At 44.8% G+C, this 135,148-nt stretch overlaps 1 protein-coding gene across 2 annotated transcripts; it reads right to left on the bottom strand.

Annotated features, from left to right (window-relative positions):
* Positions 1-13,696: 13,696 nt before the first annotated feature.
* LOC106572283 (methyl-CpG-binding domain protein 2) lies at positions 13,697-120,288 on the bottom strand. 2 transcript variants are annotated; one of them, XM_045694079.2, is made up of 7 exons: positions 119,793-120,288; positions 89,144-89,303; positions 71,248-71,385; positions 51,152-51,242; positions 50,747-50,924; positions 36,914-37,041; positions 13,697-15,317 (listed from the first exon to the last, which is right to left on the bottom strand). In XM_045694079.2, the coding sequence occupies exons 1-6, from the start codon at positions 119,900-119,902 to the stop codon at positions 36,927-36,929; spliced, it is 792 nt and encodes a 263-aa protein (XP_045550035.1). In that variant the 5' UTR covers positions 119,903-120,288; the 3' UTR covers positions 13,697-15,317; positions 36,914-36,926. The 2 variants fall into 2 exon arrangements, with proteins under 2 accessions (XP_045550035.1, XP_045550036.1); XM_045694080.2 differs by having other exon boundaries at positions 51,161-51,242.
* Positions 120,289-135,148: the final 14,860 nt, after the last annotated feature.

The raw sequence follows: 135,148 nt of genomic DNA, 5'->3' as shown, positions 1-135,148 counted from the left end.
GCTGTCATGTTATAATACCTTCTATACCTGCTGTTGTCATGTTATAATGCCTTCTATACCTGCTGCTGACATGTTATAATGCCTTCTATACCTGCTGCTGACATGTTATAATACCTTCTATACCTGCTGCTGACATGTTATAATGCCTTCTATACCTGCTGCTGACATGTTATAATGCCTTCTATACCTGCTGCTGACATGTTATAATGCCTTCTATACCTGCTGCTGACATGTTATAATACCTTCTATACCTGCTGCTGACATGTTATAATGCCTTCTATACCTGCTGCTGACATGTTATAATACCTTCTATACCTGCTGCTGACATGTTATAATGCCTTCTATACCTGCTGCTGTCATGTTGTTATAATGCCTTCTATACCTGCTGCTGTCATGTTATAATACCTTCTATACCTGCTGCTGACATGTTATAATACCTTCTATACCTGCTGCTGACATGTTATAATGCCTTATATACCTGCTGCTGTCATGTTATAATACCTTCTATACCTGCTGCTGTTATGTTGTTATAATGCCTTCTATACCTGCTGCTGACATGTTATAATACCTTCTATACCTGCTGCTGACATGTTATAATACCTTCTATACCTGCTGCTGACATGTTATAATGCCTTATATACCTGCTGCTGTCATGTTATAATACCTTCTATACCTGCTGCTGTCATGTTGTTATAATGCCTTCTATACCTGCTGCTGTCATGTTATAATACCTTCTATACCTGCTGCTGTCATGTTATAATGCATTCTATACCTGCTGCTGACATGTTATAATGCCTTCTATACCTGCTGCTGACATGTTATAATACCTTCTATACCTGCTGCTGTCATGTTATAATACCTTCTATAACTGCTGCTGTCATGTTGTTATAATACCTTCTATACCTGCTGCTGTCATGTTATAATACCTTCTATACCTGCTGTTGTCATGTTATAATGCCTTCTATACCTGCTGCTGACATGTTATAATGCCTTCTATACCTGCTGCTGACATGTTATAATGCCTTCTATACCTGCTGCTGTCATGTTATAATACCTTCTATACCTGCTGCTGTCATGTTATAATACCTTCTATACCTGCTGCTGTCATGTTATAATGCCTTCTATACCTGCTGCTGACATGTTATAATACCTTCTATACCTGCTGCTGTCATGTTGTTATAATGTCTTCTATACCTGCTGCTGACATGTTATAATACCTTCTATACCTGCTGCTGACATGTTATAATGCCTTATATACCTGCTGCTGTCATGTTATAATACCTTCTATACCTGCTGCTGTTATGTTGTTATAATGCCTTCTATACCTGCTGCTGACATGTTGTTATAATACCTTCTATACCTGCTGCTGTCATGTTATAATGCCTTCTATAACTGCTGCTGTCATGTTGTTATAATGTCTTCTATACCTGCTGCTGACATGTTATAATGCCTTCTATACCTGCTGCTGACATGTTATAATGCCTTCTATACCTGCTGCTGTCATGTTGTTATAATGCCTTCTATACCTGCTGCTGACATGTTATAATGCCTTCTATACCTGCTGCTGACATGTTATAATACCTTCTATACCTGCTGCTGACATGTTATAATGCCTTCTATACCTGCTGCTGTCATGTTATAATGCCTTCTATACCTGCTGCTGTCATGTTGTTATAATGCCTTCTATACCTGCTGCTGACATGTTATAATGCCTTCTATACCTGCTGTTGTCATGTTGTTATAATGCCTTCTATACCTGCTGCTGTCATGTTGTTATAATGCCTTCTATACCTGCTGCTGACATGTTATAATGCCTTCTATACCTGCTGCTGTCATGTTATAATACCTTCTATACCTGCTGCTGTCATGTTGTTATAATGCCTTCTATACCTGCTGCTGACATGTTATAATGCCTTCTATACCTGCTGCTGTCATGTTATAATGCCTTCTATACCTGCTGCTGTCATGTTGTTATAATGCCTTCTATACCTGCTGCTGACATGTTATAATGCCTTCTATACCTGCTGCTGTCATGTTGTTATAATACCTTCTATACCTGCTGCTGACATGTTATAATACCTTCTATACCTGCTGCTGTCATGTTATAATACCTTCTATACCTGCTGCTGTCATGTTATAATACCTTCTATACCTGCTGCTGACATGTTATAATGCCTTCTATACCTGCTGCTGACATGTTATAATGCCTTCTATACCTGCTGCTGTCATGTTATAATGCCTTCTATACCTGCTGCTGTCATGTTATAATACCTTCTATACCTGCTGTTGTCATGTTGTTATAATGCCTTCTATACCTGCTGCTGACATGTTGTTATAATGCCTTCTATACCTGCTGCTGACATGTTATAATGCCTTCTATACCTGCTGTTGTCATGTTGTTATAATGCCTTATATACCTGCTGCTGACATGTTATAATGCCTTCTATACCTGCTGCTGTCATGTTATAATACCTTCTATACCTGCTGCTGTCATGTTATAATGCCTTCTATACCTGCTGCTGTCATGTTATAATACCTTCTATACCTGCTGCTGTCATGTTATAATGCCTTCTATACCTGCTGCTGACATGTTATAATACCTTCTATACCTGCTGCTGACATGTTATAATACCTTCTATACCTGCTGCTGTCATGTTATAATGCCTTCTATACCTGCTGCTGACATGTTGTTATAATGCCTTCTATACCTGCTGCTGACATGTTATAATACCTTCTATACCTGCTGCTGTCATGTTGTTATAATGCCTTCTATACCTGCTGCTGACATGTTATAATGCCTTCTATACCTGCTGCTGACATGTTATAATACCTTCTATACCTGCTGCTGTCATGTTGTTATAATGCCTTCTATACCTGCTGCTGTCATGATGTTATAATGCCTTCTATACCTGCTGCTGACATGTTATAATACCTTCTATACCTGCTGCTGTCATGTTATAATACCTTCTATACCTGCTGCTGACATGTTGTTATAATGCCTTCTATACCTGCTGCTGACATGTTATAATACCTTCTATACCTGCTGCTGACATGTTATAATGCCTTCTATACCTGCTGCTGTCATGTTGTTATAATGCCTTCTATACCTGCTGCTGTCATGTTATAATGCCTTCTATACCTGCTGCTGACATGTTATAATGCCTTCTATACCTGCTGCTGACATGTTATAATGCCTTCTATACCTGCTGCTGACATGTTATAATACCTTCTATACCTGCTGCTGTCATGTTGTTATAATGCCTTCTATACCTGCTGCTGTCATGTTATAATGCCTTCTATACCTGCTGCTGACATGTTATAATGCCTTCTATACCTGCTGCTGACATGTTATAATGCCTTCTATACCTGCTGCTGACATGTTATAATACCTTCTATACCTGCTGCTGTCATGTTGTTATAATGCCTTCTATACCTGCTGCTGTCATGTTATAATACCTTCTATACCTGCTGCTGTCATGTTATAATACCTTCTATACCTGCTGTTGTCATGTTGTTATAATGCCTTCTATACCTGCTGCTGTCATGTTATAATACCTTCTATACCTGCTGCTGTCATGTTATAATGCCTTCTATACCTGCTGCTGTCATGTTGTTATAATGCCTTCTATACCTGCTGCTGTCATGTTATAATACCTTCTATACCTGCTGCTGACATGTTATAATGCCTTCTATACCTGCTGCTGTCATGTTATAATGCCTTCTATACCTGCTGCTGTCATGTTATAATGCCTTCTATACCTGCTGCTGTCATGTTATAATGCCTTCTATACCTGCTGCTGTCATGATGTTATAATGCCTTCTATACCTGCTGCTGACATGTTATAATACCTTCTATACCTGCTGCTGTCATGTTATAATGCCTTCTATACCTGCTGCTGTCATGATGTTATAATACCTTCTATACCTGCTGCTGTCATGTTATAATACCTTATATACCTGCTGCTGACATGTTATAATACCTTCTATACCTGCTGCTGACATGTTGTTATAATACCTTCTATACCTGCTGCTGTCATGTTATAACGCCTTCTATACCTGCTGCTGACATGTTGTTATAATACCTTCTATACCTGCTGCTGTCATGTTGTTATAATACCTTCTATACCTGCTGCTGACATGTTATAATGCCTTCTATACCTGCTGCTGTCATGTTGTTATAATACCTTCTATACCTGCTGCTGTCATGTTATAACGCCTTCTATACCTGCTGCTGACATGTTATAATACCTTCTATACCTGCTGCTGTCATGTTATAATGCCTTCTATACCTGCTGCTGTCATGTTATAATGCCTTCTATAACTGCTGCTGTCATGTTATAATGCCTTCTATACCTGCTGCTGACATGTTGTTATAATGCCTTCTATACCTGCTGCTGTCATGTTATAATACCTTCTATACCTGCTGCTGTCATGATGTTATAATGCCTTCTATACCTGCTGCTGTCATGTTATAATGCCTTCTATACCTGCTGCTGTCATGTTGTTATAATGCCTTCTATACCTGCTGCTGTCATGTTATAATGCCTTCTATACCTGCTGCTGACATGTTATAATACCTTCTATACCTGCTGCTGACATGTTATAATGCCTTCTATACCTGCTGCTGTCATGTTATAATGCCTTCTATACCTGCTGCTGACATGTTGTTATAATACCTTCTATACCTGCTGCTGACATGTTATAATACCTTCTATACCTGCTGCTGACATGTTATAATGCCTTCTATACCTGCTGCTGACATGTTATAATACCTTCTATACCTGCTGCTGTCATGTTGTTATAATACCTTATATACCTGCTGCTGACATGTTGTTATAATGCCTTCTATACCTGCTGCTGTCATGTTATAATGCCTTCTATACCTGCTGCTGACATGTTATAATACCTTCTATACCTGCTGCTGTCATGTTGTTATAATGCCTTCTATACCTGCTGCTGTCATGTTATAATGCCTTCTATACCTGCTGCTGACATGTTATAATGCCTTCTATACCTGCTGCTGACATGTTATAATACCTTCTATAACTGCTGCTGTCATGTTGTTATAATGCCTTCTATACCTGCTGCTGACATGTTATAATGCCTTCTATACCTGCTGCTGTCATGTTATAATGCCTTCTATACCTGCTGCTGTCATGTTAAAATGCCTTCTATACCTGCTGCTGACATGTTATAATGCCTTCTATACCTGCTGCTGTCATGTTATAATGCCTTCTATACCTGCTGCTGTCATGTTATAATGCCTTCTATACCTGCTGCTGACATGTTGTTATAATGCCTTCACGGACAGGTTTGGTTTGCAGACCTTGTGAACAGCAGCCATAATACTTGTGGACATTCTCCTTTTACTAAAGGATAGTTTAACAAATGGATATCTGCTGCTGACATGTTATAATACCTTCTATACCTGCTGCTGTCATGATGTTATAATGCCTTCTATACCTGCTGCTGTCATGTTGTTATAATGCCTTCTATACCTGCTGCTGTCATGTTATAATGCCTTCTATACCTGCTGCTGACATGTTATAATACCTTCTATACCTGCTGCTGACATGTTATAATGCCTTCTATACCTGCTGCTGTCATGTTATAATACCTTCTATACCTGCTGCTGACATGTTATAATGCCTTCTATACCTGCTGCTGACATGTTATAATACCTTCTATACCTGCTGCTGTCATGTTATAATACCTTCTATACCTGCTGCTGTCATGTTGTTATAATACCTTCCATACCTGCTGCTGTCATGTTATAATGCCTTCTATACCTGCTGCTGTCATGTTATAATGCCTTCTATACCTGCTGCTGTCATGTTATAATGCCTTCTATACCTGCTGCTGACATGTTATAATACCTTCTATACCTGCTGCTGACATGTTATAATGCCTTCTATACCTGCTGCTGACATGTTATAATACCTTCTATACCTGCTGCTGACATGTTATAATGCCTTCTATACCTGCTGCTGACATGTTATAATACCTTCTATACCTGCTGCTGTCATGTTGTTTTAATCCCTTCTATACCTGCTGCTGTCATGTTATAATACCTTCTATACCTGCTGCTGACATGTTATAATGCCTTCTATACCTGCTGCTGTCATGTTATAATACCTTCTATACCTGCTGCTGTCATGTTGTTATAATGCCTTCTATACCTGCTGCTGACATGTTATAATGCCTTCTATACCTGCTGCTGTCATGTTATAATGCCTTCTATACCTGCTGCTGACATGTTGTTATAATGCCTTCTATACCTGCTGCTGTCATGTTATAATACCTTCTATACCTGCTGCTGTCATGTTATAATGCCTTCTATACCTGCTGCTGTCATGTTATAATACCTTCTATACCTGCTGCTGTCATGTTATAATGCCTTCTATACCTGCTGCTGTCATGTTATAATGCCTTCTATACCTGCTGCTGACATGTTATAATGCCTTCTATACCTGCTGCTGACATGTTGTTATAATGCCTTCTATACCTGCTGCTGTCATGTTATAATGCCTTCTATACCTGCTGCTGACATGTTATAATGCCTTCTATACCTGCTGCTGTCATGTTATAATGCCTTCTATACCTGCTGCTGTCATGTTATAATGCCTTTTATACCTGCTGCTGACATGTTATAATACCTTCTATACCTGCTGCTGACATGTTATAATGCCTTCTATACCTGCTGCTGTCATGTTATAATGCCTTCTATACCTGCTGCTGACATGTTGTTATAATGCCTTCTATACCTGCTGCTGACATGTTATAATACCTTCTATACCTGCTGCTGACATGTTATAATACCTTCTATACCTGCTGCTGACATGTTATAATGCCTTCTATACCTGCTGCTGACATGTTATAATGCCTTCTATACCTGCTGCTGTCATGTTATAATACCTTCTATACCTGCTGCTGACATGTTATAATACCTTCTATACCTGCTGCTATCATGTTGTTATAATGCCTTCTATACCTGCTGCTGACATGTTATAATGCCTTCTATACCTGCTGCTGTCATGTTATAATACCTTCTATACCTGCTGCTGACATGTTATAATACCTTCTATACCTGCTGCTATCATGTTGTTATAATGCCTTCTATACCTGCTGCTGACATGTTATAATGCCTTCTATACCTGCTGCTGTCATGTTATAATGCCTTCTATACCTGCTGCTGACATGTTATAATGCCTTCTATACCTGCTGCTGACATGTTGTTATAATACCTTCTATACCTGCTGCTGTCATGTTATAATACCTTATATACCTGCTGCTGACATGTTATAATACCTTCTATACCTGCTGCTGACATGTTATAATGCCTTCTATACCTGCTGCTGTCATGTTGTAATAATGCCTTCTATACCTGCTGCTGACATGTTATAATACCTTCTATACCTGCTGCTGACATGTTATAATGCCTTCTATACCTGCTGCTGACATGTTGTTATAATGCCTTCTATACCTGCTGCTGTCATGTTATAATACCTTCTATACCTGCTGCTGACATGTTATAATACCTTCTATACCTGCTGCTGACATGTTATAATGCCTTCTATAACTGCTGCTGTCATGTTGTTATAATGCCTTCTATACCTGCTGCTGACATGTTATAATGCCTTCTATACCTGCTGCTGACATGTTATAATACCTTCTATACCTGCTGCTGTCATGTTGTTTTAATGCCTTCTATACCTGCTGCTGACATGTTATAATGCCTTCTATACCTGCTGCTGACATGTTATAATGCCTTCTATACCTGCTGCTATCATGTTATAATACCTTCTATACCTGCTGCTGACATGTTATAATGCCTTCTATACCTGCTGCTGTCATTTTGTTATAATGCCTTCTATACCTGCTGCTGACATGTTATAATGCCTTCTATACCTGCTGTTGTCATGTTGTTATAATGCCTTCTATACCTGCTGCTGTCATGTTATAATACCTTCTATACCTGCTGCTGTCATGTTGTTTTAATGCCTTCTATACCTGCTGCTGACATGTTATAATACCTTCTATACCTGCTGCTGACATGTTATAATGCCTTCTATACCTGCTGCTGTCATGTTATAATACCTTCTATACCTGCTGCTGTCATGTTGTTATAATGCCTTCTATACCTGCTGCTATCATGTTATAATACCTTCTATACCTGCTGCTATCATGTTATAATACCTTCTATACCTGCTGCTGACATGTTATAATGCCTTCTATACCTGCTGCTGTCATTTTGTTATAATGCCTTCTATACCTGCTGCTGACATGTTATAATGCCTTCTATACCTGCTGTTGTCATTTTGTTATAATGCCTTCTATACCTGCTGCTGACATGTTATAATACCTTCTATACCTGCTGCTGACATGTTATAATACCTTCTATACCTCCTGCTGACATGTTATAATGCCTTCTATACCTGCTGCTGTCATGTTGTAATAATGCCTTCTATACCTGCTGCTGACATGTTATAATACCTTCTATACCTGCTGCTGACATGTTATAATGCCTTCTATACCTGCTGCTGACATGTTGTTATAATGCCTTCTATACCTGCTGCTGTCATGTTATAATACCTTCTATACCTGCTGCTGACATGTTATAATACCTTCTATACCTGCTGCTGACATGTTATAATGCCTTCTATAACTGCTGCTGTCATGTTGTTATAATGCCTTCTATACCTGCTGCTGACATGTTATAATGCCTTCTATACCTGCTGCTGACATGTTATAATACCTTCTATACCTGCTGCTGTCATGTTGTTTTAATGCCTTCTATACCTGCTGCTGACATGTTATAATGCCTTCTATACCTGCTGCTGACATGTTATAATGCCTTCTATACCTGCTGCTGACATGTTATAATCCCTTCTATACCTGCTGCTGACATGTTATAATACCTTCTATACCTGCTGCTGACATGTTATAATGCCTTCTATACCTGCTGCTGTCATGATGTTATAATGCCTTCTATACCTGCTGCTGACATGTTATAATGCCTTCTATACCTGCTGCTGACATGTTATAATACCTTCTATACCTGCTGCTGTCATGTTGTTTTAATGCCTTCTATACCTGCTGCTGACATGTTGTTATAATGCCTTCTATACCTGCTGCTGTCATGTTGTTATAATGCCTTCTATACCTGCTGCTGTCATGTTATAATACCTTCTATACCTGCTGCTGACATGTTATAATGCCTTCTATACCTGCTGCTGTCATGTTATAATGCCTTCTATACCTGCTGCTGACATGTTATAATGCCTTCTATACCTGCTGTTGTCATGTTATAATACCTTCTATACCTGCTGCTGACATGTTATAATACCTTCTATACCTGCTGCTGTCATGTTATAATACCTTCTATACCTGCTGCTGTCATGTTATAATGCCTTCTATACCTGCTGCTGTCATGTTGTTATAATGCCTTCTATACCTGCTGCTGTCATGTTATAATACCTTCTATACCTGCTGCTGTCATGTTATAATACCTTCTATACCTGCTGCTGTCATGTTATAATGCCTTCTATACCTGCTGCTGTCATGTTATAATACCTTCTATACCTGCTGCTGACATGTTATAATACCTTCTATACCTGCTGCTGTCATGTTATAATGCCTTCTATACCTGCTGCTGACATGTTGTTATAATGCCTTCTATACCTGCTGCTGACATGTTATAATACCTTCTATACCTGCTGCTGTCATGTTATAATGCCTTCTATACCTGCTGCTGTCATGTTGTTATAATGCCTTCTATACCTGCTGCTGTCATGTTATAATGCCTTCTATACCTGCTGCTGTCATGTTATAATACCTTCTATACCTGCTGCTGACATGTTGTTATAATGCCTTCTATACCTGCTGCTGACATGTTATAATACCTTCTATACCTGCTGCTGTCATGTTATAATGCCTTCTATACCTGCTGCTGTCATGTTGTTATAATACCTTCTATACCTGCTGCTGTCATGTTGTTATAATACCTTCTATACCTGCTGCTGACATGTTATAATGCCTTCTATACCTGCTGCTGACATGTTATAATGCCTTCTATACCTGCTGCTGTCATGTTATAATGCCTTCTATACCTGCTGCTGTCATGTTATAATACCTTCTATACCTGCTGCTGTCATGTTGTTATAATACCTTCTATACCTGCTGCTGTCATGTTATAATGCCTTCTATACCTGCTGCTGTCATGTTATAATACCTTCTATACCTGCTGCTGACATGTTATAATGCCTTCTATACCTGCTGCTGTCATGTTATAATGCCTTCTATACCTGCTGCTGTCATGTTATAATGCCTTCTATACCTGCTGCTGTCATGTTGTTATAATGCCTTCTATACCTGCTGCTGTCATGTTATAATGCCTTCTATACCTGCTGCTGTCATGTTATAATACCTTCTATACCTGCTGCTGTCATGTTATAATACCTTCTATACCTGCTGCTGTCATGTTGTTATAATACCTTCTATACCTGCTGCTGTCATGTTGTTATAATACCTTCTATACCTGCTGCTGACATGTTATAATGCCTTCTATACCTGCTGCTGTCATGTTATAATGCCTTCTATACCTGCTGCTGTCATGTTATAATACCTTCTATACCTGCTGCTGTCATGTTGTTATAATACCTTCTATACCTGCTGCTGTCATGTTATAATGCCTTCTATACCTGCTGCTGTCATGTTATAATACCTTCTATACCTGCTGCTGACATGTTATAATGCCTTCTATACCTGCTGCTGTCATGTTATAATGCCTTCTATACCTGCTGCTGTCATGTTATAATGCCTTCTATACCTGCTGCTGTCATGTTGTTATAATGCCTTCTATACCTGCTGCTGTCATGTTATAATGCCTTCTATACCTGCTGCTGTCATGTTATAATACCTTCTATACCTGCTGCTGTCATGTTATAATACCTTCTATACCTGCTGCTGACATGTTATAATGCCTTCTATACCTGCTGCTGTCATGTTATAATGCCTTCTATACCTGCTGCTGACATGTTATAATGCCTTCTATACCTGCTGCTGTCATGTTATAATACCTTCTATACCTGCTGCTGTCATGTTATAATACCTTCTATACCTGCTGCTGACATGTTATAATGCCTTATATACCTGCTGCTGACATGTTATAATGCCTTCTATACCTGCTGCTGTCATGTTGTTATAATACCTTCTATACCTGCTGCTGTCATGTTATAATGCCTTCTATACCTGCTGCTGACATGTTATAATGCATTCTATACCTGCTGCTGTCATGTTATAATGCCTTCTATACCTGCTGCTGTCATGTTATAATACCTTCTATACCTGCTGCTGACATGTTATAATGCCTTCTATACCTGCTGTTGTCATGTTATAATGCCTTCTATACCTGCTGCTGTCATGTTATAATGCCTTCTATACCTGCTGCTGACATGTTATAATACCTTCTATACCTGCTGCTGACATGTTATAATGCCTTCTATACCTGCTGCTGTCATGTTGTTATAATGCCTTCTATACCTGCTGCTGACATGTTGTTATAATGCCTTCTATACCTGCTGCTGACATGTTGTTATAATGCCTTCTATACCTGCTGCTGACATGTTATAATACCTTCTATACCTGCTGCTGTCATGTTGTTATAATGCCTTCTATACCTGCTGCTGTCATGTTATAATGCCTTATATACCTGCTGCTGACATGTTGTTATAATGCCTTCTATACCTGCTGCTGACATGTTGTTATAATACCTTCTATACCTGCTGCTGACATGTTATAATACCTTCTATACCTGCTGCTGTCATGTTGTTATAATGCCTTCTATACCTGCTGCTGACATGTTGTTATAATACCTTCTATACCTGCTGCTGACATGTTATAATACCTTCTATACCTGCTGCTGACATGTTATAATACCTTCTATACCTGCTGCTGTCATGTTGTTATAATGCCTTCTATACCTGCTGCTGTCATGTTATAATACCTTCTATACCTGCTGCTGTCATGTTATAATGCCTTCTATACCTGCTGCTGACATGTTATAATGCCTTCTATACCTGCTGCTGTCATGTTATAATACCTTCTATACCTGCTGCTGACATGTTATAATGCCTTCTATACCTGCTGCTGACATGTTATAATGCCTTCTATACCTGCTGCTGTCATGTTGTTATAATGCCTTCTATACCTGCTGCTGTCATGTTATAATACCTTCTATACCTGCTGCTGACATGTTATAATACCTTCTATACCTGCTGCTGTCATGTTATAATGCCTTCTATACCTGCTGCTGTCATGTTGTTATAATGCCTTCTATACCTGCTGCTGACATGTTATAATGCCTTCTATACCTGCTGCTGTCATGTTATAATACCTTCGATACCTGCTGCTGACATGTTATAATGCCTTCTATACCTGCTGCTGTCATGTTGTTATAATACCTTCTATACCTGCTGCTGTCATGTTATAATACCTTCTATACCTGCTGCTGACATGTTATAATGCCTTCTATACCTGCTGCTGTCATGTTATAATACCTTCTATACCTGCTGCTGTCATGTTGTTATAATGCCTTATATACCTGCTGCTGTCATGTTATAATACCTTCTATACCTGCTGCTGTCATGTTATAATACCTTCTATACCTGCTGCTGTCATGTTATAATGCCTTCTATACCTGCTGCTGACATGTAGTTATAATGCCTTCTATACCTGCTGCTGACATGTTATAATACCTTCTATACCTGCTGCTGACATGTTATAATACCTTCTATACCTGCTGCTGTCATGTTATAATACCTTCTATACCTGCTGCTGACATGTTATAATGCCTTCTATACCTGCTGCTGACATGTTATAATACCTTCTATACCTGCTGCTGTCATGATGTTATAATACCTTCTATACCTGCTGCTGACATGTTATAATACCTTCGATACCTGCTGCTGACATGTTATAATGCCTTCTATACCTGCTGCTGACATGTTATAATACCTTCTATACCTGCTGCTGACATGTTATAATACCTTCTCTACGTGTAATTGCAGCCCCTAGAAAAAGAAGATGCTTGGGGCGACACCACTCGCTAAATAGCTATCTAGGTAGCTAGTTAGCGGGAGACAGTGTCCTTCTCCCCCGTTTGCCAGGCACCGCTTTCCCGTAGTTAAAGACGACGAGGGCAAGAGCTTGGCAGGCAGGGACGAAGTACACTGTGCGCTAGCTAGGAATCCAGTGCACAGGGTAGGAACCACCTGGAAGCTCAAGGTGGGGGGGCGTTTCTGCAGATGCAGGAACGCCCACATGCAGGAATGCCCACGAATTGCGCGCCGCAAGCACACACTATTGGAGCCGAGTGCACTGTCATCAGACTAAACTCAATCCTGTTGCAATCCTTCACAAGAAGCCAGACAGGTCAAATACATCAATCAGTCACGACTGGCTAGTGGCTATTTCTGCACGCTTCAAGTATATGTCTGGTTTTTCGAATGAAACCGAAACCTTTCTGTTTCGTATCGTCCTCTCATCATAGGTCACTTTAGCTGATCATATGGACTGCATTTCAAAGGGCACTCCTATTCTCTATATAGTGCACTACTTTTGACCAAGTGCTCATAGAGGCTCTTTACCCCAACCTCTTTAAGGGATCATAACCACGCCACAGTCAGAAAGACAACAATTGTGAATATATTCATTTATTTAATTTAAAAGTCTAAAGTGAGGCAACAATTGTCCACATATTTTTTTTCTCTCTCTGGGTATAAACATGTCTTAAATAAGCACTTAATAATTTGTTATAAAACACTAAAAACAATAATATTCAATACCTTTATAACCAACAACACCAAAAATTACAAATGAATAATAAAGAAAAAGGAAAATAGTTAGCAATATACAAATCCAGCAGATTGCAAATGAAGATACCAGAAGTTCAAATAATATTGGTCAATATTCGTCTTTATATAAAAAATAGTATTTAAGTGCAAAATTCAGACACAAAAAAATAAGCATTGTACAGATATGTACATCAAAAAAATAGTTTCGTCAAAAAAGGCTTTGGTTTGAAGCTAGGTGTCAAGGGATGAATGAGGCTGTGAATGAGGATGTGAATGAGGTTGTGAATGAGGATGTGAATGAGGTTGTGAATGAGGATGTGAATGAGGTTGTGAATGAGGATGTGAATGAGGCTGTGAATGAGGTTGTGAATGAGGTTGTGAATGAGGATGTGAATGAGGTTGTGAATGAGGATGTGAATGAGGTTGTGAATGAGGATGTGAATGAGGTTGTGAATGAGGATGTGAATGAGGTTGTGAATGAGGTTGTGAATGAGGATGTGAATGAGGTTGTGAATGAGGTTGTGAATGAGGTTGTGAATGAGGATGTGAATGAGGATGTGAATGAGGATGTGAATGAGGATGTGAATGAGGATGTGAATGAGGATGTGAATGAGGTTGTGAATGAGGATGTGAATGAGGATGTGAATGAGGATGTGAATGAGGATGTGACAGTCCGTTTACAGAGCATAAGAAGCAGACTGACTGATATCCGTCTCTGGATGTCCCTACTGGGTGTTGCAAAGTTACTGGTAATTAAACAAAGTGACCGTAATCTTCACTAATATATGGTAATTCAACAAAATTATCTGGCAATCTTAACTTTATAGTCATTTAAAATTGGTTTATTAATATATAGTATTTATATCTGTGTCGATATTGTCCATGAGTTTCTAGTAGATATGAAATATGGTTAAAGTGAAAATAGCCTAATTCATGAAAAACGCATCTAAAATCGACAATATCATTGATTTTTAATAAAAAATCTGCAACTCTTCCAACTATTGACCTTTCTTCACAACTGCCACCAGTTTGACAACAAATACATTTTGACATAATAAAAATAAATAAGTTGTAAAAATAAAAAAAGATATTTCATTCTAAAAACCCTCATAAGTTGGTTTATATTTAAGATAATATTTTACATATTTGTAATTCTATTTTTTTATTTTATTTAATTATATCATATTTCACAATTACAGACACATGTGATAATCTGAAGTATCCAAACGGGCCACTAGATGTCTTGTAATAGATGACATAAAATCCTTGAAAGTTACCCCCCCAAATTTTTTTGGTAGTTTACTGGTAAACTTTCCAGTAATATACCCTCCCTTTGTAACCCTAGTGCTTTAGTGACACCCTATTTCATATAGTGTGCACTACATAGGGATCAGGGTTCCATTGTGGAGGTACCCTCCTCTGTGTGTAGGATGAGTGCCTTCATCATCTGCCTGTGGAAGAACACTGTGGAGAAGGACACACCAGAAGAAGAAGATATCGTTTAGTACAAACATCATTTAATGAACAAGGCTAGCAGGCAGGAACATAAACACCTTCCTCACCTCTAGGCAGCACACACAGGGGGGGGGGGGGGGGAGACAGGGGGGAGAGAGAGAGAGGGGGAGAGAGAGACAGGGGGGAGAGAGAGACAGGGGGGGAGAGAGACGGGGGGGAGAGAGACGGGAGGGAGAGAGACGGGGGGGAGAGAGAGACGGGGGGGAGAGAGAGACGGGGGGGAGAGAGAGACGGGGGGGAGAGAGAGACGGGGGGGAGAGAGACAGGGGGGAGAGAGAGACAGGGGGGAGAGAGAGACAGGGGGGGAGAGAGAGACGGGGGGGAGAGAGACGGGGGGGAGAGAGACGGGGGGGAGAGAGACGGGGGGGAGAGAGACGGAGGGGAGAGAGAGACGGGGGGGAGAGAGAGACGGGGGGGAGAGAGAGACGGGGGGGAGAGAGAGACGGGGGGGAGAGAGAGACGGGGAGAGAGAGACGGGGGGGAGAGAGACGGGGGGGAGAGAGACGGGGGGGAGAGAGACGGGGGGGAGAGAGACAGGGGGGAGAGAGGCAGGGGGGAGAGAGAGACAGGGGGGAGAGAGAGACAGGGGGGAGAGAGAGACAGGGGGGAGAGAGAGACAGGGGGGCGAGAGAGACAGGGGGGCGAGAGAGACAGGGGGGAGAGAGAGACGGGGGGAAAGAGACGGGGGGAAAGAGACGGGGGGAAAGAGACGGGGGGGAGAGAGACGGGGGAGAGAGAGACGGGGGAGAGAGAGACAGGGGGGAGAGAGACAGGGGGGAGAGAGACAGGGGGGAGAGAGACAGGGGGAGAGAGACAGGGGGGAGAGAGACAGGGGGGAGAGAGACAGGGGGGGAGAGAGAGACAGGGGGGAGTGAGACGGGGGGAGAGAGACGGGGGGGAGAGAGAGACAGGGGGGAGAGAGAGACAGGGGGGAGAGAGAGACAGGGGGGAGAGAGACAGGGGGGGAGAGAGAGACAGGGGGAGAGAGAGACAGGGGGAGAGAGAGACAGGGGGGGAGAGAGACAGGGGGGGAGAGAGACGGGGGGGAGAGAGACGGGGGGGAAAGAGAGACAGGGGGAGAGAGAGACAGGGGGAGAGAGAGACAGGGGGGGAGAGAGACGGGGGGGAGAGAGACGGGGGGGAGAGAGACAGGGGGGGAGAGAGACACAAACACACATTTTTGGAGCAATACATTTCCTTAAGGTATAATTTCTCAGCTTAATCCACTCAGTGACCTATATAAACAGAGCTGCAACAACAGGTAAACAAGGTGAAGGAAAAGCCTAGACGTCTTCCTCTCCCTGTTAAAATAAACCATCTAGGATACATCCCAAATAGCACCCTATTCCCTATATACTTCTTGGTAGTAGTGCACTATATAGGGAATAAGGTGCCATTTGGGACTTGACCGTGAAGGAAAGTCAGCCACTAGAAGGATCTGTAGGTGTGTATTGTTGGGAGAGGGGACACTGAAGTGCACTGGGATAAAACTAGATCAGTGAGAATCAATACCTCCCTTCAACATGAAGAGAGACCAGCATCAGAGGAGAGAGGGGAGAGAGGGGGGGAGAGGGGGAGAGAGAGGAGGGGGGAGGGGGGGGAGAGAGGGGGGGCAGAGAGGGGGAGGGGGGAGGGGGGGGAGAGAGGGGGGGCAGAGAGGGGGAGAGGGGAGAGAGGGGGGAGAGGGGGAGAGAGAGGGGGAGAGAGAGGAGGGGGGAGGGGGGGAGAGAGGGGGGCAGAGAGGGGGAGGGGGGAGAGAGGGGGGGAGAGGGGGAGAGAGAGGGGGAGAGAGAGGAGGGGGGAAGGGGGGGAGAGAGGGGGGGCAGAGAGGGGGAGAGGGGGGGGGGGAGAGGGGGGGGAGAGAGGGGGGGGGAGAGAGGGGGGGCAGAGAGGGGGAGAGAGAGGAGGGGAGAGAGGGGGGGGGAGAGAGGGGGGGCAGAGAGGGGGAGAGAGAGGAGGGGAGAGAGGGGGGGGGAGAGAGGGGGAGAGAGAGGAGGGGAGAGAGGGGGAGAGAGAGGAGGGGAGAGAGGGGGGGGGGAGAGAGGGGGGGCAGAGAGGGGGAGAGAGAGGAGGGGAGAGAGGGGGGGGGAGAGGGGGGGAGAGAAAAAAAGAGAGAACAACTATTTGTACATAATATTAAATTATTAAATTATCATTTGACTTTATTCTTCTGGAACTTTTGCTCATTTTTATTGTTTATTTCACTTTTGTGAAATAAATCTACTTCACTTGCTTTGGCAAATTTAACATACCAATAACATACCATGCCAATAAAGCCCTTAAATTTAAAAATTGAATTGAGAGAGAGAGAGACAGAGAGAGGACAGAGAGACAGGAGAGAGAGAGACAGGAGAGAGAAAGAGAGCAACAGGAGAGAGAGAGAGACAGAGAGAGGACAGAGAGACAGGAGAGAGAGAGACAGGAGAGAGAAAGAGACAGGAGAGCGAGAAAGATGAGAGAGACTGCATGCAGAGTTAAAATTTACGACCGCCTAAAAGGAAGCGATTCCCAAACCTTCCATAACAAAGCCATCACCTACAGAGAGATGAACCTGGAGAAGAGTCCCCTAAGCAAGCTGGTCCTGGGGCTCTGTTCACAAACACAAACAGACCCCACAGAGCCCCAGGACAGCAACACAATTAGACCCAACTAAATCATGAGAAAACAAAAAGATAATTACTTGACACATTGGAAATAATTTTTTAAAAACAGAGAAAACTAGAATGCTATTTGGCCCTAAACAGAGAGTACACAGCGGCAGAATACCTGACCACTGTGACTGACCCAAACTTAAGGAAAGCTTTGACTATGTACAGACTCAGTGAGCATAGCTATTGAGAAAGGCCGCCGTAGGCAGACCTGGCTCTCAAGAGAAGACAGGCTATGTGCAACACTGCCCACAAAATGAGGTGGAAACTGAGCTGTACTTCCTAACCTCCTGCCAAATGTATGACCATATTAGAGACACATATTTCCCTCAGATTACACAGATCCACAAAGAATTTGAAAATAAACCCAATTTTGATAATCTCCCATATCTACTGGGTGAAATACCACAGTGTGACATCACAGCAGCAAGATTTGTGACCTGTTGCCACAAGAAAAGGGCAACCAGTGAAGAACAAACACCATTATAAATACAACCTATATTTATGTTTATTTATTTTTCCTTTTGTACTTTAACTATTTGCACATCATTACATCACTGTATATAGACATAATATGACATTTTAAATGTCTATATTATTTTGGAACTTCTGTGAGTGTAATGTTTACTGTTAATGTTTTGTTTATTTCAGTTTTGTATATTATCTACCTCACTTGCTTTGGCAATGTTAACATATGTTTCCAATGCCAATACCCATGAATTGAGTGAGAGAGAGAGAGAGAGAAAAGAGAAGAGAGAGGGGAGTTGAGCTCAGATCGTGCTCTGTGTGTCAGACCAAGGGAAGACCGTAGAGAGAGAGGAGAGTTGAGCTCAGATCGTGCTCTGTGTGTCAGACCAAGGGAAGACCGTAGAGAGAGGGGAGTTGAGCTCAGATCGTGCTCTGTGTGTCAGACCAAGGGAAGACCGTAGAGAGAGAGGAGAGTTGAGCTCAGATCGTGCTCTGTGTGTCAGACCAAGGGAAGACCGTAGAGAGAGAGAGGGGAGTTGAGCTCAGATCGTGCTCTGTGTGTCAGACCAAGGGAAGACCGTAGAGAGAGAGGAGAGTTGAGCTCAGATCGTGCTCTGTGTGTCAGACCAAGGGAAGACCGTAGAGAGAGAGAGGGGAGTTGAGCTCAGATCGTGCTCTGTGTGTCAGACCAAGGGAAGACCGTAGAGAGAGGAGAGTTGAGCTCAGATCGTGCTCTGTGTGTCAGACCAAGGGAAGACCGTAGAGAGAGAGAGGGGAGTTGAGCTCAGATCGTGCTCTGTGTGTCAGACCAAGGGAAGACCGTAGAGAGAGAGGAGAGTTGAGCTCAGATCGTGCTCTGTGTGTCAGACCAAGGGAAGACCGTAGAGAGAGGAGAGTTGAGCTCAGATCGTGCTCTGTGTGTCAGACCAAGGGAAGACCGTAGAGAGAGGAGAGTTGGGGCTCTCTCTCGCCATCTCTTTTTTTAATTCACCAAAAAATCAGAACTTATCATGAGGGATCGCAGTGGCTCACAGGTCTACATACACACATCCATACACACACATGCAGTTAACTGATTTGTGTAGTTACACTTGGTAACACTCATACACACACATGCAGTTAACTGATTTGTGTAGTTACACTTGGTAACAGTCATTATTAAAGGCATTATACCAGTAGTCAGGGCTGGCACGAGCCCTTTGGGGGCCCTCGCGGGGCTAAACATTTTACTGCCACTGTCAATTTTTGTTTTAAAGTTAATTTCCTGCAATTCTGCAAATGTTGCCATGATTTAAGCCATGTTAATATAATATCTGAGTGAGGGTGACTAACTAAATCAATGGAGACCCCCTTGGAGGTCAGGGCCCCTGGAGGTCAGGGCCCCTGGAGGTCAGGAGGTCAGGGCCCCTGGAGGTCAGGGCCCCTGGAGGTCAGGAGGTCAGGGCTCCTGGAGGTGTATCGTACTGTCATCATTCTAAATGACACCTGGTGTATTGTACTGCCATCATTCTAAATGACACCTGGTGTATTGTACTGTCATCATTCTAAATGACACCTGGTGTATTGTACTGTCATCATTCTAAATGACACCTGGTGTATTGTACTGTTCTAACTGTCATCATTCTAAATGACACCTGGTGTATTGTACTGTCATCATTCTAAATGACACCTGGTGTATTGTACTGTTCTAACTGTCATCACTCTAAATGACACCTGGTGTATTGTACTGTCATCATTCTAAATGACACCTGGTGTATTGTACTGTCATCATTCTAAATGACACCTGGTGTATTGTACTGTCATCATTCTAAATGACACCTGGTGTATTGTACTGTCATCATTCTAAATGACACCTGGTGTATTGTACTGTTCTAACTGTCATCATTCTAAATGACACCTGGTGTATTGTACTGTCATCATTCTAAATGACACCTGGTGTATTGTACTGTTCTAACTGTCATCACTCTAAATGACACCTGGTGTATTGTACTGTCATCATTCTAAATGACACCTGGTGTATTGTACTGTCATCATTCTAAATGACACCTGGTGTATTGTACTGTCATCATTCTAAATGACACCTGGTGTATTGTACTGTCATCATTCTAAATGACACCTGGTGTATTGTACTGTTCTAACTGTCATCACTCTAAATGACACCTGGTGTATTGTACTGTCATCATTCTAAATGACACCTGGTGTATTGTACTGTCATCATTCTAAATTACACCTGGTGTATTGTACTGTCATCACTCTAAATGACACCTGGTGTATTGTACTGTCATCATTCTAAATGACACCTGGTGTATTGTACTGTTCTAACTGTCATCACTCTAAATGACACCTGGTGTATTGTACTGTCATCATTCTAAATGACACCTGGTGTATTGTACTGTCATCATTCTAAATGACACCTGGTGTATTGTACTGTCATCATTCTAAATGACACCTGGTGTATTGTACTGTTCTAACTGTCATCACTCTAAATGACACCTGGTGTATTGTACTGTCATCATTCTAAATGACACCTGGTGTATTGTACTGTCATCATTCTAAATGACACCTGGTGTATTGTACTGTCATCACTCTAAATGACACCTGGTGTATTGTACTGTCATCATTCTAAATGACACCTGGTGTATTGTACTGTTCTAACTGTCATCACTCTAAATGACACCTGGTGTATTGTACTGTCATCATTCTAAATGACACCTGGTGTATAGTACTGTCATCATTCTAAATGACACCTGGTGTATTGTACTGTCATCATTCTAAATCACACCTGGTGTATTGTACTGTTCTAACTGTCATCACTCTAAATGACACCTGGTGTATTGTACTGTCATCATTCTAAATGACACCTGGTGTATTGTACTGTCATCATTCTAAATGACACCTGGTGTATTGTACTGTCATCATTCTAAATGACACCTGGTGTATTGTACTGTTCTAACTGTCATCACTCTAAATGACACCTGGTGTATTGTACTGTCATCATTCTAAATGACACCTGGTGTATTGTACTGTCATCATTCTAAATGACACCTGGTGTATTGTACTGTCATCATTCTAAATGACACCTGGTGTATTGTACTGTCATCATTCTAAATGACACCTGGTGTATTGTACTGTTCTAACTGTCATCATTCTAAATGACACCTGGTGTATTGTACTGTCATCATTCTAAATCACACCTGGTGTATTGTACTGTTCTAACTGTCATCACTCTAAATGACACCTGGTGTATTGTACTGTCATCATTCTAAATGACACCTGGTGTATTGTACTGTTCTAACTGTCATCATTCTAAATGACACCTGGTGTATTGTACTGTCATCATTCTAAATCACACCTGGTGTATTGTACTGTTCTAACTGTCATCACTCTAAATGACACCTGGTGTATTGTACTGTCATCATTCTAAATGACACCTGGTGTATTGTACTGTCATCATTCTAAATCACACCTGGTGTATTGTACTGTCATCATTCTAAATGACACCTGGTGTATCGTACTGTTCTAACTGTCCCCGACTGAGTTCCCTGTTTTAGGGAAATCAATCCGCCGGCCTACAAAAGTGGGGCTGCATGTGGCCCGTAGGCGGCAAGTTGCCCATCCCTGCCCTAGAGTATTTGTCTGAGAGTGGCGGTGGGTGTGGTGGTTGAGGGGTTGAGGGTAAGGGAGGAGAAAAGTGATACCTAGTCAGAAACACAACTGAAGCCATTCAACTGAAATGTCTTCTGCATTTAACCCAACCCCTCTGAATCAGAGAGGTGCGGGGGGACAGCCTCGGCGCATGCTTCCCGGCTCAAGGGTTCAAACAACCAACCTTTTGAGGTTCTGTCCCAACGCTCTTAATCGTTAGGCTACCTGTCACCCCCTGCAGGGAACAGCAGGGTGTGTGTGTATGATGGTTGGGGAAAGGTGAAGAGGGGATTGAGGTAAAGGGAGGGAGAGCAGCGGGGTGGGGGGGGGGGGTGGGGGGGGGGGTAGGCTACAGGAGTGACAACATCTGACAGAATAGAGATAAACGTAGAGTTCAGTGACAGGAAGACTAGCCATGTCTCTACATTAAGGCTACAGACCCTGAGAGGAGAGGAGGAAGACTAGCCATGTCTCTCCATTAAGGCTACAGACCCTGAGAGGAGAGGAGGAAGACTAGCCATGTCTCTACATTAAGGCTACAGACCCTGAGAGGAGAGGAGGAAGACTAGCCATGTCTCTACATTAAGGCTACAGACCCTGAGAGGAGAGGAGGAAGACTAGCCATGTCTCTCCATTAAGGCTACAGACCCTGAGAAGAGAGGAGGAGAGGAGGAAGAATAGCCATGTCTCTCCATTAAGGCTACAGACCCTGAGAGGAGAGGAGGAAGACTAGCCATGTCTCTACATTAAGGCTACAGACCCTGAGAGGAGAGGAGGAAGACTAGCCATGTCTCTCCATTAAGGCTACAGACCCTGAGAAGAGATGAGGAAGACTAGCCATGTCTCTCCATTAAGGCTACAGACCCTGAGAGGAGAGGAGGAAGACTAGCCATGTCTCTCCATTAAGGCTACAGACCCTGAGAGGAGAGGAGGAAGACTAGCCATGTCTCTCCATTAAGGCTACAGACCCTGAGAGGAGAGGAGGAAGACTAGCCATGTCTCTCCATTAAGGCTACAGACCCTGAGAGGAGAGGAAGACCAGCCATGTCTCTCCATTAAGGCTACAGACCCTGAGAGGAGAGGAGGAGGAGGAGGAAGACCAGCCATGTCTCTCCATTAAGGCTACAGGTCCACAGAGAGGAAGTGTTTCCATTCCCCTTTAAGGCTACAGGTCCACAGAGAGGAAGTGTTTCCATTCCCCTTTAAGGCTACAGGCCCACAGAGAGGAAGTGTTTCCATTCCCCTTTAAGGCTACAGGCCCACAGAGAGGAAGTGTTTCCATTCCCCTTTAAGGCTACAGGCCCACAAAGAGGAAGTGTTTTCATTCCCCTTTAAGGCTACAGGTCCACAGAGAGGAAGTGTTTCCATTCCCCTTTAAGGCTACAGGCCCACAGAGAGGAAGTGTTTCCATTCCCCTTTAATAAGGCTACAGGTCCACAGAGAGGAAGTGTTTTCATTCCCCTTTAATAAGGCTACAGGCCCACAGAGAGGAAGTGTTTCCATTCCCCTTTAAGGCTACAGGCCCACAGAGAGGAAGTGTTTCCATTCCCCTTTAAGGCTACAGGCCCACAGAGAGGAAGTGTTTCCATTCCCCTTTAAGGCTACAGGCCCACAGAGAGGAAGTGTTTCCATTCCCCTTTAAGGCTACAGGCCCACAGAGAGGAAGTGTTTTCATTCCCCTTTAAGGCTACAGGCCCACAGAGAGGAAGTGTTTCCATTCCCCTTTAAGGCTACAGGCCCACAGAGAGGAAGTGTTTCCATTCCCCTTTAAGGCTACAGGCCCACAGAGAGGAAGTGTTTTCATTCCCCTTTAAGGCTACAGGTCCACAGAGAGGAAGTGTTTCCATTCCCCTTTAAGGCTACAGGTCCACAGAGAGGAAGTGTTTTCATTCCCCTTTAATAAGGCTACAGGCCCACAGAGAGGAAGTGTTTCCATTCCCCTTTAATAAGGCTACAGGTCCACAGAGAGGAAGTGTTTCCATTCCCCTTTAAGGCTACAGGCCCACAGAGAGGAAGTGTTTCCATTCCCCTTTAAGGCTACAGGCCCACAGAGAGGAAGTGTTTCCATTCCCCTTTAAGGCTACAGGCCCACAGAGAGGAAGTGTTTCCATTCCCCTTTAAGGCTACAGGCCCACAGAGAGGAAGTGTTTCCATTCCCCTTTAATAAGGCTACAGGTCCACAGAGAGGAAGTGTTTCCATTCCCCTTTAATAAGGCTACAGGTCCACAGAGAGGAAGTGTTTCCATTCCCCTTTAATAAGGCTACAGGCCCACAGAGAGGAAGTGTTTCCATTCCCCTTTAAGGCTACAGGCCCACAGAGAGGAAGTGTTTCCATTCCCCCTTAAGGCTACAGGCCCACAGAGAGGAAGTGTTTCCATTCCCCTTTAAGGCTACAGGCCCACAGAGAGGAAGTGTTTCCATTCCCCTTTAATAAGGCTACAGGCCCACAGAGAGGAAGTGTTTACATTCCCCTTTAATAAGGCTACAGGCCCACAGAGAGGAAGTGTTTCCATTCCCCTTTAAGGCTACAGGCCGACAGAGAGGAAGTGTTTCCATTCCCCTTTAATAAGGCTACAGGCCCACAGAGAGAGACAGACAGAGAGCAGAGAGAACAGCATGGGGTTCATAACAACATTCCTTTGAACTGGAATGGGTTCAGTGTTCTGGTATGAAGCTGCATCTAGGTCTATATCTGTATATTAAAAAAGGTACAATATCCTTTTCATGGAATAAATATAAATATGTACGTATTCGGTGAACTATAAACAATACTTACAGCCAGGTTACTGTATTAGTGAATGAAGCATGCGAGAAGATACAACAATAATTTCAAATACATAGGCTTATACACAATAAAAACATAAATATTCATCAACCTTTAAAAATGTGTTATTTTTACGATGCTATACCAGAGCACTTACACGAGTACTCTCACAATACCTGCACTTAATGCTATTAAACTGCTATGTAATAAAAAAAAAACTCAGGAAACTGCATACCAATAGCATATTAGCCGACGGGCCAGTAAATAGCCCAGAATCAATCTAAAAGCATTATAGCACGTAATTAGCATCTCCGCTAGTAAAAAGGCTTTCACTTAAAAACCAGTTAAGAGAAGTCTCTAATTAGGACAAACTGGTCTAATTTTTTTTCTTTTTTTAAGTCTTTGCCTGCAGCGCCCCCATTAATTATACATCCTCTACTTAAGAGGAAACATAGGGAGGCAGAAAAGAGGCTGATGACTTAAAGAATCAGATATGAACGTGTCTCCTCTCCCACTAACACTGACAGCTGGAGGGAAACATCGCATGTAAATTGTGTTGAAAAGGAGGGCTAGCTACAGTGCCATGCCTCAGAGTGTTCAATCCTATATAGACAGATTAACATGTAATACACACAGAGAGAGAGAGAGAGAGAGAGAGAGAGAGAGAGAGAGAGAGAGAGAGAGAGAGAGAGAGAGAGAGAGAGAGAGAGAGAGAGAGAGAGAGAGAGGAGAGAGAGAGAGAGAGAGAGAGAGGCTCTGATTTAATTTCATATTCTGCTCATAGTAAGGCTAGAGGCTATACTGTATTGTGGTAATGAATGGATAAGTTCTGGCTAGAGGCTATACTGTATTGTGGTAATGAATGGATAAGTCCTGGCTAGAGGCTATACTCTATTGTGGTACTGAATGGATAAGTCCTGGCTAGAGGCTATACTGTATTGTGGTAATGAATGGATAAGTCCTGGCTAGACGCTATACTCTATTGTGGTACTGAATGGATAAGTCCTGGCTAGACGCTATACTCTATTGTGGTACTGAATGGATAAGTCCTGGCTAGACGCTATACTGTATTGTGGTAATGAATGGATAAGTCCTGGCTAGAGGCTATACTGGATAAGTCCTGGCTAGACGCTATACTCTATTGTGGTAATGAATGGATAAGTCCTGGCTAGACGCTATACTCTATTGTGGTACTGAATGGATAAGTTCTGGATATCCATATATTTTTATGTACATATTCTTATTCATTCCTTTACACTTACTTGTGTGTATAAGGTAGTTGTTGTGAAATTGTTAGGTTAGATTACTTGTTAGATATTACTGCATGGTCGGAACTAGAAGCACAAGCATTTCGCTACACTCGCATTAACATCTGCTAACCATGTGTATGTGACAAATAAAATTTGATTCGATTTGATTTGATTGTAATAAAGGCATCAAATTGTTGTTTCTGAAACATCCAAAAGTCATCCAATTGTTATGATAGGATTTGAAGCAACATCCCGCGTGTGGTCAACTATTTCAGCCACCATTTCGCGCCGAAAGAGAGACCATCTGTAAAACATTTTGTCTTGTTTGGCAAAACCAGGTTCATTTAAAAACCTTGGAATAAGTTCCCAAGGAATGGGGCAGAGCAATCAAAACGTCTGGCCCGCGTGTACCTCTGGAGGATTATTTAGGAAAAGTAAGCAAGCGTCAACACGCTTCATAAAGACGCCCTCAAAGACGCCCTCTGGTGGTTGAACTAATGGCTGTGCTCCAACATGCCCATGACATAGCGCAGCATCCGGCAAGTTGTGCTGCGGCATGATGCCACTTTTAAAATGAGGACCCACTGTATGTGTACGCTACATTATTGCTGTGCAGGTAGGAGTAGGAGCAAGGCATCATAGCCTACTTCATCTCAGAGCCTATACCAAGGCATGGGGATAGAAACTCAATCATCTACCGAGTAACTAAATACTGAACAAAAACTCGTCTTTTGTATAAAAGTGTTTAACTTGTTCGAAATGACAATCAATCAATCACTCAATCAATCACTCAATCAATCAATCAATCAGGCAGACTGTGAGGCCAGTGTTTGGCACTCGCTAGGCGGCATGCTTTTTTAGTTTTTGAAAATTCAACATCCTGTCCACATCTTTACAGAAACGTGATCAAATTTGCCATCACACTTTCTTTCATGGCCCAGTTCCAACACCTCCAAATCATACAGCAAATGAGGGACGTTATTGTTTACCATTAAAAGGTGAAAGGAGGGACGTTATTGTTACCATTAAAAGGTGAAAGGAGGGACGTTATTGTTACCACAAAAGGAGAAAGGAGGGACGTTATTGTTACCATTAAAAGGTGAAAGGAGGGACGTTATTGTTACCACAAAAGGAGAAAGGAGGGACGTTATTGTTACCATTAAAAGGTGAAAGGAGGGACGTTATTGTTACCACAAAAGGTGAAAGGAGGGACGTTATTGTTACCACAAAAGGTGAAAGGAGGGACGTTATTGTTACCACAAAAGGAGAAAGGAGGGACGTTATTGTTACCATTAAAAGGTGAAAGGAGGGACGTTATTGTTACCACAAAAGGAGAAAGGAGGGACGTTATTGTTACCACAAAAGGTGAAAGGAGGGACGTTATTGTTACCACAAAAGGTGAAAGGAGGGACGTTATTGTTACCAAAAAAGGTGAAATGAGGGACGTTATTGTTTACCATTAAAAGGAGAAAGGAGGGACGTTATTGTTACTATTAAAAGGTGAATGTAATTAACATGCCCTGCTGCAATTAACATAACATGTTGTAATTAACATGCCCTGCTATAATTAACATAACATGTTGTAATTAACATGCCCTGCTGCAATTAACATAACATGTTGTAATTAACATGCCCTGCTGTAATTAACATAACATGTTGTAATTAACATGCCCTGCTGTAATTAACATAACATGTTGTAATTAACATGCCCTGCTGCAATTAACATGCCCTGCTGTAATTAACATGCCCTGCTGCAATTAACATGCCCTGCTGCAATTAACATGCCCTGCTGCAATTAACATGCCCTGCTGTAATTAACATGCCCTGCTGTAATTAACATGCCCTGCTGTAATTAACATAACATGTTGTAATTAACACAACATGCTTTAATTAACATGCCCTGCTGTAATTAACATGCCCTGCTGTAATTAACATGCCCTGCTGTAATTAACATGCCCTGCTGTAATTAATATGCCCTGCTGTAATTAACATGCCCTGCTGTAATTAACATGTCCTGCTGTAATTAACATGCCCTGCTGTAATTAACACGTCCTGCTGTAATTAACACAACATGCTGTAATTAACACAACATGCTGTAATTAACATGCCCTGCTGTAATTAATATGCCCTGCTGTAATTAACATGCCCTGCTGTAATTAACATAACATGTTGTAATTAACACAACATGCTTTAATTAACATGCCCTGCTGTAATTAACATAACATGTTGTAATTAACATGCCCTGCTGTAATTAACATGCCCTGCTGTAATTAACATGTCCTGCTGTAATTAACATGCCCTGCTGTAATTAACATAACATGTTGTAATTAACACGCCCTGCTGCAATTAACACGCCCTGCTGCAATTAACACGCCCTGCTGTAATTAACACGCCCTGCTGTAATTAACACGCCCTGCTGTAATTAACACGCCCTGCTGTAATTAACACGCCCTGCTGTAATTAACATGCCCTGCTGTAATTAACATGCCCTGCTGTAATTAACATGCCCTGCTGTAATTAACATGCTGTAATTAACATGCTGTAATTAACATGCTGTAATTAACATGCTGTAATTAACATGCTGTAATTAACATGCTGTAATTAACATGCCCTGCTGTAATTAACATGCCCTGCTGTAATTAACATGCCCTGCTGTAATTAACATGCCCTGCTGTAATTAACATGCCCTGCTGCAATTAATATGCCCTGCTGTAATTAACATGCCCTGCTGTAATTAACATGCCCTGCTGTAATTAACATGCCCTGCTGTAATTAACATGCCCTGCTGTAATTAACATGCCCTGCTGTAATTAACATGCCCTGCTGTAATTAACATGCCCTGCTGTAATTAACATGCCCTGCTGTAATTAACATGCCCTGCTGTAATTAACATGAGAAGCGCAGCCACTGCCAACAGTTAGGAGACATTAATAAAAAACATGATTAGAAAGAAAAAATCACTTTCTTTCCCCCTCGTTCCTCGTTCCTCGTTCCGTATACTGCTGACTGATGCTAAGGCTGGGGATTTTGGGGCTCTGCAGTGAGTGGAGATTAGAGGCCGTGTGTGTGTGTGTGTGTGTGTGTGTGTGTGTGTGTGTGTGTGAGTGTGTGTGTGAGTGTGTGTGAGTGTGTGAGAGAGAGACAAAGTCATAATAGCATAACAGTGTCTATTCTCCCACTCTGTACTGTACTGCAGGCTAATTGGTGGGAAGGATTAGTCTACTGTACGCTGAATAATCAGTTGTACCCCACCTATTTAACAGAGAGGGTACCCAGCGCACTGCTGGCAGGACGTTTTCGGGTGGGCTTTGGGACGACCCCAGGATGTGAGGTGGAAGCTGCGGTGAGGAGGAGGAAGTACAGGCGTTAGCGGGGTTGAAATATGGCGAGGGGAGATATGGCGAACGGCTGCGAACCCCAGGCTGCAGGTTAAAGCTCTCACTCATCACTCAGCCAACCCCACGGCTGCCTCGTCTCTGAGCTTGTGTCCTTAATGGCACCCTACTCCCTACATAGTGCACTACTTTAGACCAGAGACCTATGGCATCTTATTCCCTACATAGTACACGACTTTTGACCAGAGTCCTATAGGACTGTTACAGACTGAGTAATAACCAGGGGTCGTGTTACAGACTGGGTAATAACCAGGGGTCGTGTTACAGACTGGGTAATAACCAGGGGTCGTGTTACAGACTGGGTAATAACCAGGGGTCGTGTTACAGACTGAGTAATAACCAGGGGTCGTGTTACAGACAGTAATAACCAGGGGTGGTGTTACAGACTGAGTAATAACCAGGGGTCGTGTTACAGACAGTAATAACCAGAGGTCGTGTTATAGACAGTAATAACCAGAGGTCGTGTTATAGACTGAGTAATATCCAGGGGTCGTGTTCCAGACTGTGTAATAACCAGGGGTCGTGTTACAGACTGGGTAATAACCAGGGGTCGTGTTACAGACTGGGTAATAACCAGGGGTCGTGTTACAGACTGGGTAATAACCAGGGGTCGTGTTACAGACTGGGTAATAACCAGGGGTCGTGTTGACTGAGTAATAACCAGGGGTCGTGTTACAGACTGGGTAATAACCAGGGGTCGTGTTACAGACCGAGTAATAACCAGGGGTCGTGTTACAGACTGAGTAATAACCAGGGGTCGTGTTACAGACTGAGTAATAACCAGGGGTGGTGTTACAGACTGTGTAATAACCAGTGGTGGTGTTACAGACTGTGTAATAACCAGGGGTGGTGTTACAGACAGTAATAACCAGGGGTGGTGTTACAGACAGTAACAACCAGGGGTCGTGTTACAGACAGTAATAACCAGGGGTGGTGTTACAGACTGAGTAATAGCCAGGGGTCGTGTTACAGACTGAGTAATAACCAGGGGTCGTGTTACAGACTGAGTAATAACCAGGGGTCGTGTTACAGACTGAGTAATAACCAGGGGTGGTGTTACAGACTGTGTAATAACCAGTGGTGGTGTTACAGACTGTGTAATATCCAGTGGTGGTGTTACAGACAGAAATAACCAGGGGTGGTGTTACAGACAGTAATAACCAGGGGTCGTGTTACAGACAGTAATAACCAGGGGTGGTGTTACAGACTGAGTAATAGCCAGGGGTCGTGTTACAGACTGAGTAATAACCAGGGGTCGTATTACAGACTGTGTAATAACCAGGGGTCGTGTTACAGACTAGGTAATAACCAGGGGTCGTGTTACAGACTGAGTAATAACCAGGGGTTGTGTTACAGACTGAAATTAACCAGGGGTGGTGTTACAGACAGTAATAACCAGGGGTCGTGTTACAGACAGTAATAACCAGGGGTCGTGTTACAGACTGAGTAATAACCAGGGGTCGTGTTACAGACAGTAATAACCAGGGGTCGTGTTACAGACTGGGTAATAACCAGGGGTCGTGTTACAGACTGGGTAATAACCAGGGGTCGTGTTAGGTTTTCTGTGTTAGCTGGTTTGGTTTGCTGTGTTAGCTGGTTTGCTGTGTAAGCTGGTTTTCTGTGTTAGTTGGTTTGGTGTGTTAGCTGGTTTTCTGTGTTAGCTGGTTTGGTGTGTTAGCTGGTTTTCTGTGTTAGCTGTTTGGTTTGGTGTGTTAGCTGGTTTGCTGGTTTGCTGTGTTAGCTGGTTTGCTGTGTTAGCTGGTTTGCTGTGTTAGTTGGTTTGGTGTGTTAGTTGGTTTGGTGTGTTAGTTGGTTTGGTGTGTTAGCTGGTTTTCTGTGTTAGCTGGTTTGGTTTGCTGTGTTAACTGGTTTGCTGTGTTAGCTGGTTTGCTGTGTTAGCTGGTTTGCTGTGTTAGCTGGTTTGGTGTGTTAGCTGGTTTTCTGTGTTAGCTGGTTTTCTGTGTTAGCTGGTTTGGTTTGCTGTGTTAACTGGTTTTCTGTGTTAGCTGGTTTGCTGTGTTAGCTGGTTTGGTTTGCTGTGTTAGCTGGTTTGCTGTGTTAGCTGGTTTGCTGTGTTAGCTGGTTTTCTGTGTTAGCTGGTTTGGTTTTCTGTGTTAGCTGGTTTGCTGTGTTAGCTGGTTTGGTTTGCTGTGTTAACTGGTTTGCTGTGTTAGCTGGTTTGCTGTGTTAGCTGGTTTGCTGTGTTAGCTGGTTTTCTGTGTTAGCTGGTTTTCTGTGTTAGCTGGTTTTCTGTGTTAGTTGGTTTGGTGTGTTAGCTGGTTTGCTGTGTTAGCTGGTTTTCTGTGTTAGCTGGTTTTCTGTGTTAGTTGGTTTGGTTTTCTGTGTTAGCTGGTTTGCTGTGTTAGCTGGTTTGCTGTGTTAGCTGGTTTGCTGTGTTAGCTGGTTTGCTGTGTTAGCTGGTTTGCTGTGTTAGCTGGTTTGCTGTGTTAGCTGGTTTGCTGTGTTAGCTGGTTTCCTGTGTTAGCTGGTTTCCTGTGTTAGCTGGTTTCCTGTGTTAGCTGGTTTCCTGTGTTAGCTGGTTTCCTGTGTTAGCTGGAGAGGGATGAGGTACAGAGCAGGGAAGAGCAGAGTGGAACACACACTACTGGAACGCACACTACTACACACACACACACACACACACACACACACACACACACACTACAACACACACACACAGTACAACACACACACTACAACACACACACTACAACACACACACACACACACACACACACACACACACACACACACACCACTGGCCTGGTCACTACAACACACATCTATATTATTCTACACAGAAGTAGCATTGACCAATCACGTTCGCATCGCATGTAAAGGCATTCGTCTCCATGCCTCTAACTAAGTCTCCTTGAATTGATCACTTTTCTCTATGCAGGGAGATCCATTAGCTAAATCTACATACATCTACATAAATTAACAGTATTTTCCTGAGAGAAAAGACTTGTGGAAATGCTTCTTTATCATTTGGTTTAAAAGACACGTCAGCGTGATGTATTGGACACAAACATTTATTATCTTGCAGTCTGGTTGGCGCACAATACTGTAGCTTAAATGAATCCTGCCACTTGGCCGTTTTGGATTTCAGTTGTGCTTTGTGTTTTTGTTGCATTGTTCTCTGTATATGAATCTCCAGCCTATTCAACACACCCACACAGAAAATCAATCAATGTATTGATAAGCTACCAAGAGAGTTTAACAAACAAAAACATTTTCACTTCTTTACAAACATCCCTAGCTCTACAGTAAACAGATGGTCGTACACCAACACTAAAAACACACGCTAAACCCGGGGACTAATAGAAAAACATAGACATGCTCAGCCAGAGACATGCTAGAGTTAAACCGGAAATGGTCCCCTTCGGACTGGAGCTAACTTCCTGAAATGAGAAGGTAGTGGGAAGGAGGGGGACGACGACGACTACCACGGTGCAGCGGGGAATGACAATATGAACTATTCATTTCCTTCAAACATTCATTACAGGAAGATTAAAAAGATGAAGGGGCTGGCAACCTATTCCATTTATAGTGCACTACTTTCGACTGGGTCCCTAGGCCCGCCACTGGGAACGCACACAAGATCTTTCAGCAGAGAGCAGCAGCAGCTTCGGAGGGAGGGAGGGAGGATGTGGCCCTAGCTGTCTGGAGGCAGGTGACCTTTGACCCTGTCATAGAAGCAAGACTAGAAACGATTGAAGAAAGAGGACCTGAATATTTCGTGGCGGCTACTCCCCTGCCTGCCCGCCTCCTGGGATACAGCCTGAGCTACAGACCTTCACATGACCAACAAAACCAGTTTGAGAGAGAGAGAGAGAGAGATGGAGAGAGAGATGGAGAGAGAGAGAGAGAGAGAGAGATGGAGAGAGAGAGATGGAGAGAGAGAGAGATGGAGAGAGATGGAGGGGGACCAAGGGACAACATCTTAAACTCACTCAACCTACAAGCACATTCCATAAAACTAAAAAAGTTAGTATATCAAGGAGCGTACAACCTGTAACGTGCCTTGAATCATGCTACTAGCTAGCTGGATGCTACAGGTATGGATGGATGGATGTTGAATCATGCTACTAGCTAGCTGGATGCTACAGGTATGGATGGATGTTGAATCATGCTACTAGCTAGCTGGATGCTACAGGTATGGATGGATGGATGTTGAATCATGCTACTAGCTAGCTGGATGCTACAGGTATGGATTGATGTTGAATCATGCTACTAGCTAGCTGGATGCTACAGGTATGGATGGATGTTGAATCATGCTACTAGCTAGCTGGATGCTACAGGTATGGATGGATGGATGTTGAATCATGCCACTAGCTAGCTGGATGCTACAGGTATGGATGGATGTTGAATCATGCTACTAGCTAGCTGGATGCTACAGGTATGGATGGATGGATGTTGAATCATGCTACTAGCTAGCTGGATGCTACAGGTATGGATGGATGTTGAATCATGCTACTAGCTAGCTGGATGCTACAGGTATGGATGGATGGATGTTGAATCATGCCACTAGCTAGCTGGATGCTACAGGTATGGATGGATGTTGAATCATGCTACTAGCTAGCTGGATGCTACAGGTATGGATGGATGGATGTTGAATCATGCCACTAGCTAGCTGGATGCTACAGGTATGGATGGATGTTGAATCATGCTACTAGCTAGCTGGATGCTACAGGTATGGATGGATGGATGTTGAATCATGCCACTAGCTAGCTGGATGCTACAGGTATGGATGGATGTTGAATCATGCCACTAGCTAGCTGGATGCTACAGGTATGGATTGATGTTGAATCATGCTACTAGCTAGCTGGATGCTACAGGTATGGATGGATGTTGAATCATGCTACTAGCTAGCTGGATGCTACAGGTATGGATGGATGTTGAATCATGCTACTAGCTAGCTGGATGCTACAGGTATGGATGGATGTTGAATCATGCTACTAGCTAGCTGGATGCTACAGGTATGGATGGATGGATGGATGGATGTTGAATTATGCTACTAGCTAGCTGGATGCTACAGGTATGGATGGATGGATGTTGAATCATGCTACTAGCTAGCTGGATGCTACAGGTATGGATGGATGTTGAATCATGCTACTAGCTAGCTGGATGCTACAGGTATGGATGGATGGATGGATGGATGTTGAATCATGCTACTAGCTGGATGCTACAGGTATGGATGGATGTTGAATCATGCTATTAGCTGGATGCTACAGGTCTATGTATGGATGGATGTTGAATCATGCTACAGGTCTATGAATGGATGGATGTTGAATCATGCTACTAGCTGGATGCTACAGGTCTATGTATGGATGGATGTTGAATCATGCCACTAGCTGGATGCTACAGGTCTATGTATGGATGGATGTTGAATCATGCTACTAGCTAGCTGGATGCTACAGGTCTATGTATGGATGGATGTTGAATCATGCTACAGGTCTATGAATGGATGGATGTTGAATCATGCTACTAGCTGGATGCTACAGGTCTATGTATGGATGGATGTTGAATCATGCCACTAGCTGGATGCTACAGGTCTATGTATGGATGGATGTTGAATCATGCTACTAGCTAGCTGGATGCTACAGGTCTATGTATGGATGGATGTTGAATCATGCCACTAGTTGGATGCTACAGGTCTATGTATGGATGGATGTTGAATCATGCCACTAGCTGGATGCTACAGGTCTATGTATGGATGGATGTTGAATCATGCCACTAGCTGGATGCTACAGGTCTATGTATGGATGGATGTTGAATCATGCTACAGGTCTATGTATGGATGGATGTTGAATCATGCCACTAGCTAGCTGGATGCTACAGGTCTATGTATGGATGGATGTTGAATCATGCCACTAGCTAGCTGGATGCTACTGGTCTATGTATGGATGGATGTTGAATCATGCCACTAGCTAGCTGGATGCTACAGGACTATGTATGGATGGATGTTGAATCATGCCACTAGCTAGCTGGATGCTACAGGTCTATGTATGGATGGATGTTGAATCATGCTACAGGTCTATGAATGGATGGATGTTGAATCATGCTACTAGCTGGATGCTACAGGTCTATGTATGGATGGATGTTGAATCATGCTACGGATGTTGTAGATATGGACTGAACCAATCATCTAAAGGCTACTTATCGATAATAACAATAATTAGCCTTTACTCGAGGAACGAAACAAACAATGGTAGCCACAACATTAAAAGTAACAACATTCATAGCAGTAGCAGTAGTAGTAGCAGTACTAGTAGTAGCAGTAGTAGTAACAGTAGTAGTAGCATCAGTAGTAGTAGTAGTACTACTACTAGTAGTAGTAGTAGTAGTAGTAGTAGTAGTAGTAGTAGCAGCAACAGTAGTAGTAATAGTAGTAGTAGCAGTAGTAGTAGTAGCAGTAGTAGTAGCAGTAGTAGTAACAGTAGTTGTAGTAACAGTAGTAGTAGCAGCAGTAGTAGTAGTAGTAGTAGCACTAGTAGCAGTAGTAGTAGCAGCAGTAGTAGTAGTAGTAGTAACAGTAGTAGTAGTAGTAGTAACAGTAGTAGTAGTAGCAGTAGTAGTAGTAACAGCAGTAGTAGTAGCAGTAGTAGTAGCAGCAGTAGTAGCTACTAGTAGCACTAGTAGCAGTAGTAGTAGCAGCAGTAGTAGTAGTAGTAGTAACAGTAGTAGTAGTAGTAGTAACAGTAGTAGTAGTAGCAGTAGTAGTAGTAACAGCAGTAGTAGTAGCAGTAGTAGTAGCAGCAGTAGTAGTAGTAGTAGCACTAGTAGCAGTAGTAGTAGCAGCAGTAGTAGTAGTAGTAGTAACAGTAGTAGTAGTAGCAGTAGTAGTAGTAACAGCAGTAGTAGTAGTAGTAGTAGCAGCAACAGTAGTAGTAATAGTAGTAGTAGCAGTAGTAGTAGTAGTAGTAGTAGTAGCAGTAGTAGTAACAGTAGTTGTAGTAACAGTAGTAGTAGTAGCAGTAGTAGTAGCAGCAGTAGTAGTAGTAGTAGCACTAGTAGCAGTAGTAGTAGCAGCAGTAGTAGTAGTAGTAGTAGTAACAGCAGTAGTAGTAGCAGTAGCAGTAGCAGCAGTAGTAGTAGTAGTAACAGTAGTAGTAGCAGTAGTAGCAATAGTAGCAGTAGTAATAGTAGTAGCAGTAGTAGTAGCAATAGTAGCAATAGTACAATACCCCCCACCCGCCACACAGCTCTGTCCACATCCCCCGCAGCTCTAGTTTTTTTTGCAGCCCCTCGCACTTTGCCAGTACTTCTATGCAGCCTGGTCCTCTGAGTCTAATGGATTCAGCCATGTACCCCCCCCCCCCCCCCCCAGTCCTCTACACTCAACCACAGATCCTCCAGCCCCATAACCCCTCACCATGTCTGGTCTCCTATGCAGCCTTGTCCTCTGAGTCTCTGCTGGATTCGGAAGCCCTCGCCAACCTGTCTACCATCAGTGCATCCTCCAAACACCTGCGGGCCTGGATCACCTTCAACTCCTGTTCCCTGTGGACACGCAGAGAGAGGACTGGGTTAGGGATGAACAGAGAGAGGACTGGGTTAGGGATGAACAGAGAGAGAGGACTGGGTTAGGGATGAACAGAGAGAGGACTGGGTTAGGGATGATCAGAGAGAGGACTGGGTTAGGGATGAACAGAGAGAGGACTGGGTTAGGGATGAACAGAGAGAGGACTGGGTTAGGGATGATCAGAGAGAGGACTGGGTTAGGGATGAACACAGAGAGGACTGGGTTAGGGATGTATGACTGCTGTGTGCCTGCATGTCCTCACTCCACCCTCTTAACAGTACCCCAACAAATGGCAATTCTTCTGCTGGTATTGTTTTTTTATTATCAGATAACGAAACGAGATCAAGCCGATCTAATAATGGGATTATGTTAATTTTTTACTGGATTAGAACGCAGCGGGGGGTGAAACAAATCCTATCTCTCCTCACAGCGAAAGATGTATGTGGTGACGTCAGTCTTGTTCTGTCTTTTTGTCATTCTGTGTGGTGACAAGAGGGACGAGGGAGGAGAAAAGAGGAAGAAGTGATCCATTCCACTCCTCTTATAACCCAGAGAGAGCTTGTCATCTGAGCTTTAATGCGTTTCCCAGTTGATAATGCCTGAATGCACTGGGACAGGCAGCGAGAGAGAGAGAGAGAGAGAGAGAGGATGATACACACGTGAACACACACACACACACACACACACACACACACACACACACACACACACACACACACACACACACACACACACACACACACGCACACACACACGCACGCACACGCACACACACACTTCAGACGGTTTGGCCTTCTGTTGTGCCATACATGTGTATACACTGCCATCTAGAGGCTGAACTGAAGAAACGCAATAGTTCTTATTGGCATATTTGTATTTTTTTGTTTGTTTTTATTTAACCAGGTAACCTAGTTGAGAACAAGTCCTTTATTTAACCAGGTAACCTAGTTGAGAACAAGTCCTTTATTTAACCAGGTAACCTAGTTGAGAACAAGTCCTTTATTTAACCAGGTAACCTAGTTGAGAACAAGTCCTTTATTAAACCAGGTAACCTAGTTGAGAACAAGTCCTTTATTTAACCAGGTAACCTAGTTGAGAACAAGTTCTCTTTAACAACTGCGACCTGGCCAAGATAAAGCAAAGCAGTGCGACACAAACAACAACACAGAGTTACACATGGGATAAACAAACGGAAAAAACAATAACACAGTAGAAAAAAAAAAAAGTTTATATACAGTGTGTGCAAATGGCGTGAGGAGGTAAGGCAATAAATAGGCCATAGTAGTGAAGTAATTACAATTTAGCAAATTAACACTGAGGGAGTAGTGCACTATGTAGCATGGAGGGAGTAGTGCACTATGTAAGGAATAGGCTGCCACTTGGGACGCATTGGAATAGGCGTTATACTGCAGGGTGTTCCATGCCTCATAGTTCTAGCAGATATGACTTCCTGTCAGGCCCCTATAGATGATGCCAGAGGAAATGGAGTCTCTCGGTCTCTCTCTCTCTCTCTCTCTCTCTCACTCTCTCTCTCTCTCGGTCTCGCTCTCTCTCTCTCTCGGTCTCGCTCTCTCTCTCTCTCGGTCTCTCTCTCGGTCTCTCTCTCTCTCTCTCGGTCTCTCTCTCTCTCTCGGTCTCTCTCTCTCTCGGTGTCTCTCTCGGTGTCTCTCTCTCTCGGTGTCTCTCTCTCTCGGTGTCTCTCTCTCTCGGTGTCTCTCTCTCTCTCTCTCTCTCTCTAGAATGTTCCAACAGGAACAGGAAGCCATCAGTCAGACCATCAATATTTCTACTAGGGATGCACGATATAAAAATCGGCAAACATATCGGAATCGGCCGATATTAGATAAAAAAATGTCAGCATCGGCCCGATGTCTAGTTTAACGCTGACGTGCATACCTATATAACGTAAGTCAGAAGTTTACATACACCTTAGCCTAATATATTTAAACTCAGTTTTTCACAATTCCTGACATTTAATCCAAGTAAAAATGCCCTGTCTTAGGTCAGTTAGGATCACCACTTCAGAATAATAGTAGAGAGAATGATTTATTTCAGCTTTTATTTCTTTCATCACATTCTCAGTGGGTCAGAAGTTTACATACACTCAATTAGTATTCGGTAGCATTGCCTTTAAATTGTTTAACTTGGGTCAAACGTTTCGGGTAGCCTTCCACAGACTTCCCATATTAAGTTGGTTAAATATTGGCCCATTCCTCCTGATAGAGCTGGTGGAACTGAGTCTATTTTTTATTTCATCAGACCAGAGGACATTTCTCCAAAAAGTACGATCTTTGTCCCCATGTGCAGTTGCAAACCGTAGTCTGGCTTTTTTATGGTGGTTTCGGAGCAGTGGCTTCTTCCTTGCTGAGTGGCATTTCAGGTTATGTCGATATAGGACTTGTTTTACTGTGGATATAGATACTTTTATACCTGTTTCCTCCAGCATCTTCACAAGGTCCTTTGCTGTTGTTCTGGGATTAATTTGCACTTTTCACACCAAGGTACGTTCATCTCTAGGAGACAGAACGTGTCTCCTTCCTGAGCGGTATGACGGCTGCGTGGTCCCATGGTGTTCATACTTGTTTGTACAGATGAACGTGGTACCTTCAGGGATTTGGAAATTGCTCCCAATGATGAACCAGACTTGTGGAGGTTTTTTTCTGAGGTCTTGGCTGATTTCTTTTGATTTTCCCATGATGTCAAGCAAAGAGGCACTACGTTTGAAGGCAGGCCTTGAAATACATCCACAGGTACACCTCCAATTGACTCAAATGATATCAATGAGCCTATCAGAAGCTTCTAAAGCCATGACATCATTTCATGGAATTTTCCAAGCTGTTTAAAGGCACAGTCAACTTAGTGTATGTAAACTTCTGACCCACTGGAATTGTGATACAGTGAATTATAAGTGAAATAATCTGTCTGTAAGCAATTGTTGGAAAAATTACTTGTGTCATGCACAAAGTAGATGTCCTAACCGACTTGCCAGAACTATAGTTTGTTAACAAGAAATCTGTGGAGTGGTTGAAAAACTAGTTTTAATGACTCCAACATAAGTGTATGTAAACTTCAGACTTCAACTGTAGGTAGATGACGTAATGACGGCATGTAAAATACAGCGCTACACTGAACAAAAGCAGAAAAACACTAAGCGCACACTTCCAACAACTAAACAAGTTCAAGTCAAGCAGTCATTTGAAAGAGTAAGAACATTTCAGCGAGACAATTAACACGAAATCCATTAACGCCAAGATAATGTAAAAGGAAACACTTTAGTAAATGAGGGATAAAGAGTTTATTGAAATTAGTTGCTTCCACACAGGTGTGGTTCCTGAGTTAATTAAGCAATTAACATCCCATCATGATTAGAGTCGTGTAAAATATGTCCAGATGCCCCTTATTTAGGCGACCATGGCTAGAAGAAGAGATCTCAGTGACTTGGAAAGAGGGGTCTCAAAGGAGCACGGGGGGGGGGTTTATAGGGAGCACAGGGGGTCTATAGGGAGCACAGGGGGTCTATAGGGAGCACAGGGGGTCTATAGGGAGCACGGGGGGTCTCCAAAGGAGCACGGGGGGTCTTCAAAGGAGCACAGGGGGTCTCAAAGGAGCACAGGGGGGTCTATAGGGAGCACAGGGGGGTCTATAGGGAGCACAGGGGGGTCTATAGGGAGCACGGGGGTCTATAGGGAGTACGGGGGTCTATAGGGAGCACGGGGGGTCTATAGGGAGCACGGGGGGTCTATAGGGAGCACAGGGGGGTCTATAGGGAGCACAGGGGGGTCTATAGGGAGCACAGGGGGGTCTATAGGGAGCCCAGGGGGTCTATAGGGAGCACAGGGGGGTCTATAGGGAGCCCAGGGGGTCTATAGGGAGCACAGGGGGTCTCAAAGGAGCACAGGGAGTCTATAGGGAGCACAGGAGGTCTTCAAAGGAGCACAGGGGGTCTATAGGGAGCACCGGGGGGTCTATAGAGAGCACAGGGGGTCTATAGGGAGCACAGGGGGGTCTATAGGGAGCACAGGGGGTCTCAAAGGAGCACGGGGGGTCTTCAAAGGAGCACAGGGGGTCTCAAAGGAGCACAGGGGGTCTATAGGGAGCACAGGGGGGTCTATAGGGAGCACAGGGGGGTCTATAGGGAGCACAGGGGGTCTATAGGGAGTACAGGGGTCTATAGGGAGCACGGGGGGTCTATAGGGAGCCCCTGTGCTCCCTATAGACCCCCTGTGCTCCCTATAGACCCCCTGTGCTCCCTATAAACCCCCCCCCCGTGCTCCTTTGAGACCCCTCTTTCCAAGTCACTGAGATCTCTTCTTCTAGCCATGGTCGCCTAAATAAGGGGCATCTGGACATATTTTACACGACTCTAATCATGATGGGATGTTAATTGATCATATTACTCCAGTGTTAGCCTCCCTACACTGGCTTCCTGTTAAGGCAAGGGCTGATTTCAAGGTTTTACTGCTAACCTACAAAGCATTACATGGGCTTGCTCCTACCTATCTTTCCGATTTGGTCCTGCCGTACATACCTACACGTACGCTACGGTCACAAGACGCAGGCCTCCTAATTGTCCCTAGAATTTCTAAGCAAACGGCTGGAGGTAGGGCTTTCTCCTATAGAGCTCCATTTTTATGGAATGGTCTGCCTACCAATGTGAGAGACGCAGACTCAGTCTCAACCTTTAAGTCTTTACTGAAGACTTATCTCTTCAGTAGGTCCTATGATTAAGTATAGTCTGGCCCAGGAGTGTGAAGGTGAACGGAAAGGCTGGAGCAACGAACCGCCCTTGCTGTCTCTGCCTTGCCGGTTCCCCTCTTTCCACTGGGATTCTCTGCCTCTAACCCTTTTACAGAGGCTGAGTCACTGGCCTACTGGTGTTCTTCCATGCCGTCCATGGGAGGGGTGCGTCACTTGAGTGGGTTGAGTCACTGACGTGGTCTTCCTGTCTGGGTTGGCGCCCCCCCCCCCCCCCCCTTGGGTTGTGCCATGGCGGAGATCGTTGTGGGCTATACTCGGCCTTGTCTTAGGACGGTAAGTTGGTGGTTGGAGACATCCCTCTAGTGGTGTGGGGGCTGTGCTTTGGCAAAGTGGGTGGGGTTATATCCTGCCTGTTTGGCCCTGTCCGGGGGTATCATCGGATGGGGCCACAGTGTCTTCTGATCCCTCCTGTCTCAGCCTCCAGTATTTATGCTGCAGTAGTTTATGTGTCGGGGGGCTAGGGTCAGTCTGTTACATCTGGAGTATTTCTCTTGTCTTATCCGGTGTCCTGTGTGTATTTAAATATGCTCTCTCTAATTCTCTCTTTCTCTCTTTCTGTCTTTCTCTCGGAGGACCTGAGCCCTAGGACCATGCCTCAGGACTACCTGGTATGATGACTCCTTGCTGTCCCCAGTCCACCTGGCCGTGCTGCTGCTCCAGTTTCAACTGTTCTGCCTGCGGCTATGGAACCCTGACCTGTTCACCGGACGTGCTTGTTGCACCCTCGACAACTACTATGATTATTATTATTTGACCATGCTGGTCATTTATGAACATTTTAACATTTTAACATTTTGACCATGTTCTGTTTTAATATCCACCCTGCACAGCCAGAAGAGGACTGGCCACCCCTCATAGCCTGGTTCCTCTCTAGGTTTCTTCCTAGGTTTTTGGCCTTTCTAGGGAGTTTTTCCTAGGGAGTTTTTCCTAGCCACCGTGCTTCTTTCACATGCTTTGCTTGCTGTTTGGGGTTTTAGGCTGGGTTTCTGTACAGCACTTTGAGAATATCAGCTGATGTACGAAGGGCTATATAAAAATAAATTTGATTTGATTTGATTTGATATAGGGAGCACAGGGGGGTCTATAGGGAGCACAGGGGGTCTATAGGGAGCACAGGGGGGTCTATAGGGAGCCCAGGGGGTCTATAGGGAGCCCAGGGGGTCTATAGGGAGCACAGGGGTCTATAGGGAGAACAGGGGTCTATAGGGAGCACAGGGGGTCTATAGGGAGCACAGGGGGTCTATAGGGAGCACAGGGTGTCTCAAAGGAGCACAGGGAGTCTATAGGGAGCACAGGGAGTCTATAGGGAGCACAGGGAGTCTATAGGGAGCACAGGGGGTCTTCAAAGGAGCACAGGGGGTCTATAGGGAGCACCAGGGGGTCTATAGGGAGCACAGGGGGTCTATAGGGAGCACAGGGGGTCTATAGGGAGCACAGGGGGTCTATAGGGAGCACAGGGGGGTCTATAGGGAGCACAGGGGGGTTTATAGGGAGCACAGGGGGGTTTATAGGAGCACGGGGGGTCTCAAAGGAGCACGGGGGGTCTTCAAAGGAGCACAGGGGGTCTCAAAGGAGCACAGGGGGTCTATAGGGAGCACAGGGGGGGTCTATAGGGAGCACAGGGGGTCTATAGGGAGCACAGGGGGTCTATAGGGAGCACAGGGGGTCTATAGGGAGCACAGGGGGTCTATAGGGAGCACAGGGGGGTCTATAGGGAGCACAGGGGGGTCTATAGGGAGCACAGGGGGTCTATAGGGAGCACGGGGGGGTCTATAGGGAGGACAGGGGTCTATAGGGAGCACAGGGGTCTATAGGGAGCACAGGGGGTCTATAGGGAGCACAGGGGGTCTATAGGGAGCACAGGGGGGTCTATAGGGAGCACAGGGCTTGCTTGCTAGCCTAGCTGGACTAGCTGGGTAATTAAAGCTAGCTAGCTAACTTTACAGTTCTGTATTAAACTCTGAAAGACATCAGTTAAATCCTACAGAGCTATCGCTTGGTATACACACTGTCAATCAATTTAGCTTATGCCATGGTAGTCACTGCTAGACTGGTAACGTTAGCTACCTTTAGCAGAGTAAACATGTTGGTTCAATCAGTCTTTGACTGACGTTAGCCAACGTAAACTAGCTAATGTTATTCTGATTTAGTATCTCCATTTGGTAACCATCTCTTCTACCCTTGTCTCAGCTGGCTAACAATCTTGCTGCTAATTTAGTGACGCTAGTTATCCAAAAGCAAGCTGACAATATTATAATGTCCATGTTAGGTATGCTTAGCTAGCCAGTATAATATATATCAATGCAATTTGTAGGGTGTTTAAATTGTGTATTGTTGTGTATTTTGTTTTAGGTAGTACAGAATCTGATTCCATCCAACCCCTAGCTCTGCACAAGGTGAAGGTAAGTTGGCCAAGCTGTGTTGTGGGGTTACCGGACGTGAGAGGTAGCCTGAGGACTACAGAGTACCTCACAGACCGTGTCATACATTTAGTCTACCCCTCTTATCTCTTTGTTAAAACTCAGTGCCCCGCTGAAAAATACCCCCAAAAGCATTTTGGGTAGTCGAGCATGAGGGAGTGGCCACACCTTGCGGTTACGGAGCGCAACAAGATGGTGGGCCAGAAACCAGCTGGAGACACTGAAATGTATAAAATTCAAGACTAACAACATTAATGACCTCATTCTTCTCTCGGTAGATTCTCAAAACACAATACAAAGATGTCTACAAACATCCCCTTCTACTATCTACTATTGACAACAATGATCTGTCAGTCAATGGGCTGGGGAAGGTTTGCAGACAGTGCTTTGAGACGAGGACGAGGGAGGGGGTTTAGTTGTGCAGGGTTGTGCTTAGTCAGTAAATGTATTGTTGTTTATGAGAGCGATTGAGGGGCCATGTCCTCTCATTGTCCCTGAACAATACGCTAGCCGGTCCCATTCGGTTTCCCTACGTCCCTTCCACAAACAGTGTAAAACGATTAGACCTCAACCCATGTCTTTCCAGGAGACGTAGCAACAAACAGTTGGTGGTTAAGAAGCCCTACACCACTTTTGGGAAGAGTCTTATCAAAGCTGGCTGTTCACCACAGACAGGACAAGCCCATCGTCGGCTTCCCCAGGCCATCAGGCCAAACACACATACTGTGTATGTGACCAATAACATCTGATAAATATGTGTCTGTGATCAATAAAATGTCATTTGATTTGATTAACTTTATTAAGGTAATATGAAAAGAACAAAGCAGTGCTCTGGCACTCCAACTGAGTACGACAGTTCAACTTGAGGTGAGGAAGAATGTTTCAGGCCTACCAGAGTTACAATAACAATATAATGCTCATCTTTATAAAAACATATTCTGATGGAAAATTTACGAATTAGACGCCTGTACACCTACATCTGTATAGTAGTAGTAGTAGTAGCCATCTGACCAGGATACATGTCTCCTCTCTTCCTGTATCTGTATAGCAGTAGTAGTAGTAGCCATCTGACCAGGATACATGTCTCCTCTCTTCCTGTGTATATAGTAGTAGTAGTAGTAGCCATCTGACCAGGATACATGTCTCCTCTCTTCCTGTATTTGTATAGTAGTAGTAGTAGCCATCTGACCAGGATACATGTCTCCTCTTTTCCTGTATATATAGCAGTAGTAGTAGCCATCTGACCAGGATACAGGTCTCCTCTCTTCCTGTATATATAGTAGTAGTAGTAGTAGCCATCTGACCAGGATACATGTCTCCTCTCTTCCTGTATATATAGTAGTAGTAGTAGCCATCTGACCAGGATACATGTCTCCTCTCTTCCTGTATATATAGTAGTAGTAGTAGCCATCTGACCAGGATACATGTCTCCTCTCTTCCTGTATATATAGTAGTAGTAGTAGTAGCCATCTGACCAGGATAAAGAACATGTCTCCTCTCTTCCTGTATATATAGTAGTAGTAGCCATCTGACCAGGATACATGTCTCCTCTCTTCCTGTATATATAGTAGTAGTAGTAGTAGCCATCTGACCAGGATACATGTCTCCTCTCTTCCTTCCTGTATATATAGTAGTAGTAGTAGCCATCTGACCAGGATAAAGAACGTCTCCTCTCTTCCTGTATATATAGCAGTAGTAGTAGCCATCTGACCAGGATAAAGAACATGTCTCCTCTCTTCCTGTATATATAGTAGTAGTAGTAGCCATCTGACCAGGATAAAGAACATGTCTCCTCTCTTCCTGTATATATAGTAGTAGTAGTAGCCATCTGACCAGGATAAAGAACATGTCTCCTCTCTTCCTGTATATATAGTAGTAGTAGCCATCTGACCAGGATACATGTCTCCTCTCTTCCTGTATATATAGTAGTAGTAGCCATCTGACCAGGATAAAGAACATGTCTCCTCTCTTCCTGTATATATAGCAGTAGTAGTAGCCATCTGACCAGGATAAAGAACATGTCTCCTCTCTTCCTGTATATATATAGTAGTAGTAGCCATCTGACCAGGATAAAGAACATGTCTCCTCTCTTCCTGTATATATAGTAGTAGTAGTAGCCATCTGACCAGGATAAAGAACATGTCTCCTCTCTTCCTGTATATATAGTAGTAGTAGTAGCCATCTGACCAGGATAAAGAACATGTCTCCTCTCTTCCTGTATATATAGCAGTAGTAGTAGTAGCCATCTGACCAGGATAAAGAACATGTCTCCTCTCTTCCTGTATATATAGTAGTAGTAGTAGCCATCTGACCAGGATAAAGAACATGTCTCCTCTCTTCCTGTATATATAGTAGTAGTAGCCATCTGACCAGGATAAAGAACATGTCTCCTCTCTTCCTGTATATATAGCAGTAGTAGTAGCCATCTGACCAGGATAAAGAACGTCTCCTCTCTTCCTGTATATATAGTAGTAGTAGTAGCCATCTGACCAGGATAAAGAACATGTCTCCTCTCTTCCTGTATATATAGTAGTAGTAGTAGCCATCTGACCAGGATACATGTCTCCTCTCTTCCTGTATATATAGTAGTAGTAGCCATCTGACCAGGATAAAGAACATGTCTCCTCTCTTCCTGTATATATAGTAGTAGTAGTAGCCATCTGACCAGGATAAAGAACATGTCTCCTCTCTTCCTGTATATATAGTAGTAGTAGTAGCCATCTGACCAGGATAAAGAACATGTCTCCTCTCTTCCTGTATATATAGCAGTAGTAGTAGCCATCTGACCAGGATAAAGAACATGTCTCCTCTCTTCCTGTATATATAGTAGTAGTAGCCATCTGACCAGGATAAAGAACATGTCTCCTCTCTTCCTGTATATATAGTAGTAGTAGTAGCCATCTGACCAGGATAAAGAACATGTTTCCTCTCTTCCTGTATATATAGTAGTAGTAGTAGCCATCTGACCAGGATAAAGAACATGTCTCCTCTCTTCCTGTATATATAGTAGTAGTAGTAGCCATCTGACCAGGATACATGTCTCCTCTCTTCCTGTATATATAGTAGTAGTAGTAGCCATCTGACCAGGATACATGTCTCCTCTCTTCCTGTATATATAGTAGTAGTAGTAGCCATCTGACCAGGATAAAGAACATGTCTCCTCTCTTCCTGTATATATAGTAGTAGTAGTAGCCATCTGACCAGGATACATGTCTCCTCTCTTCCTGTATATATAGTAGTAGTAGCCATCTGACCAGGATAAAGAACGTCTCCTCTCTTCCTGTATATATAGCAGTAGTAGTAGCCATCTGACCAGGATACATGTCTCCTCTCTTCCTGTATATATAGTAGTAGTAGTAGCCATCTGACCAGGATAAAGAACATGTCTCCTCTCTTCCTGTATATATAGTAGTAGTAGTAGCCATCTGACCAGGATACATGTCTCCTCTCTTCCTGTATATATAGTAGTAGTAGCCATCTGACCAGGATAAAGAACATGTCTCCTCTCTTCCTGTATATATAGTAGTAGTAGTAGCCATCTGACCAGGATACATGTCTCCTCTCTTCCTGTATATATAGCAGTAGTAGTAGCCATCTGACCAGGATAAAGAACATGTCTCCTCTCTTCCTGTATATATAGTAGTAGTAGTAGCCATCTGACCAGGATAAAGAACATGTCTCCTCTCTTCCTGTATATATAGTAGTAGTAGTAGCCATCTGACCAGGATAAAGAACATGTCTCCTCTCTTCCTGTATATATAGCAGTAGTAGTAGCCATCTGACCAGGATAAAGAACATGTCTCCTCTCTTCCTGTATATATAGTAGTAGTAGCCATCTGACCAGGATAAAGAACATGTCTCCTCTCTTCCTGTATATATAGTAGTAGTAGTAGCCATCTGACCAGGATACATGTCTCCTCTCTTCCTGTATATATAGTAGTAGTAGTAGCCATCTGACCAGGATACATGTCTCCTCTCTTCCTGTATATATAGTAGTAGTAGTAGCCATCTGACCAGGATACATGTCTCCTCTCTTCCTGTATATATAGTAGTAGTAGTAGCCATCTGACCAGGATAAAGAACATGTCTCCTCTCTTCCTGTATATATAGTAGTAGTAGTAGCCATCTGACCAGGATACATGTCTCCTCTCTTCCTGTATATATAGTAGTAGTAGCCATCTGACCAGGATAAAGAACGTCTCCTCTCTTCCTGTATATATAGCAGTAGTAGTAGCCATCTGACCAGGATACATGTCTCCTCTCTTCCTGTATATATAGTAGTAGTAGTAGCCATCTGACCAGGATAAAGAACATGTCTCCTCTCTTCCTGTATATATAGTAGTAGTAGTAGCCATCTGACCAGGATACATGTCTCCTCTCTTCCTGTATATATAGTAGTAGTAGCCATCTGACCAGGATAAAGAACATGTCTCCTCTCTTCCTGTATATATAGTAGTAGTAGCCATCTGACCAGGATAAAGAACATGTCTCCTCTCTTCCTGTATATATAGTAGTAGTAGTAGCCATCTGACCAGGATAAAGAACATGTCTCCTCTCTTCCTGTATATATAGTAGTAGTAGTAGCCATCTGACCAGGATAAAGAACATGTCTCCTCTCTTCCTGTATATATAGTAGTAGTAGTAGCCATCTGACCAGGATACATGTCTCCTCTCTTCCTGTATATGTATTAAATCCTATATCAGTGGACTCCTCGGCCTCCAGGCCTGAATGCAGGCTTTGCCCTGATGTATTAAACGCTCAACTCTCCAACAGCTGAACCGTGAGGTGGACAATTATAATGTTTTAGTGAAGTAAAAACCAATGAAAAAATTAAAAAGGCTATAAAGTTTTGAATATGCTACACATCAAAACACAACAAATAGTTTTTGTTGTAATTTGTTACAGGAAGTTTTTATGGACACTGATGGAGCTGACCGGAGGTTTCTTTCTCTCTCGGGTCTGTTTGGGTCATTTCAGAACGGGTCTGTTTGGGCCATTTCAGAACGGGTCTGTTTGGGTCATTTCAGAACGGGTCTGTTTGGGTCATTTCAGAACAGGTCTGTTTGGGTCATTTCAGAACGGGTCTGTTTGGGTCATTTCAGAACAGGTCTGTTTGGGTCATTTCAGAACGGGTCTGTTTGGGTCATTTCAGAACGGGTCTGACGGTCCTCGGGTCTGTTTGGGTCATTTCAGAACGGGTCTGTTTGGGTCATTTCAGAACGGGTCTGTTTGGGCCATTTCAGAACGGGTCTGTTTGGGTCATTTCAGAACGGGTCTGTTTGGGCCATTTCAGAACGGGTCTGTTTGGGTCATTTCAGAACGGGTCTGTTTGGGCCATTTCAGAACGGGTCTGTTTGGGTCATTTCAGAACGGGTCTGTTTGGGCCATTTCAGAACAGGTCTGTTTGGGTCATTTCAGAACGGGTCTGTTTGGGTCATTTCAGAACGGGTCTGACGGTCCTCGGGTCTGTTTGGGTCATTTCAGAACGGGTCTGTTTGGGTAATTTCAGAACGGGTCTGTTTGGGTAATTTCAGAACGGGTCTGTTTGGGTCATTTCAGAACGGTCCAACTTTCTGGACACGTGAAGACCTCTAGTGCACAGTTATGTATGGACACATGGTGAGAAGAATAACACTACTGGTCCACAGTAGAAATGGGAGATAATACTGCCTGAGAAATAGTACTGCCTGAGAAGTAGTACTGCCTTGGAAATAGTACTGCCTGAGAAATAGTACTGCCTGGGAAATAGTACTGCCTGGGAAATAGTACTGCCTGGGAAATAGTACTGCCTGGGAAATAGTACTGCCTGGGAAATAGTACTGCCTGGGAAATAGTACTGCCTGGGAAACAGTACTGCCTGGGAAATAGTACTGCCTGGGAAATAGTAGTTCCTGGGAAATAGTACTGCCTGGGAAATAGTACTGCCTGGGAAATAGTACTTCCTGAGAAATAGTACTGCCTGGGAAATAGTACTGCCTGAGAAATAGTACTGCCTGGGAAATAGTACTGCCTGGGAAATAGTACTGCCTGGGAAATAGTAGTTCCTGGGAAATAGTACTGCCTGGGAAATAGTACTGCCTGGGAAATAGTACTGCCTGGGAAATAGTACTGCCTGGGAAATAGTACTGCCTGGGAAATAGTAGTTCCTGGGAAATAGTACTGCCTGGGAAATAGTACTGCCTGGGAAATAGTACTGCCTGGGAAATAGTACTGCCTGGGAAATAGGACTTCCTGGGAAATAGTACTTCCTGGGAAATAGTACTGCCTGGGAAGGAAGTACACAGGTGGCATCACTTTGTTGAGCGACTTGAGAGCACATTGACATACCGTACATCTACCTGCTGTGTGTGTGTGTGTGTGTGTGTGTGTGTGTGTGTGTGTGTGTGTGTGTGTGTGTGTGTGTGTGTGTGTGTGAGTGAGTCAGTCTCTCTCTCTCTCTCACACTTCACTGTGTATCCTGGTCGGTGACACAGACAGACACGCTCACAAAGGCACGCGTCTTACCGGATGTCCTGGTCTGTGACTATGAAGGCTTTACAGAGGGGCTGCGACGTGTTGAGCCAGATAGCCGGGTTCTTCTCTGCAGCCGAGGTCGTCTGGCCCGTGATGGGGGAGGAGCTCATGTGGAGGGCGCTGGCGATGGCCGAGAGGAGCGTCTCGTCTGACGTGTCCGGACCCAAACCTGGTAGAGGAACAACACGACCACAGGAACAAAACCAAACTCCTTTTCAGGTCAGACAGTCTCACATACCTCATTGTTTTACTTTAATGTGTTCTACATATAACTAATAATAGATCAAATACCATTTATAAATTGTAAGATAATAAGGTTATATAAAACTGTAACATGAATAATAACTTATTATTAACATCAGAGACAAACAGAGAGACTGGAGGCTGGGCTCCTACTTGTTAAACCTTTGGGAAGCTCCATGGTCCTGAGGACCTCTTCTGTTATGTCTGACGCCCTCAGGCCTTTCAACCGCTTCTCCCAGAACAGCTGCAAACACAACAGACAGGTGATGAGATGAGGAGAGGAGGAGAGGAAACAGAGGGGTGATGAGATGAGGAGAGGAAACAGAGGGGTGATGAGATGAGGAGAGGAAACAGAGGGGTGATGAGATGAGGAGAGGAGGAGAGGAAACAGAGGGGTGATGAGATGAGGAGAGGAGGAGAGGAAACAGAGGGGTGATGAGAAAAGGAAAGGAGGAGAGGAAACAGAGGGGTGATGAGAAAAGGAAAGGAGGAGAGGAGGAGAGGAAACAGAGGGATGATGAGATGAGGAGAGGAGGAGAGGAAACAGAGGGATGATGAGATGAGGAGAGGAAACAGAGGGGTGATGAGATGAGGAGAGGAGGAGAGGAAACAGAGGGGTGATGAGATGAGGAGAGGAGGAGAGGAAACAGAGCGGTGATGAGATGAGGAGAGGAGGAGAGGAAACAGAGGGGTGATGAGATGAGGAGAGGAGGAGAGGAAACAGAGGGGTGATGAGAAAAGGAAAGGAGGAGAGGAAACAGAGGGGTGATGAGAAAAGGAAAGGAGGAGAGGAAACAGAGGGTGATGAGATGAGGAGAGGAGGAGAGGAGGAGAGGAAACAGAGGGGTGATGAGATGAGGAGAGGAGGAGAGGAAACAGAGGGGTGATGAGATGAGGAGATGAGGAGAGGAAACAGAGGGATGATGAGAAAAGGAAAGGAGGAGAGGAAACAGAGGGTGATGAGATGAGGAGAGGAGGAGAGGAAACAGAGCGGTGATGAGATGAGGAGATGAGGAGAGGAAACAGAGCGGTGATGAGAAAAGGAAAGGAGGAGAGGAAACAGAGGGATGATGAGAAAAGGAAAGGAGGAGAGGAAACAGAGGGATGATGAGAAAAGGAAAGGAGGAGAGGAAACAGAGGGTGATGAGATGAGGAGAGGAGGAGAGGAGGAGAGGAAACAGAGGGGTGATGAGATGAGGAGAGGAGGAAACAGAGGGGTGATGAGATGAGGAGAGGAGGAGAGGAAACAGAGGGGTGATGAGATGAGGAGAGGAGGAGAGGAGGAGAGGAAACAGAGGGGTGATGAGATGAGGAGAGGAGGAAACAGAGGGGTGATGAGATGAGGAGAGGAGGAGAGGAAACAGAGGGGTGATGAGAGGAGGAGAGGAGGAGAGGAAACAGAGGGGTGATGAGATGAGGAGAGGAGGAGAGGAAACAGAGGGGTGATGAGATGAGGAGAGGAGGAAACAGAGGGGTGATGAGATGAGGAGAGGAGGAGAGGAAACAGAGGGGTGATGAGAGGAGGAGAGGAGGAGAGGAAACAGAGCGGTGATGAGATGAGGAGAGGAGGAGAGGAAACAGAGGGGTGATGAGATGAGGAGAGGAGGAGAGGAAACAGAGGGGTGATGAGAGGAGGAGAGGAGGAGAGGAAACAGAGCGGTGATGAGATGAGGAAAGGAAACAGAGGGGTGATGAGATGAGGAAAGGAAACAGAGGGATGGAACAGCTAGGTGAGGAGCAGAGGAGGACCCAGGACTCCCAGAAAACAGGACGTGGTATTTATCCAATTAGAGATAATTCAGGTTTGGGGTATAAATCCTAGCACAGCAACAACAACAAGTGTTCAAGAGAGAATAAATAGCAAGACACGAAGGCCTTCAAAGCGAGACGAGATAACCGACCGAATGATGACACAAAGAGACACTCAGCCACATCAGCGTGGCTGGCGGCGGCAGTGGGCAGCTGGGGAGATTGGCATGGCTGGCATGGCAGGGGATGGCTCCACTTCATTAGGCCATGATGGCAGCAGACCAACAACCCATCGCCCATCTTCCTTGCTTAGTCCTAAACTAATACTCTCTCCAGGTTAGAGTGGAACTGCAGCATCTTCCTCACTTCAATACAAATCTATTCCTCTTTTCTCCACCGTCTTCAAAACATTTAGGAGCCAATTCACTCAAATCAAAGTTTATTGGTGCTCGTACACCGATTTGCAGATGTTATCCCTGGTGCAGTGAAATGCTTGTGTTTCTACCTCCAACAGTACAGTGATAATACCTAACAATACAAAACAATACTCACATAATCCAGAAGTAAAAATAAAGAAGTTAAGAAATATCAGAGTCCAGAATATAAATATAGAAATATAGGATGGTGTGTATAGACAGTAGTTATATAGGATGGTGTGTATAGACAGTAGTTATATAGGATGGTGTGTATAGACAGTAGTTATATAGGATGGTGTGTATAGACAGTATAGACAGTAGTTATATAGGATGATGTGTATAGACAGTAGTTATATAGGATGGTGTGTATAGACAGTAGTTATATAGGATGGTGTGTATAGACAGTAGTTATATAGGATGGTGTGTATAGACAGTAGTTATATAGGATGGTGTGTATAGACAGTATAGACAGTAGTTATATAGGATGGTGTGTAAAGACAGTATAGACAGTAGTTATATAGGATGGTGTGTATAGACAGTTTAGACAGTAGTTATATAGGATGGTGTGTATAGACAGTAGTTATATAGGATGGTGTGTATAGACAGTAGTTATATAGGATGAGCCTTGACTAGAATACAGTCTATAGTGTATAAAGTGGGTAAAACATTATGTAAACATTATTAAAGTGACCAGTGTTCAATGGCTATGTACATAGGGCATCCGGGTACAGTACTGGGCGGAGGCTGGCTAGTAACAGTGACTAAGGTTCAGGGTAGAGTACTGGGTGGTAGCCAGCTAGAAACAGTGACTAAGATTTAGGGCAGAGTACTGGGTGGTAGCAGGCTAGAAACAGTGACTAAGATTCAGGGTAGAGTACTGGGTGGTAGCCAGCTAGTAACAGTGACTAAGGTTCAGGGTAGAGTACCGGGTGGTAGCCGGCTGGTAACAGGTTCAGGCTAGAGTACTGGGTGGTAGCCAGCTAGTAACAGGTTCAGGGTAGAGTACCGGGTGGTAGCCAGCTAGTAACAGGTTCAGGGTAGAGTACCGGGTGGTAGCCGGCTAGTAACAGGTTCAGGGTAGAGTACTGGGTGGTAGCCAGCTAGTAACAGGTTCAGGGTAGAGTACCGGGTGGTAGCCAGCTAGTAACAGTGACTAAGGTTCAGGGTAGAGTACTGGGTGGTAGCCGGCTAGTAACATGTTCAGGGTAGAGTACCGGGTGGTAGCCAGCTAGTAACAGGTTCAGGGTAGAGTACTGGGTGGTAGCCAGCTAGTAACAGGTTCAGGGTAGAGTACTGGGTGGTAGCCAGCTAGTAACAGGTTCAGGGTAGAGTTCTGGGTGGTAGCCAGCTAGTAACAGGTTCAGGGTAGAGTACCGGGTGGTAGCCAGCTAGTAACAGGTTCAGGGTAAAGTACCGGGTGGTAGCCAGCTAGTAACAGGTTCAGGGTAGAGTACCGGGTGGTAGCCGGCTAGTAACAGGTTCAGGGTAGAGTACCGGGTGGTAGCCGGCTAGTAACAGGTTCAGGGTAGAGTACTGGGTGGTAGCCAGCTAATAACAGGTTCAGGGTAGAGTACTGGGTGGTAGCCGGTTAGTAACAGGTTCAGGGTAGAGTACTGGGTGGTAGCCAGCTAGTAACAGGTTCAGGGTAGAGTACTGGGTGGTAGCCGGCTAGAAACAGGTTCAGGGTAGAGTACTGGGTGGTAGCCAGCTAGTAACGGGTTCAGGGTAGAGTACCGGGTGGTAGCTGGCTAGAAACAGGTTCAGGGTAGAGTACTGGGTGGTAGCCAGCTAGTAACAGGTTCAGGGTAGAGTACCGGGTGGTAGCCAGCTAGTAACAGGTTCAGGGTAGAGTACCGGGTGGTAGCCAGCTAGTAACAGGTTCAGGGTAGAGTACCGGGTGGTAGCCAGCTAGTAACAGGTTCAGGGTAGAGTACTGGGTGTTAGCCAGCTAGTAACAGGTTCAGGGTAGAGTACCGGGTGGTAGCCAGCTAGTAACAGGTTCAGGGTAGAGTACTGGGTGGTAGCCAGCTAGTAACAGTGACTAAGGTTCAGGGTAGAGTACTGGGTGGTAGCTGGCTAGTAACAGTGACTAAGGTTCAGGGTAGAGTTCTGGGTGGTAGCCAGCTAGTAACAGGTTCAGGGTAGAGTACCGGGTGGTAGCCAGCTAGTAACAGGTTCAGGGTAAAGTACCGGGTGGTAGCCAGCTAGTAACAGGTTCAGGGTAGAGTACCGGGTGGTAGCCAGCTAGTAACAGGTTCAGGGTAGAGTACTGGGTGGTAGCTGGCTAGTAACAGTGACTAAGGTTCAGGGTAGAGTTCTGGGTGGTAGCCAGCTAGTAACAGGTTCAGGGTAGAGTACTGGGTGGTAGCTGGCTAGTAACAGTGACTAAGGTTCAGGGTAGAGTACTGGGTGGTAGCTGGCTAGTAACAGTGACTAAGGTTCAGGGTAGAGTACCGGGTGGTAGCCAGCTAGAAACAGTGACTAAGGTTCAGGGTAGAGGCCAACTTGTGGTGACTGATTAACAGTCAGAAATAGGCCTATTCAGCGAAAGCTAGCTATCTCTGAGAGCGTTAAAGGGAGGGGCCTAGCTATCTCTGAGAGCGTTAAAGGGAGGGGCCTAGCTATCTCTGAGAGCGTTAAAGGGAGGGGCCTAGCTATCTCTAAGAGCGTTAAAGGGAGGGGCCTAGCTATCTCTGAGAGCGTTAAAGGGAGGGGCCTAGCTATCTCTGAGAGCGTTAAAGGGAGGGGCCTAGCTATCTCTGAGAGCGTTAAAGGGAGGGGCCTAGCTATCTCTGAGAGCATTAAAGGGAGTGGCCTAGCTATCTCTGAGAGCGTTAAAGGGAGGGGCCTAGCTATCTCTAAGAGCGTTAAAGGGAGGGGCCTAGCTATCTCTGAGAGCATTAAAGGGAGGGGCCTAGCTATCTCTGAGAGTGTTAAAGGGAGGGGCCTAGCTATCTCTGAGAGCGTTAAAGGGAGGGGCCTAGCTATCTCTAAGAGCGTTAAAGGGAGGGGCCTAGCTATCTCTAAGAGCATTAAAGGGAGGGGCCTAGCTATCTCTAAGAGCGCTAAAGGGAGGGGCCTAGCTATCTCTAAGAGCGTTAAAGGGAGGGGCCTAGCTATCTCTAAGAGCGTTAAAGGGAGGGGCCTAGCTATTTCTAAGAGCGTTAAAGGGAGGGGCCTAGCTATTTCTAAGAGCGTTAAAAGGAGGGGCCTAGCTATCTCTAAGAGCATTAAAGGGAGGGGCCTAGCTATCTCTAAGAGCGCTAAAGGGAGGGGCCTAGCTATCTCTAAGAGCGTTAAAGGGAGGGGCCTAGCTATCTCTAAGAGCGTTAAAGGGAGGGGCCTAGCTATTTCTAAGAGCGTTAAAGGGAGGGGCCTAGTTATCTCTGAGAGCATTAAAGGGAGGGGCCTAGCTATCTTTATAGGGATCCGCTACACTACAGCCCATCGATGTCAATGGACACTACCTGACATGATGACTCCTTGCTGTCCCCAGTCCACCTGGTCATGCTGCTGCTCCACTTTCAACTGTTCTGCCTGCGGCTATGGAACCCTGACCTGTTCACCGGACGTGCTACCTGTCCCAGACCTGCTGTTTTCAACTCTCTAGAGACAGCAGGAGCGGTTGAGATACTCTCAATGATCGGCTATGAAAAGCCAACTGACATTTACTCTTGAGGTGCTGACTTGTTGCACCCTCGACAACTGTGATTGTTATTATTTGACCATGCTGGTCAATTATGAACATTTGAACATCTTGGCCATGTTCTGTTGTAATCTCCACCCGGCACAGCCAGAAGAGGACTGGCCACCCCTCATAGCCTGGTTCCTCTCTAGGTTTCTTCCTAGGTTTTGGCCTTTCTAGGGAGTTTTTCTAGCCACCGTGCTTCTACACCTGCATTGCTTGCTGTTTGAGGTTTTAGGCTGGGTTTCTGTACAGCACTTTGAGATATCAGCTGATGTAAGAAGGGCTATATAAATACATTTGATTTGAAATTTGATTTGAATGGGGGCCTGTTCAGCCCACCTTTTCCTGTAGTCCACGATCAGCTCCTTTGTCTTGCTCACATTGAGGGAGAGGTTGTTGTCCTGGCACCACACCGCCAGTCCTCTGACCTCCTCCCTATAGGCTGTCTCATCATTGTCGGTGATCAGGCCTACCCACTGTTGTGTCGTCAGCAAACTTAACGATGGTGTTGGAGTCGTGCCTGGCCACGCAGTCATGGGTGAACAGGGAGTACAGGAGGGGGCTGAGCACGCACCCCTGAAGGGCCCCAGTGTTGAGGATCAGCGTGGCAGATGTGTTGTTGCCTACCCTCACCACCTGGGGGCGGCCAGTCAGGAAGTCCAGGATCCAGTTACAGAGGGAGGTGTTTAGTCCCAGGATCCTTAGCTTAGTGATGAGCTTTGTGGGCACTATGGTGTTGAACGCTGAGCTGTAGTCAATGAACAGAATTCTCACATAGGTGTTCCTTTTGTCCAGGTGGGAAAGGGCAGTGTGGAGTGTGATTGAGATTGCATCATCTGTGGATCTGTTGGGGCGGCATCCAAATTGTAGTGGGTCTAGGGTTTCCGGCATGATGGTGTTGATGTGAGCCATGACCAGCCTTTCAAAGCACTTCATGGCTACATACGTGCTACGGGGCGGTAATCACTTAGGCAGGTTACCTTCCCTATCTTGGGCACAGGGACTATGGTGATCTGCTTGAAACATGTAAGTATTACAGACTCGGTCAGGGAGAGGTTGAAAATATCAGTGAAGACACTTGCCAGTTGGTTCGCGCATTCTTTGAGTACACGTCCTGGTGATCCGTCTGGCCCCACGGCTTTGTGAATGTTGACCTGTTTAAAAGTCTTGCTCACATCGGCTAGAGAGAGCGTTATCACACAGTCATCCGGAACAGCTGGTGCTCTCATACATGCTTCAGTGTTGCTTGCCTCGAAGCGAGCATAAAAGGCATTTAGCTCGTCTGGTAGGCTTGTGTCACTGGGCAGCTCGCGTCTGGGTTTCCCTTTGGAGTCCGTAATAGTTTTCAAGCCCTGCCACATCCGACGCGCATCAGAACCAATGTAGTAGGACTCAATCTAGTAGGGATTCAATCTGTTTGATCGTTTGTCTGAGGGCATAGTGGGATTTCTTATAAGCATCTAGTGGGCATCTAGTATTTGACATCCCTTAACATCAGGGTTAAGTATGTGATGTGTATTTATGTGTATGCCAGTAACAGCAGCAGCAGATGAAAGAGCAGCCAAGGAATCTCTTTCTCTCTGGCCTTGAAGCATGAAACACACAGAGAATCTCACTGCAGATAGACAGCTGATAGGTACTCATCACGGTGGAAGGCCGTTCCGTCTCTTGCTAGAACAAAAGCGGTACTTGCTGCGTGCAGAACCGGTAGCGACGAAACCTTCCGTTTCTACTTGTAGAATTGTAATACACGTCAGTGTCCAACAACTTGACTTTGAGCCAATCAGAGAGCCCAAAACCCACCCCACGTGGGGGAGCCAACACAAAAGAAAAGTAAAAATTGTTTATTCTCTCAGTACATCCATGGATGAGCTTGTCACACTTCACATGCAATGTAAGCTATGGGATGGTAGCTAGCTGAGTGCACCGACACAATGCACACAACACTGAATACATCCTCCAAGCTAGCTAACCACTGTAGCTAGTATTTACATTATAATGACATCACAATGGATTAGCTAGTTTCCATTAAACAGTTGCCTGTGATAGCTACCGATGTTAGTGCAGTGTCCTTAGCTAGCTAGATAGCTATATTGTGCTAGCTATCGTTAGCTAAATAGTTAAACGTTTTGGCTATGGGCTGAGCACTTGCAGTATGGGATTATGGAGAGTGAATTTGATGGTTTCTTCATCATGTTGCTAGGTAGTTATTTAGCTGTGACCAACTGGTTAGTATTAACAACGGCTTTCTACAAAATAGCAATATTAGCGCAGATAGCTTGAATCTGGACCATAAGCAATATGCACAGATATGCATTGCAAAACAATGTTCAGAGGTGCTAAGTACTGCACGGCAGGCAAACGTTTGACAATCCTACCGGTGTGTCTGAGCTTTAGTGAAAAGTAAGGGGGAGGGGTCTTTCTAAAGCGCTGGATCAAAACGTTAGCTGCTTGATAAGGTCAGTGATCCAAAGTTCATCCCTTATTCCAGGGGAGAGGAGGGGGGAGGTCTTCATGGAAGCCATCACTATGGGTAGGAGGAGAGAGAGTGAGGGAGAGGAGGAGGAGGGGTAGAGAGGTGATGAGGAAGGGGAGGGAGATGAGGAGGGGGGGGGGAGTGAGAGGAGGAGGGGTAGAGAGGTGATGAGGAAGGGGAGGGAGATGAGGAGGGGGGGAGTGAGAGGAGGAGGGGTAGAGAGGTGATGAGGAAGGGGAGGGAGATGAGGAGGGGGGGGAGTGAGAGGAGGAGGGGTAGAGAGGTGATGAGGAAGGGGAGGGAGATGAGGAGGGGGGGGAGTGAGAGGAGGAGGGGTAGAGAGGTGAGGACGAAGGGTAGAGAGGTATAGGAAGGGGAGGGAGAGGAGGAGGGGTAGAGAGGTAAGGACGAAGGGTAGAGAGGTAAAGGAAGGGGAGGGAGAGGAGGAGGGGTAGAGAGGTGAGGACGAAGGGTAGAGAGGTAAAGGAAGGGGAGGGAGAGGAGGAGGGGTAGAGAGGTGAGGAGGAGGGGTAGAGAGGTAAAGGAAGGGGAGGGAGAGGAGGAGGGGTAGAGAGGTGAGGAGGAGGGGTAGAGAGGTAAAGGAAGGGGAGGGAGAGGAGGAGGGGTAGGAAGGTAAAGGAAGGGGAGGGAGAGGAGGAGGGGTAGAGAGGTGAGGAGGAAGGGTAGAGAGGTAAAGGAAGGGGAGGGAGAGGAGGAGGGGTAGAGAGGTAAGGACGAAGGGTAGAGAGGTAAAGGAAGGGGAGGGAGAGGAGGAGGGGTAGAGAGGTAAAGGAAGGGTAGAGAGGTGAGGAGGAGGGGTAGAGAGGTGAGGAGGAAGGGTAGAGAGGTGAGGAGGAGGGGTAGAGAGGTAAAGGAAGGGGAGGGAGAGGAGGAGGGGTAGAGAGGTAAAGGAAGGGTAGAGAGGTGAGGAGGAGGGGTAGAGAGGTGAGGAGGAGGGGTAGAGAGGTGAGGAGGAGGGGTAGAGAGGTAAGGGGAGGGAGAGGAGGAGGGGTAGAGAGGTGAGGAGGAGGGGGAGGAGATCATTAGGGAAGATATCAGTGGGAGATAAAAATGTCCAAATCCTAAATTCATTCCTCCTCCTCATTTCCATGTATAAATGTGTGATCACTCCATTTTCTCCACAGCCTCATTAGGCTGCACATCTTAAAGTCACATTATCTGCCAGCCAAGCAGTGGCTAAATGTCCCTCACTGTCCACAGACCACAGACACAGCAGCAGGTATAACAGCATAATCTAATCTCGACTGGCGCAGCGGTCTAAGGAACTGCATCTCAGTGCTAGAGGCGTCACTACAGACCCTGGTTCAGCGGTCTAAGGCACTGCATCTCAGTGCTAGAGGTGTCACTACAGACACCCTGGTTCAGCGGTCTAAGCCTCTGCATCTCAGTGCTGGAGGCGTCACTACAGACCCTGGTTCAGCGGTCTAAGGCACTGCATCTCAGTGCTAGAGGCGTCACTACAGACCCTGGTTCAGCGGTCTAAGACACTGCATCTCAGTGCTGGAGGCGTCACTACAGACCCTGGTTCAGTGGTCTAAGGCACTGCATCTCAGTGCTAGAGGCGTCACTACAGACCCTGGTTCAACGGTCTAAGGCTCTGCATCTCAGTGCTAGAGGAGTCACTACAGACCCTGGTTCAGTGGTCTAAGGCACTGCATCTCAGTGCTAGAGGCGTCACTACAGACCCTGGTTCAGCGGTCTAAGGCACTGCATCTCAGTGCAAGAGGCGTCACTACAGACCCTGGTTCAGCGGTCTAAGGCACTGCATCTCAGTGCTAGAGGCGTCACTACAGACCCTGGTTCAGCGGTCTAAGGCACTGCATCTCAGTGCTAGAGGCGACACCCTGGTTTGATTCCAGGCTGAATCACAACAGGCCGTGATTGGGAGTCCCATAAGGGCGGCGCAAAATTGGCCCAGCGTCGTCCGGGTTTGGCCGGGGTAGGCCGTCATTGTAAATAAGAATTTATTCTAAACTGACTTTCCTAGTTAAAAAAAAAAAGGTTAAATCATTTTTTTTTAAAGACACAACAGCTAGCCTAAACGTCCCTCACTGTTCTCAGACCACAGACCCTACAGCTAGCCTAAACGTCCCTCACTGTCCTCAGACCACAGCTAGCCTAAACGTCCCTCACTGTCCTCACACCACAGATAGAGCGGTAGGTACTCTGTAGTCTGTTGTCTGTGAAACAGACACTCTGTAGAGAGCCTGAAGTGTTGTCATGGTAAGGGCATGGTGGTGATACTAGTTAAAACAGACCAAACCTGTTACTGGATGGTGTTGTGCTGGGACTAGACAGTGGTGATACTAGTTAAAACAGACCAAATCTGTTACTGAATGGTGTTGTGCTGGGACTAGACAGTGGTGATACTAGTTAAAACAGACCAAACCTGTTACTGAATGGTGTTGTGCTGGGACTAGACAGTGGTGATACTAGTTAAAACAGACCAAACCTGTTACTGAATGGTGTTGTGCTGGGACTAGACAGTGATGTGCCACCTGTCCCAGACCTGCTGTCCCAGACCTGCTGGAACCCTGACCTGTTCACCGGACGTGCTACCTGTCCCAGACCTGCTGTCCCAGACCTGCTGGAACCCTGACCTGTTCACCGGACGTGCTACCTGTCCCAGACCTGCTGTCCCAGACCTGCTGGAACCCTGACCTGTTCACCGGACGTGCTACCTGTCCCAGACCTGCTGTTTTCAACTCTCTAGAGACAGCAGGAGCGGTAGAGATACTCTCAAAGATCGGCTATGAAAAGCCAACTGACACTTACTCTTGTGTTACCGACTTGTTGCACCCTCGACAACTACTATGATTATTATTATCTGACCATGCTGGTCATTAATGAACATTTGAACATCAAGGCCATGTGCTGTTATAATCTCCACCCGGCACAGCCAGAAATGGACTGGCCACCCCTCATAGCCTGGTTCCTCTCTAGGTTTCTTCCTAGGTTTTGGCCATTCTAGGGAGTTTACACCTGCATTGGTTGCTGTTTAGGGTTTTAGGCTGGGTTTCTTTACAGCACTTTGAGATATCAGCTGATGTAAGAAGGGCTTTATAAATACATTTGATTTGATTTGGCGATACTAGTTAAAACAGCCCAAGACCAAAAGGTTCAAACCTAACAACAACAAACCCTGCTTTGCTGCGGATTCTAGACATTCAGGCACTGCATTATGGGTTAGGGGAAAATAGGATTTTGAATGGGAATCAATTGTTGGTCCCTAAAAAGTTCTCACAAGTATAGTAAGACATAGCCTAGACAGAATGATCTCCCCGGCAACAAGGAGATGGGGTGGGTGTCATGGGAACAGAAGTTGCTGAGTAGGCAGATTGTCCCAATGACACAGAAGCAGCCTATTGGTGGGAGAGAGAGAGAATTACCTCATACATTACATTAACCCTCCTCATGACTGGCTGGCTGGCTGGCTGGCTGGCTGACTGACTTGCTGACTGACTGGCTGGCTGGCTGACTAAGTGACTGGCTGGCTGGCTGGCTGGCTGGCTGACTGACTGACTGGCTGACTAAGTGACTGGCTGGCTGACTGGCTGGCTGACTGACTGACTAAGTGACTGGCTGGCTGGCTGGCTGGCTGACTGACTGGCTGGCTGACTGACTGGCTGACTAAGTGACTGGCTGGCTGGCTGGCTGGCTGGCTGGCTGACTGACTGGCTGACTAAGTGACTGGCTGGCTGACTGGCTGGCTGGCTGGCTGACTAAGTGACTGGCTGGCTGGCTGACTGACTAAGTGACTGGCTGGCTGGCTGGCTGGCTGGCTGGCTGGCTGGCTGACTGACTAAGTGACTGGCTGGCTGGCTGGCTGGCTGGCTGGCTGGCTGACTAAGTGAATGGCTGACTAACTGACTAAGTGACTGGCTGGCTGACTGATTAACTGGCTGACTAACTAACTGGCTGGCTGGCTGACTAACTGGCTGGCTGGCCAACTAACTGGCTGGCTGGCTGACTAACTGGCTGGCTGGCTGACTGACTGACTGGCTGAATGGCTGCCTAGCTGGCTGGCATTAATTTGGTGAGGCATCATCATGTTATTGATAATACAAGCACCCACGCACTAACACACACACACACACACACACACACACACACACACACACACACACACACACACACACACACACACAACTCAGAACATCCACCCACACATCTGGATACAGGAACACCAAAACACCCGCTATAGATCGCAGTACAAAAGAGCAGCACTCGCACAAAAACATCCACCTGCACATCATTTACACCCACACTAACTGATTCACAGCTCTCTGTGCTGTACAGGTTAGACTGGGCCTCGTGGTCTGTCATTACTCAGGGTAGACTGGGCCTAGTGGTCTGTCATTACTCAGGTTAGACTGGGCCTAGTGGTCTGTCATTACTCAGGTTAGACTGGGCCTAGTGGTCTGTCATCCTGCTACTCAGGTTAGACTGGGCCTAGTGGTCTGTCATTACTCAGGTTAGACTGGGCCTAGTGGTCTGTCATTACTCAGGTTAGACTGGGCCTAGTGGTCTGTCATTACTCAGGGTAGACTGGGCCTAGTGGTCTGTCATTACTCAGGGTAGACTGGGCCTAGTGGTCTGTCTTTACTCAGGTTAGACTGGGCCTAGTGGTCTGTCTTTACTCAGGGTAGACTGGGCCTAGTGGTCTGTCATCCTGCTACTCAGGTTAGACTGGGCCTAGTGGTCTGTCTTTACTCAGGTTAGACTGGGCCTAGTGGTCTGTCTTTACTCAGGGTAGACTGGGCCTAGTGGTCTGTCATTACTCAGGTTAGACTGGGCCTAGTGGTCTGTCATTACTCAGGGTAGACTGGGCCTAGTGGTCTGTCTTTACTCAGGGTAGACTGGGCCTAGTGGTCTGTCTTTACTCAGGGTAGACTGGGCCTAGTGGTCTGTCTTTACTCAGGGTAGACTGGGCCTAGTGGTCTGTCTTTACTCAGGGTAGACTGGGCCTAGTGGTCTGTCATTACTCAGGTTAGACTGGGCCTAGTGGTCTGTCATTACTCAGGTTAGACTGGGCCTAGTGGTCTGTCATTACTCAGGGTAGACTGGGCCTAGTGGTCTGTCTTTACTCAGGTTAGACTGGGCCTAGTGGTCTGTCTTTACTCAGGTTAGACTGGGCCTAGTGGTCTGTCATTACTCAGGGTAGACTGGGCCTAGTGGTCTGTCATTACTCAGGGTAGACTGGGCCTAGTGGTCTGTCATCATGTTACTCAGGGTAGACTGGGCCTAGTGGTCTGTCATCATGTTACTCAGGGTAGACTGGGCCTAGTGGTCTGTCATCCTGTGACTCAGGGTAGACTGGGCCTAGTGGTCTGTCATCCTGTTACTCAGGGTAGACTGGGCCTAGTGGTCTGTCATCCTGTTACTCAGGGTAGACTGGGCCTAGTGGTCTGTCATCCTGTTACTCAGGGTAGACTGGGCCTAGTGGTCTGTCATCCTGTTACTCAGGGTAGACTGGGCCTAGTGGTCTGTCATTCCTGTTACTCAGGTTAGACTGGGCCTAGTGGTCTGTCATCCTGTTACTCAGGGTAGACTGGGCCTAGTGGTCTGTCATCCTGTTACTCAGGGTAGACTGGGCCTAGTGGTCTGTCATCCTGTTACTCAGGGTAGACTGGGCCTAGTGGTCTGTCATCCTGTTACTCAGGGTAGACTGGGCCTAGTGGTCTGTCATCCTGTTACTCAGGTTAGACTGGGCCTAGTGGTCTGTCTTTACTCAGGGTAGACTGGGCCTAGTGGTCTGTCTTTACTCAGGTTAGACTGGGCCTAGTGGTCTGTCTTTACTCAGGTTAGACTGGGCCTAGTGGTCTGTCATTACTCAGGTTAGACTGGGCCTAGTGGTCTGTCATTACTCAGGGTAGACTGGGCCTAGTGGTCTGTCTTTACTCAGGTTAGACTGGGCCTAGTGGTCTGTCATCATGTTACTCAGGGTAGACTGGGCCTAGTGGTCTGTCATCCTGTTACTCAGGGTAGACTGGGCCTAGTGGTCTGTCATCCTGTTACTCAGGGTAGACTGGGCCTAGTGGTCTGTCATCCTGTTACTCAGGTTAGACTGGGCCTAGTGGTCTGTCTTTACTCAGGGTAGACTGGGCCTAGTGGTCTGTCATTACTCAGGTTAGACTGGGCCTAGTGGTCTGTCATCCTGTTACTCAGGTTAGACTGGGCCTAGTGGTCTGTCTTTACTCAGGGTAGACTGGGCCTAGTGGTCTGTCATTACTCAGGTTAGACTGGGCCTAGTGGTCTGTCTTTACTCAGGGTAGACTGGGCCTAGTGGTCTGTCATCCTGCTACTCAGGGTAGACTGGGCCTAATGGTCTGTCATCCTGTTACTCAGGTTAGACTGGGCCTAGTGGTCTGTCATCCTGTTACTCAGGTTAGACTGGGCCTAATGGTCTGTCATCCTGTTACTCAGGGTAGACTGGGCCTAGTGGTCTGTCATCCTGTTACTCAGGTTAGACTGGGCCTAGTGGTCTGTCATTCCTGTTACTCAGGTTAGACTGGGCCAAACGGTCTGTCATTACTCAGATTAGACTGGGCCTAGTGGTCTGTCATTCCTGTTACTCAGGTTAGACTGGGCCTAGTGGTCTGTCATTCCTGTTACTCAGGTTAGACTGGGCCTAGTGGTCTGTCATTCCTGTTACTCAGGTTAGACTGGGCCTAGTGGTCTGTCATTCCTGTTACTCAGGTTAGACTGGGCCTAGTGGTCTGTCATTCCTGTTACTCAGGTTAGACTGGGCCTAATGGTCTGTCATCCTGCTACTCAGGGTAGACTGGGCCTAGTGGTCTGTCATTCCTGTTACTCAGGTTAGACTGGGCCTAGTGGTCTGTCATTCCTGTTACTCAGGGTAGACTGGGCCTAGTGGTCTGTCATCCTGTTACTCAGGTTAGACTGGGCCTAGTGGTCTGTCATTCCTGTTACTCAGGTTAGACTGGGCCAAACGGTCTGTCATTACTCAGATTAGACTGGGCCTAGTGGTCTGTCATTCCTGTTACTCAGGTTAGACTGGGCCTAGTGGTCTGTCCTTCCTGTTACTCAGATTAGACTGGGCCTAGTGGTCTGTCATTCCTGCTACTCAGGTTAGACTGGGCCTAGTGGTCTGTCATTCCTGCTACTCAGGTTAGACTGGGCCAAACGGTCTGTCATTACTCAGATTAGACTGGGCCTAGTGGTCTGTCATTCCTGCTACTCAGGTTAGACTGGGCCTAGTGGTCTGTCATTCCTGCTACTCAGGTTAGACTGGGCCAAACGGTCTGTCATTACTCAGGTTAGACTGGGCCTAGTGGTCTGTCATTCCTGTTACTCAGGTTAGACTGGGCCTAGTGGTCTGTCATTCCTGTTACTCAGGTTAGACTGGGCCTAGTGGTCTGTCATTCCTGTTACTCAGGTTAGACTGGGCCTAGTGGTCTGTCATTCCTGTTACTCAGGTTAGACTGGGCCTAGTGGTCTGTCATTCCTGTTACTCAGGTTAGACTGGGCCTAGTGGTCTGTCATCCTGTTACTCAGGTTAGACTGGGCCTAGTGGTCTGTCATTCCTGTTACTCAGGTTAGACTGGGCCTAGTGGTCTGTCATTCCTGCTACTCAGGTTAGACTGGGCCTAGTGGTCTGTCATTCCTGCTACTCAGGTTAGACTGGGCCAAACGGTCTGTCATTACTCAGGTTAGACTGGGCCTAGTGGTCTGTCATTCCTGTTACTCAGGTTAGACTGGGCCTAGTGGTCTGTCCTTCCTGTTACTCAGATTAGACTGGGCCTAGTGGTCTGTCATTCCTGTTACTCAGGTTAGACTGGGCCTAGTGGTCTGTCATTCCTGTTACTCAGGTTAGACTGGGCCAAACGGTCTGTCATTACTCAGGTTAGACTGGGCCTAGTGGTCTGTCATTCCTGTTACTCAGGTTAGACTGGGCCTAGTGGTCTGTCATTCCTGTTACTCAGGTTAGACTGGGCCTAGTGGTCTGTCATCCTGTTACTCAGGTTAGACTGGGCCAAACGGTCTGTCATTACTCAGGTTAGACTGGGCCTAGTGGTCTGTCATTCCTGTTACTCAGGTTAGACTGGGCCTAGTGGTCTGTCATTCCTGTTACTCAGGTTAGACTGGGCCTAGTGGTCTGTCATTCCTGTTACTCAGGTTAGACTGGGCCTAGTGGTCTGTCATTCCTGTTACTCAGGTTAGACTGGGCCTAGTGGTCTGTCATTCCTGTTACTCAGGTTAGACTGGGCCTAATGGTCTGTCATCCTGCTACTCAGGGTAGACTGGGCCTAGTGGTCTGTCATTCCTGTTACTCAGGTTAGACTGGGCCTAGTGGTCTGTCATTCCTGTTACTCAGGGTAGACTGGGCCTAGTGGTCTGTCATCCTGTTACTCAGGTTAGACTGGGCCTAGTGGTCTGTCATTCCTGTTACTCAGGTTAGACTGGGCCAAACGGTCTGTCATTACTCAGATTAGACTGGGCCTAGTGGTCTGTCATTCCTGTTACTCAGGTTAGACTGGGCCTAGTGGTCTGTCCTTCCTGTTACTCAGATTAGACTGGGCCTAGTGGTCTGTCATTCCTGCTACTCAGGTTAGACTGGGCCTAGTGGTCTGTCATTCCTGCTACTCAGGTTAGACTGGGCCAAACGGTCTGTCATTACTCAGATTAGACTGGGCCTAGTGGTCTGTCATTCCTGCTACTCAGGTTAGACTGGGCCTAGTGGTCTGTCATTCCTGCTACTCAGGTTAGACTGGGCCAAACGGTCTGTCATTACTCAGGTTAGACTGGGCCTAGTGGTCTGTCATTCCTGTTACTCAGGTTAGACTGGGCCTAGTGGTCTGTCATTCCTGTTACTCAGGTTAGACTGGGCCTAGTGGTCTGTCATTCCTGTTACTCAGGTTAGACTGGGCCTAGTGGTCTGTCATTCCTGTTACTCAGGTTAGACTGGGCCTAGTGGTCTGTCATTCCTGTTACTCAGGTTAGACTGGGCCTAGTGGTCTGTCATCCTGTTACTCAGGTTAGACTGGGCCTAGTGGTCTGTCATTCCTGTTACTCAGGTTAGACTGGGCCTAGTGGTCTGTCATTCCTGCTACTCAGGTTAGACTGGGCCTAGTGGTCTGTCATTCCTGCTACTCAGGTTAGACTGGGCCAAACGGTCTGTCATTACTCAGGTTAGACTGGGCCTAGTGGTCTGTCATTCCTGTTACTCAGGTTAGACTGGGCCTAGTGGTCTGTCCTTCCTGTTACTCAGATTAGACTGGGCCTAGTGGTCTGTCATTCCTGTTACTCAGGTTAGACTGGGCCTAGTGGTCTGTCATTCCTGTTACTCAGGTTAGACTGGGCCAAACGGTCTGTCATTACTCAGGTTAGACTGGGCCTAGTGGTCTGTCATTCCTGTTACTCAGGTTAGACTGGGCCTAGTGGTCTGTCATTCCTGTTACTCAGGTTAGACTGGGCCTAGTGGTCTGTCATCCTGTTACTCAGGTTAGACTGGGCCAAACGGTCTGTCATTACTCAGGTTAGACTGGGCCTAGTGGTCTGTCATTCCTGTTACTCAGGTTAGACTGGGCCTAGTGGTCTGTCATTCCTGTTACTCAGGTTAGACTGGGCCTAGTGGTCTGTCATTCCTGTTACTCAGGTTAGACTGGGCCTAGTGGTCTGTCATCCTGTTACTCAGGTTAGACTGGGCCTAGTGGTCTGTCATTCCTGTTACTCAGGTTAGACTGGGCCTAGTGGTCTGTCATTCCTGTTACTCAGGTTAGACTGGGCCTAGTGGTCTGTCATTCCTGTTACTCAGGTTAGACTGGGCCTAGTGGTCTGTCATCCTGCTACTCAGGTTAGACTGGGCCAAACGGTCTGTCATTACTCAGATTAGACTGGGCCTAGTGGTCTGTCATTCCTGTTACTCAGGTTAGACTGGGCCAAACGGTCTGTCATTACTGCTACTCCGGTTCCCTGACTCCTCCAGCACTGACTGTACGTCTGCTATTCACTGCAGGTGGAGAAAATGGCCCTCAGATGTAATGCAGCCTTGTTGACTCACATAGATCTGTTTCTGCTCAGCTAGCAGCTAACCTATCACTGGCTCTATAACGCCTATGGCTGGCTCTATAACATTTAACATACATTAACATTTAAGTCATTTAGCAGATGCTCTTATCCAGAGCGACTTACAAATTGGTGCATTCAGCTTATAATATCCAGTGGAACAACCACTTTACAATAGTGCATCTAAATCTTTTAAGGGGGGGGGGGGGGGGGGGGGGGGGTTAGAAGGATTACTTTATCCTATTCCTTAAAGAGGTGGGGAATACCTGGGATAGGATAAAGTAATCCTTCTAACCCCCCCGTAAAAGATTTAGATATATATATAACGGCTATGGCTGGCTCTATAACGGCTATGGCTGGCTCTATAACGGCTATGACTGGCTGGCTCTATAAAGGCTATGACTGGCTGGCTCTATAACGGCTATGGCTGGCTCTATAAAGGCTATGACTGGCTCTATAAAGGCTATGGCTGGCTCTATAACGGCTATGGCTGGCTCTATAACGGCTATGGCTGGCTCTATAACGCCTATGACTGGCTGGCTCTATAACGCCTATGACTGGCTGGCTCTATAACGGCTATGACTGGCTCTATAAAGGCTATGACTGGCTGGCTCTATAACGGCTATGACTGGCTGGCTCTATAACGGCTATGGCTGGCTCTATAAATGCTATGACTGGCTCTATAACGCCTATGGCTGGCTCTATAACGGCTATGACTGGCTCTATAACGCCTATGACTGGCTCTATAACGCCTATGACTGGCTGGCTCTATAATGGCTATGACTGGCTGGCTCTATAACGGCTATGACTGGCTCTATAACGGCTATGACTGGCTCTATAACGGCTATGACTGGCTCTATAACGGCTATGACTGGCTCTATAACGGCTCCTACAGTCCCAGTCTCAGTGTGGTGCTGCTGCGTTCACGCTGAGCGGTGCTGCTGCCGTGTTCATGCTGAGCGGTGCTGCTGTAACATGCTGTGTTCATGCTGAGCGGTGCTGCTGTAACATGCCGTGTTCATGCTGAGCGGTGCTGCTGTAACATGCCGTGTTCATGCTGAGCGGTGCTGCTGTAACATGCCGTGTTCATGCTGAGCGGTGCTGCTGCCGTGTTCATGCTGAGCGGTGCTGCTGCCGTGTTCATGCTGAGCGGTGCTGCTGCCGTGTTCATGCTGAGCGGTGCTGCTGCCGTGTTCATGCTGCCGTGTTCATGCTGAGCGGTGCTGCTGTAACATGCCGTGTTCATGCTGAGCGGTGCTGCTGCCGTGTTCATGCTGAGCGGTGCTGCTGCCGTGTTCATGCTGAGCGGTGCTGCTGTAACACAGTGAGTAGCTACAGCTCTACATCTGTGGTCCTTTACCAACCTCTAGTGGTCGGCGCCAGACATGACACCCTGGTTCAGTTACAGGATTTACATAATAGGTTTAGCGGGCTTTGCTCTACCGTGTAACTAGTATGACGTTGTGGCTAGCCTACGTAGTACCCACTAGACAATGAGAGGCTGTGATGCTGGTGTCAGGAGACTGGCTGAAGACCAGTTCAAAAACTCACAACTAGAGTCTTCATTTGTAACACTTTTCCAAGTCAGGAATTTACCGTTTTTTTTTTTTTTTTAAACCAGATTAGATTCCTGTGAAAATCGCTCAATGGGTTGGCAGTTAGCAGCTACTCTCGCCAATGATAGCCAGTGACCTTTCACCTTTTTGAATGCAGGCTGCATCTCATGATCAACCCCTCCCTCTGAGCAATAAAGTACCAGTCACTACAGTGATTGAGTTACTCAGCGTGTGTGCGTGTGTGTGTGTGTGTGTGTGTGTGTGTGTGTGTGTGCGTGTGTGTGTGTGTGTGTGTGTGTGTGTATATATCTCACCTGTCTGGGCTGCTCTGTGGCTCTCTGTAGGTCTATCTTCACCTTGTTGTTGGGGTGGTTCACAACTTTGGTGACAGGCTGTTTAAAGATGGAGGCTGTCTGTCTGATAGGAAGTCCTGTGTTCAGGTCTGGTTTACCCTTAAACGGAGAGAGTGACAAGCTCAATTAAACAACAGGAGAGAGGGATGATCAAAGGGTTTTAGAAAAGCGATATAACAATTATGTATTATTAATAAACGACAAGCAAAGATAGAAAAATCAAGGAGCGGAAGAGAGCAACAGAGAGAGAGAGAGACAGAGAGAGAGAAAGAGCGAGAAAGAGAGAAAGAGAGAGGGACAGAGCGAGAGAGAGAAAGAGAGAGGGACAGAGCGAGAGAGAGAAAGAGAGAGAGACCGAGAGAAAGAAAGGAGAGAGAGAAAGATAGCGAGAGAGCGAAAGAGAGAGAGACAGAGACACAGAGAGAGAGAGACAGAAAGGAGGGGGAGAAAGACAGAGAGAGTGGGAGAGAGAGAGAGACAGAAGGGAGAGGGAGAAAGAGAGAGAGAGACAGAGAGAGATACAGTGTCAGTAGGTAAAGCAAAGTCCACTCTCTTTGTGTGTTGGTACATCCATGAGCCATCAGGAAGCAGTCCCGTCATAAAACCGCGAAGGGAATCAAATCAAAGTTTATTTGTCACGTGCGCCGAATACAACAGGTGTAGTAGACCTCACAGTGAAATGCTGAATACAACAGGTGTAGTAGACCTCACAGTGAAATGCTGAATACAACAGGTGTAGTAGACCTCACAGTGAAATGCTGAATACAACAGGTGTAGTAGACCTTACAGTGAAATGCTGAATACAACAGGTGTAGTAGACCTCACAGTGAAATGCTGAATACAACAGGTGTAGTAGACCTCACAGTGAAATGCTGAATACAACAGGTGTAGTAGACCTTACAGTGAAATGCTGAATACAACAGGTGTAGTAGACCTCACAGTGAAATGCTGAATACAACAGGTGTAGTAGACCTCACAGTGAAATGCTGAATACAACAGGTGTAGTAGACCTCACAGTGAAATGCTGAATACAACAGGTGTAGTAGACCTTACAGTGAAATGCTGAATACAACAGGTGTAGTAGACCTCACAGTGAAATGCTGAATACAACAGGTGTAGTAGACCTCACAGTGAAATGCTGAATACAACAGGTGTAGTAGACCTCACAGTGAAATGCTGAATACAACAGGTGTAGTAGACCTCACAGTGAAATGCTGAATACAACAGGTGTAGTAGACCTCACAGTAAAATGCTGAATACAACAGGTGTAGTAGACCTCACAGTGAAATGCTTACTTACAGGCTCTAACCAATAGTGCAAAAAAGGTATTAGGTGAAAAATAGGTAGGTAAAGAAATCAAACAACAGTAAAAAGACAGGCTATATACAGTAGAGGCTATATACAGTAGAGAGGCTATATACAGTAGAGAGGCTATATACAGTAGAGAGGTTATATACAGTAGAGAGGCTATATACAGTAGAGAGGCTATATACAGTAGAGGATATATACAGTAGAGAGGCTATATACAGTAGAGAGGCTATATACAGTAGAGAGGCTATATACAGTAGAGAGGCTATATACAGTAGAGAGGCTATATACAGTAGAGAGGCTATATACAGTAGAGAGGCTATATACAGTAGAGAGGTTATATACAGTAGAGAGGCTATATACAGTAGTGAGGCTACATGCAGACACCGGTTAGTCAGGCTGATTGAGGTAGTATGTACATGTAGATATGGTTAAAGTGACTATGCATATATGATGAACAGAGAGTAGCAGTAGCGTAAAAAGAGGGGTTGGTGGGTGGTGGGACACAATGCAGATAGCCCGGTTAGCCAATGTACGGGAGCACTGGTTGGTCGGGCCAATTGAGGTAGTATGTACATGAATGTATAGTTAAAGTGACTATGCATATATGATAAACAGAGAGTAGCAGCAGCGTAAAAGAGGGGTTGGGGCGGGGGGGGTCACACAATGCAAATAGTCTGGGAAAGCCAAACCTTCCTTTTAAATAGTTTGCCACCCCTCCACCACCCCTCATGCCCCTGCTTTGGGCGCTCGTCTCGCGCGCTCCTCTTTTTACAGCTGACCATGGCAACACATTCAGTATAACTCCCACAGCCACTGCGGGGCATGAGATCTCGTCTTGTGTAGGAAAGCCATCGTTCTGAACTGCAGTACCCAAACTAAAGAAGGTAAGCTGTGATTTAGACTACCTCTAGCAAGCATAACGTTACACTGGTTTGATCAGGCTCCTAATGACCTTTATTACAGTAATCGTTGTGTGGCAAGAAATGACTGAGCCAAATCAGCAGTGTCATAAACAAAAGCAAAAGTAATAGAAAACGCCTTGCAAAACTGCTGAAGCAGAAACAATCAGCACTAAAGTCAGTGACCGTTTCTACAGGTCAGTGGAAGCGCAGCAGGACGAAAACACGTTTACGATTCAAACAATAGTGAGGCAGACAGACAACTAGTGAGGCTGACAGACAGACAGACAGACAGGCAGGCAGGCAGACAGACAGACAGACAGACAGACAGACAGACAGACAGACAGACAGACAGACAGACAGACAGACAGACAGACAGGCAGGCAGACAGACAACTAGTGAGGCAGACAGACAACTAGTGAGGAAAACAGGCAGGCAGGCAGGCAGACAGACAACTAGTGAGGCAGACAGACAACTAGTGAGGAAAACAGACAGACAGACAGACAGACAGACAGACAGACAACTAGTGAGACAGACAGACAGACAGACAGACAGACAGACAGACAGACAGACAGACAGACAGACAGACAGACAGACAGACAGACAGAGAACTAGTGAGGCAGACGGACAACATTCAAAGTAGACGGTTGGTTGGTTGGTTGGTTGAGGCTGCTCACTTGGCTGTGTGTGTAGCAGTCTGCGGAGCGGCAGTTGAAGGGTTAACTCTGATCTGTGGTTTGGCAGACACAACAGGGGAGGGTGAGGGGGAGGGGGAGGGGAGGGGAGGGAGGGGACTCCTCCCTAGCGATGACACGTGGAGAGCAGTAGAGCAGAGCAGAGTGAGGTCAAGCTAAAACCAACGCCTGTCAGCCAATCAACACCGGCTCAGGGAACACTGACACACAAAGGCCTAACTGGAGACAAGGTCTGTTTATTCCTTCCTGTTTATTTATCTGCACACAGGGACAGGTTGCATCACAGGTCACGTGGACTGGGAGAGGTGCATCGTGGACAGGGAGAGGTGCATTGTGGACTGGGAGAAGAGCATCGTGGACTGGGAGAGATGCATCGTGGACTGGGAGAGATGCATCGTGGACTGGGAGTGGTGCATCGTGGACTGGGAGTGGTGCATCGTGGACTGGGAGTGGTGCATCGTGGACTGGGAGAGGTGCATCGTGGACTGGGAGTGGTGCATCGTGGACTGGGAGAGGAGCATCGTGGACTGGGAGAAGAAGATCATAGACCACCTCTATATATATATACACCCAGTAGACCACCTCTATATATATATACACCCAGTAGACCACCTCTATATATACACCCAGTAGACCACCTCTATATATATATATATACACCCAGTAGACCACCTCTATATATATACACCCAGTAGACCACCTCTATATATATACACCCAGTAGACCACCTCTATATATACACCCAGTAGACCACCTCTATATATACACCCAGTAGACCACCTCTATATATACACCCAGTAGACCACCTCTATTTATACACCCAGTAGACCACCTCTATATATACACCCAGTAGACCACCTCTATATATACACCCAGTAGACCACCTCTATATATACATATATACACCCAGTAGACCACCTCTATATATACACCCAGTAGACCACCTCTATATATATACACCCAGTAGACCACCTCTATATATATATATATACACCCAGTAGACCACCTCTATATATATATATATATATACACCCAGTAGACCACCTCTATATATACACCCAGTAGACCAACTCTATATATACACACCCAGTAGACCACCTCTATATATATATATATACACCCAGTAGACCACCTCTATATATATACACCCAGTAGACCACCTCTATATATATATATATATATATATATATATATATATATATATATATATATATACACCCAGTAGACCACCTCTATATATATACACCCAGTAGACCACCTCTATATATATACACCCAGTAGACCACCTCTATATATATATATATATACACCCAGTAGACCACCTGTGACGTAAAAGTCCGTCACTGGCCGCGGGCAGCATTTGGTACTTTAATGCACGCACACATTCATCACTCCTCCCTGCTCCGTTATCAGATAAGTTAACAATGTGGGTCGACACACAAGTTAACGTCTCTATCTTAGTACATACATTTCACACTTACTTCAGTAACCGGTTAGGGTATAAAGAAATAAAGACAGGTGTTCATATTTAATATAAGCAATATTTAGTATACTTATCGATGTTATGGATGAGCGCGGTTGTTTGTTCTGTTCCTCTCTCTCTCCATCTCTGTAGCTTCCAGGTATGCTGGATAAGGACCCGAGCTAAGGGAATTGGGCTTACTTTGTAGTGCCTGTCCGGAATGGCTCATTAATGTAAACGGGCATATTGGAAGACACTGTCAGTAGTGATGTAATTTTGTAAATGTTATATTGTGATGTTGTTTCATAAACGTGTTGCAATGTATATATTTTGGTATGTTTAGATAAATGGAAACTGTATGTTGAATAGGTAATTGCTTAATTAATTAGTGTTAATTGTTCTGAGGGGAGGGGCTACCCCTACAAAAGGAGCCTCTCTTTCAGTTCAAGGAGAGGCATTTTGGATTGAGCTGTGGGTGGGGCAGCTTTGTTTTTAAGCTGTCCCATAAGGTATATGTTTGATGGCAGTACTGTTGTTTTTGTTCCGGAATCACTATGTAAATAAACACCTTTGCACAGAAGAACTTTTGCGGCTCCGCCATCTTTTTATTTTTTATAGAGGTTAGGTTTTCCAGTTTAGCCTTCTGGCCTACTCTACGTGACACCACCTCTATATATATATATACACCCAGTAGACCACCTCTATATATATATATATATACACACACAACACCCAAACTACTAACACCAACCCTACTCTGAGTTCCCATGTTAACACCCCCCCCCAAGTCCACCCTAACCTCTACGTTTCCATGAAGACCTCAAGGTAAAACAGAGCCTTGAGGACCATGCTGTGATGACATAGAGCTGTTTGGCAGTATAATGCAGGAATGCCTTAGTGTTTTTCCTTCCAGATTCTATCTGCCCTTCAACCTGACATGAACTTCTAGAAGTTAAAGAGATTCAAGTAGACAGCAATACAACTTTAACGTCCATTAGTTACATCAACAATACAACTTTAACGTCCATTAGTTACATCAGCAATACAACTTTAACGTCCATTGGTTACAGTGACAATACAATACAACTTTAACGTCCATTAGTTACAGTGACAATACAATACAACTTTAATGTCCATTAGTTACAGCGACAATACAACTTTAACGTCCATTAGTTACAGCGACAATACAACTTTAACGTCCATTAGTTACAGCGACAATACAACTTTAACGTCCATTAGTTACAGCGACAATACAACTTTAATGTCCATTAGTTACAGTGACAATACAATACAACTTTAACGTCCATTGGTTACAGTGACAATACAATACAACTTTAACGTCCATTAGTTACAGCGACAATACAACTTTAATGTCCATTAGTTACAGCGACAATACAACTTTAATGTCCATTAGTTACAGCGACAATACAACTTTAATGTCCATTAGTTACAGCGACAATACAACTTTAATGTCCATTAGTTACAGCGACAATACAACTTTAACGTCCATTAGTTACAGTGACAATACAATACAACTTTAATGTCCATTAGTTACAGCGACAATACAATACAACTTTAATGTCCATTAGTTACAGCGACAATACAACTTTAACGTCCATTAGTTACAGCGACAATACAACTTTAACGTCCATTAGTTACAGTGACAATACAATACAACTTTAACGTCCATTAGTTACAGCGACAATACAACTTTAATGTCCATTAGTTACAGCGACAATACAACTTTAACGTCCATTAGTTACAGTGACAATACAATACAACTTTAATGTCCATTAGTTACAGCGACAATACAACTTTAACGTCCATTAGTTACAGCGACAATACAACTTTAACGTCCATTAGTTACAGTGACAATACAATACAACTTTAATGTCCATTAGTTACAGCGACAATACAACTTTAATGTCCATTAGTTACAGTGACAATACAACTTTAATGTCCATTAGTTACAGTGACAATACAACTTTAATGTCCATTAGTTACAGCGACAATACAACTTTAATGTCCATTAGTTACAGCGACAATACAACTTTAATGTCCATTAGTTACAGCGACAATACAACTTTAACGTCCATTAGTTACAGTGACAATACAACTTTAACGTCCATTAGTTACAGCGACAATACAACTTTAACGTCCATTAGTTACAGTGACAATACAACTTTAACGTCCATTAGTTACAGTGATAATACAATACAACTTTAACGTCCATTAGTTACAGTGATAATACAATACAACTTTAATGTCCATTAGTTACAGCGACAATACAACTTTAACGTCCATTAGTTACAGCGACAATACAACTTTAACGTCCATTAGTTACAGTGACAATACAATACAACTTTAACGTCCATTAGTTACAGCGACAATACAACTTTAACGTCCATTAGTTACAGCGACAATACAACTTTAACGTCCATTAGTTACAGTGATAATACAATACAACTTTAATGTCCATTAGTTACAGCGACAATACAACTTTAACGTCCATTAGTTACAGCGACAATACAACTTTAATGTCCATTAGTTACAGTGACAATACAATACAACTTTAACGTCCATTAGTTACAGCGACAATACAACTTTAATGTCCATTAGTTACAGCGACAATACAACTTTAATGTCCATTAGTTACAGCGACAATACAACTTTAACGTCCATTAGTTACAGCGACAATACAACTTTAATGTCCATTAGTTACAGCGACAATACAACTTTAATGTCCATTAGTTACAGCGACAATACAACTTTAATGTCCATTAGTTACAGCGACAATACAACTTTAATGTCCATTAGTTACAGTGATAATACAATACAACTTTAATGTCCATTAGTTACAGCGACAATACAACTTTAATGTCCATTAGTTACAGTGACAATACAATACAACTTTAATGTCCATTAGTTACAGCCGGCATTTGTCTTGTGACAGAACAACATCTTCTGACTCAACTCTCAGGGGTCTGAGGTTTGGTCTTGTTTCCGTGGACAACCGCTCATAAACCTAACCTCTGTACCAAAAAAAAGTGGCTTTGGGAAAGTACACAGGCAGTGAGGGTCTGCCAATTCAGCTTGATGACACACACCTCAAAGAATGTTCTAGTGGCTGAATGTCCTCAAAGGAATGACGGAGAGAGAGAGAGAGAGCGAGAGAGGAGACGCCCACACAGACCCCGTTCCTCCTAGACCAGTCTACTGGGTCGTTTTCAATAGGGCAAAACCTTTTCATGGAAATCAGAGTTTTGTCATTGGCTCAAGTTCAGATAGTCTCTCTCTCTCTCTGTATGGAACCAGTTTCCTTCCGTTTCGTGTCAAGTGAATACCACCCTGGTCCGTAATTCTGTCTCAGAGGTAGAAATATACCACCCAGGTCCTTCCTCTGTCTGTCACTCTGATAGAGTGTGTGTACAGGTCGATAGAGAGTGTGTACAGGTCGATAGAGAGTGTGTCGATAGAGAGTGTGTACAGGTCGATAGAGAGTGTGTACAGGTCGATAGAGAGTGTGTACAGGTCTATAGAGAGTGTGTACAGGTCTATAGAGAGTGTGTCGATAGAGAGTGTGTACAGGTCGATAGAGAGTGTGTACAGGTCTATAGAGAGTGTGTACAGGTCTATAGAGAGTGTGTCCAGGTCTATAGAGAGTGTGTCCAGGTCTATAGAGAGTGTGTCCAGGTCTATAGAGAGTGTGTCGATAGAGAGTGTGTACAGGTCGATAGAGAGTGTGTAGAGGTCGATAGAGAGTGTGTACAGGTCTGTAGAGAGTGTGTACAGGTCGATAGAGAGTGTGTACAGGTCGATAGAGAGTGTGCACAGGTCTATAGAGAGTGTGTACAGGTCGATAGAGAGTGTGTACAGGTCGATAGAGAGTGTGTACAGGTCGATAGAGAGTGTGTCGATAGAGAGTGTGTACAGGTCTATAGAGAGTGTGTACAGGTCGATAGAGAGTGTGTACAGGTCGAAAGAGAGTGTGTACAGGTCGAAAGAGAGTGTGTACAGGTCGATAGAGAGTGTGTACAGGTCGATAGAGAGTGTGTACAGGTCGATAGAGAGTGTGTACAGGTCGATAGAGAGTGTGTACAGGTCGATAGAGAGTGTGTACAGGTGGATAGAGAGTGTGTCGATAGAGAGTGTGTACAGGTCGATAGAGAGTGTGTACAGGTCGATAGAGAGTGTGTACAGGTCTATAGAGAGTGTGTAGAGGTCGATAGAGAGTGTGTCGATAGAGAGTGTGTACAGGTCGATAGAGAGTGTGTCGATAGAGAGTGTGTACAGGTCTATAGAGAGTGTGTAGAGGTCGATAGAGAGTGTGTCGATAGAGAGTGTGTACAGGTCGATAGAGAGTGTGTCGATAGAGAGTGTGTACAGGTCTATAGAGAGTGTGTAGAGGTCGATAGAGAGTGTGTAGAGGTCGATAGAGAGTGTGTACAGGTCGATAGAGAGTGTGTACAGGTCAGTAGAGAGTGTGTACTGGTCTATAGAGAGTGTGTACAGGTCGATAGAGAGTGTGTACAGGTCGATAGAGAGTGTGTACAGGTCGATAGAGAGTGTGTACAGGTCTATAGAGAGTGTGTACAGGTCGATAGAGAGTGTGTACAGGTCGATAGAGAGTGTGTACAGGTCAGTAGAGAGTGTGTACAGGTCGATAGAGAGTGTGTACAGGTCAGTAGAGAGTGTGTACAGGTCGATAGAGAGTGTGTACAGGTCGATAGAGAGTGTGTACAGGTCAGTAGAGAGTGTGTACAGGTCGGTAGAGAGTGTGTACAGGTCGGTAGAGAGTGTGTACAGGTCGATAGAGAGTGTGTCGATAGAGAGTGTGTACAGGTCGGTAGAGAGTGTGTACAGGTCGATAGAGAGTGTGTACAGGTCGATACAGAGTGTGTACAGGTCGATAGAGAGTGTGTCTATAGAGAGTGTGTACAGGTCGATAGAGAGTGTGTACAGGTCTATAGAGAGTGTGTACAGGTGGATAGAGAGTGTGTACAGGTGGATAGAGAGTGTGTCGATAGAGAGTGTGTACAGGTCTATAGAGAGTGTGTACAGGTCGATAGAGAGTGTGTACAGGTCTATAGAGAGTGTGTACAGGTGGATAGAGAGTGTGTACAGGTGGATAGAGAGTGTGTACAGGTGGATAGAGAGTGTGTCGATAGAGAGTGTGTACAGGTCTATAGAGAGTGTGTACAGGTGGATAGAGAGTGTGTCGATAGAGAGTGTGTACAGGTCTATAGAGAGTGTGTCGATAGAGAGTGTGTACAGGTCTATAGAGAGTGTGTACAGGTCGATAGAGAGTGTGTACAGGTCGATAGAGAGTGTGTACAGGTCGATAGAGAGTGTGTACAGGTCGATAGAGAGTGTGTCGATAGAGAGTGTGTACAGGTCTATAGAGAGTGTGTACAGGTCGATAGAGAGTGTGTACAGGTCGATAGAGAGTGTGTCGATAGAGAGTGTGTACAGGTCGATAGAGAGTGTGTACAGGTCGATAGAGAGTGTGTACAGGTCGATAGAGAGTGTGTACAGGTCGATAGAGAGTGTGTCGATAGAGAGTGTGTACAGGTCGATAGAGAGTGTGTACAGGTCGATAGAGAGTGTGTCGATAGAGAGTGTGTACAGGTCTATAGAGAGTGTGTGTCGATAGAGAGTGTGTACAGGTCGATAGAGAGTGTGTACAGGTCGATAGAGAGTGTGTCGATAGAGAGTGTGTACAGGTCTATAGAGAGTGTGTGTCGATAGAGAGTGTGTACAGGTCTATAGAGAGTGTGTGTCGATAGAGAGTGTGTACAGGTCTATAGAGAGTGTGTGTCGATAGAGAGTGTGTACAGGTCTATAGAGAGTGTGTACAGGTCTATAGAGAGTGTGTGTCGATAGAGAGTGTGTACAGGTCGATAGAGAGTGTGTACAGGTCTATAGAGAGTGTGTGTCGATAGAGAGTGTGTACAGGTCGATAGAGAGTGTGTGTCGATAGAGAGTGTGTACAGGTCGATAGAGAGTGTGTACAGGTCGATAGAGAGTGTGTCGATAGAGAGTGTGTACAGGTCTATAGAGAGTGTGTGTCGATAGAGAGTGTGTACAGGTCTATAGAGAGTGTGTGTCGATAGAGAGTGTGTACAGGTCTATAGAGAGTGTGTGTCGATAGAGAGTGTGTACAGGTCTATAGAGAGTGTGTACAGGTCTATAGAGAGTGTGTGTCGATAGAGAGTGTGTACAGGTCTATAGAGAGTGTGTACAGGTCTATAGAGAGTGTGTGTCGATAGAGAGTGTGTACAGGTCGATAGAAAGTCTCAGTTGGAACTGTTGCATTTTTTAAATGTTTTATTCTGAACTGGAATAAACTGATTGATCACATCACACAGATGTAGCCCAGAAAACAGTCCTAATGAAAGGTGTGTGGCTGGTTGAAGTTTTCAACGTGGGCTCAGTTTTTTTGGCCGTGTAACTCTGAGGTCATGCTCAGCATTGACACTGTTTCAGTAGTAGAGCACCTTGTCTTGCAATAAGTATGTGGTACCAAACTGGATCAGAACATCTACTGCTTTCTCAGTCAGGCAGGAGACCACTTCCTGTTCCTGTTGCAGATGAACAACCCAGAACTGTGTGAGAGTGTTTGTCAAAAAAAAAAACATATTGTTCAATCAGTTTATTCCAGTTAAAAATGACAATTATTACTTGTAACAGCAATGGTTCCAACCTAGACTTGTTTTCAACAATTTCTATAGTAAAATGTACAGTAGGCCTGATATTTATCTCTGTGAGCTGTGGCAGGTAGGCTGCATGTTAAGAAACACAGTTCTGAAGGGTATTTATCTCTGTGAGCTGTGGCAGGTAGGCTGCATGTTAAGAAACACAGTTCTGAAGGGTATTTATCTCTGTGAGCTGTGGCAGGTAGGCTGCATGTTAAGAAACACAGAGCGCCAGTGACCAGTGCTCGGTACAGAAGCTCTGCGACGCCAAACACAATTCACTTGAATCCCCTCAGAGTGCTCCTGCGTGACAAACTGCAAGAAAAGGTACGTTAGCTTGTTTGTTTGACTACCGTTAGCTAGACAGCGAGTTAACTACATAAGTTAGCTATAACCTAAAAACCTCTACTAACGTAATTTACATCTATAATATTACTGACACAATTGTAACGGCAATTAGCTAGCCAATATCCACAAGTATGTTGATGATAAGACACATTGGTTAACTAACGTTTGTAGTCATGAAAGTTAGCTAGCTAGTTAGTTTGGAACTGTATCAAGTGCAAGCAAGACAGATACATCTTCGAATTAAGATTTATTTTATTTTTTTGTCCAGATGAGTTTATTGAAATATTTCCAGCCACTGTGGCGAAAGAGAAAAGGGGAACAGGGACGAGAGTGGCAGGTAACGATAACGTAGCTAGCTAACGTGAAATCAGCCTGAATTCAATGAAAACTTTCTTTAGTTAGCTAACTCTTTAAAATGCTTAAGGTGTCATTTTTAATAACAAGTGCATGGCTTACTTTACTAGACAGAGAAGAGGCAGAATCCTGGGAGAGGGGTAGGGATGCATGAGGGAGAGGGGTAGGGATGCTGGCTAGCTAACAGGAGAGGAGAGAGCCAGGAGGGGAGATGGAAGGAGAGAGGAGAGCAGAGTGGAACAGAGAGGAGAGAGGAGAGCAGAGTGGAACAGAGAGGAGAGAGGAGAGCAGAGTGGAACAGAGAGGAGAGCAGAGTGGGACAGAGAGGGACAGAGAGGAGAGCAGAGTGGAACAGAGAGGAGAGCAGAGTGGAACAGAGAGGAGAGCAGAGTGGAACAGAGAGGAGAGCAGAGTGGAACAGAGAGGAGAGCAGAGTGGAACAGAGAGGAGAGAGAAGAGCAGAGTGGAACAGAGAGGAGAGCAGAGTGGAACAGAGAGGAGAGAGAAGAGCAGAGTGGAACAGAGAGGAGAGCAGATTGGAACAGAGAGGACAGAGAAGAGCAGAGTGGAACAGAGAGGAGAGCAGAGTGGGACAGAGAGGAGAGCAGAGTGGAACAGAGAGGAGAGCAGAGTGGAACAGAGAGGAGAGAGAAGAGCAGAGTGGAACAGAGAGGAGAGCAGAGTGGAACAGAGAGGAGAGCAGAGTGGAACAGAGAGGAGAGAGAAGAGCAGAGTGGAACAGAGAGGAGAGAGAAGAGCAGAGTGGAACAGAGAGGAGAGAGAAGAGCAGAGTGGAACAGAGAGGAGAGCAGAGTGGAACAGAGAGGAGAGCAGAGTGGAACAGAGAGGAGAGCAGAGTGGAACAGAGAGGACAGAGAAGAGCAGAGTGGAACAGAGAGGAGAGCAGAGTGGGACAGAGAGGAGAGCAGAGTGGAACAGAGAGGAGAGCAGAGTGGAACAGAGAGGAGAGAGAAGAGCAGAGTGGAACAGAGAGGAGAGCAGAGTGGAACAGAGAGGAGAGCAGAGTGGAACAGAGAGGAGAGAGAAGAGCAGAGTGGAACAGAGAGGAGAGAGAAGAGCAGAGTGGAACAGAGAGGAGAGCAGAGTGGAACAGAGAGGAGAGCAGAGTGGAACAGAGAGGAGAGCAGAGTGGAACAGAGAGGACAGAGAAGAGCAGAGTGGAACAGAGAGGAGAGAGAAGAGCAGAGTGGAACAGAGGAGAGAGCCAGGAGGGGAGATGGAAGGAGAAAAGGAGAGAGGAGAGCAGAGTGGAACAGAGAGGAGAGCAGAGTGGAACAGAGAGGAGAGCAGAGTGGAACAGAGAGGAGAGCAGATTGGAACAGAGAGGACAGAGAAGTGCAGAGTGGAACAGAGAGGAGAGCTGAGTGGAACAGAGAGGAGAGCAGAGTGGAACAGAGAGGAGAGCTGAGTGGAACAGAGAGGAGAGCAGAGTGGAACAGAGAGGAGAGCAGAGTGGAACAGAGAGGAGAGAGAAGAGCAGAGTGGAACAGAGAGGAGAGCAGAGTGGAACAGAGAGGAGAGAGAAGAGCAGAGTGGAACAGAGAGGAGAGCAGAGTGGAACAGAGAGGAGGGAGGAATAAGGCCAAGTGTAAACCACCAGTAATCTATGTAAAGTGGCTTTATTTTGACAGACTGAAGCCCTGGCTGTATAATACACCACATAGTTAGTCACATTTCCTTTCATAAGGCTAAGGGCAAAAAATATTTGTGCATATTTAGTCTGTACTAGTCTACAGAATTAAGTGTTTATTTCTTAGCCAACTCCACCAGGACCTCGATGACCCAATGGGTCTGGGGCCATTCAACATCGAAGAAGAGGAGGAGGGGTTGAGGAGGAGAGGTAGAGAAGGAGGAAGAGGAGGAGGAGGAAGAGGAGGAAGAGGTAGAGGAGGAAGTGGAGGAGGTAGAGGAGGAAGAGGAGGAGGAGGAAGTGGAGGAGGTAGAGGAGGAGGAAGAGGAGGAGGTAGAGAAGGAAGAGGTAGAGGATAAGTTAGAGGAGGAGGTAGGGGAAGAAGAGGTAGAGGTAGAGGAGGTAGAAGGGGAGAAGGTTGAGGAGGAAGAGGAGTAGGAGTAGGAGAGGCCAGGTGGAGAAGACCAAGGCCAGGGAGCAGATCTGGGCTCGGTTAAAAGAGGAGGAAAACGTTTGTTTTCAAATGCTGTGATGAAACCAACGTTACATCACGTGTGTTGGATAAACTGAAACAAACGGCTATTAATCACTTATTTTCTGTTTTGTGCTGTTATTAGGTCATGGATCCATGTCTTGTTGGCCTCCAGTACAGTCTAGACCGGAGGTTACAACACCTGGAGATTCTGGGGGCCTCCAGTACAGTCTAGACCGGAGGTTACAACACCTGGAGATTCTGGGGGCCTCCAGTACAGTCTAGACCGGAGGTTACAACACCTGGAGATTCTGGGGGCCTCCAGTACAGTCTAGACCGGAGGTTACAACACCTGGAGATTCTGGGGGCCTTCAGTGTGTTGGGACAGTACAGCTAGTAGACACCACACTAAACCACAGCCCAGCTAGTAGACACCACACTAAACCACAGTACAGCTAGTAGACACCACACTAAACCACAGTACAGCTAGTAGACACCACACTAAACCACAGCCCAGCTAGTAGACACCACACTAAACCACAGTACAGCTAGTAGACACCACACTAAACCACAGTACAGCTAGTAGACACCACACTAAACCACAGCCCAGCTAGTAGACACCACACTAAACCACAGTACAGCTAGTAGACACCACACTAAACCACAGCCCAGCTAGTAGACACCACACTAAACCACAGTACAGCTAGTAGACACCACACTAAACCACAGCCCAGCTAGTAGACACCACACTAAACCACAGTACAGCTAGTAGACACCACACTAAACCACAGTACAGCTAGTAGACACCACACTAAACCACAGTACAGCTAGTAGACACCACACTAAACCACAGTACAGCTAGTAGACACCACACTAAACCACAGCCCAGCTAGTAGACACCACACTAAACCACAGCCCAGCTAGTAGACACCACACTAAACCACAGCCCAGCTAGTAGACACCACACTAAACCACAGTACAGCTAGTAGACACCACACTAAACCACAGTACAGCTAGTAGACACCACACTAAACCACAGTACAGCCAGCTAGTAGACACCACACTAAACCACAGTACAGCTAGTAGACACCACACTAAACCACAGTACAGCTAGTAGACACCACACTAAACCACAGCCCAGCTAGTAGACACCACACTAAACCACAGTACAGCTAGTAGACACCACACTAAACCACAGTACAGCCAGTAGACACCACACTAAACCACAGGACAGCCAGCTAGTAGACACCACACTAAACCACAGTACAGCTAGTAGACACCACACTAAACCACAGCCCAGCTAGTAGACACCACACTAAACCACAGCACAGCTAGTAGACACCACACTAAACCACAGTACAGCTAGTAGACACCACACTAAACCACAGCACAGCTAGTAGACACCACACTAAACCACAGTACAGCTAGTAGACACCACACTAAACCACAGTACAGCTAGTAGACACCACACTAAACCACAGTACAGCTAGTAGACACCACACTAAACCACAGTACAGCTAGTAGACACCACACTAAACCACAGTACAGCTAGTAGACACCACACTAAACCACAGCCCAGCTAGTAGACACCACACTAAACCACAGCCCAGCTAGTAGACACCACACTAAACCACAGTACAGCTAGTAGACACCACACTAAACCACAGTACAGCTAGTAGACACCACACTAAACCACAGCCCAGCTAGTAGACACCACACTAAACCACAGCCCAGCTAGTAGACACCACACTAAACCACAGTACAGCTAGTAGACACCACACTAAACCACAGCCCAGCTAGTAGACACCACACTAAACCACAGCCCAGCTAGTAGACACCACACTAAACCACAGTACAGCTAGTAGACACCACACTAAACCACAGTACAGCTAGTAGACACCACACTAAACCACAGCCCAGCTAGTAGACACCACACTAAACCACAGTACAGCTAGTAGACACCACACTAAACCACAGCCCAGCTAGTAGACACCACACTAAACCACAGTACAGCTAGTAGACACCACACTAAACCACAGTACAGCTAGTAGACACCACACTAAACCACAGTACAGCCAGTAGACACCACACTAAACCACAGGACAGCCAGCTAGTAGACACCACACTAAACCACAGTACAGCTAGTAGACACCACACTAAACCACAGCCCAGCTAGTAGACACCACACTAAACCACAGCACAGCTAGTAGACACCACACTAAACCACAGTACAGCTAGTAGACACCACACTAAACCACAGTACAGCTAGTAGACACCACACTAAACCACAGTACAGCTAGTAGACACCACACTAAACCACAGTACAGCTAGTAGACACCACACTAAACCACAGTACAGCTAGTAGACACCACACTAAACCACAGCCCAGCTAGTAGACACCACACTAAACCACAGCCCAGCTAGTAGACACCACACTAAACCACAGTACAGCTAGTAGACACCACACTAAACCACATCCCAGCTAGTAGACACCACACTAAACCACAGTACAGCTAGTAGACACCACACTAAACCACAGTACAGCTAGTAGACACCACACTAAACCACAGTACAGCTAGTAGACACCACACTAAACCACAGTACAGCTAGTAGACACCACACTAAACCACAGTACAGCTAGTAGACACCACACTAAACCACAGTACAGCTAGTAGACACCACACTAAACCACAGTACAGCTAGTAGACACCACACTAAACCACAGTACAGCTAGTAGACACCACACTAAACCACAGCACAGCTAGTAGACACCACACTAAACCACAGTACAGCTAGTAGACACCACACTAAACCACAGCCCAGCTAGTAGACACCACACTAAACCACAGCACAGCTAGTAGACACCACACTAAACCACAGTACAGCTAGTAGACACCACACTAAACCACAGTACAGCTAGTAGACACCACACTAAACCACAGTACAGCTAGTAGACACCACACTAAACCACAGTACAGCCAGCTAGTAGACACCACACTAAACCACAGTACAGCTAGTAGACACCACACTAAACCACAGTACAGCTAGTAGACACCACACTAAACCACAGTACAGCCAGCTAGTAGACACCACACTAAACCACAGTACAGCTAGTAGACACCACACTAAACCACAGTACAGCTAGTAGACACCACACTAAACCACAGTACAGCCAGCTAGTAGACACCACACTAAACCACAGTACAGCTAGTAGACACCACACTAAACCACAGTACAGCTAGTAGACACCACACTAAACCACAGCCCAGCTAGTAGACACCACACTAAACCACAGCACAGCTAGTAGACACCACACTAAACCACAGCCCAGCTAGTAGACACCACACTAAACCACAGTACAGCTAGTAGACACCACACTAAACCACAGTACAGCTAGTAGACACCACACTAAACCACAGTACAGCTAGTAGACACCACACTAAACCACAGTACAGCTAGTAGACACCACACTAAACCACAGTACAGCTAGTAGACACCACACTAAACCACAGTACAGCTAGTAGACAGGGCAGGTAAGAGGAGAGGACAGTCAGCTACTGTGCTACATGGAGTGGAAAAACCCACAGGCAATCATATCCCATTTCTCCTGAAGGGTACACTCATTGACCACTTCCCACAAATCTAAAAGCATTGGATTGGCAGAGGCATGGGCTAGAGAGGGCGTTCCCACTATATTACTTTTACCAGTCACTTCCTGTCCAAGGGAAATGAACAAGTGCACACTTTGGGAGAAAGGAGATAATTGAGAAGGAATGAGTGAGTGAAGAAAAAGATTGAATTACACAGACTAGACATGAAAACCACTGCTAGCAAAGGGCTGAGTGGTCTCAATAGGACTCCCAACTCAAATGTTCACTAAATGTTTCAAATAAAAAAATAGGAGGCCATTGGGAGAACGTAGAGAACGGCATTTGAAGGACCCTGACGTGTAGCCTAAGCTAACCTGTACCTTGTTGATGGTGAGATTCTCATTCCGTAGCCTCTGTTTGTTCTTCTGCATCTTGCCGGGCATCATCTTGCCCGTTCGGAAGTCGAAACATCCCAGGTCCACCGCGTTGCCGAGGTAACGGGACAGCTGGGGTTTGCTCCGGAATTTCTTCCCTTTGGGACTGAGGGTGGAGAGGAAAGACAAACAACAACAACAGGTCTGATAGGTGTCCTGTACCTAGTGTTGAGGTCCAAAAGCGTCAGTCGTTCAAGAGAGGAACGTTTTACAGAGACCAGGGAAATGTAGCTCATGTATTTCACAATGTGTACTATCTTATTATGTCATGGTAGTGGGGCTGTATTAATAGCAGCGCTGCCAGTCTCATTATGTCATGGTAGTGGGGCTGTATTAATAGCAGCGCTGCCAGTCTCATTATGTCACGGTAGTGGGGCTGTATTAATAGCAGAGCTGCCAGTCTCATTATGTTATGGTAGTGGGGCTGTATTAATAGCAGAGCTGCCAGTCTCATTATGTCATGGTAGTGGGGCTGTATTAATAGCAGAGCTGCCAGTCTCATTATGTCACGGTAGTGGGGCTGTATTAATAGCAGCGCTGCCAGTCTCATTATGTTATGGTAGTGGGGCTGTATTAATAGCAGCGCTGCCAGTCTCATTATGTCATGGTAGTGGGGCTGTATTAATAGCAGAGCTGCCAGTCTCATTATGTCATGGTAGTGGGGCTGTATTAATAGCAGAGCTGTCAGTCTCATTATGTCATGGTAGTGGGGCTGTATTAATAGCAGAGCTGCCAGTCTCATTATGTCATGGTAGTGGGGCTGTATTAATAGCAGAGCTGCCAGTCTCATTATGTCATGGTAGTGGGGCTGTATTAATAGCAGAGCTGCCAGTCTCATTATGTCACGGTAGTGGGGCTGTATTAATAGCAGAGCTGCCAGTCTCATTAAGTCATGGTAGCGGGGTTGTCAACATAAGAAACATCTGCCAGTTGCCACATGTACTTGAGGCTAAATTAAATTCTTCCAAGAAACACTTTACTTGTTCTCAGGTTGGAGGAAACGTTTAAAAGGCGGCAGGGAGGATCAATGGCATCACAACCCAGAAACATAACTCTGGCCAAACCCATCGAGCAGACAGTTCCTCCAATCTCCTGGGTGGTGTGTTCATTAGGGCATACCATAGCAAAACAGAAAACAAGCCTTTCTTATTGAACCAGTTCAGATAGTGTGCCTTCTCGTTCCATTCCATTTCTGAGTATTTTGTGCCTACTGAACATGACCGACCCTGTTCTTGTCACCACCACAGACGCCTTCAGGCCGGAGAAAAATATCTCCGTGCACGTTAGACAGCAAGCATCCATGGCACTGAGTGGTTGAGATTAGATTTGCTTCCTGATTTCCTGCTTGTGGTCAACAGGGTGTATAGAGGAGCAAGAACTGTTGTTATAGAAACACATCAGCTGCATTACAGCATGGAGGAACTCAGGGGCAAGCTTCCTCCTCACACCAGACCAGGCTGGACCAGGGGCAAGCTTCCCCCTCACACCAGACCAGGCTGGACCAGGGGCAAGCTTCCTCCTCACACCAGACCAGGCTGGACCAGGGGCTAGCTTCCTCCTCACACCAGACCAGGCTGGACCAGGGGCAAGCTTCCCCCTCACACCAGACCAGGCTGGACCAGGGGCAAGCTTCCCCCTCACACCAGACCAGGCTGGACCAGGGGCAAGCTTCCTCCTCACACCAGACCAGGCTGGACCAGGGGCTAGCTTCCTCCTCACACCAGACCAGGCTGGACCAGGGGCAAGCTTCCCCCTCACACCAGACCAGGCTGGACCAGGGGCAAGCTTCCTCCTCACACCAGACCAGGCTGGACCAGGGGCAAGCTTCCACCTCACACCAGACCAGGCTGGACCAGGGGCTAGCTTCCTCCTCACACCAGACCAGAAAATAACATGGCTCTATACAGAGAGTAGAAAATAACATGGCTGTATACAGAGAGTACCAGTACTGAGTCTATGTGCAGGGTTACCAGGTAATTGAGGTATCTATGTACTGTACATATAGGTAGGGGTAAAGTGACTAGACAACAGGATAGATAATAGACAGTAACAGCAGTATACTGTAGGTAGGTGTAAAGGATGGATAATAGACAGTAACAGCAGTATACTGTAGGTAGGGGTAAAGGATAGATAATAGACAGTAACAGCAGTATACTGTAGGTAGGGGTAAAGGATAGATAATAGACAGTAGCAGCAGTATACTGTAGGTAGGGGTAAAGGATAGATAATAGACAGTAACAGCAGTATACTGTAGGTAGGGGTAAAGGATAGATAATAGACAGTAACAGCAGTATACTGTAGGTAGGGGTAAAGGATAGATAATAGACAGTAGCAGCAGTATACTGTAGGTAGGGGTAAAAGATAGATAATAGACCGTAACAGCAGTATACTGTAGGTAGGGGTAAAGGATGGATAATAGACAGTAACAGCAGTATACTGTAGGTAGGGGTAAAGGATAGATAATAGACAGTAACAGCAGTATACTGTAGGTAGGGGTAAAGGATAGATAATAGACAGTAACAGCAGTATACTGTAGGTAGGGGTAAAGGATAGATAATAGACAGTAACAGCAGTATACTGTAGGTAGGGGTAAAGGATAGATAATAGACAGTAACAGCAGTATACTGTAGGTAGGGGTCCAGCGTGTGTGCACATAGAGTCAGTGCAAGAAAGTTAGTTAAAAAAAAAGGGTGAATGCAGGTAGTCTGGGTAGTCATTTGATTAGCTATGTCTCATGGCTTGGGGGGGGGGGGGGGGTAGAAGCTGTTCAGGGTCCTGATGGTTCCAGGTGCATCGGTACCGCTTGAGGTACCAGAGAGAGTCTATAGCTTGGGTGGCTGGGCCTTCCTCTGACACCGCCTGGTATAGAGGTCCTGGATAGCAGGAAGCTTGGCCCCAGTGATGTACTGGGCCGTACGTGCTGCCCTCTGTAGCGCCTTGCGGTTTGATGCCAAGCAGGATCTGAGGGCCTGTGCCAAATATTTCCAGCCTCCTGGAGGGAGGGGGGGGGCCCTCTTCACGACTGTGTTGGTGTGTTTGGACCACGATCGATCCTTTGTGGTGTGGACATAGAGGAACTAGAAACTCTCGACCTACTCCACTTTAGCCCTGTCGCTGTAAATGGGGACCCTGTTCGGCCCTCCTTTTCCTGTAGTCCACGGTCAGTACCTTTGTCTTGCTGACGTACAGGGAGAGGTTGTTGTCTTGGCACTCTAACCTTCTTCCTACTACTCAAGTCTCTATTCCTGGCTATGTTCATATTAGAAAAGAAATTGGCCAGCGTTTCTTGAGCAAAGATGATAGTGGAGAACAAAATGGAGAGTGTCTATATTACACTACAAAATGACTGGTGAACTGAGTCTGAGTGAAATGGGGTAGTGGAGTGGTAGGGGGCCTGGACGGATGGCCAGGGTGACTGGGACTTCTGGGGTTATTTTCCTACGGATAAGCTCAGTCAGTGCTGAGCGAGAGAGAATGGATGTGATCACATCCTTAACCCGGGCAGGTTGGCCTTCCCTGTGGCTCAGTTCGTAGAGCATGGTGTTTGTAACGCCAGCATGGTGAGTGCAACGCCAGGGTTGTGGGTTCGATTCCCACGGTGGACCAGTACAAAAAAAAAAAAATGCATGTAATGAAATGTATGCACTCACTACTGTAAGTCGCTCTGGATAAGAGCGTCTGCTAAATGACTAAAATGGAAGAAAATAGCATTTTCCTCTTCAGACCAAGGACTACAATAGAGTCCTTTTAAAACAGCTGGCTCACACAGTAGACAAACACACAGATGGTCACTGTGAACCAGCAACAACAGAAAAGGCAGGAAACAAGAGCCTCTGACTAGAATATCGGCTGACATTTTCTATTTTGTATTCTGACGATTCTACAGAGGGCTGCTTTCAACCGTTCGTCATCTAAGGTGTGTCCAAAGCATAAAACCGGGACGTTGTGTGACTCAGACCCTTAACTTAACCGAAAAGACCGTTGAAAACAATCCGAGAGGTTCTCTGACCACCACTGCCGCCTCCGTTTAGCTCGGTCTCCATCTTGGCCTAACTCATCTCATATGCAGACGGGCGAGCGCCTAGCTCTGTGACTCATCGCTATGCACATCGATCTGTGACCGGCGACCGGAAGGAACACAGATGAGTGTGTGACCTTGAAGAGTCTCAGGAGCGAGTGGGCAGGTGACTAGGAGCTAGGCCGTTACATGACTCAGCGACGAGTCAAAGCCGAACCAGAGAAAAACAGAACCCAGCTCACTGACTGACTGGCTCTACCACCACACGGATCACTGGTGAGAGGGATTGGAATTCCACAGTGGTTAGCTGTTCTTCATGCAGAGAGAACTACAGAAACTAACAGTGAAGTCATGCTGAATCATACAAAGAAGGCAAGATATCAAACTCTTGTCAACTTTCTAGACTGGCCTGTGAAATGTCAGCTATCGTTCTAAACATTGTAGGCTATATTTCCCCCATAGTTAGCTTAGCTATCATGCTAATTTGCATGTGCAGCAGTAAAAAGTTACACAGTAAAGTGGTTGTGAAAAATAAGAGGAAGAAAGGAGTAGAGAATCATAGTAGGTGGAGTGAGAGAGTAGCGGTGTCTTATAGGCTAGTCTCCGTAATTCCCCCTGGCTTCCCCCTGGCTTATATCTTGATGTAGACATCAGCTCAAGCAAAACAGAGTGGAGAGAGAGAGAGCTTTTCATGAAGTTTCCCATGTGTCCGTCTGCCTGTCTGTCTGGCGATGGCTGTGTATGTGGTTGTGAGAGCAGCGGGTGGCAGTGAAGGGCAGAGGCCACTTTCTCATGGTATGCTCCTCCCCCTCGACAGACAGACAGACAGACAGACAGACAGACAGACAGACAGACAGACAGACAGACAGACAGACAGACAGACAGACAGACAGACAGACAGACAGACAGACAGTCAGACAGACAGACAGACAGACTTGGCGTTGGGCATGAAGATACACGTAATAATGAATTATTCTCTTCCCCACGCTGTGACGCAGCAGACTCTGAACGCTGCTCTCTCAGACACGCAGATGTTGGTGACGACCCTGATAGAAACAGGTTATACCTGGAACTATTAGACAGGACTTTATAATGAATGTGAAATAAGACAGAGAGAGATCTGATTCATCACCATAATGCTACAAAATGTAGCTTTTCGTACTCCATTCATGAACACAGGCAGAAATGCTCGCTAACGCAAGTTAGAAGAACTCCACACAGCCTGGAGGCTACATTTCATTACAACTGGAATTCAGGGACATCAAACCAGATGATATTTTATAGGCCCTCGTTTGCTACAGACAGACAGACAGACAGACAGACAGACAGACAGACAGACAGACAGACAGACAGACAGACAGACAGACAGACAGACAGACAGACAGACAGACAGACAGACAGACAGACAGACAGACAGACAGTTCTACACTTGGACAGACAGGCAGGCGGGCAGGCAGACAGACAGACAGTTAGACACGCAGACAGACAGACAGACAGACAGACAGACAGACAGACAGACAGACAGACAGACAGACAGACAGACAGACAGACAGACAGACAGACAGACAGACAGACAGACAGACAGTTCTACACTTGGACAGACAGGCAGGCGGGCAGGCAGACAGACAGACAGACAGTTAGACACGCAGACAGACAGACAGACAGACAGACAGACAGACAGACAGACAGACAGACAGACAGACAGACAGACAGACAGACAGACAGACAGACAGACAGACAGACAGACAGACAGACAGACAGACAGACAGACAGACAGACAGACAGACAGAGAATGATCATTACGGTGTAAATTGGTCTATTAATTCCACTGAAGTGATCACATTTCCGACTAGCCTTCCCCTTGTCCACGGCTTCCCTTCCTACCAATCACCTGCTTCTTCCACACTCCTTGGATCTGGTTAACAGATCCCCGTTTTAATGTCAGATGCACAAATACAGTGAAATGCCTTTCTTGAAAACTCAAAAAACCCAACAACGCAATATCAAATCAATTTATATAACCCTTCTTACATCAGCTGATATCTCAAAGTGCTGTACAGAATAACAATGTATTACTAGAAAAATGAACATGAAATAAGAGTAAGAAAGTAAGCATACTATATTCAGGAAACATTTAAAAAGTGCCGATCCAATACCACGTAGATATGTATAGGAGGAAGGGGACAGGGATACTGGAGTGATGGAGGTAGAAGGAGACAGGGATACTGGAGTGATGGAGGTAGATATGTATAGGGGACAGGGATACTGGAGTGATGGAGGTAGATATGTATAGGAGGAAGGGGACAGGGATACTGGAGTGATGGAGGTAGAAGGAGACAGGGATACTGGAGTGATGGAGGTAGAAGGAGACAGGGATACTGGAGTGATGGAGGTAGATATGTATAGGGGGAAGGGGACAGGGATACTGGAGTGATGGAGGTAGATATGTATAGGGGGAAGGGGACAGGGATACTGGAGTGATGGAGGTAGATATGTATAGGGGACAGGGATACTGGAGTGATGGAGGTAGATATTATAGGGGGAAGGGGACAGGGATACTGGAGTGATGGAGGTAGATATGTATAGGGGACAGGGATACTGGAGTGATGGAGGTAGATATGTATAGGGGACAGGGATACTGGAGTGATGGAGGTAGATATGTATAGGGGACAGGGATACTGGAGTGATGGAGGTAGATATGTATAGGGGACAGGGATACTGGAGTGATGGAGGTAGATATGTATAGGGGACAGGGATACTGGAGTGATGGAGGTAGATATGTATAGGGGACAGGGATACTGGAGTGATGGAGGTAGATATGTATAGGAGGAAGGAGACAGGGATACTGGAGTGATGGAGGTAGATATGTATAGGGGACAGGGATACTGGAGTGATGGAGGTAGATATGTATAGGGGACAGGGATACTGTAGTGATGGAGGTAGATATGTATAGGGGACAGGGATACTGGAGTGATGGAGGTAGATATGTATAGGGGACAGGGATACTGGAGTGATGGAGGTAGATATGTATAGGGGACAGGGATACTGGAGTGATGGAGGTAGATATGTATAGGGGACAGGGATACTGGAGTGATGGAGATAGATATGTATAGGGGACAGGGATACTGGAGTGATGGAGGTAGATATGTATAGGGGACAGGGATACTGGAGTGATGGAGGTAGATATGTATAGGGGACAGGGATACTGGAGTGATGGAGGTAGATATGTATAGGGGGAAGGGGACAGGGATACTGGAGTGATGGAGGTAGATATGTATAGGAGGAAGGAGACAGGGATACTGGAGTGATGGAGGTAGATATGTATAGGGGGAAGGGGACAGGGATACTGGAGTGATGGAGGTAGATATGTATAGGGGGAAGGGGACAGGGATACTGGAGTGATGGAGGTAGATATGTATAGGGGACAGGGATACTGGAGTGATGGAGGTAGATATTATAGGGGGAAGGGGACAGGGATACTGGAGTGATGGAGGTAGATATGTATAGGGGACAGGGATACTGGAGTGATGGAGGTAGATATGTATAGGGGACAGGGATACTGGAGTGATGGAGGTAGATATGTATAGGGGACAGGGATACTGGAGTGATGGAGGTAGATATGTATAGGGGACAGGGATACTGGAGTGATGGAGGTAGATATGTATAGGGGACAGGGATACTGGAGTGATGGAGGTAGATATGTATAGGGGACAGGGATACTGGAGTGATGGAGGTAGATATGTATAGGAGGAAGGAGACAGGGATACTGGAGTGATGGAGGTAGATATGTATAGGGGACAGGGATACTGGAGTGATGGAGGTAGATATGTATAGGGGACAGGGATACTGTAGTGATGGAGGTAGATATGTATAGGGGACAGGGATACTGGAGTGATGGAGGTAGATATGTATAGGGGACAGGGATACTGGAGTGATGGAGGTAGATATGTATAGGGGACAGGGATACTGGAGTGATGGAGGTAGATATGTATAGGGGACAGGGATACTGGAGTGATGGAGATAGATATGTATAGGGGACAGGGATACTGGAGTGATGGAGGTAGATATGTATAGGGGACAGGGATACTGGAGTGATGGAGGTAGATATGTATAGGGGACAGGGATACTGGAGTGATGGAGGTAGATATGTATAGGGGGAAGGGGACAGGGATACTGGAGTGATGGAGGTAGATATGTATAGGAGGAAGGAGACAGGGATACTGGAGTGATGGAGGTAGATATGTATAGGGGGAAGGGGACAGGGATACCGGAGAGATGGAGGTAGATATGTGTAGGGGGAAGGGGACAGGGATACTGGAATGATGGAGGTAGATATGTATAGGGGACAGGGATACTGGAGTGATGGAGGTAGATATGTATAGGGGACAGGGATACTGGAGTGATGGAGGTAGATATGTATAGGGGACAGGGATACTGGAGTGATGGAGGTAGATATGTATAGGGGACAGGGATACTGGAGTGATGGAGGTAGATATGTATAGGGGAAGGGGACAGGGATACTGGAGTGATGGAGGTAGATATGTATAGGAGACAGGGATACTGGAGTGATGGAGGTAGATATGTATAGGGGACAGGGATACTGGAGTGATAGAGGTAGATATGTATAGGGGACAGGGATACTGGAGTGATGGAGGTAGATATGTATAGGGGACAGGGATACTGGAGTGATGGAGGTAGATATGTATAGGGGACAGGGATACTGGAGTGATGGAGGTAGATATGTATAGGGGGAAGGGGACAGGGATACTGGAGTGACGGAGGTAGATATGTATAGGGGAAGGGGACAGGGATACTGGAGTGATGGAGGTAGATATGTATAGGGGAAGGGGACAGGGATACTGGAGTGATGGAGGTAGATATGTATAGGGGGAAGGAGACAGGGATACTGGAGTGATGGAGGTAGATATGTATAGGAGACAGGGATACTGGAGTGATGGAGGTAGATATGTATAGGGGGAAGGGGACAGGGATACTGGAGTGATGGAGGTAGATATGTATAGGGGGAAGGAGACAGGGATACTGGAGTGATGGAGGTAGATATGTATAGGGGGAAGGAGACAGGGATACTGGAGTGATGGAGGTAGATATGTATAGGGGACAGGGATACTGTAGTGATGGCTATTTTGTTATCTATTTATCAGTCGTATTGCTTGGGGATAGAAGCTGTTCAGGAGCCTGTTGGTGTCAGACTTGATGCACCGGTACATCATGCCGTATGGCAGCAGAGAAAATGGTCTATGGCTATAGACCATAGAGTGACCATATGGGTGGTTGGGGTCTTTGATGACTTTCGTAGGTGCCATTTATAACACAGACATAGCCTAGTTAGAACAGACAGACAGACAGACAGACAGACAGACAGACAGACAGACAGACAGACAGACAGACAGACAGACAGACAGACAGACAGACAGACAGACAGACAGACAGACAGACAGACATAGCCTAGCTAGAACAGACAGACAGACAGACAGACAGACAGACAGACAGACAGACAGACATAGCCTAGCTAGAACAGACAGACAGACAGACAGACAGACAGACAGACAGACAGACAGACAGACAGACAGACAGACAGACAGACAGACAGACAGACAGACATAGCCTAGCTAGAACAGACAGACAGACAGACAGACAGACAGACAGACAGACAGACAGACAGACAGACAGACAGACAGACAGACAGACATAGCCTAGCTAGAACAGACAGACAGACAGACAGACAGACAGACAGACAGACAGACAGACAGACAGACAGACAGACAGACAGACAGACAGACAGACAGACAGACAGACAGACAGACAGACAGACAGACAGACAGACAGACAGACAGACAGACAGACAGACAGACAGACAGACAGACAGACAGACAGACCGACAGACAGACAGACAGACATAGCCTAGCTAGAACAGACAGACAGACAGACAGACAGACAGACAGACAGACAGACAGACAGAGCCTAGCTAGAACAGACAGACAGACAGACAGACAGACAGACAGACAGACAGACAGACAGACAGACAGACAGACAGACAGACAGACAGACAGACATAGCCTAGCTAGAACAGACAGACAGACAGACAGACAGACAGACAGACAGACAGACAGACAGACAGACAGACAGACAGACAGACAGACATAGCCTAGCTAGAACAGACAGACAGACAGACAGACAGACAGACAGACAGACAGACAGACAGACAGACAGACAGACAGACAGACAGACAGACAGACAGACAGACAGACAGACAGACAGGACATAGCCTAGCTAGAACAACAGACAGTGACATGTAGGTCAGTAGCTTAGCGCTGAGGAGAGCGTGTGGGTGCACTGTGGCTCTAAGCTGCATACAGTACAGCCTGTACAGCACGCTGAGGTGAGTGAACAACACTGAACCCAGCCAGCGCTCGCTAAGGCAGTTAACCCTTCACTTCAGGTCACCACACCACACAGCTGCTTTTCACAATGGCACACAGAGCTGTTTCTTCTACGTGGCCGTGGTGACGCTCTCTGCTGCTTCCCCCTCCGCTCTTCCGCTCTTCCGCTTGAGCTGGCTGGCTGGCTGGCTGACTGGCTGGTTGGCTGGCTGGCTGACTGGCTGGCTGGCTGGCTGGCTGGTTGGCTGGCTGGCTGGCTGGCTGACTGGCTGGCTGGCTGGCTGGCTGGCTGGCTGGCTGACTGGCTGGCTGGCTGGCTGGCTGGCTGACTGGCTGGCTGGCTGGCTGACTGACTGAGGAATGGACTTGTTGTCTGCCTTCTGTGGACAGATTTAGTCCTCTAGATAGGTGTTTAATAATTGTAATACATTGGCCTGAGGGTTGGCCAATATTCCGATGACTAACAGGCGTGACAAGACGTTGGTTTAGCCTATTTGACCTTGACTGGCGCCGCGCAGTAAAGAGTACACCAGTAAATAGCCTATTCCTATTTGCTATAGCCTATTTCAATATATATATATATATATATATATATACAGAACACAAGAGAGGAATGTAGGCTAGACAGAGCAGAGAATTCCACCAAAGCAGCGCAAAATGTCTAGTTAAAGTGAGAGCAGGAGATAGAAAATATTATTTTCTATCAGATGCATGGGCCTTACAGCCTAAACCTATTCAATTTAAAATATATATATATATATTTATAAACAGACACTCCTTAACTATCTTGTGTCCAGCTGAATTCCCTTCTCTCTCTCTCTCCAGTCCATCGGTTTGAACATGACTTTAGAATAGGCTTTATTATGCACGTACGGCTTTCTCCCCATCAAGTTCCAAGTTGAGTTCCATCTCAAAAAGAAGTTTAAAGATTTTTTTTTTTTTTTTTTAAACACACAAGTTAGCCAGGGGACTAACGAGAGAAACAACAATATCAATAGCCTATAGAGAAATCTAAATGACAAGTTTAATCAATTAAAACTTATTAAGAAAGATATGATCCACGACTTTTCCACGCGAGGTTGAAAACCAAACGGCCAATAACCCATCATCCTACCAGGCCCATCATCAAAGCTTTTTAAGACCAGATTCAAAGTTATCAACAGTAGCTTATTCCTCAAATAAGACCTGAGGTGACCTAAACGTTGTAACGACGTAATACAAACTCGTTGGGTCTCATGGATCTCAGAAATGTTGTGACCATATTGGTTCAGTCCACAGACGTCTGGTTCATTCAGCACTGGGTACGAAACAACATGGAGAAGACGTGAAGATGGGAGCAGAACAATAAAACACACTGAGAGAGAGAGAGAGAGAGAGGGAGGTGACGGACCGTGAGCCACAGGTAGCCTTCACCTAGACCCAGACATCCCTGAGAGGCTACCCAAACTGACCCAGCTATGATATTCTGAGGACGAGCGTTAGCATGTCATCTAAGATCAGTTTAAAAGGGAACAAGAGGGACGAGCGACAGGATGTCATCTAAGATCAGTTTAAAAGGGAACAAGAGGGACGAGCGACAGGATGTCATCTAAGATCAGTTTAAAAGGGAACAAGAGGGACGAGCGACAGCATGTCATCTAAGATCAGTTTAAAAGGGAACAAGAGGGACGAGCGACAGCATGTCATCTAAGATCAGTTTAAAAGGGAACAAGAGGGACGAGCGACAGCATGTCATCTAAGATCAGTTTAAAAGGGAACAAGAGGGACGAGCGACAGGATGTCATCTAAGATCAGTTTAAAAGGGAACAAGAGGGACGAGCGACAGCATGTCATCTAAGATCAGTTTAAAAGGGAACAAGAGGGACGAGCGACAGCATGTCATCTAAGATCAGTTTAAAAGGGAACAAGAGGGACGAGCGACAGCATGTCATCTAAGATCAGTTTAAAAGGGAACAAGAGGGACGAGCGACAGGATGTCATCTAAGATCAGTTTAAAAGGGAACAAGAGGGACGAGCGACAGCATGTCATCTAAGATCAGTTTAAAAGGGAACAAGAGGGACGAGCGACAGCATGTCATCTAAGATCAGTTTAAAAGGGAACAAGAGGGACGAGCGACAGCATGTCATCTAAGATCAGTTTAAAAGGGAACAAGAGGGACGAGCGACAGCATGTCATCTAAGATCAGTTTAAAAGGGAACAAGAGGGACGAGCGACAGCATGTCATCTAAGATCAGTTTAAAAGTGAACAAGAGTGCTTTGATCCCAGGTGTGAAAAGAGGCCATGCAGCATATGGCTGGGGAGCGAGAACAGTTGCTGCCTAACATTATTTACAGAGGTTAACCTAGCCTACTGCCAGTGAGGCAGCGAGGGGGACGACACATGCATTAACACGAGCACCAACCGACAACGTGGGGTCGTTTTACAACCCCCCCCCCCCCCCACCCCCGACACACAGCCACAACCACAGACAGAACCTTTAAACCAACCCAACGACACCACTCCCCCAATGTTTCGCGCACCAACGATATGCAGAGAACAAGGGGAACCCGGGTCAACAATCTATTCTACATATTCTGACATGGGGGACAAGGTTCTTATTAGAACATAGACAAAACACACTCTCCAGGATACACTTCCATACTCTACTCCCAGGGGGCAGCAGAAACCTTGTCCAGGTGCTGCCAATTAGGGTGACGGTCAGTCAGTGTCCCAGCTCTGGCAGAGAGCTGTGAGGCTGCTGGTTGGTTTGGTGGTCATGAGGACTTTAGTTTGGTTTTCAATCTTCATTCTTCATGTCTGTGTGGCTTCCTTTTTTTGTACATATTTATGTTTCCTCACCATCTGAACACATCACAACCCGCTTGTACTGGCCAACCAGGAGGTCAAGACAGAGCTGGCCCTGAACTCAGTAAGTTGCTGTCTCTTGGGTACATCCCACACGGTCTTCAGATTTCTTACATAAATGCATACATTCATTTAGGTTACAGACCATGTAGCTAAGACTAGGACCCCTAGACATAATGAGTCAGGTTACAGACCATGTAGCTAGGACCCCTAGACATAATGAGTCAGGTTACAGACCATGTAACTAGGACTAGGACCCCTAGACATAATGAGTCAGGTTACAGACCATGTAGCTAGGACCCCTAGACATAATGAGTCAGGTTACAGACCATGTAGCTAAGACTAGGACCCCTAGACATAATGAGTCAGGTTACAGACCATGTAGCTAAGCCTAGGACCCCTAGACATAATGAGTCAGGTTACAGACCATGTAACTAGGACTAGGACCCCTAGACATAATGAGTCAGGTTATAGACCATGTAGCTAGGACTAGGACCCCTAGACATAATGAGTCAGGTTATAGACCATGTAGCTAGGACCCCTAGACATAATGAGTCAGGTTATAGACCATGTAGCTAGGACCCCTAGACATAATGAGTCAGGTTACAGACCATGTAGCTAAGCCTAGGACCCCTAGACATAATGAGTCAGGTTACAGACCATGTAGCTAGGAAATGTGAAATGTGCAGAGAAAAGAGCTAACACTGGGATCAATAGCATCTGCTTAGTTTGCATACCAACCAATATGTGCTGAGCTGCTGTGTGGCATTGAATAAAATCAGCCCTTCCTCAGTGTACGTCCGTGGTCCCTGTTTTTGGCTGCTCTCTCACCACAAGAACGGTCAAAACTCAGAACAGGCCCGGGGCCTGGTTTTCCCGATCGAGCGATAGAACTTCGGCTCACGAGTGTTTTACAACAGCCGAAGACGTAACAACGCAGAGAGAACAGTCGCTAATGTGTGTGTCGTTGGAGCTTGTGAAAGTCCGTGCAGCTCTTGGATCAGGATTCATCCAATCAAATCTTAGCTTCACAATACTGACAAATCAGCTCCTAGAGAGATATTACCACCTACAGACGTTTTCTAATAGCCAATACAAAATGCACTTTAAATCACAGATTTGGCATATCCTTGCGCATGTTAGGCTACAAACACATCATTAAATATTATTTGTGTAGAGCTAAATATAACTCAATATGATTGAAATAGGCCTGTCACCAGCTGTGTATATTTGAATGCAGTCATCTAGGTTTTCATTTGAAACATATTTTTATACATTCGTTGTTTGTATCAATTGAAAAGACATTGGCTTTTTTGGGGGGGGATTTGTAGTCAACTTTGTTCTGAAAATTATCGGCGGTAACCGGTCTCAGAGACGGATAAACCATGCGATTCTAAGTTTAGTGGAGATCTGTGTATAAAGTGAAGCGGGAGGGGGAAAAAATATATAACATCTAAGGATGCACTTTGCTGTTCTACGACTGATCTGAGGCAGGGTCGTTAGATTAGGGTCGTTAGATTAGGGTCGTTAGATTATTAGCGTTTCCAAGTGTAGCGTTAATAACGATGGGTTTGGGGAAACCGCTCTGAGATTTAACGATGCTCCTACGAAGGTTCTAACGATGAACTTAGCCTTCAGATGTTTCTGTGAAACCGAGCCCAGTACAACCGGGTCATTCCATTTGATTTGAATAACTTTTTTGACCACACCCCTTTATGATTTGAATGAAACTTTTTATGCATTGTTGATGTGGTCAGATAGTACAATTTTAGGACCTGAATGCCAATTTTTTTTTAATTACAAAATATTTAAGATTTATTTAAATAGGCAAGTCAGTTAAAAACAAATTCTTATTTACAATGACAGCCTACTGGGGAACAGTGGGTTAACTTGCCTTGTTCAGGGGCAGAACGACAGATTTTTATCTTGTCAGCTCGGGGATTCAATACAGCAACATTTTGGTTACTGACCCAACGCTCTAACCACTAGGCTACCTGGAGGCTACCTGCCGCCCCAAATTTAGGAGATAAGAGGTGCTCAAAATTGACCCATTTTGCTTTCCCCAAACTACCATGAGACATCCATGTCTTCATCACTGGAAAAGGAAACTGTTGAGATTGATATATTTTTACAAGCGTAAAAAACGGGGTTGTCAAACTCTTTTATAATTAAAAAAAATACAAAATAATTATAAGAATTGTCATTAACTTTTAAATGTCAATCATCTAAAAAAAAAATGTGGTATCTTAGATATAATCTGAGGTGTTAGTGGATTAAGACACAGTTCACTCTTGGGTGGGTGCCATGTTTTGGCTGATAAATGTACTAAAATGTGAATCAAAATGTACTTTCAAATGGTAGCACAAAGATGATTGGAAGTCCACACATCAGAGAATGTTAATTTGGCAAATGGGAATATATCAGTTGTTTTAAATTATACTGTCAATCCTCCATAGGAAACCTATTAAAATTATAGAAATAGACATTTTCCATTTAAATTGACATTTGACAGTCATGATACTGGCAGCCATCTTTGTGGTAGTAATTGGAGGTAAAAATGTATTCAATTGAAATATACCAGCTACATTGCAGTTGTTTGATGGGATGTCTGTTCTATTGTCTATATTTCTATGATGTGTCTCAACCGATTGCAGGCACAACAAACACCTCTGATGTAAAATAGTGTCTAAGATACGTGGGTGAATAGTTTGTTTTATTTTTAATTTGACTAAACACTTTTTTTTCTCAAACATTTATTTATTAGTTTGACAACCCTGTTTGTAAGCTTTTCAATTATATTAAACTCAACTATTTATATTTTCCAGTAATTTTCCACATGGCTGTCTGATGGTAGGGAGAGGTATGTGCAATTCCACAAGAATGACTCAGATTTTACCACTTTAAAATGTATGCCAAACAAAAAGCATTGATTTCAAAGTTTAAAACACACCACATTACTCTATACACAAGAACTACTTTGAACTGAAACATAGAAAATGTCACACAAAAAAAAAAACTTTTACTGGAAGAACTGTGCAGATGCAAAGTTTGGTAACAGAATTACAGTAAAAATGTCCCTCAGTTTTTCACACGACCACAGTTTCCAAAAACTCTTATCTGCTCCAAATTAAGATTCAAAAGATGTCTGCAGAAAGAATGGCACCCTGAGTTTGAAAAAAAATAATAATATGATTTTAGTTACATCCGGTAACAGAATTACGATAACAGAACTGCATCATGGGTCCCTGATCTGTACTACACCGAAATGCCTAATCATGGATATGAATGTCATTCTGTTCATGGTGATGTATCCTGAATAGGTACAAAATATATAAATATTCAATATCCTCATTTGCATTTATGTGTATTATTCTACACACTGACTAGTATTCTAATGAACTCCGCCCCCCCAAAACAAGACCACATTTGGTTGGTCTGGAATAGATCAAATCTCAACCAATCCCATAGACGTCCAAACGTTTGAAACATAGACATCACAGTACAGCAGAGCACATTACATTATACTGTACTCTACTGTACTTTTCTGTCCAAACTTCTGAAACAAACGTCTATGATTGGTTTAAAATTTGCCCACTGACCAAATTTCAACTATTTTTCAAGGTTCATGGATGTCCGGTGCTCAGTGGATGAGGATGTTTGTACCTGTAAATTAGGGTAGGGCGGTATGCAGATTTCTATATCGTGCCTGTGCCATTCCCGGAATATTACGGTATTACCGTTTACCAGAATGCTAACAAGTACTAAGGAATTCTCATAGCGGATGCTAGGTAAATGCTAACAAGTACTAAGGAATTCTCACAGCGGATGCTAGGTAAATGCTAACAAGTACTAAGGAATTCTCACAGCGGATGCTAGGTAAATGCTAACAAGTACTAAGGAATTCTCATAGTAGATGCTAGGTAAATGCTAATGAGTACTAAGGAATTCTCATAGCGGCTGCTATCGTAAACGCTAACGAGCGCATGCAAACATTTACTACAAGGACAAACGCAGTTTGCAGCACACACAAAGCAAATACTAGACAGCGGGGATCTTAATCCAGGAGAGGATTGTCTCTGCTGTTGATCCCAAGAAGCTTGATCTTGCAAGCTAATGTTAGCCACTTAGCTAAAATTAGCAAAACCTAGCTGGAGAGAATTTATTTGGCACATCTTAGACTGTTAACTTAAAAAGTTAGAAGACAATATAGCTGACATACATTACTAGTGAATTTCATAACCAAATTACGAGTTTTAAATCACTTAACATTTAATAAACAAACTTCATATCAGTAAAAACACTAACTAATTGGTTACGCCCCCCCCCCCTGCTTTTTCTTCCAAATCGTCTCATTGCTGCAACTCCCCAACGGGCTCGGGAGAGGCGAAGGTCAAGTCATGCGTCCTCCAAAACATGACCTGCCAAACCGCACTTCTTAACACCCGCCCGCATAACCCGAAACCCAGCCGCAACCAAAGTCAAACCCTCCCCTAACCCGAACGAAGCTGGGCCAATTGGGCGCCGCCCTATGGGACTCCCGGGCACGGCCGGTTGTGACACAGCCTGGGATCTGAACCCGAGTCTGTAGTGACGCCTCAAGCACTGCGATGCAGTGTCTTAGACCGCTGCGCCACTCAGGAGGCCCCTACTTGCTACTTCTGTAAACTTTCAGTATCCTCCCTAATGGAGGGAGAGCAATTAGAAAATATCTTAAAGATATCTGGGTCTTTGGTCACGGAATTACAAAGCAATGTTTTCTTAAAGCTAAAGAAGGCAACTTTTATGTTTGTAATACCTTTTCTGGGTTTTTAAAATGGTAAATGTTGTCTAAGACTCTGTGTCCATCTGATTGACCAGAAATCAAAGCCTTTTTGCTTATTCCTAATTTTTAGGATGGAAAAGGGTTGAATTTTTTTTATATTTGCCTTAATTTCTGCAAAATATAGATTTATAGTAGATTTCATTTGACACCCAATTTGACATGCTCCTATGAACTTCACATGTTGGTGCTCATGGGTCCTTTTACATGGAAATGCACATATGTGAAATTGGTCAACTTTGACCACCTACAACTCAAATCAAAGTTTACTTGTCATGTGCACCGAATACAACAGGTGTAGACCTCACAGTGAAATGCTGAATACAACAGGTGTAGTAGACCTCACAGTGAAATGCTGAATACAACAGGTGTAGTAGACCTTACAGTGAAATGCTGAATACAACAGGTGTAGTAGACCTCACAGTGAAATGCTGAATACAACAGGTGTAGACCTTACAGTGAAATGCTGAATACAACAGGTGTAGACCTTACAGTGAAATGCTGAATACAACAGGTGTAGTAGACCTCACAGTGAAATGCTGAATACAACAGGTGTAGTAGACCTCACAGTGAAATGCTTACTTACAGGCTCTAACCAATAGTGCAAAAAACAATAGGTAAGTAAAGAAATAAAACAACAGTAAAAAGACAGGCTATATTCAGTAGAGAGGTTATATACAGTAGAGAGGCTATATACAGTAGCAAGGCAATATACAGTAGAGACTATATACAGTAGAGGCTATATACAGTAGAGAGGCTATATACAGTAGAGGTTATATACAGTAGAGGCTATATACAGTAGAGAGGCTATATACAGTAGAGGCTATATACAGTAGAGGCTATATACAGTAGAGAGACTCTAACAGTAGAGAGGCTATATACAGTAGAGAGGCTATATACAGTAGAGAGGCTATATACAGTAGAGTCTATATACAGTAGAGAGGCTATATACAGTAGAGAGGCTATAAACAGTAGAGAGGCTGTATACAGTAGAGAGGCTGTATACAGTAGAGAGGCTATAAACAGTAGACAGGCTATATACAGTAGAGAGGCTATATACAGTAGAGAGGCTATAAACAGTAGAGAGGCTGTATACAGTAGAGAGGCTATAAACAGTAGACAGGCTATATACAGTAGAGAGGCTATATACAGTAGAGAGGATATATACAGTAGAGAGGCTATATACAGTAGAGGCTATATACAGTAGAGAGGATATAAACAGTAGAGAGGCTGTATACAGTAGAGAGGCTGTATACAGTAGAGAGGCTATAAACAGTAGACAGGCTATATACAGTAGAGAGGCTATATACAGTAGAGAGGCTATATACAGTAGCGAGGCTATATACAGTAGAGAGGCTACATACAGTAGTGAGGCTATATACAGTAGAGAGGCTATATACAGTAGAGAGTCTCTAACAGTAGAGAGGCTCTAACAGTAGAGAGGCTATATACAGTAGAGAGGCTATATACAGTAGAGAGGCTATAACAGTAACGAGGCTATATACAGTAGAGAGGTTATATACAATAGCGAGGCTATATACAGTAGAGGCTATATACAGTAGAGAGGCTATATACAGTAGAGAGGCTATATACAGTAGAGGCTATATACAGTAGAGAGGCTATATACAGTAGAGAGGTTATATACAGTAGAGAGATATATACACTAGAGAGGCTATATACAGTAGAGGCTATATACAGTAGAGAGGCTATATACAGTAGAGAGGTTATATACAGTAGAGAGGCTATATACAGTAGAGGCTATATACAGTAGAGAGGCTATATACAGTAGAGAGGTTATATACAGTAGAGAGGCTATATACAGTAGAGGCTATATACAGTAGAGAGGCTATATACAGTAGAGAGGTTATATACAGTAGAGAGGCTATATACAGTAGAGGCTATATACAGTAGAGAGGCTATATACAGTAGAGGCTATATACAGTAGAGAGCCTATATACAGTAGAGAGCCTATATACAGTAGAGGCTATATACAGTAGAGAGGCTATATACAGTAGAGGCTATATACAGTAGAGAGGCTATATACAGTAGAGAGGCTATATACAGTAGAGAGGTTATATACAGTAGAGAGGCTATATACAGTAGAGGCTATATACAGTAGAGAGGCTATATACAGACACCGGTTAGTCAGGCTGATTGAGGTAGTATGTACATGTAGATATGGTTCAAGTGACTATGCATATATGATGAACAGAGAGTAGCAGTAGCGTAAAAAGAGGGGTTGGTGGGTGGTGGGACACAATGCAGATAGCCCGGTTAGCCAATGTACGGGAGCACTGGTTGGTCGAAACTCCTAAATGTTTTGTCATTCAGGTCCAAACAGTTACTTTCTGACCACTTCAACATTGGCCAACTATGTATAGAACGTTTTATTCAAATCAAACGGAACGACCCAACCAACAAACTACACACTGCCCACAAGGCCGCACAGCAAACTGCCCACAAGGCCGCACAGCAAACTGCCCACAAGGCCGCACAGCAAACTGCCCACAAGGCCGCACAACAAACTACCCACAAGGCCGCACAACAAACTACCCACAAGGCCGCACAGCAAACTACACACTGCCCACAAGGCCACACAGCAACAAACTACACACAAGGCCGCACAGCAAACTACCCACAAGGCCGCACAGCAAATTACACACAAGGCCGCACAGCAAACTGCCCACAAGGCCGCACAACAAACTACCCACAAGGCCGCACAACAAACTACCCACAAGGCCGCACAGCAAATTACACACAAGGCCGCACAACAAACTACACACAAGGCCGCACAAAAAATGTATTATTTATAAAGCCCTTTTTACATCAGCTGATGTCACAAGGTGCTGTACAGAAACCCAGCCTAAAACCCCAAACAGCAAGCAATGCAGGTGTAGAAGCACAGTGGAAAAACTCCTTAGCACAGGTTCTCCTTGTCTTCACATCAAAAACCAATAGTATTTCCTGTTCACACCATAGTAACATGTATAGATAAACATAGAAACAACTGAATGTCTCTGAATATTACTACACATGATAATCATTACATTCAGCTTCAAAACAGTAGTGCAACTGTGAAAATTGACTCTCTGAAGCACCGGCACTGCTAGCCTCTTCGCTCCGGGAGACCTGTGATTGGTTCTGACTCTAAACTTGTTCATATTGTTCATTATCAGGTATCCTATTGAAATATTGAGTGCCATAGTCTGTTTTATACACCAGAAGTTCATGGTTATCTGTAGGTGGAATTTATATGGTGGAGGGCAATTAAGCTTGGAATGTACTGAGTAAAGGAAAGGCAATCACATGGTTGCAGTCACTGATAAGGGTGGAGAGAGGTGGTTTAGTGAGGAATGGAGGTCAGGTCACATTAAGGGAGAAGGAACCGTTTATTACCCGCATCACATAACTTCCTGCCTAACAATAAAGATGTAATGTTTAGAGGGAAGGAGGACCCTCCACCCAAATTGGGGTATATATTAAAGGTCGACTGATTAATCGGAATGGCCGATTAATTAGGGCCGATTTCAAGTTTTCATAACAATCGGTAATCGGCATTTTTGGACACAGATCATGGCCGATTACATTGCACTCCACGAGGAGACTGCGTGGCAGGCTGACTACCTGTTACGCGAGTGCAGCAAGGAGCCAAGGTAAGGTGCTAGCTAGCATTAAACGTATCTTGTAAAAAAACAATCAATTTTAACATAATCACTAGTTAACTACACATGGTTGATGATATTACTAGTTTATCTAGCTTGTCCTGCGTTGCATATAATCGATGCGGTGCCTGTTAATTTATCATTGAATCACAGCCGACTTCGCCAAATGGGTGATTTAACAAGCGCATTTGCGAAAAAAGCACTGTTGTTGCACCAATGTGTACCTAACCATAACCATCAATGCCTTAAAATCAATACACAAGTATATATTTTTAAACCTGCATATTTTGTTAATATTGCCTGCTAACATGAATTTCTTTTAAGTAGGGAAATTGTGTCATTTCTCTTGCGTTCTGGAACGGTTCCGTATTTCACTGAAAGAATAAACGTTTTGTTTTCGGAATGATAGGTCATTAATATGGTCAAATCCGGAAACTAAGTCTCATATTTCTGTGTGTTATTATATTATAATTAAGTCTATGATTTGATAGAGCAGTCTGAGCAGTGGTAGGCAGCAGCAGGCTTGTAAGCATTCATTCAAACAGCACAAACAGCACACAACAAACTACACACTGCCCACAAGGCCGCACCTCAGACCATCCGTTTCCCTTACTCGCTGATAATCACACAGGCCTCACACGCTTTCACCACAGACTACGACACAGATCTACGCTACACAGCGCCTCACTAATACACAGGTCTACTCAGCACACACTAATACACAGGTCTACTCAGCTCCTCATTAATACACAGGTCTACTCAGCTCCTCATTAATACACAGGTCTACTCAGCACACACTAATACACAGGTCTACTCAGCGCCTCACTAATACACAGGTCTACTCAGCACACATTAATACACAGGTCTACTCAGCACACACTAATACACATGTCTACTCAGCACACACTAATACACAGGTCTACTCAGCACACACTAATACACAGGTCTACTCAGCGCCTCACTAATACACAGGTCTACTCAGCACACATTAATACACAGGTCTACTCAGCACACACTAATACACATGTCTACTCAGCACACACTAATACACAGGTCTACTCAGCACACACTAATACACAGGTCTACTCAGCACACATTAATACACAGGTCTACTCAGCACACACTAATACACAGGTCTACTCAGCACACACTAATACACAGGTCTACTCAGCACACACTAATACACAGGTCTACTCAGCACACACTAATACACAGGTCTACTCAGCACACACTAATACACAGGTCTACTCAGCACACACTAATACACAGGTCTACTCAGCACACACTAATACACAGGTCTACTCAGCACACACTAATACACAGGTCTACTCAGCGCCTCACTAATACACAGGTCTACTCAGCACACACTAATACACATGTCTACTCAGCACACACTAATACACAGGTCTACTCAGCACACACTAATACACAGGTCTACTCAGCACACACTAATACACAGGTCTACTCAGCGCCTCACTAATACACAGGTCTACTCAGCACACACTAATACACAGGTCTACTCAGCACACACTAATACACAGGTCTACTCAGCACACACTAATACACAGGTCTACTCAGCGCCTCACTAATACACAGGTCTACTCAGCACACATTAATACACAGGTCTACTCAGCACACACTAATACACATGTCTACTCAGCACACACTAATACACAGGTCTACTCAGCACACACTAATACACAGGTCTACTCAGCGCCTCACTAATACACAGGTCTACTCAGCACACATTAATACACAGGTCTACTCAGCACACACTAATACACAGGTCTACTCAGCACACACTAATACACAGGTCTACTCAGCACACACTAATACACAGGTCTACTCAGCACACACTCATCACATGCTGCTGAATAAGAATGAGGCATGTTTTTCACCAAGGGGAGAGAGGGAGGGGCTTGGGTGTAGAGTACATACACAGACAGGCTCATTGGCCTTTTGGCCCCAGGATGCAAGGCAAGGCGCTAGTCGAGCTCAGACGGCTTCGCCTTCAAAAACACTGAGCTGAGGAGGGGGATGAGGGAAGCATGCATGGCCTAGCATGTTGTAAATTGTCTATGCTCTGATAATTACAGATGTTACCTGGAACAAAATGTATCTTATATCTGACGATTGAATCGTTGTGATTCGAGGGAGGAGAATGAATCGCATGAGCTACGTTTCTCTTTGGTTTTCACAGGTGGAAGGAACACACCATTGATCACAAGAACACACAAATATTGCTAACTTTTCATTGTATTGATTTGTTTGAATCTTAACTCCTCTCAAAAACACACAAACACACACCGACACATATACAGTCAGCAACAAGTTGGACAAATTCAGGTCACACCTGGAATTGAGGAACCTGCATTGGATAGATGGAACGGGCTAATTGTATTTATTTAACCTTTATTTAACCAGGCAAGTCAGTTAAGAACAAATTCTTATTTACAATGACGGCCTACCGGGGAACAGTGGGTTAACTGCCTTGTTCAGGAGTAGAACGACAGATTTTGTACCTTGTCCAGCTCGGGGATTTCATCTTACAACCTTCCGGTTACTAGTCCAACGCTCTAACCACTAGGCTACCCTGCCTCCTCTACCCTCTAACCACTAGGCTACCTGCCTCCTCTACCCTCTAACCACTAGGCTACCTGCCGCCTCTACCCTCTAACCACTAGGCTACCTGCCGCCTCTACCCTCTAACCACTAGGCTACCCTGCCGCCTCTACACTCTAACCACTAGGCTACCTGCCGCCTCTACCCTCTAACCACTAGGCTACCTGCCGCCTCTACACTCTAACCACTAGGCTACCTGCCGCCTCTACCCTCTAACCACTAGGCTACCCTGCCGCCTCTACCCTCTAACCACTAGGCTACCCTGCCGCCTCTACCCTCTAACCACTATGCTACCTGCCGCCTCTACACTCTAACCACTATGCTACCTGCCGCCTCTACACTCTAACCACCTGGCTACCCTGCCGCCTCTACCCTCTAACCACTGGGCTACCCTGCCGCCTCTACCCTCTAACCACTAGGCTACCCTGCCGCCTCTACCCTCTAACCACTAGGCTACCTGCCGCCTCTACCCTCTAACCACTAGGCTACCTGCCGCCTCTACCCTCTAACCACTAGGCTACCTGCCGCCTCTACCCTCTAACCACTAGGCTACCTGCCGCCTCTACCCTCTAACCACTAGGCTACCCTGCCGCCTCTACCCTCTAACCACTAGGCTACCCTGCCGCCTCTACCCTCTAACCAATAGGCTACCCTGCCGCCTCTACCCTCTAACCACTAGGCTACCCTGCCGCCTCTACCCTCTAACCACTAGGCTACCTTGCCGCCCCTACCCTCTAACCACTAGGCTACCCTGCCGCCTCTACCCTCTAACCACTAGGCTACCCTGCCGCCTCTACACTCTAACCACTAGGCTACCCTGCCGCCTCTACCCTCTAACCACTAGGCTACCTACCGCCTCTACCCTCTAACCACTAGGCTACCTGCCGCCTCTACCCTCTAACCACTAGGCTACCTGCCGCCTCTACCCTCTAACCACTAGGCTACCTGCCGCCTCTACCCTCTAACCACTAGGCTACCCTGCCGCCTCTACCCTCTAACCACTAGGCTACCCTGCCGCCTCTACCCTCTAACCAATAGGCTACCCTGCCGCCTCTACCCTCTAACCACTAGGCTACCCTGCCGCCTCTACCCTCTAACCACTAGGCTACCTTGCCGCCCCTACCCTCTAACCACTAGGCTACCCTGCCGCCTCTACCCTCTAACCACTAGGCTACCCTGCCGCCTCTACACTCTAACCACTAGGCTACCCTGCCGCCTCTACCCTCTAACCACTAGGCTACCTACCGCCTCTACCCTCTAACCACTAGGCTACCCTGCCGCCTCTACCCTCTAACCACTAGGCTACCTGCCGCCTCTACACTCTAACCACTAGGCTACCTGCCGCCTCTACACTCTAACCACTAGGCTACCCTGCCGCCCCATGCGATGGTCCATTAGCTGTTACAGGTTTGCTACTGTTTGGTGTAGCAACAGAGAATTACCGACCAACCTTGGCTATACATTCTCAATTCCCGACTAGGAACTCAGCCCTCTGTCTACAGTACAATACCTGTTGAGTAATTCCTTGGCAATGTATCCTTCAGCATTGGTCCTTCTAAAGATGGTCCATAAAACCCATGGTATTTTGGCATACAACTCTTCAAAGCTCAATGACAGTGTCTTAGACCTTCACCTTCACACAGAAACTCATCTACTGTTACTATTAAAACTTAGTCAGATCATTACTCTGTTCCAGCTGTCTGAATGGCATTATTATCCAAACGTGGAGGTGTTGCTGTTTATATTCAGAACCACATTCCTGTAAAGCTTAGAGACGATCTCATGTTAAATATTGTTGCAGTAATATGGCTACAGGTTCATCTGCCTCACCTAAAGCCCATTCTGGTGGGAAGCTGCTATAGACCACCAAGTGTTAACAGTCAGTATCTGGATAATATGTGTGAAATGCTTGATAATGTATGTGATATCAACAGAGATGTATATTTTCTGGGTGATTTAAATATTGACTGGCTTTCATCAGGATGCCCCCTCAAGAGAAAGCTTCAAACTGTAACCAGTGTCTGCAACCTGGTTCAGGTTATCAATCAACCTACCAGGGTAGTTACAAACAGCACAGGAATTAAATCATCAACATGTATTGATCACATCTTTACTAATGCTGCAGAAATATGCTTTAAAGCAGTATCCAGATCCATCAGATGTAGTGATCACAATATAGTAGCCATATCTAGGAAAACCAAAGTTCCAAAGGCTGGGCCTAATATAGTGTATAAGAGGTCCTACAATAGGTTTGTAGTGATTCCTATGTTGATGATGTAAGAAATATTTGCTGGTCTGTGGTGTATAATGAGGAGCAAACAGACGCTGCACTTGACATATTTATGAAATTGCTTATTCCAGTTACTAATAAGCGTGCACCCATTAAGAAAATGACTGTAGAAACGGTTAAGTCCCCGTGGATTGATGAGGAATTAAAACATTGTTGTATGTTTGAGAGGGACGAGGCAAAAGAAATGGCAGATAAGTCTGGCTGCACAACCGATTGGGAAACGTACTGCAAATTGATAAATCATGTGACTAAACTGAATAAAAAGAAGAAGAAACTGCACTATGAAACAAAGATTAATGACAAAGAACGACAGTAAAACGCTTCGGAGCACCTTAAATGACGGCAAACTCAGCTCCATCATTCATTGAATCAGATGGCTCATTCATCACAAAACCCGCTGATATTGGCAAGATAAGCAAACTTAGGGATGACGTGCCAGCAACAAACGCTGACACTACACACTCAAGTATATCTGACCAAATTATGAAGGACAATCATTGTGATTTTGAATTCCGTGTAAAGTAAGTATGGAAGAAGTGAAAAAAATGATTGTTGTTTATCAACAATGACAAGCTTGGATGGAAAATTACTGAGGATAATAGCAGACAATATTGCCACTCCTATTTGCCATAGCTTCAATTTAAGCTTACTAGAAAGTGTGTGCCCTCAGGCCTGGAGGGAAGCTAAAGCTATTCCCCTACCTAAAGCCAGTAAAGCCCCCTTTACTGGCTCAAATAGCTGACCAATCAGCCTGTTACCAACCCTTTGAAAAACTTTTGGGAAAAAATTGTGTTTGACCAGATACAATGCTATTATACAGTGAAAAAAATAACAGACTTTCAGCACACTTATAGGGAAGGACATTCAACAAGCACAGCACTTACAAAAATGACTAATGATTGGCTGAGAGAAATTGATGATAAAAACATTGTGGGGGCTGTTTTGGAGGACTTCAGTGCAGCTTTTGACATTATCGATCATAGTCTGTTGCTGGAGAAACGTATGTGTTATGGCTTTACACCCCCTGCTATAATGTGGACAGAGAGTTACCTGTCTAACAGAACACAGAGGGTGTTCTTTAATGGAAACCTCTCAAGCGTAATCCAGGTAGAATCAGGAATTCCCCAAGGCAGCTCCCAATGCCCCTTACTGTTTTCAATCTTTACTAATGACAAGCCACTGGCTTTGAATAAAGTGTGTCTATGTATGCTGATGACTCAACACTATACACGTCAGCTACCACAGCGACTGAAATGACTGCAACAGTTAACAAAGAGCTGCAATTAGTTTCACAATGAGTGGCAAGGAATAAATTAGTCCTAAATATAAAAATAAAAAAAATAAAAGCATTGTATTTGGGACAAATCATTCACTAAACCCTGAACCGAAACTAAATATTGTAATAAATAAAGTGCTAATTGAGCGTGTTGAGGAGACTAAACTGCTTGGAGTAACCCTGGATTGTAAACTGTCATGGACAAAACATATTGATACAACAGTAGCTAAGATGGAGAGAAGTCTGTCCATAATAAAGCACTGCTCTGCCTTTTTAACAACACTATCAACAAGGCAGGTCCTACAGGCCCTAGTTTCTACCTTCTTAACAACACTATCAACAAGGCAGGTCCTACAGGCCCTAGTTTCTACCTTCTTAACAACTCTATCAACAAGGCAGGTCCTACAGGCCCTAGTTTCTACCTTCTTAACAACACTATCAACAAGGCAGGTCCTACAGGCCCTAGTTTCTACCTTCTTAATAACATTATCAACAAGGCAGGTCCTACAGGCCCTAGTTTCTACCTTCTTAACAACACTATCAACAAGGCAGGTCCTACAGGCCCTAGTTTCTACCTTCTTAACAACACTATCAACACTATCAACAAGGCAGGTCCTACAGGCCCTAGTTTCTACCTTCTTAATAACATTATCAACAAGGCAGGTCTTACAGGCCCTAGTTTCTACCTTCTTAATAACATTATCAACAAGGCAGGTCCTACAGGCCCTAGTTTTGTCGCACCTGGACTAATGTTCAGTCGTGTGGTCATGTGCCACAAAAAAGGACTTAGGAAAACTGCAATTGTCTCAGAACAGGGCAGCACGGCTGGCCCTTGGATCTACACAGAGAGCTAATATTAATAATATGCATGTCAATCTCTCCTGGCTCAAAGTGGAGGAGAGATTGACTTCATCACTACTTGTATTTGTGAGAAGTATTGATATGTTGAATGCACCAAGCTGTCTGCCTAAACTACTGGCACACAGCTCAGACACCCATACATACCCCACAAGACATGCCACCAGAGGTCTCTTCACAGTCCCCAAGTCCAGAACAGACTATGGGAGGCGCACAGTACTACATAGAGCCATGACTACATGGAACTCTATTCCACATCAAGTAACTCATGCTAGCAGTAAAATTGTATATAAAAAAAAACAGATAAAAAATACACCTTATGGAACAACACAAACATATGAAAATAAACGCACGATGACATACGAACTATACACACAGGTACACATGGATTTTGTGTTGGAGATATGTGGTAGTAGAGTAGGGGCCTGAGGGAACACACTAAGTGTGTTGTGAAATCTGTTGTAAATGTATTGTAATGTTTTAAAAATGTACAACTGCCTTAATTTTGCTGGACTCCAGGAAGAGTAGCTGCTGCAGCTAATGGGGATCCATAATAAATACAAATACAAAATGATTAGATAGGTACTGTTTGGTGTATCACAGAATTTAACTAACCTTGACTTGTCTACAGTTCCTCAATTCCCGACTTGGAAGAGAACCAATGTTTTCTAAACGTCCGTGTCTAGTTGCAGGGGGTTTGTCTGAATCTAGAAAACTCTACGTTATTAAATACAACAACAACAACTAAAATAGTTTTGCTCCATGAAGTAATACGACAATGTATACGCCGTCATCTTGTCTATTTCAAATCTTCTCTCGTTGTTCGAGAAAGGTTGAGTGGCAATCGTGACATGCAGCCTTTTGACGTAGACACCCACCATTCTCAATCAATGAGAACATATTTCAAATAGACAAGATTGCGGCATACACATCGTTGTATTCACGGAGAAAAACATGTATTTAAATTTAATAACGGCGCATTTTCTAGATTTAAAAAAAAACCCACGTGCAACTAGACATGGACGTTTATGGTTGTCTTCCAAGTCGGGAATTGCGTAAGTATGGACAAGTTAAGGTTAGTTAAAATCTCTAATACACCAGACAGTACCTGTCAGACAGCTGGAACAGAGTAAAGGTCTGACTGGGTGATTAGTTTTAATAGCAACAGTAGATGAGTTTCTGTGTGAAGGTGAAGGTCTACGACACCGTCATTGAGCTTTGAAGCACTTTGAAGAGTTGAATTGAGTGGTTCCAAAATACCATGGCTTTTAACAGACCAGAACATTGCCAAGGAATTACTCACAGATACTGTTCTTTAAACAGAGGGTTGTGTTCCAATAGTTCACCCTAGATTGTAAACAAGATCACGCATTTCCAAATCAGTCACATGATAAGACATGGTCAAGAATCCAAGTGACCCAAATAATGATGAGACTTATAACTACTGAGTTTTCATGAATTAAAAATTCCCCTCTATAGTCAACACTGAGTTAGATATGAACTTGTGCTGTCTATACGTAAAAATGTGATACAGTGTTACATGAGGGTGTTTATTGATACAATGTTCAGACCGCTGCTGGCATTAGCAACATTGTGGCACCATAAGTGGGTGACCAAGCTTTAACGTTTCGTTTAACTTGTAAGCTTTCGCCTACATCATTTTATTTGTATTTCTTCTTCTTCCTTTGTAAACGAGTTAATGATAGCTAAAATCGAACAGCTATCATTAAGTTGTGAAGTTATCAAGCAAGGTAGTTTTAACATTATTTGTGGTGTTTAATAACATCACTAATCGATCATTACCTGTAGTAATAGACATCAGTCTTGCCAGCGCTGAGTCCTGACTTCCGGATCACCTCTTCTTTCTTCCAGCCCGGTGGCAGACAGGGACAATCCATCCTCTTCTTCTCCATAACCGATTAGGAATCACATCAATCGCTGTTCAACTCAAGTCAAATGAGCCATAAAGAATAGGTTCACAACAGTGTTTAATAAAATACACCTGACTTAGCGATCTAAAAGTTCAAACTCTTATTAAAAGCCGTTTCAACTAAACACAGTGCGAAACATGAACTTTTATTTCCGCTATTGTATCCGGACTAGTGGGTAGATATAGTTAGAGTCCTTGTTTTTTGTTGTTGTTGTTGTTGACAGGTTTCCTCTTCGATGTTGAACTATCCTGAAAATGCGAGTGACCGCCGGTTGTAAATCTCCTTCGGCCGGTGGCGGCGGCGGTGGTAGTGACGTTCAGATATTTCAGCACTTCCCTCACTGACCCAGCGCCTGGCAACCGTTCTCAGAGCAACGCCCCGCCTCTTTGGAACACTCACGTCACTTCTCGGTTACACCCCCCCCCCCCCCCCACACTCCTCCCTTCCCCCCTCCCCTCCCTAAGGCGGTAGCTCGGGGGGGTTTTGACTAGATGGTATACAGCTTTTGTCAGGTTTAGGAGAATTTGCGCAGTAGGTTTAGGAGAATTTGCGCAGTAGGTTAGGAGAATTTGCGCAGTAGGTTTAGGAGAATTTGCGCAGTAGGTTAGGAGAATTTGCGCAGTAGGTTTAGGAGAATTTGCGCAGTAGGTTAGGAGAATTTGCGCGGTAGGTTAGGAGAATTAGGTTTAAGGTTAGGAAAAGGGTTAGGGCTAGCTGAAAAGGGCAAACAAAAATCTACTTTTGACTTTAGCTTGACAAAAGCTGGAGCCCTTATATGTGATGTAACAATTACATAGAAAATACCATCGTTCCTAAAATACGAACAATGTAATAATAAAACAGGATTGAATTCCAATGTTCCAACGAGTATTATCATTGGCTTTCCCTCATCAAGGCCCTGGAGACGTATTTCGGTCGTCACTAGTTACCACAGCCACAAAGTCAGAAGGCCCGCTTACTCCACCAATCAGAGGAGAGAATGTGATGACGCGGCCGCCGACCGGCTGGCAGGGACAGACGGACAGACAGACGGACGGACAGACAAACGGACGGACAGACGGACGGACAGACAGACATTTTGTGATCCATCGATGATTTGCTTATTTATTAGCTATAATAAAACCAACCGTTCGAAAATCTGCTGCAATATCTGCATTGTAAGACTTAGTAAGACTTAGTTTCACAGAAATTTATATTTGAGAAATTAGTTGATTTTTGGGCTGATTTTAAGATAACTTCAACCATGTTACTTTCTTTGGCACCTTGGTCCCTACCATAGTTATTTATTTAACTAAACCAGAGGAGGCTGGTGGGAGGAGGTATAGGAGGATGGCGGAAGTGTCATGGCTGGAAATCACGTTTGACTCCATTCCATTGTTCAAGCCAATACATTGAGCCTGTCCTCCTGTAGCTTCTCTCACCAGCCTCCACTGAACTGTTCATAGCCTTGCAATCTACCTTCTTAGTATTTTGTACCAGTTTCCGTTTCTACAAAGGCATGGTCTTCAAGCTATGTTAGATGGCAAAACATTTAATAATAATAATTGATTGGATTTACATGGAACTTTTCAAGACACCCAAAGCTCTTTACAGTGTAAGGAGAAACTCAACACCCCTCTTTACAGGGGTAACTCACCACCCCACTCTATACAGGGGTAACTCACCACCCTAACCCCACTCTATACAGGGGTAACTCACCACCCCACTCTATACAGGGGTAACTCACCACCCCACTCTATACAGGGGTAACTCACCACCCCACTCTATACAGGGGTAACTCACCACCCTAACCCCACTCTATACAGGGGTAACTCAACACCCCTCTTTACAGGGGTAACTCGCCACCCCACTCTATACAGGGGTAACTCACCACCCTAACCCCACTCTATACAGGGGTAACTCACCACCCCACTCTATACAGGGGTAACTCACCACCCCACTCTATACAGGGGTAACTCACCACCCCACTCTATACAGGGGTAACTCACCACCCTAACCCCACTCTATACAGGGGTAACTCACCACCCCACTCTATACAGGGGTAACTCACCACCCTAACCCCAGTCTTTACAGGGGTAACTCGCCACCCCACTCTATACAGGGGTAACTCACCACCCTAACCCCACTCTATACAGGGGTAACTCACCACCCCACTCTATACAGGGGTAACTCACCACCCCACTCTATACAGGGGTAACTCACCACCCTAACCCCACTCTATACAGGGGTAACTCACCACCCCACTCTATACAGGGGTAACTCACCACCCCACTCTATACAGGGGTAACTCACCACCCCACTCTATACAGGGGTAACTCACCACCCCACTCTATACAGGGGTAACTCACCACCCCACTCAATACAAGGGTATCTCACCACCCCACTCTATACAGGGGTAACTCACCACCCCACTCTATACAGGGGTAACTCACCACCCCACTCTATACAGGGGTATCTCACCACCCCACTCTATACAGGGGTATCTCACCACCCTAACCCCACTCAATACAGGGGTATCTCACCACCCCACTCTTTACAGGGGTATCTCACCACCCTAACCCCACTCAATACAGGGGTATCTCACCACCCCACTCTATACAGGGGTATCTCACCACCCCACTCTATACAGGGGTATCTCACCAGCCTAACCACAATCTATACAGGGGTTACTCACCACCCCACTCTATACAGGGGTAACTCACCACCGCACTCTATACAGGGGTAACTCAACATCCCACTCTATACAGGGGTAACTCACCACCCGAACCCCACTCTATACAGGGGTAACTCACCACCCCACTCTATACAGGGGTAACTCACCACCCCATTCAATACAGGGGTAACTCACCACCCCACTCTATACAGGGGTAACTCACCACCCCACTCTATACAGGGGTAACTCACCACCCCATTCTATACAGGGGAAACTCACCACCCTAACCCCACTCTATACAGGGGTAACTCACCACCCCACTCTATACAGGGGTAACTCACCACCCCACTCTATACAGGGGTAACTCACCACCCTAACCCAACTCTATACAGGGGTAACTCACCACCCTAACACCACTCTATACAGGGGTAACTCACCACCCCACTATACAGGGGTAACTCACCACCCCATTCTATACAGGGGAAACTCACCAGTGGTGAGGTAAGGGAAGTGCATCGGCAACAGTCGAAAGTCGGACACTAATGTTGTTTTCCAACAGCAAGGCTCAGATTAACATATTAGTGTCGCATTCATTAATAAAAGTGTTTCTTTCTAATGTCGAATTAACATGGCTCCATCCCCCATTTCACACACTCATAAACTGAAATCATATGCCTGTACATTGTACAATCAATCAGTGAGAGAGAGCATGAAATACCACATTAATTTCTATATATCCACTGTATACATTAATCTATATATCCACTGTATACATGAATCTATATATCCACTGTGTACATAAATCTATATATCCACTGTATACATTAATCTATATATCCACTGTGTAAATAAATCGTGGCAAAATAGATTTATATCTTTTTATTTATTTATTTTATTTTACTTCACCTTTATTTAACCAGGTAGGCAAGTTGAGAACAAGTTCTCATTTACAATTGCAACCTGGCCAAGATAAAGCAAAGCAGTTCGACACATACAACAACACAGAGTTACACATGGAGTAAAACAAATATACAGTCAATAATACAGTAGAAAAATAAGTCTACATACAATGTGAGCAAATGAGGTGAGATAAGGGAGGTAAAGGCAAAAACGTCCATGGTGGCAAAGTAAATACAATATAGCAAGTAAAACACTGGAATGGTAGATTTGTAGTAGAAGAAAGTGCAAAGTAGAAATAGAAATAATGGGGTGCAAAGGAACAAAATAAATAAATAAATACAGTAGGGGAAGAGGTAGTTGTTTAGGCTAAATTATCAATGGGCTATGTACAGGTGCAGTGATCTGTGAGCTGCTCTGACAGCTGGTGCTTAAAGTTAGTGAGGGAGATAAGTGTTTCCAGTTTCAGAGATTTTTGTAGTTCGTTCCAGTCATTGGCAGCAGAGAACTGGAAGGAGAGACGGCCAAAGGAGGAATTGGCTTTGGGGGTGACCAGTGAGATATACCTGCTGGAGCATGTGTTATGGGTGGGTGCTGCTATGGTGACCAGTGAGCTGAGATAAGGCGGGGCTTTACCTAGCAGGGTCTTGTAGATGACCTGGAGCCAGTGGGTTTGGCGACGATTATGAAGCGAGGGCCAGCCAACGAGAGCGTACAGGTCGCAGTGGTGGGTAGTATATGGGGTTTTGGTGACAAAACGGATGGCACTGTGATAGGCTGCATCCAGTTTATTGAGTAGAGTGTTGGAGGCTATTTTGTAAATGACATCGCCGAAGTCGAGGATCGGTAGGATGGTCAGTTTTACGAGGATATGTTTGGCAGCATGAGTGAAGGATGTTTTGTTGCGAAATAGGAAGCCGATTCTAGATTTAATTTAAACTTTGGATTGGAGATGTTTGATCTGAGTCTGGAAGGAGAGTTTACAGTCTAACCAGGCACCTAGGTATTTGTAGTTGTCCACATATTCTAAGTCAGAACCGTCCAGAGTAGTGATGCTGGACGGGCGGGCAGGTGTGAGCAGCGAGCGATCTCATTCGTGTCTTTGGTCACATTCCCTTTGGGACAAACAAACAGCCTAATGTTTTGTTGGCAGTAGAACCTTCCACAGTGCAGGCTGATGGCTGTAGGATGAAGTTGGTAAAGAGTTGCAGGAACTTGTAGTGATGTTATAGTAGCACTATATTGTATCACACCAATATGGTATCCTTCCGCACGGAAGGATACATACGGAATAAGGATTTAAAATGAGTACCGGGTTGTGCTGAGGCTGTGGTTGACCCTCTTAAATAGCTACCATCGCACTACTGCCCTCCTCTTCTTTGACTCAGTGCGTTTCTTGAGAGGATTTGCTTGGTAAGAGCTTTATGTTAGAGTGTATACTCGCAGAAGTATACCCACAGCTATTCAATAGCTTGGAGCAGCTAGCTAGCTAGCCTCTCTATCAGAAGACTCTATCAGAAGTATACCCACAGCTATTCAATAGCTTGGAGCAGCTAGCTAGCTAGCCTCTCTATCAGAAGACTCTATCAGAAGGATACCCACAGTTATTCAATAGCTTGTAGCAGCTAGCTAGCTAGCCTCTCTATCAGAAGACTCTATCAGAAGTATACCCACAGCTATTCAATAGCTTGGAGCAGCTAGCTAGCTAGCCTCTCTATCAGAAGACTCTATCAGAAGTATACCCACAGCTATTCAATAGCTTGGAGCAGCTAGCTAGCTAGCTAGCCTCTCTATCAGAAGTAATCTACCTTCTTGGTATTTCGTACCCGTTTCCGTCTCTGTACATGTGAACCGACACTTACATTTTGTCCGGAATACGCCCCTCCCATGGCTACAGGTGTGCTTGGTTTTTTTCTCCCTAAATTGTGCTGGGCCTTGGGACACTTATGTTACACAGACATACGACAGTCCGGTCAGCTGTTCAACTGTTATGGTGAGAGGGAGTTCTGGGGCAACAGCCTATCAAAACAGACTCTCACATTGGATTGTGGAAACTATTACTACAGTATATCAGCTGGCAGGCTGACCTCTGATCTCTGACCTCTGCTGTAGTGGTGGTGCCCTCTACGGGCCCTGCTCTGAGGAGTACCTCTGCTGTAGTGGTGGTGCCCTCTACGTGCCCTGTTCTGAGGTGTACCTCTGACCTCTGCTGTAGTGGTGGTGCCCTCTACGGGCCCTGCTCTGAGCAGTTCCCCCCCCCAATGAGGTTTGCACCTTGGCCAGTTGGGCATCGTCTAGCACCTCTTCAATGTTGCCGCCCACCAATGAGGTGCGGACGGCCGTGCTGGGTGTTACAACAGCAACCATGACTGCCTTGATCTCAGTCCTTACAGGACTTTGCTTTTTTTGTTGTTGTCTGGCTGTGGTATTGTGATACCATATTAGTGATGCAGTATAGTACTACATAATGAAGGTTACTTATGTAACCACGGTTACGTGAGCTATTGGATCAATCCTCTTTTGTCGGTGATCTACTGCGCCTAAAAAAAAAAAAATGTAACAAAAGGAAACGAGGTGGAAGTAGTGCGACGGCGGCTATTTTTTAAGGGCGTCATCCCACACTAGTACACGGAACTAATCTGAAATCCTTACTTGGACTGCATCCTGCCCGCACGGAAGGATACCGTATTGGGGTGATCCAATAGTAACCTTTGTTACGTTTGATACTGGAGCGACGAGGCATGAGTTAAAATCGGTTAAAATAAAGCGGTTTACTTTCGAAGTAATGTGTGCCCGACGCTTGTATCACTTAATCAGAAGCAAGTGATCAATGACGTCAGAAGTTTTTCGTAGAACATCCACCTGATTGGTTTTTTTATTGGTTCCGGTAGAAGACCAAAAAGCTACTCTGGGCGCGCGTTACAATAATTGTTCTAAATAAAATAAAAAATGTAACCAGCAGGTGCCACTAGTGTGTTGATCAAAGCCTCCAGTAGCGAATCTATTTTCAACACAATTGGCTAGAAATGCTTAATGTTTCACAGGAAGCTTAATTTTCCCAGGAAATTCACAGGAAGCGTTAATTTTCACAGGAAATTCACAGGAAGTTTAATTTTCCCAGGAAATTCACAGGAAGCTTAATTTTCCCAGGAAATTCACAGGAAGCTTAATTTTCCCAGGAAATTCACAGGAAGCTTAATTTTCCCAGGAAATTCACAGGAAGTTTAATTTTCCCAGGAAATTCACAGGAAGCTTAATTTTCCCAGGAAATTCACAGGAAGCTTAATTTTCCCAGGAAATTCACAGGAAGCGTTAATTTTCCCAGGAAATTCACAGGAAGCGTTAATTTTCCCAGGAAATTCACAGGAAGTTTAATTTTCCCAGGAAATTCACAGGAAGCATTAATTTTCCCAGGAAATTCACAGGAAGCTTAATTTTCCCAGGAAATTCACAGGAAGCGTTAATTTTCCCAGGAAATTCACAGGAAGCTTAATTTTCCCAGGAAATTCACAGGAAGTTTAATTTTCCCAGGAAATTCACAGGAAGCTTAATTTTCCCAGGAAATTCACAGGAAGCTTAATTTTCCCAGGAAATTCACAGGAAGCGTTAATTTTCCCAGGAAATTCCCAGGAAGTTTAATTTTCCCAGGAAATTCACAGGAAGCGTTAATTTTCATCAGGAAATTCACAGGAAGCTTAATTTTCCCGGGAAAATTCACAGGAAGCTTAATTTTCCAAGGAAATTCACAGGAAGCTTAATTCACTAGAAACTTGCAGTTGACTGCAGTCCAAACTTCATGACCTTTTGATCACATGATTTGACACAATCGTGAAGAAAAAGTACTACTTACTAAATGGAGAGTGCCTCAATGGCGATATCCCATGCTGTCACATAAAGCTATAATGGCACAGATACAAAGATGAGTCCTCTATCTCTATTATAGCAAGTCTGACAATATTTAACCCCATAATGCAACACACTTTGAAAGGGAGCAACCAATGACGACTAAAATCATCCACTCAAACGTGCCCAGTGAAATCTCAGTAATTATGAATTTTTGCACCATTTTGCGTGAATTATTTACTTTTTTTATTGGTAAATAGTTGTTAGGACAGCCATATGTAGAATATGTAGTTTTTACAATTTGGTTCTTCAAATCTATTCAACTGTAGTGTTACACATGTCTGTCTTTCACATTCAGAGTTGACCTTTTCTTTACATTGTGTGAAAGGGACTGTTGAAAACAATATTATTAATATATTATTATATTACAATATTATTAATATATTATTATATTACAATATTATTAATATATTATTATATTACAATATTATTAATATATTATTATATTACAATATTATTCATATATTATTATATTACAATATTATTAATTTATTGTCATGTAGTCAGGTTTGCCACTACGGCGCAGCAAAGTAACCTTCTGCATAGTTATTCATACTCAATTCTAACTCCATTGATTGCATAGTCTTACGCAGTCCTCAATGGCCAGTCTACTTCCTCCATTCAACTAATTATACATTTTCAGATCATGTCACCGTCTTGTCTTTAAATAGCTTCGCTCTCGCACACACCCCAAAACAATTTCTACCTGAAACCCAACCCGCTCGCTAAGTAGCGGTGAAAGAGATACTACGAGAGGAGACAGTTGTGGTAGCAGTTTTATTATAGTAGTGTTTTAGTTTTCTAAACAACCCTAGTTTGTGAGGCCTGCCTGCATTGCCACCTGGGTAACATATTCATTAGTGCACGCCGTCCGTCTCCAAAACTATTCGCAATGGAAATAAACAAAAAAAAACGTGTCTCTCTAATTTAACATCATGTAGTCCCCTTCCTTTTCTTGTCAGTTTTCTTCCGTTTGGGGCCTAGTGAATACGACCCTACAGATAAGAGTATTCATCATATTCAGAGCCGCTGGTAGCGAGGTCCCTGAAGGGAACTCTATAGCTCTGACTAATGAGATGCATTCTAAACATTTTATCATTAGAATTCTAAGCATTCTAAACGCTCCACTTAGCAAAGATCATTGCATCACATTCAATATTTGCTCACCACATCTCTCTCTCTCTCTCTCTCTCTCTCTCTCTCTGGGGTTATCATCTTACTCAATAGCTGTCTCGCACTGATGTCTGTAATCCTCTAAAACTATTTTTTTATTTATTGAATATTGATTAATATGCTCTTGAAAATGTGATTTGCGAAGTGTTTTTTTTTGTTTTTGTATTGAGGATTAATTGTGTCCCCTAAGAATTGTAGAAGAATCTACAGGCCCCTTGTGGCTTCAATAAACCTGACCCACTACGTGGGAGATGATGTCAGGTCAGTCTGGACTGTCTGCGCTTCATTCACCTTTGAACGATTTAAGTCTTACTAGAAACAAGTGGAAAAGCAACCATGTTTTCGTTATGATCATAAATGCAGTCTAATTGCATCATTAGCCTGAAACTGTGGATCAAACTTATTCCCATTATCATCATCATCATCATCCTGATCATCACACCCCCCCCCCCCCCCCTCCCACCCTCCAAACAGACCTTCATATGAGCTAGGGCAGCCCAAACGACCATTGTTCTGAGCAGCCAGATCAAAAGGCCTGACCATGGCTGGGTTCAGCCTAGCGAAGAGACAACAGGGAACCCCTCGCCCTGCATTGTTCATCCTGCTGAGTGGGGCTGGAGGGGACGGGGGACCACAGCCTATATTGATTAGAGAGACCGAGCCAGACAGAACAGAGGAGCCTCTCTAGACCCGCAGAGAATTGTTCTCAGATTTTTCAGTAGCCAATGACAATCCAAATACTTGTGGGAGCGAAAGCCACCTAAAACCAGAATTCCAAGTTTCTCATCCTTGTTAGAAAATGTGGGGTATATAATGGAGATATTTATCATTATGGAGATAAACAATAGTATTGAGATTGTTGTCACAAATGTACTGTCATTGCTCTGCACTATCAATCAATCAAATGTATTCATAAAGCCCTTTTTACATCAACTGATGTCACAAAGTGCTGTAACAGAAACCCAGCCTAAAACCCCAAAACACCAAGCAATGCAGGTGTAGAAGCACGGTGTCTAGGAAAAACTCCCTAGAAAGGCCAAAACCTAGGAAGAAACCTAGAGAGGAACCAGGCTATGAGGGTTGGCCAGTCCTTTTCTGGCTATGCCGGGTAGAGATTATAACAGAGATTATAACAGAACATGGGCCAAGATGTTCAACATGCTACATTACTATACAGAACAATGAGTTGATGTAAATGCTATTTGATTGAAGGAGTATCTTCCATATATGTCTAATGATGGATCGTCAGAGAACACCATACATCACCACCGGGTAAAGGCTGCAGAGGGTCTTATAGCCACTCTGACATCATAATGCATTGGAATATTTCCGGTTGGCCAACACATTTGCTGCTGGGGGCGATATTTAATTTCAGAATTTATAAAAACAAATTAGGTCAGGGTCAGTTTTAGGGTTTTTGCGAGTCTATTTAAGCGTCAACTGTGTCCTTATAGTCTCTCCCTGTTTGCTACGGAACCAACTGTTTGCAGCTAGCTAGCTTACTAATACTGTTTACTTGTAAATTTATTGAACGTTTACTATCGTTTAGATGCATTTGTTTGCTGTCTTCCGGACAAACCGCCAACCGAGTACGATAAAAGCTGAAGTTACACTGGACTTTTTGTTTTGAACATTTGATGGGTTGTTTATCCGTTAGCTAGCTAACTCTGTCCAAAGATCCAATTTGGCTAGCCAGATAGACATGATAAAACTATTACAAGAACCTGACAAGATTCTACCAAGCGACACTGAAACAAACATGTAAAGTGTTGATCCAATGTTTCATGAGCTGCGTTAAGAGATTTTTTTTTTAGAAATGTTCCATGTGCACAAAAACGTTTATTTCTCTCAAATGTTGTGCACAAATTTGTTTACATCCCTGTTAGTCAGCATTTCTCCTTTGCCAAGATAATCCCCCTGACAGGTGTGGCGTATCAAGAAGCTGATTAAACAGCATAATCATTACACAGGTGCACCTTGGGACTGGGGACAATAAAAGGCCACTCTAAAAAGTGCAGTTTTGTCACACAACACAATGCAACAGATGTCTCAAGTTTTGAGGGAGCGTGCAATTGGCATGCTGACTGCAGGAATGTCCAACAGAGCTGTTTCCAGATAATGTAATGTTAATTTCTCTACCATAAGCCACCTCCAATGTTGTTTTAGAGAATTTGGCAGTACGTCCAACCGGCCTCACAACCGCAGACCACGTGTAATCACGCCAGCCCAGGACCTCCACATCCGGCTTTGTCACGTGCCGGTTTGTCTGAGACCAGCCAGCCGGACAGCTGATGAAACAGTGGCTTTGCTTTGCACAACCAAAGGTTTTCTGCACAAACTGTCAGAAACCGACGTGCTTGTCGTCCTCACCAGGGTCTTGACTTGACTGCAGTTCGGCGTCGTAACCGACTTCAGTGGGCAAATGCTCACCTTCGATGGCCACTGGCAAGCTGAAGAACTGTGCTCTTAACAGATTAATCCCAGTTTCAACTCTACTGGGTAGATTGCAGACGTATGGCGTCGTCTGGGCGAGCGGTTTGCTGATGTCAACGTTGTGAACAGAGCGCCCCATTGTGGCGGTGGGGTTATACTATCAGCAGGCATAAGCAGCAGAAAACGAACACAATTGCATTTTATCAATGATAATTTGAATGCACAGAGATACTGTGATGTGATCCTGAGGCCCATTGCCGTGCCATATATAATTGCCTTAATGTTGCTGGACCCCAGGCAGAAGGCTAATGGGGATCCTTAACAAATACAAATACATTCATCCGCCGCCATCATGTTTCAGCATGATAATGCACAGCGCCATGTCACAAGGATCTGTACACAATTCTTGGAAACTGAAAATGTCCCAGTTCTTCCATGGCCTGCATACTCACCAGAAATGTCACCCATTGAGCATGTTTGGGATGCTCTGGATTGACGTGCACGACAGCGTGTTCCAGTTCTCGCCAATATCCAGCAACTTCGCACAGCCGTTGAAGAGAAGTGGGACAACATTCCACAGGCCACCAATCAACAGCCTGATCAACTCTACGTGAAGGAGATGTGTCACGCTGCATGAAGCAAATGGTGGTCACACCAGACACTGACTGGTTTTCTAATCCATGGCCCTAACTTTTTTTGAAAGGTATCTATGGCCAACAGATTCATATCTGTATTCTCAGTCATGTAAAATCCATAGATTAGGGCCTAATTAATTCATTTAAATTGACATATTTCCTCATATCAACTGTAAATCTTTGACATTGTTGCGTGTTGCGTTCATATTTTTGTTCAGTGTAGTAAAATAATAGACTAGCAGGAATCTGTCTTCGGTTTGTGTTCATTCATTGACAGAATGACATCCGATCAAGATTACATTATCTCCTCTCCGGAGTTAACCGTCACCCGCCTGTTGACTAGATCCGGATACCAGAGAAGCACCCCGACCTGTCTCTTACCAGCATCAGATACCATAACCGTGACTATGAATTGGCTACTGAGGCCCTGGATGTCTACATCACAGACTTTGACAGATGCCTGCACATTTCTGAGGTGTCCATAGGGAGACTGTAGCTTCTGAAGAGCCAGATCAGTCCTGCTCGGCCAAGAACAGGGTTCAGGAATAAAGACGGAGGTTCAGGAATAAAAGACGGAGGTTCAGGAATAAAAGACGGAGGTTCAGGAATAAAAGACGGAGGTTCAGGAATAAGAGACGGAGGTTCAGGAATAAAAGACGGAGGTTCAGGAATAAAAGACGTAGGTTCAGGAATAAAAGACGGAGGTTCAGGAATAAAGACGGAGGTTCAGGAATAAGAGACGGAGGTTCAGGAATAAAGACGGAGGTTCAGGAATAAAGATGGAGGTTTAGGAATAAAGAGGGTAGCTAAAGGTTATTTTTCTATGTCTGTTTGAAGATAGACATAATACTTAGTAGTGGAAGTTTGACTGGGAACTGGATGGCTCCTTACCTGTGACCCGCACCTTGGCTTTCCTCACCCAGTCTGGGGACTACCCCCTGGGGAAGAGCTCCAACTCTAACTCCTGGTCCACTGGGAGGCCTAGGCCCAACAGCAGCAATCCCTGTCTGCACTACTCTGCCCCTCATAAGTCTCATCAAAAACCTCCTCCGGGTTAGAAGAGGTGAAGGTCAACTGGAGTCAACCCAGAAGCCTGGGCTTTCTACAGAGCCCTTCAGGCTCCAGACCCAACACCATGGTGGATATCACCAGACCCCGTCAGGACTCAACGACCGGGACCCACCACCACCGCCACCACCACCGCCAGAGATCCAGCTGTCTGGGGATCAGTTCAGAGAGCATCATCTCCTTCCCCCCACCTTGACAACCCTCACTGGCTGACCAGTCAGAAGTCTGAGATGGATTTCTCTGGGATCACCAGCATTATTGACCTGAAGTGCCCCGCTTGACATTACATTTACATTTTAATCATTTAGCAGATGCTCTTATCCAGAGCGACTTACAGTAGTGAATGCATACATTTCATACATTTTTTTTCTTCCGTACTGGTCCCCCGTGGGAATCAAACCCACAACCCTGGCGTTGCAAACACCACGCTCTACCAACTGAGCTACACTGCCATCTGGAGTGTGACGACATTCCCAAAGACATTCCCACCACTGGCATAGACCTCTCCCGTAAGAACCAGTTGAGGCCAGACCTTGCCCTACCAGACCCCCCCCCCCCCCCCCCCCCCCAGACCGCTCTCCTGGCTGCAGGAGCTGGAGGCTTCCTATGAACAACTAAAAGAAGGACAGAAGGACAGTAACGGCGGCCATCTTGTGGAAGTCTGTGGTTCTGGTTGTAACGTTAAAGGAAGGACAGAAGGACAGTAACGGCGGCCATCTTGTGGAAGTCTGTGGTTCTGGTTGTAACGTTAAAGGAAGGACAGAAGGACAGTAACGGCGGCCATCTTGTGGAAGTCTGTGGTTCTGGTTGTAACGTTAAAGGAAGGACAGAAGGACAGTAACGGCGGCCATCTTGTGGAAGTCTGTGGTTCTGGTTGTAACGTTAAAGGAAGGACAGAAGGACAGTAACGGCGGCCATCTTGTGGAAGTCTGATGACCAGCATCGTCTCAGAGGAGCAGCAGATCACCAGACAGTTTGCAGAGGGGCTAGCTGTAACCTGCTGAGGGCGAACAGATTTTGACAATCTCTTCAGAAGTATAAATATTCTGCATGTCCAAACAGCATGAGACTTAGTCCCTTCAGTTTACAGCGCAGGTACACTAGTTTTAATGTGTTGTAAAACCTGCACGTCACCATCATATCAATTCACATTTTATTTGTCACATGCTTCGTAGACTAACAGTGAAATGAAACTTACGGGCCCATTTCCAATAAGCCGCAGTTAAAGATCAAATAAAACATTTACAAAAAAACTTAAACAATGACACAAGGAATAAATACACAGTGAATAACTCCTAAAAATAACATGGCTATATACAGGGAGTAGAAAATAACATGGCTATATACAGGAAGTAGAAAATAACATGGCTATATACAGGATGTAGAAAATAACATGGCTATATACAGGGAGTAGAAAATAACATGGCTTTATACAGGATGTAGAAAATAACATGGCTATATACAGGATGTATAAAATAACATGGCTATATACAGAGAGTATAAAATAACATGGCTATATACAGAGAGTAGAAAATAACATGGCTATATACAGAGAGTAGAAAATAACATGGCTATATACAGAGAGTAGAAAATAACATGGCTATATACATGGAGTATAAAATAACATGGCTATATACAGGATGTAGAAAATAACATGGCTATATACAGGATGTAGAAAATAACATGGCTATATACAGAGAGTAGAAAATAACATGGCTATATACAGGAAGTAGAAAATAACATGGCTATATACAGAGAGTAGAAAATAACATGGCTATATACAGGAAGTAGAAAATAACATGGATATATACAGGAAGTAGAAAATAACATGGCTATATACAGGATGTAGAAAATAACATGGCTATATACAGGAAGTAGAAAATAACATGGCTATATACAGGATGTAGAAAATAACATGGCTATATACAGGATGTAGAAAATAACATGGCTATATACAGGATGTAGAAAATAACATGGCTATATACAGGATGTAGAAAATAACATGGCTATATACAGGATGTAGAAAATAACATGGCTATATACAGGATGTAGAAAATAACATGGCTATATACAGGATGTAGAAAATAACATGGCTATATACAGAGAGTAGAAAATAACATGGCTATATACAGGAAGTAGAAAATAACATGGCTATATACAGGAAGTAGAAAATAACATGGCTATATACAGAGAGTAGAAAATAACATGGCTATATACAGAGAGTATAAAATAACATGGCTATATACAGGAAGTAGAAAATAACATGGCTATATACAGAGAGTAGAAAATAACATGGCTATATACAGAGAGTAGAAAATAACATGGCTATATACAGGGAGTAGAAAATAACATGGCTATATACAGGATGTAGAAAATAACATGGCTATATACAGGAAGTAGAAAATAACATGGCTATATACATGTAGTAGAAAATAACATGGCTATATACAGGAAGTAGAAAATAAC

Source organism: Salmo salar, chromosome 01 (assembly GCF_965601325.2).
Source record: "Salmo salar chromosome 01, fSalSal1, whole genome shotgun sequence".
Classification (NCBI taxonomy): Eukaryota; Metazoa; Chordata; class Actinopteri; order Salmoniformes; family Salmonidae; genus Salmo; species Salmo salar.
Note: the sequence above shows the minus strand (reverse complement) of the source record. Positions and strands in the feature narration are given on the sequence as shown.

Excerpts from the sequence above, each read along its gene's own strand:
- LOC106572283 (XM_045694079.2), bottom strand. The coding sequence starts at position 119,902 with ATGGAGAAGAAGAGGATGGATTGTCCCTGTCTGCCACCGGGCTGGAAG. Across the intron at positions 71,386-89,143 it reads AGAATCTCACCATCAACAAG|GGTAAACCAGACCTGAACAC; the intron begins GTACAGGTTAGC and ends TCTCCGTTTAAG. Across the intron at positions 37,042-50,746 it reads GTCACAGACCAGGACATCCG|GGAACAGGAGTTGAAGGTGA; the intron begins GTAAGACGCGTG and ends GCGTGTCCACAG.